The sequence below is a fragment of the Budorcas taxicolor genome, chromosome 25 (assembly GCF_023091745.1).
Source record: "Budorcas taxicolor isolate Tak-1 chromosome 25, Takin1.1, whole genome shotgun sequence".
In the NCBI taxonomy this organism is placed as follows: domain Eukaryota; kingdom Metazoa; phylum Chordata; class Mammalia; order Artiodactyla; family Bovidae; genus Budorcas; species Budorcas taxicolor.
Window position 1 is genome coordinate 51,229,802 of NC_068934.1, and position 129,950 is coordinate 51,359,751.

Genomic DNA, 129,950 nt, shown 5'->3' on the forward strand with positions numbered 1-129,950 from the left:
GGCTGGGTCGCCCCGCGCCGCCCGCCTGCAGGGATACGGGCAGCTCCCGGGCCGGGACCGTTACTGTGCGGGCGACCCGGCCAGGCGGCGACCTCGAGGGTCCCTCGGACTCTGCGCAGAGACCCCCGCGTGCCCGCGGGCAGCGGCCCCAGGCGGAGAGGCCGCCCCTTGCCCGGCCCCTCCGGCCGCTCTCCGCCCCCAGACCCGGCTCGCAACTTGTTGCTGAAACGCGGCTCGCGCTCTGCGCTCGGGGCCGCACTCCGCCCGCGGCCCGGCAGGGGCGCTCTACCTGCCTCGCGCCCGCCGCGCGGAGCCCGTCGGCCGGGCACGAGCAACGCGAACGCCGCCGCCGAGCCCTTGCGGCCCCGCGCGGACGCCGTAGGCCGGGACGTACCAAGGCGCGGGCGGGGGGCTCCCGCCGGGCCCCGGCCCCGGCCCCGGCCCCGCGCCCCGCGCCCCGCGCCCCGCGCCCCGCGCCCCGGCCCCGCGCCCCGCGCCCCGCGCCCCGCGCCCCGCGCCCCGCGCCCCGCGCCCGCCGGGGGAGCCGCCGTCGCGGCGGGAGGCGGGTGCCGGCGGCGCCGGGGCCGCGGGGAGGTGGACGGGGCGGGCCGGGGCGGCACCCCCGCGCCATGGGCGCGCCGGGGCGGAAGCGCCGCGGGATCCGGGCGTCGGGCCGCCGGGCCGCGAAGCTGCTGGCTCCCGCGCCGCCGCCATGATCATCCCCGTTCGCTGCTTCACGTGTGGCAAGATCGTCGGCAACAAGTGGGAGGCCTACCTGGGCCTGCTGCAGGCCGAGTACACCGAGGGGTGAGGGGCGCGCTCCCGGCCGCCGGCCTGCGGGGCCCGGGGCGGGGACAGGGGCGCCCGGCCTGCGGGGCCCGGGGCGGCGGGTGTGGGGCCCGGGGCGGCGGGTGGGGCGCCCGGCCTGCGGGGCCCGGGGCGGGGACAGGGGCGCCCGGCCTGCGGCGTCGGCGTCTCGGGCGGCTGTCGAGGATCCAGGCTTGAGGGGTTGGGGTCTTGAGGCGGCAGTCAGGGGTCTCGGCCTCCAGGTCAGGGGCAAGGGACGTTCATCAGATCCCAGGTGACGCTGGCAAGGCTTTTATTCCCGGAGCCTTTGCCAGCCCTGTTCTCCAGACCTGCTCTCAGGAAAGCGTCTCCCACCCCCCAGTTCAGTCAGACGAGGGGAGCTAGTTGTCAAGCGCTGGTGTCTGGGGACTCGAGTATTCTGGCTCCACGCCTCCACCGCAAATAGGCCCCTGGCCACCTCTGTCCATCAGCTCCCTAAGTTCTCCCTGCTAGTAGGCCCATCCCTGTGTCCTCAAAGACACTGATGCTGGGAAAGATTGAAGGCAAAAGGAGAAGGGAGCGGCAGAGGAGGACATGGTTAGGTAGCATCAGCAACTCAATGGACAGGAATTCAAGCAAACTCTGGGAGATAGTGGAGAACATGAGCTCAGCGTGCTGCAGTCCATGGCGTCACGGACATGACTGAGCGGCTGAACAACAAACCATGTCTTGCAGACTCACGGGCTTTTTTAGGACATAGGACAAACTTCTAATCACATAGCCCTCATCATCAGGCTTTTGTGGGGTCCCTTTTCCGTGTTTGCCCCTTGGCACTGCAGTTACGCCTTACTTGTCTGAGTTTACCCTAGACAAGAGTCTGACTTTGGTCCTTGTGTGGACAGCCCCATCCTTATCAAAGTGTGAACCTCTGGGACCCGGAGTGTGGTAGCCAGGCGAGGTTCTCCATGTAGCTGTGTTGGGTGGATAGGGAAGCAATGGACGGCCGTAGTATCTGCACCAGGCTCCGAGGAGGCTGCTGGAATGACCGCAGTGCGAGTGAATGCTGGCAGCCTGCCCCAGACTCCTCCCTCCTCCACGAGATGCCCCAGGCCAGGGCTGCCCAAGCGGCCACCCCTTTTATGGGTGCCACGCTGGTGCCCACACACAGGAGGCTTTGAGGGTGACTGGGGCCGTGTCTCTGGGAGGTGAGAGGGGGCTGCTCCCCCCGGGCGAGGCCCTCTGTCTGCCGGGAGGAGCAGGCTGCAGCCAGGTCTCTCCCCACCTGCAGGGACGCCCTGGACGCGCTGGGCCTGAAGCGCTACTGCTGCCGCCGCATGCTGCTTGCCCACGTGGACCTGATCGAGAAGCTGCTCAACTACGCTCCCCTGGAGAAGTGACCGCGCGATGCCGCAGGTGGCGCCTCACCCACGGCTTGTTCCCCTGGGGTGTGGGGCACCGGAAGCCACGCCCGCCCATGGCTCTGTTGGCGTGGGTCTTCCTCTCTGGAAAGAACTGTCTAGTAAATGTTTCTGAGGACTGCCAGGAAGTCCTAACAGTTGGTCTGGGTTTGTGGGCTGCCCCGCCGGTTCCTGGGGTTCTACCTGGTGCCCGAGGCCCTCACGGCCCAGGAGGAGGGTGGGCCTTCCACACGGGAGTGCTCGGCACGGGGCTCCCTTCCTCTGTGGGCGCTTGGCCCCACAGAAGACACAGATGTCACGAGTGCTTGGGGTGGGGGCACCGGCGTCCCACAGCGCTGTTCTGGGTGCCCTTCAGCCGAGAACAGAGGTCCCCACCTCCTCCCCGGTATCCAATGCTCCAGACTTTCTGCGCCAAGTGGAGTGCCCCCTGTGGTCACAGCTGCGCATCCTGAGGTTGCTGCCGCCAGAAGCTTCCAGGCTCCACCCACAGCAGGCAGGCAGCTCCACTCCGGAGGGCACGCGCCTCTGTGGCCACCCCTGAGACCCCACAGCAGGTGGGAGGTGCCCTGAGGCAGCTCTCCTGGGCATCTGTTCTGAATGGGCTCTCAGTGCCCAGGCGTTAAATGCGTTGCCCTGAAAACCAACTAGAGAGCTGTCTGGCGGGGGCGGGGGTGGGGGGCAGCTCACCGCGGTCCAGCTTAGGCTGAGGCTTCAAACCAGAAGCTGTCGCTTTGGCGGGGCTCAGGCAGGCCCTGGTGCCTCCAGCAGCTCAGAGGGCAGGAGGGAGGCGGCCTTCCTGAGGCCACCTGCCCAGGCGTCTGATGGGTGGTCTCTGCAGAGACCAGGCCCAGCACCCTTCTCTGGCTCCACCCTGCCCTGTCGGCAGATGTCCTGCCAGACCCCACCTGGCTCGCTCCCAAGACCCCCCTCCCGTCCCTGGTCCCTGTGCAGTGGCCAGACAGGCCTTTGGAAACCGCAGCGGTCCAGTCACCCGCTCCCTGGGGTCTCAGCCACATCACCAGCCCTGCATCCAGGAAACAGCTGAGCTCCTGCGAGGCCTGTCTGCAGCTGGCCCAGCCTCCGTCCCCTGGAGCCCCGTCGGCTCTCAGCTCACACCGCCCTGTGTCTGCCTCTGTTGCGGCCCTGCGGGTGGGTCTGTTCACTCTGCGGACGGGACAGCCCTTGGAGGCCAGACTGCCTTTGTCAGCGACCTCAGCTCAGCCGTCCGTTCCACAGACATTTATTGAGCACCTATCGAGGAGCAGGAGCAGTCCAGGCGTGGGGCACAGCAGCGACTCTAACCCTCAGGGTCCTGCCTCTGGGGGAGCGGCGACCTAGTCAGTACAGGCTGCAGACGGTCAGCGGGGGGGGCGGCCGAGGCCCGGCCCGGACGGCTCTTCCCTGGTTGAGGAGGAGGCCCGGTCCCCAGGGGGCCTGGGGGAGGCACCTGGGGCCGCCTCACCTGCTGCTGCCTGGCCCCCCTGCGCCAGCCCATTTCTGCCCAACTGGCACAGGCCTCAGGGAGCACCCCAAGGCCCCGATCTCAGCCCAAAGACGGTGGCGGGAGGGGGGCCTTTGTTGCTAACCCCCAGCCCAGCAGGTAGGTGGGGCTGACCTTAGGCCTTGGGACTTTGGTGTGTAGCTAAAGGCACTTGAAGCTGCCTCTGGGGCTTGAGGGTCCCCAGAGGGCACGGTGATGGCACGGTGGGGGGCCCAGGCAGCAGGACAGTCTCCCCGGTAGGCGAGGGGCAGGGTCGCCACCTGGACCGCAGCACTGGGGCTCTCAGGAGTGTCAGTAAGCGCGTCGCAAGAAGCTGCAGCGCACGGAGGGCCAGCGCCCGCGGACACACTCAGTAGTGCTCCAGCTTCAGGCTCTTGTACAGGCAGCAGGTGAAGAGCATCCCGAACACCTGAGCACAGGGCCAGCGTGAGCACGTCGGCCCCGGCCCCCAACACACTGCACACGGCAATCTCAGCACCCCGGCACACACCCACACATGGGCAGTGCCCAGCCCCCCACACACACCACACCTGCACACGGGCGATGCCCAGCCCCCCACACACACCTGCACACGGGCGATGCCCAGCCCCCCCACACACCACACCTGCACACGGGCGATGCCCAGCCCCCCACACACACCTGCACACGGGCGATGCCCAGCCCCCCCACACACCACACCTGCACATGGGAGATGCCCAGCCCCCCCGACACCACACCTGCACACGGGCGATGCCCAGCCCCCAACACGCACCCCCACACGGGCGATGCCAACACCCCCACACCACACCTGCACACGGGCAGTGCCCAGCCCCCAGACACACCACACCTGCACACGGGTGATGCCCAGCTACCTGCTACACACACATACCTGCACACAGGCGATGCCCAGGCCCACGGCCCCGATGACCCTCAGGTGCTCCTGGATGAAGGTCTCCAGCTTGGTAATGCAGCCGCCCTGCAGGGGTGGAGGGGCTGCTGAAGGTGGCAAGTCCTACAGTCGCCTCGAGGACATCCCAGGCAGCTCAGCAGGCCCCCACTGGCCTACCTCCACTTTGTAGATGTTGGAGGCGTGGTCCCGCCGCCCACAGCCAGGCACCACAGTCTTGCAGCAGCTGTCGGGGACCACCCGTCCGTCCGCCTCGCCCGAGCGGATCCACTCACTGTCCTGCCAGTCCCGCGAGCTGTTGCTGCCGCAGCAGTGGAACTGCGGCAGGAACAGGGCTCAGGCGGAGCGCCGGGCCGCAGCCCTGGGGCCGGGCGCCCGCAGAGGCCCGGGAGGCCCCGCCCCGTGCCTCCCGGCCACCCACCTCCTGCTGCAGCTTGTCCACAGCGCTGGTCACGCCCTCGTGGCCCGGCTGGTGGTACCGCCTGGTCATGGTGTCCTTGAGGTTCTCCTTGAGCTCTGCGTTCAGCTGGGGTGAGGGAGGGACAGCTGCAGCCTTGGTTGAAGACTCCGAGGTGGGGCAGGGTGGGAGTGGGCGTAGACCAGGGTGGGGGGCCATGCAGGAGGACTCTGGGAAGGGCTGGGGTCAGGGAATGGGCATTGGATGCTGGCTCAGACGGGTAGTTGTGGGGCCAGGTGGCTGGGAGTCACCCAGACGGCCATGGGCAGGGTCGGTGGCAGGGAAGGCACTCCAGATCCCCTGGACACCTGCCTCCACCGAGCAGGCAGCTTGGGTGCGGAGGGCCAGCTGGCCGTCCCTGTGGTCCACCCTCCACCTGTGGCCCCGCCCCCATCTCCAGGCTCAGCACCGCAGCCTGTATGTCTTGGTCCTTCCTAGCCTACACGCATGTGTACCCTTACATGGCAGGTCTTCACGTGCGTGCCCTGCCTGTGCGTGTGGCCCAGTGCGTGGGTGTCCGTGTCCCTATGTGTACGTCTCCTGCACGCTCGTGTCCAGCTCACTGCACGTGTGTCCTTGCACATCCACGTCCTCGGGTGGCCTGTCCCAGCCCTCACCTGCTGGTAGTAGACGTAGGCCAGGACCCCCGCAATGATCTCCAGCAGAAAGATGATAAGGAGCAGGCCGAAGTACTGGGGGGAGGAGCAGGGGCTCAGTCAGGGGGGCCGGGGCACAGACGCCCCCATTCCGTGAGGACGCCCAGCACCAGGCATGGCAGAGCAGAGCCACTGCCCTCAGCTGCCAAGTGGCCACACGATGGTGGCCCCCGGCAGCGGGTGAGGGCTGGAGGACCCCGGCCTCCCAGTGCTCCTCAGGCGTCTTCCCTCTGCTGGCCCAGCCGGGGTACGGGGACCCACAGGTGGGCAGGGAGCCCCTCCCAGGTGAGCACAGCAGAGTCTGTCCTGCAGTCTCACCCATCTCTCCCTTCTAAGCCCTCCTAACCCAGAACCACCCCAGGCAGCCTGGCAGGGAGCCCCACCCCCACCCGCGGTGCGGCCAGCCCCGCTGACCAGACGCAGCAGGTTCCTCCGCTCCTTGAAGGTGGCACAGCAGCCCAGCGCCCCGGTCACCATGACGACAACGCCCGCCACCACCAGGATGTAGGCTGTGGCCAGGTAGGTGCCCGAGGCCAGCAGGCTGATGTAGTCGCTCTTGAGGGCCAGCGTCCAGATGCCCACGGCCATGACGGCCAGACCAGCCAGCTGCGGGCAGTGCACACCGGTCACCACATCCAGCCCCGGGCCTGGACCCCTGGCCAGGCTCCTCCGAGGTCGGGGAAGGGGGTGCCCACTGCTCACCCAGAAGCAGCAGTTGAAGGTGAAGAGCAGGTACTTGAGGCAGACGGTGCCGCATGCTGTCGACTTCTCCCCAAACTCGCCCATCCTGGGGCCGGGAGGTGGGGGAGGGGCTGCCCGGGAGGACGGCCGAAGGCCAGCGGGGAGAGGAGCGGGGGACACACGTCCAGACCAGGCTGGGGCCAAGCCAACCCCCTGCCTGGGTGAGGGTTCTGGGAGCGTCTGTGGGGGAGGGCTGCTCGGAAGCCCCTGCCACCACTGCGGCAAGGGCAGACATGGTGCCCACAGCCCAGCTGGAGCCTGGGGGGCCCGGCTCCCCTGACCAGCGCCCAGGGCATGGCGGGGGAGGCTTGGAGGACCCCGAACCACCACCACGGGCTGACTCAGCCCTGCAGGCACCTCAGGTGAGCTCACACAGGCCCCTCACCCCACCCCACCCCAAACATTCCCTGTGCCCCACGTCACAGGTTGGCAGGATCCTACCGGCTGCTGGGGGGGGCAGGGGCGGCAGAAGCTGCTCAAAGGTAGACTGATCTGTGCTTTTCTAGCTTAGTCCTGTGGCCTTGGAGAAGGCCCTCAGGCCTCAAAGGGCCGGCCTGCCTTCCTTCCAGCCAGAGCTGGCAGGCGCCACCCCCAGACCTGCGGGTCCTTCCTGAATGGGGATAGCCACGCTGACCCAGGGGGAAATGTAGCTCCAGACTGTGCCCCTCCCCAGAGCCACCCCACCCTCTCGTTTCTGGGTGTCTGCATGAGCGGGGTGGGGACACAGAGAGCAGAGGAGCCCTGGGGCCCTGTTTCCAGACAGACACGGTGCCTCCCCGAGCCGGACTTACCACTCACCTGGGTGGTGGGAGGGCTCCTCTGTAGGGCAGGCAGGCAGAAGTTCCCACCTGAGGAGGCTTCACTAGAGGGCCAGGGACAGGCCACAGGTCAGGCTCAACCTGGATGGGCAGGATCCCACCATCCCTCCTTGTAGCTGACCCAGGTACTGGCCGCGAGCTGGCCTTCCAAAGCCCCGCCCCCCGCGCGCGGAGAAGGGAGCGGCCAGGCCCGGTGTTTTGGCCTGGGCTAGGGCGGGGCAGGGCAGAAGACATTTCTGGACAGTCCGATTCTGGAGGGGACCGCACGCCTCCTCCAAGCCTCCTAGTCTGAGCCTTGGCACCTGGCCTGTAACTGGCCCTTCCCCCACCAAGCGGCAGTAGCTGCTGCTTGGGAAGAAGAAAAGGTGCAGAACCCCCCGCGCCGGCGGACCTGGGCCTGTCCTGGGGTCCGAGTCCCGGGAAGGCTGTTTCCAGGCACAGGCTCCACCCGCACGGCCCGCCCTCGGGCGAGAAAGGCTGAGGAGCCGGCCGCCTTTCCGGGAGTGCCCGGAGGAGCTGAGCCCCCAGGGAAGGGCCGGCCAGAAACAGTTCCCGCGGCCCTGGACGCTGCCGCCCCACCCCCGGCTCCCGAAGCCCAGCCGGGCCTGTCAGCGGCCCACGCCCCAAGGTGGGGGACTCCCAGCTCGGCTCCCGGCAGGCCGGTGAGGAATTCGCGCGTCACCGCGATGAAGTCACCGCCGCCGCCACCCCCACGCCCTGGCGGGGCGCGCGGCCCGCCCACTCGCACCGGCGGAGAGGAGGGCACCGGTGTTCGCGCAGTGCGTGGGGTGCTCGGGAGGAGCCCCCGGCTCGAGGGGGCCGCAAGGACCGCCCGGAGACCAGGGAGGCGCCTTGCCCGCGCCCGGCGGACCCTCGGCCCGCCGGGCCTCCGGGCACTCGTCTACCCCCGGTAGGAGCCTGCGGGGTCGCCGGGCGCGCGGCTTCTCCCGGCCGTCGGTGCCCGGCGGTGCACTCACCGGCCACGCGTCGGAGTCCGGCGGGCGGCGGGGGCGGCGGCGGCGGCTCGGAGAGCGCGGAGGACACAGCCGGCCCGGGCCTGCGACCGAGACGCGCGGGGCCGCCCCGGGCCCCGCCCCGAGCCCGCAGGCCCCGCCCCCGGCCGGCGACGCAGGCGGGTCCCGACGGCGCTCGGCGCGCGCGGGCGGGGCCCCAGCCCGGGCGGCCGCCTGGGGGCCACGCGAGGAGGCCGAGGCCAGGCGGGCTGCGGCCCGAGGGCGCCCGCTCGGGAGCAGCGGCGCGGCGGGGGCTGCGGGGGCCCCTGGGACAGACGCGGGCCGGCCCGGGGGACGGCCTAGAGGCGCGGTCAGGGGCAGAGAGGGGCCTCTCTGGGCGCCCTGCGGAGGACGGCTTGCAGGGGAGGCTCGGGTCACGGCGTGAGAGGGTCCAGACAGGAGGGTGTCGCCTGGGAGTGGTGGGAAAAGGTTCGGGAACGAGGGCAGAGGCTGCGACCGGCTGCGCTGGGGAGCTAGAGCCGAGTGCCCGACGGCTCGAGGCGGCGCCCTCGGTGCGGACAGCTCTCCCGGGACAGTGGGCGGCCCTCGTCCCCTGCTCCCCGCCCGAGGCTCGGGCTGGCAGGGCGGAGGGCACTGGCGACAGCTCAGGCCCACCCCCGGTGCCTCCACTCAGGACTCCAGGGGGCTGAACTAGCCCACCCAGGGCTGTGTGAGGACTGGCATGGGGAGGGGGTGGCGCTGGAGGCTGGGGGCGGTCAGGGAACCCCGCCCACCGCTTCCTGGCCGACTGGCCTCTGTGCCTTGGTCCCTACAACTCTGGCGGACGGCTTCTGGACATGTCCAGTGGACACACAAGGACGATGGACGCCTGGTCCCAATGCTACGGCTCCCACACGCCGAGGAGGATGAAGTCAGTGAACTTTATTCAGAGGAAGGGGTTTTCCGATAGTTTCGATGCGCTGGGGATAGAATGAGGACCGCAGCGAGAGACACGAGTCCCTGACCCCCCAGGTTAGTTCCTTCATGTCTGCAAGTCAGGCAGGCCGGGCAGCTCAGTGGGGAGAGCCCACATCCTGGATAGGCAGCCCCCAGCGACGCCGAGTCGCCTTCAAGGGGCGGCTTCTCTGAGCAGCCAGGTGAGGCCCAGTGAGTCACTCGGGCTAGTCAGCGGGCACTAGGCAGGTGGCCGGAGCCGCGTCTGGGGGGGCGAGCCCAGCTACTGCAACAGCAGCAGCAGGGGGCGCCCAGCAGGGGGGCGGAGCTCAGAGCCTTCCTGCGGCCGCTGCCCAGCCGCTGGGCCTCACAGACGTCCCTCTCGTCTCGGAGCCGCGTGTTCAGCTCCCTGGGGAATAGCAGCCCACAGGCTCTGAGGGGGTCTCAAGAGGAAGCACGCCTGGGTGGGGAACGCGGGCACGGAAGGGCTTCCTCGCGGTGTGGAGGGGCGGTGATGGGGGCTGGGTAGAAACCGGCGGCGCGGACCCCTTCCAGACGCACCTGAGGAGCTCCAGTTGCCGCAGGAGGCTGAGCTTCTCTTTCTGCATGTTCCTCGAGACCGCGACCACGTCTCTGCAGGACGGAGGTGGTGATCCGGGTGCAGGAAGGCGCCTCGGGGTGCCGCACGGCCCCCTGGAGGACCCCCCCCCCCCGCCCTGCCACGGAGACCCCAGAGGCGGGGCTGGAGCCGGGGGCGACTGCAGCCCGGAGCTCCAGGTGCGCCCCTCCCCGGGGCCCGCCCCCGAGGGTCCGGCCCACCCCCGGCACCGTTGGGCTTGCTCGCGGCGGCCCTGCGCGTCGCCCTCCAGACGGCGGAGCTGCTCCTGCGCGCCCTCCAGTTGCGTCCGCAGCGCCTCGTTGGCCAGCCACAGCTGTGCGTTCTGCGCCTGCGCCTCCAGCTGCTCGGAGGTCCGGGCCTGCAGCTGCTGTTCCAGCTGGGGGAGCGAGGGGTCGAGGCTGGAGAGAGCCCCCCAAGTCGCCAGGGAGTGCGTGGGGACGGCGGGGCTTGGGCCCGGGCTGGGCAGCCGTGCATCCCTCCGCGCGGCAGCCGCTCACCTCCCGCTGCCGCAGCCCCGCGCGCTCCAGCTCCTGCTCGCGACTCTGCAGCTCCAGTTCCAGGCGGCCTCTCCGCTCCTCCCGGGGAAGGCCCTAGGACGCGCGGGGACACCTGAGCCCCCGCGGGCGGCAGGGGCGCGGGTGCGACCAGTTCCCTCCAAGAAGGCAGCCCCTGGGAGACCCGCGCGCCCGGGATGGGCCCACCTGACCCCGTAGGCGCTGGCGCTGCTCTCGCAGCGGCTGCTCCAGCTCCTCGTACAGACACCGCACTTCCCGCTGGTGCTCGCTCTCCCGCCTTCGGGGAACCGAGGGTGAGGCGGCGGCTTAGAGCCCGCCAGCACCGCAGCCAGGAGGCCCTCCGCCTGGCCCTCCGGCCGCCCCCGGCCTCCCAGCCCTCACCTCCGCAGAGCCTGCTCCAGACCGTCCCGCTCCCGGGCCACCTCCTCCAGGCAGGCTGACGCGCGCATCAGGACGTCCTCGAAGGAGCCCAGCAGTTCCGGCCGCTCACGCTGCAGCCGCGTCCAGAGCGCCCGAATGGCCCGCTGCCTGGGGTGGGTGGGTAGCGGCTGAAGCCGAAGGGAGGACTCCCCCACCCTGAAGGGTAAGCCTGCAGAGGGCGTGGCCTTGGACAGGCAGGGCATTCTCTTCCGGGGGCTCTCACCCCTGAGGGGCTGGCCTGGCGGGCGGTGTGTACAAGTGGGGCTGTGTCCTTGTGTACCCAGGGCTTTGCCTGTGCTGGCTTTAGCCATGACTGCTGACTCCAGAAATGCAAATTCTGTGGGAAATCACGCCCGGCACACAGTAGTGGCAGCTGAGAGGGCCGGACCCAGCCTGGCCGAGGGTCCCTGCCTGGGAACAGGCACGCGGGCAACCTGGACAGGCCCGCGCAGGTGGACAGAGCAGTGGAGGGTGCTGGGGTCAGGCTAACATCGACTTACTCGCCCAGGACCCGGGCCACCCCCAGCTGCTCCAGCGCCGAGCACAGCAGCTCCTCGTCCTCCTCCACTGAGCCCCCCGCGCCTTGCACATCCGACCAGCCCGACTCGAAGGTCTCCTCTGGAGCCCGGGAGGGCAGAGCACCCACGGTGGCCTCCACGCCCACGAACTTGCCTGCAGGGCGTGGGAAGGAGAGACTGTTACCCCACACGGCTCAGCCCACCGCCCCCTCACATATCCTGCCCTTCTCTGAGCCCGGTTTCCTGTTTTTCTTCCTTACTCTGGTCTGACTCCCGTCCTGGGAATGGGAGGTGACAGCTGGGCTCAGGCCAGAATGAGGCACGCCTGGCTCCCAGCCTCACTAGGGTTAGGCTCGGGCAGTGGGGTGGGAGCCGGTGAGCACACCGCCGCACTGGGGGCCCTCTGTGTCTTTGCGTATGTGCTCCGGAGGGAGGCCACGGAGGGGCGTGGGCTGCCGACCTTGTGGGCCCCAAGTCACACGTGCCAGTGGGCTGGGGGTGGGGCTCAGGGGCCGGGCTCACCCAGGCCGAGGCAGAACTCCCGAGCGGTGAGGAAGCCAGTGTGTGCCTGGTCCAGGCTTTCAAACACAGCCTCCAGCTGCTCGGGCGTGAGGGGCAGGTCGCTCTGCAGGCCCTGGCAAGGTGGATGGCAGGGCTGAGTGGCCAAGGTCAGCCCTGGGGGCAGGCGGCATCTGGGGGCAGGGGCTCACCTGCAGGTCGTGCCGGGTGATGAAGCCCTTGGCCTCTTTGTCACACAGCAGGAAGAGCTCCTGGGCCTGCTCCAGCATTGCGGCCGGGGACCCCGGGGTGCGCCCCTGCTCCCACCCCTCCTCCTCCTGGCCCTCCCCAGCCCTGGGCTTCCCGGGGCTGGCCATGGCGGTGGGCTCAGCCTTGGGTGGCCTGAGCAGAGCTGAGAAGAGACGAGGAGAAGGAAAGGGCAGGCAAAGCGGGTGAGAGGCAAAGGCGGCAGAGGGCTAAGCGGGAGCGGTGGGCACCCAGAGGTGGGGTGCACAGGAGCCTCCCTGCCCCCATGGGAAGCGGGAGAGGGCCTGGCAGAGGGGCCGCCAGGGGCATGTGGCCCAGTTTCAGGCAGTGGGGCCGGCGGGCTGGGGCCTGGGCGGAGCTAGGCAGGCTCCGGGCCCCCCTCGAAGCCAGCAGGGGCAGGAGAGGCTGCATTAAGGGAGGCGGGCTGGGGGCTGCTCTAGGTCTTGTGACTGAAATGAGGTGGGGGCTCTCGAGAGGGGGCAAGGGCTTGGGTGAGGGGATGGTAAGCTGCAGAGGACTTGAACAGGTCCTGGAACTGCCGACCTGGGCACGGGGCTGACCAGGCCGGGCCAATGAGAGTACCAGCCAGTCCTGGCTGCTCTCAGCGCGGACCCTGGGCCCCGCCTCCGGCCAGCTGGCAGGCGGGCTGGCTCCGCCCTCCCTGCTCGCAGCCCCTCCCACCGACCTGGGGCCCCAAGGAAGGCAGGTGCAGGGTCCAGCCCGGGCCTCGAGGCCTTCCAACGCCCTTGTCGGGAACCCCAGGGTCTAGCCCAGCAGCCTTCCCTGCTGGCACCGTGCTCACCACCACACTGGCCTTCCCAGGGGGCGCCCTGCCCATTCATCAGACCACATCTCGTTCCCACAAAGCCCTGACCCCCGAATTTCCCGAAGCCAGCCCCCAGTGTGGCATCACCTCCCGACTGGGACCCTACCCATATTCCTGAGGGTGGGGGGCGACCGATAAAGAGGGCGGGTCTGAGAAAGGGCAGGAGGAGGGGACGTGGACGGAGATCACTCCCCCAGTGCGGGCTCGCCCCCAACCCCAGCGCGGGCGCGCCACCCCACCAGCGGCTCCCTGGCTCCCTGCAACCAGAGGGCCGTCCCAGCCGGAAGCTGCACTGTGTCCCAGCCACGGAGCGGAGGGTGGGGAGGACTCCTGAAACCCCACGCCCTGGGGCCCCAGTCTGTCCTGCCCTTGCCACTGCGCACCCCCAGGGGTACCGGAGTCCCTGGCTGTGATACGCAGGGATCCGTGCACCCTGTGGCGACTTGGCGGGGCGGGTGTGGAGGTACTCGGCCAATGCAGGCGGGGGCGGGGGGGGGGAGGGGACCCGCCAGGTGCCTGCCTACCTGCGAGCTTCACCGCCACACCTGCGCACACTGGGCTGTCCTCCTGCCAGTATCGAGACCCCGGCAGGGCCGGCCGGGCGGGGCCGCCGCCGCTGTCGCCGTGTCCCCGCCGTGTCCCCGCCTCTCGGCACTGCCCTGTAGCCCGGCACTCAGCCTGCCCGCCCCTGCATGCAGCCCCCGACCCCCAGGGTCTGTCCTGTCCGAGCCCCTGGTGGGGTGAAGACGACCCCGGGGACACTTCCTGCACAGGGCCAAGGAGGGGGGGCAGTCCTCAGGATATCGATTTCAGGCGCCAAAGAGCGTGCAGGAAAAACCAGGCAGGAAATAGACCAAAATATTCTCAACAGCTATCTCTAGGAGTGGCGTGACTTTCCTCCCTTCCCTATGCTTCTCCAGCATTCTTTCCCATATTTTTTAAAACAAACGAGCAGCATACTACAACGCGGTATTGAAACCGGTGCTTTAGAGGCCTGTGTGTGAGAGGGGGAATGACTGCGGGGGGCTGGCAGGGGGTTCCTGTCTCAGCAGTCGCCCCAAACTCTCCTTGGGGGCACAGCCCTGACTGCAGCTCCCATTGGGGGAGGGTTGCCAGAAAGGTGCTGGGGGGGCCTGTGTGTGACCTCCTTGCAGGGGAAGAAAATGCCAGCTTCTTCCCAGGGGTCCCCCTCCCAGGTCCCGGCCCAGCCCTGCACCCACCTGGAGGGGCTGGCCTCCCGGGGCCCTCCTGGCAGCACTGGGGGCTGGAGGCCTCCGCTCCCCCAGGGATCCTGCTGAACTAGAACCGGCTGGGCCTACAGGACAGGACCTTGAGACCAAGGGGTGGCCCCTGGCACAGGCACGCAGGGACCTGCTGAGCCGGCTCTCCCGGTCACAGCCCCGGCCCGACCGTTATTGTTGGCTGGGGGCTGCGGCCATGGGGAAGCATGGAGGGCAGGTGCGGGCAAACCCCCAGCAGCAATCAGCTCTGGACTCCAGCCAAGCGCCCGGCTCCGCTCAGAAACCCCTCCTTCCCCCATGGGCCCTTGTGGTCAAGAGGGGCTGGTCGCATCCCCTCAGACTGCCCAGGCAGAGCAGAGGAGGCCTCCAGAGCATGTCTCACCCACAAGACCGAGCCCCCCTCAGCACACCTGCTCCCTCCTATATTCGGGCAGGGGGCTGGGTATGCTGTTGGGGGCAGGGAGGCTCCTGATGACAGGGGCAAGACCCACACCTCCCATCAGCCTGGGCCGAACACCCACTGTGAAGCAGCCCCCTCCACCCCTCCACCCCCCACCGCCCACCTCTCCCCTGCGCTCAGCTGGGGAACCTCAGCCTGCACAGCCATCCAACCGGGAAATCATCCCACACCCCCAGGACGCCATGAAGTTCTAAACTAAACAGTTCTGTTTTTATTTTGCAAGGATCTTGGTCCCAAATATTTCCATCGGCCCTTGGAAAGCTGTGCCCAAGGGTCCCAGCCAACGGAGTGGGCGGCAGCCTAGGAAGCCCTCGGTGCTTTGAGGGGGAGCCCCACGGCTGGCGGGCAGGCCCTGAGTGCCAGGTTAGAGGCACGCAGGGTCCCGGGAAGCCCCGGCCTGAAGCTGCAGAGACGCGACACTGGGGGGCGGCAGCCACACACAAGTGAGGGAGGCAGGGCTGGGCCGTGGCGTTTATTACATCTGCTTTGGCAAAAAATAAATAATTCTTCACACACATTCTTCAGAAAATGAAAAACTGTGGCCGGCGGAGCAGGTGCGAAGTTCTCAGGAGTAATACTGCGCTCGCAGGCGGGGGCGCCGCGCCCCAGAGTGTTGGCCCGACACTGGGGCGGGGCCCCGAAGGGGAGGCTGAAGCACAGGCAGGGGCCCCTGCGGCCACGCTGGGGGGGCTACCCGGCGCTCCTCAGCGCGGCGAATGAGCGGCTGGTGGACCGCCAAGCCCCCTTGGGCAGCGCGAGGGCCCCCAGCTCCTCATGTGCAGTGGGGTGGAGAGGGACTGCGGAGGGGAGCTCAGCTGGCCCCGGGGCCCCGCCTCACGGACAGGGACGCTGGCGGGGTGGGGCGGGCAGCCCGCAGCACCGGGGCCCCGGGGCCAGAAGGCCAGGGCCCTGGGCCCTCAGCAAGGGGGAGAGCTGGGCGGGTGCTGCGGGGGAGCGGGGGCCGGGCCGGCGGGGGCGCGCATGCGCAGGGCGTCGGGCGGGAAGGCCACGTTGGCGCAGAAGAGCCCGAGCAGCAGCTGCCGCTGGCACTCCTCCCACTTGGCTAGCACATCCCCCAGCGACAGGCTGTTGCGCATCCAGCTGGGCAGCGCCTCGCTGTAGGCGGCGCAGGACAGCGGCACGGAGGGCAGCGAGCGGGCGCGGCGCAGCTCCACCTGCTCCGACAGCCTGCGGGAGGGCGGGAGGGAGGGAGGGTGGGCTCGCGTGGGGGTGGCCCTGGAGGCTGCGGGCCGGGGCAGCACGGCGGCGAGGGGCTCACCTGGAGGGCAGGCGGCTGCCCAGCTTCCTCTTGGCGCGCATCACCAGGTACTGGCAGACGCTGCCCGTCTGCTCCTTCATCCACCGGATGTCCTCAGGGACGTCGGGCAGCCACTCGAGCAAGCTGGGGCAGGGTGCAAGGCATGGCCTCAGGGGCCAGGGCGGGCCGGCCCGGTCTGTGCCCTGGCTCTGGGCCCGACATGGCATCTCTGCAGCACCTTATACCAGCTGTCCCTCTCCTTGTGTCCTTGTGCCCACCACCCAGGAATGACTCCCAAGTCCGTCCCGGGCGCCCGCCCCCTGCTCCTCACCGGATGGTGAAGGACACCGCGCTCTCCAGGGGCAGAGTGTAGGGCACCATCATGGCCATGGCCAGACGCACGGGCAGCATGCGGGAGAGCGTGGTCAGCAGGTCCGTGGGCTCCATGCAGGCCTCCAGCAGGGCTGTGGGTGCAGGAGGGTGGTTGGTGGCAGGTCGGGGGCGGGGGGGAAGCAGAGCCCAGGACCCCTCCGCCCCCTCCCCCCACCCACCCTCATTGAGCCTTGAGGGCAGGTGCTCCAGGATGTGATCCTCCCTGGGCGGAGGCGGGTGGTCCTTCCCTCCAGTCCTCTCCATGGCCACTGCCCCCTCCTCTGCGTCGGCATCCTCAGGGGCAGGGGGCTGGCTGGGGGGCAGTGCCAGCAAGGGGTTGGGCCGGTTCAGGAGACCTGGGTGGGGAGAACGCGACAGGCCATCAGCAGGGCTGCGGCCAGCTGGCCCACAGGGGACGGCCAAGCAGAGCCCACCCAGCCCCGGGCAGCCCGCGCACCGTTCCGCCGCAGGAAACGGAGGCCATCCCTGTAGCCCTGTTTGCACATCTCTTGAAGCACCTGAGGCAGGGGAGGCATAAACTGGGGCAGGGGGCCATACACGCCCTGTTCTGCCCCCCTGGGGTCCGCGGGGTCCCTGCACCATCCCCCCACCCCACCCTAAGCGAACTTGAATCCAGGGCCAGATCCAGGTTGGACAGAGGCTGGGCAAGTTATGAGCTATCACCAGGAGAGGCCCCCGGGCAGCTGTCCCCCATGCCGTTGGCGAGGGCGGGCCTCACCAGGGGCTCGGGTGGGAACAGGGCCTTGGAGAGGCGGTAGAGGTTGCGCAGGTTGAACTGGATGCTGGTGTTGGTGACTCGGAGCTCGTGGATGTTGGTGGAACTGTCCTGCGGGCAGATGTCACTCTCGCCCGAGAAGGGGGACACCGTGATGGTGTTCTTGAGCTCATAGAGCGGCAGGTTGTCTGAGATGCCGCCGTCCACATAGCGCTGGGGCAGGGACACCCGGTCACACGGGGAGGGCCCAGCAGGGGGCGCTGATGGCCCTCCCCCGGGGCCATTTCATCTGCGCCTTTCACCCACTGGGCACTGGCCACTGAACAGACGGCCAGACGGCGGGGTTGGGGAGAACACCACCGGAAACTCGCATTCACGCTGGGCTCACGGCTCTTGAGTAACCGGGGAAGCGAGGCCACAGTTGGGCGGGGCACAGAGGGCGCTCCTCCCCACACTCCTGGGAAGTGAGGCCACAGGCTGGCAGGAGGGTGGAGCTGGGGGGGCACTCATCCCACCCCACACACAGGAGCCGACTTGTCACCCGGGCAGGGCGCTCAGGGCATACTCACCACGCCCTGGAAGGAAGGGGGGATGAGGCCGCAGTACACGGGGATGAAGGTGCTGCAAACATTGGCCTGGGGGCAGGGACAGAGGGGGCAGTGAGCAGGGGCTCAGGGTTCCTACTGCACCCCAGTGTGGCACGCAGGGCCCACCTGGATAAGCTCCTCTTTGGAATTGAAGTGGGTTATAATGACGTTCTCGCCATCAGAGACGCGGGTCAGAGAGATGCCTAGGCGGCCGCTGGCACACCCGTGGCAGTCAGCAGGCAGGCTCTTCAGCAGGCAGCTCCGGAGGGTCTTCACCATGTTGAAGGAAGGGTGCAGCGGGCCCAAGAACCGCTTCCGGGCCTCCTTGGACACCTCGATGATATTGGCACCAGCTTCACCTGGAACAGCAGGGCCAAGAGTCGGGCCACACTCCTGGGCTTCGCACATTCCCCAGGGCTCCGTGCCCAGGGACCATGGCACAGACTCAAGGCAGCCCTATCCACCCTGGAGGAGTCTCCGTGTCCACTGTGGGGCCTGGCCCACAATTGGGACATTTGCCACCTGTTCCTGGGAAGAGAGAGGCTCCTGGGAGGGCAGACAGCTGAGGCCATGGCCTGCCCTCTGCCCAGTATTTCCCAATGCTCTCCCTGATCCATGAATCACAGAGCCTGGCGTGGCCTGGCACCCAGCTCCCCCCAGGAAGGGTAGAAGCCACAGGCTCAACTCTGAGCAGCCTCAGTCTTCACCCACTTGGCCAGCTCCAGATCCACAGACCGTAATGCCGCCCGGGGGCATGAAACCCGCTCGCAGCCCGTTGCAGCCCCTCCACATGCCTCTGGGGGCCATGGGCACTGGCCGGGACAAAGCCGGTGTGCAAGAGGCCCAGGAGTAGCCGGGGCAGGAAGGCCCCAGAGGCACTGGGATCGCCACTGGGGTCAGGGGTGAGGCAGGGCGCAGGCTCCAGCTGCCCGAGACCACGGGCGCTTGTGAGAAAGGTTTCTTGGGAGTGTGTGCTGGGGGCAGGCGCCACGCGAGCCATTTCCTCAACAAAGTACCACGGACCTAGGGGTGTCCTGAGACCATAGGGGGTCTGAGGAACCCTGGGCGGAGGCCACCTGGAGGGGAAAGGGCCGGGACGCAGGGTGAATTCCAGCCTGCTCCTCCCGCCCCAACCTCTCCGGGGGACAGTCACCGGCAGAGGGCAGGGGAGAACCCTGGACAGGCTCCTGCTGGGCGGGGCATTCCAGAAGCTAATGACCCCTCTGTCACTGGCTGCCTCCAGGAGAACTCCGTGTGCCGTAAACATCACTGGCAAGGGCCGCCGGAAGAGTGCGGGCGGAGAAGGCCGACGCCGGGACTCCAGAGTCACCACGCGCCTTTGGCCCCATGGAGGGGCCAAAAACGTCTGGCCGCAGCCGCGGACCCAGGCCCACAAGTGGGCGGTGCGCCAGGAGCGGGAGAGCCGGAGAGAGCTTGAGTTGGCCAGGCCCAGGCCTGACCTGCTCGGTCCTCCTCCAGGAGTCCTCGGGAGGTACCAGGCCACAATGCCCAGACGCTCTCTCAGAGGCCAACTCCATACCTGGCCCCGGGGCCACGGCAGTCTGGACTGCCGTAGCCCCAGGACACAGTGACCGCTGGCACCCGGTCTTACACGTCCGGGGCAAGCGGACGGCCTAGACCCCACCCCGACTCTCGAGGTCCCGCCCACGAACTACTTTCTCTTTCCAATGAAATAACTCCTGCTGCACCTGCCCTCCCCCCAACCTTTGCGCCCGAGAGGCGGGCCCTGGGTGGCAGCCTCGGCCCAGAGGCGCACCGGGCCCTACCCCAATCCCCGGGCACTCTCGGAGCAAAACAAGGCAGGCCCCGCCCCTGGCTGGCGCCCGGAACTGGACCCTCGGCCCGGGTCCCGGGTAGAGACCCCCTCCCCCCTCCCCGTGGTGACGGAAGGGGCCGCTCCACCCTCGCGAGGGGCATCTGCCCAGCGCCCCCGGCCCTCTTACCCAGGCAGACCCCGGTGACCAACGCCGTGGCCGTGAGCGCCCCGGCCGAGGCGCCGTAGATGTGCGTGGCGTTGGCCACCAGGAAGGGCGCGTGCTCGCGGAGGCAGGAGGCCACGCCGATATGGTAGACGCCGAGGAAGCCGCAGCCCGCGAACGAGATGTTCCACGTCGTCTCCTTGGGGAACATCGCGGCGGCCCGCCGGGCTCCCGGGCTCCGCAGGCCGCCGTGTGCGCCGCGCGCTCGCCGCTCGCTCCGGAGCCGGGGCTACACCGGCCGGCTGGCCCCTCGGTCGCTGCGGCTCGGGGTCTCAGCCGGCGGAGCCGGGGACTCTGCGCGGAGGCGGCGATTTTAGCAGGGGGCGGGGCGGAGCCGGCTCGCGCGGGCCTATCGGGGCGCGCGGGGAACGGCCGCGCCCCCGGCTCCGAGGCCCCGCCCCGCCAGAGGCCCCGCCCTCCCCGGAAGCCCACCTGGGCCCGGCGACCCCGCCCCGAGCCCCGGCCCCGAAACGGAGGCCCCGCCCGCCGTCCAGCCCCCCGGGCTCTGAAGCGCCGCACCTGCGGCCCCGCCAAAGACAGCAGCCAGGCCCGGACGGGAGTCCGCGTCCCCCGCGTCCTGCCGCCCCACCCCCACCACCGTGGACGGCGGAAAGGGGCGGGCGGGGGCCCAGAGCAGTGCGGATGGCCGCTGCCAGGCCCGGGACGTCGGCATCTGAGCTGGACACCCGGGAGCGGAGGGCCCTGCTGTCCGGGCAGCATCCCGCCTCCCTCGGGCGTAGGCCTCCGCCCGCCCGGGACACCGAGGAGCTCGCCGCGGGCCAGGGACCTGAAGGACCCACCGAGACTCATCACAGAATCACCCGTAAACACACAGGGCTGCGCGCAAACCACAATTCCCAGAGAGAACACTGGCGTCTCAGACCCGCACCCGACCTCCCGGCCGAGCTCCGACCGCCCCGCAGCCGCCTCTACCTGGGCACTGAGTTGGTTTCCACCCGCCTCCTGTCCCAGCTCCTCGGGCTGTGGGGTCTACTCCGGGGTGAGTCCAGCCCCGACCCGCCCTCACTAATTGCCCAAGCAGGTTCTGGTAACGTCACCCTCCCACCCCCTTCCGCATTTTTCTCCTGGATTGCAGGGCAGGGCTAGCCTGCCTTGTATCCAGAGGCCAGCCCTGCATCTCACTTGTTTCCTGGCTCAGTCCTGTCTCTGTTCTGACCCCATGGACTGTAGCCCACCAGGCTCCTCTGTCCACGGGAGTTCCCAGGCAAGAGTACTAGAGTGGGTTGCCATTTCCTTTTTGGGAACTTCTGGACTCAGGGTTCAAACCCATGTCTCCTGCACTGGCAGGATTCTTTACCCCTGAGCCACCAGGTCATCCGGCACCTCACTTCACCTCCCAAACAAGGGGCTTATCTATGCTGAAGGCAGGTGGCCAGTGTGCATGTCACCCTTGATATTCGCTCCCCAGGCAGGAGTTTGGTTCAGGACCCAGCCTGGGGCTGCTCCCCAATCAGGCCCAGGCAAAGCCAGAGCAGGGCCTCCCCAGGACAGGGCCATCGGGCATCATGCCAACCAGTCCTCAGTTCCAAGCCACCCGTGCTTGGCATGTGTGCCTGGCATGGGAACCCGCGCCAGTAGAGCAGTGAGGAAAGTCAGCCCAGACGGGCCGCTTGGGGAGGGGGTTGGGCTGAAGTGGGAGAGAGTGCTTCCGCAGGTTCAAGTAAGGACTGAGAAGAGTGAAGCGTGGGAAGGCACAGGGCCCTGGGTGGGAGGAGGGGAGGGGAGCTGGGTCCTGGGAAAAGGGATGGCAGGGGTGAGGGTGTTTGGCTTAGAACCCCGAGTGCTTTGGATGGAGGAGCAGCCCAGGACTGGGGTTCCTGAGCGCTTGGGGAGGCTGCGGGACACAGCAGGAGATGACGGGGACACTGGGGACGGAACAGACCCCCAAGGCCAGCCTGCAGAGCCCAGGGGCCACCAGGGTGGACCACCAAGGAGGAGCTGGACACAGTGAGCTCAGCCACGGGCCTAAGGCTGTCCCTGCAGCCTGCTCTGGGGGAGGCCAGTGTCCGGGTTGTTTCTGAGGGAATGAGGCTGTGCCGCCCCAGTGCGGGGAGGCCTCTGCTCCCATTTCCACACGCTAGCTGACTTGTTTTGGGTACATAACCCTCCCTTCAGGCCCCTGGGACCAGGAGTTCTGGAGCCAGGAACATCGAGCCCTTCTCAGAATGCTGCCTGTGGAGTGGGAGGCGGACCTGCCCCTTCCCCCAGCCCGTACAGATGAGAATCCCTGGGGGTTGCCGGCCACCAGGCAGGGTTCCTCTGCCCCTACGGGGTCGAGCCGAGGATTGTGAGTTCTGCCCCTGGACCCGGGGTCCACTCCTCTGGGAGGGGCCGCAATACCCTAGCCTTGGACCACGGCATCAGGTCAGCTGTGTCCCTGGGCATGCAGAGCCCCCCCAACCCCCACACCCAGACCTTTTCCTTGCCGTGGTCCTCACCCCCGTCCAAGCCCCCACCCCTCAGGGCAGCTCACCGGCCCTGGGCCTCTTTCGGAGGCCCCCACCCCCCTGCTCTGCAGGCCCCTGCTCTGCGGGGCCCCTGCTCTGCAGGCCCCTGCTCTGCCCTTACCACTCCCCTCTGGAAGTGAGTCCACAGCTCCATAAATGCCCACTGCGGGGTGAGCTCCTAGCACTTACCCACCACACCAGCCTTCAGAAAGGCAGAGCATCTACCGGGGAGCCTGGCACTGGCGGGCAGAGGGCAGAGGGCAGAGGCCGTGAAGGCTGCCAGCAGCTACAGGGCCAGGATAGTGAGATGAAGAACTGATGCTTTTCAGCTGTGGTGTTGAAGACTCTTGAGCATCCCTTGGACTGCAAGGAGATCCAACCAGTCCATCCTAAAGGAAATCAGTCCTGAATATTCATTGGAAGGATTGATGGTGAAGCTGAGACTCCAATAGTTTGGTCACTTGATGCAAAGCAGTTACTCATTGGAAAAGACCCTGAAGCTGGCAAAGATTGAAGGTGGGAGAAGGGGATGACAGAGCATGAGATAGTTGGATGGCATCACCAACTCAATGGACAAGAATTGGAGTAAGCTCCAGGAGCTGGTGATGGATGGGGAGGCCTGGCGTGCTGCAGTCCACAGGGTACCAGTCAGACGCGACTGAACTGGGTAGTGAGAGGGCCTCTCCCCTCTGCCCTGTATTTTAGGCCAGCACCTGGCAGAAGGGGCGTGGGCCAGCCTGCCACTAAAGGACCTGAAAAGCATGCGGCCCAGCGCTGCTGCGTGCAAGGCACTTCCACATCTGCCGAGCAAAGGCAGTGGCCGCCACACGGCTGGTGCACCGAGGCTCAGAGCAGCTGAGTGACACCCGAGTTGCTCAGGCGCTACGGTGGAGCTGGCGTGCTGACTCGAACAAGACCAGGAGCCCGACTCCTGCAACGGAGTCCAGTCGCACCCCATCTCCTTGTGTGACTGAAACCACTCAGTCTAATGGGAACTGCTGGCCTCAACTGGAGGCACCAGCCTCACAGAGCAGAGGTTCTGAAGCTTTTCTGGACGGGGAGTCCCCTGAAAACCTTACTCCCTCCAAGACCCTGGCAGTCCTCAGGAGCTGGGACAATGTCCAAGAAGGAGGCGCAAGGCTTGGCCAAACTCAAGACCCACAGGAAGTGACCCCTCCCAGGCACCCCACTCCTGGCTCTTCCGACTCCACGGAACAAGGGTCCTGCTTCATCCCAGAACGAGACAAGGATGCAGAGACCACACTGATAAAGCACTCACGGAGAGCTCAAGAAATACATAAAAAGGGTTTTATTTGCAAAGGAGAGGGACTCTAGTCAAACAAGCCAAAGCCCATGTCGTCATCTGACTCCTCCGACTCTTCCTTCTTCTCCTCCTTCTTCTCCTCCGCTGTGGGGAGAAAGCATGGTGAGCTCAGTCGCAATGCAGGCCACACACCTGGCAGAGACAGACCTCAAGGCGTGTGCACCAACAGCTGCCTGAGCCTCCGCTTACCTGCGGCGGGAGCAGAGCCCGCAGCGGGTGCTGCCGATCCGGGGGCAGCAGAGACGGCCACAGCCCCGCCAGCAGGCACACTGGCCAGCTTGCCGATACCTGCAGAGACCAAAGGGGAGGTGAGCCCAGAGCAGGTGTTCCGCCTGAATGTCGCCTCAGAATGAAGACGCACTGTCCAGCTCGTTCAGGTCTGTGCCAGAGTCCCATTTTCCCGGGCACTGGCTTCTAGGAACCCCCCGCCCCCCCAGCAGATCTGCAGGCCCACGGTGCCCCACCAGGGAGGTTAAGTTGAACAAACATGCTTTCGACCAGGCAGAGAGAATCCACTGTCCCAGTGTCCAGGCCCTCACCACCCCCCCGCAGTGAGTTCACAGACAAAGCTGCCTCTGCCCTGTCATGAACCCAGACAAAAACAACTCCCCCAAAGCTCAACTCCCAAGTAAGTCCAGCTCCAGCCTGACCTCACAGGGCAGGGGCCTGTGGTCAGTCCTAGCCCCCCAGCAGTGAGGCTTGTTTACAGAAGCCCACTGAGGGCACAGGCGCCCCTGCCGCCCTGCCCGGGGGGTTGTCTAGAAGCGCCACAGCATGAGCCCACGGAAACCCTGCTCACTCCTCTGGGTTAGGCTTCTAGAGTGCTCTGGTCCACAAGCGAAGCCTGGCAGGCCACAAGCTGACCGGCAGGGATTAGAATGGACCGTGAAAACCAAAGCCTCGAACACGACCTCACCCTGGGCAATGACGTCCTCAATGTTCTTTCCGTTGAGCTCACTGATGACCTAGAGCAGATGAGGAGCAGGGTTACCAGAGGCCGGCCACACACATAACTCCCCCCACACAGCAGTTATGACCCACTCAGGACAGTAAGTTAAGACATCCCGCATGTAAAAAATAACACCAAAACTTACTGCTGAAAAAAAATACAAAATATCTCACTTCACACTCAATGCGTATCAAAATAACCTTCACTAGGCTGAATGAAAGCTCCCCTGGTGGCCAGTCAGTAAAGACTCCACCTGCAATGTGGGAGAGCCGGGTACCGTCCCTGGGTCGGGAAGCATTCTTGCCTGGAGACTCCCCACGGACAGAGGAACCTGATGGGCTGCAGTTCGTGGGGTGGCATAGTCAGACAGGACGGAGTGCCTAAGCACAGCACCTCGATTCCTGGGTTGGGACGATCCCTTGGAGAAGGAAATGGCAACCCGCTCCAATATTCTCGCCTGGGAAATCCCATGGACAGAGGAGTCTGACGGTCGACAGCCCATCGGGTCGCAACAATCCGACACGACTTAGCGAGTAAACCACCACCACATTGAGTTCAAAAAAATAAAGTTAACGTGGGCTTGTTTTCACTTAAAAAAAAGCTTACAGGTGACTTGTTCCCACTGAGCCACGCTAACGCGGACTTGACTTCACCCCCATTTTTTCTTACTTTGGGCTGTACCAGTACATTAGGGCAGTTCCAAAACCACATGGGTTGGCAAAGGCCTTCCACTAAACCCGCGGCAACCTTCTTCCCTGGGCTGGGTAGGAGAGGGAGCCCCGTATGCGCCGTACAGGGTCGGCGGGGCTTTCAGGCCCCTGCGAGGCGGCTACCTTGTTGAGCCGGTCGTCGTCTGCCTCGATGCCCACGCTGTCCAGGATCTTTTTGATGTCCTTGGCGCTGGGGGAGGAATTGCCCCCGAGGGCGGCCAACAAGTAGGAGGCAACGTAACGCATCCTAGCGCACAAGGCAAGGACAACGGCATTAGGGGCAGCCTCCGGTCCCTGCGAGGCCAGTGCCCGGCCGCGCGCGGCTGCTGCGGAGCCGCCGCCGAGGCCTGGCCCACGGCCTGCCCCGCCCGCCCCCGGCGGCACTCACGACCGCGGCCAGGCCCCGCGGCCCGGCATTCCCGGCCCACTCACTCAGCGGCGGCAGAGCAGCCTCGCGCGTGCGACCTCGGCGGCGTCAGGGACGGAAAGGAAGGCGCCGGTGCTGGGGGCGGGAGTAATTCGCTACCCAGAAGCCTCCGGGACTTGCGCTCGGCGCCCCACGAGGGCGCCTCCTAGTGACGTCACGCAGCGCCTAGCCAATGAGGACGCGGGGGGCGCCATTATCCCGTCTGTCCCGCAGCCGCCACCACAAAGGCGGAAGGCAGTTCCAGGGCTGTCTTCGTGTATATAATGGGGTGACTGCCGCCCGAGATCCCTGGGGGACGTGGAGCTGAGAGAAGAGTGAGCCTGGAGTGTAGGTTTCTCCCTTCAGGGTTCCCAGGATGCCGCGCGGCGCCTACAGCTCCCAGCATGCAGCGCGGCCTCTGCGCGCTGGTCGCTTCTCTGCCGGAGCGGCGGACGCGGCCGGCGAACTACAACTCCCATGGTGCACGGCTACCGGAAGCGAGGGGCCGCCGCTGCCGGCCGCACGTGGCCCGGCGCCGCGGCTGGGGTCGGGCCTGCTACGCGACGGGAGCCGGCTGTCTGGCCTGGCCCAGACGGGCGGGCGCGTCTCCCCGCGCGTTCACTCCGCGGAACCCAGCCACTGCTTCCCCCATCCCTAGTGCCACGGCGGCGGCCCCAGGTGAAGCTGGGAGGCCCTGTCACCGCCGCTCGGAGGAGCGGAGCCAGAACCGTCCACGCCCGTGTGACCCGCCCCCACCCGGTCCGTGCCCTCTCGGAGGAGACATCAGCTTCCCCGTGGACACAGCACACGTTGCTCCTTCACTCCGTGTCGGGGACCTTGCAGCAGGCTGGCCTCAGTCCTGGGCGGCGCCCAGGCCCGGTTCTGCTTCCTCAGAACTTATGTTCTAGTGCGCGGACACAGAGTAGTTAAACGAGGCAGTCCCAGGCCGAGGTAAAGCCTGAGCGAAGAGGGCTGAAGGATGAGTGAGCGCGAAGATCTGAGCGAGCATCAGGCCCCAGGAGTAAAGGCCTTGCTGAGGTGGCCAGAGATGGGTTCAGAGGCAGCAGGCAGCCCAGGCGGGCTCGTGTTAGGGCCCAGCCCCGACGTGATAACGCAGGCCCCCACGGAAACCATCGATGAGGGTCGGGCACAGAAAAGGTTTTTGCTCAAGATCATGCAGCTGGTGAGGAAAACCATCTGGCAAGGATGGGACTGTTGCAGTAACACGGGAGAGTGGTCGGTTGTGATCTTTTTTAATGGCGCGATAATACACTGAAACCACTTGAACCATACAGTTTGGTGGTACTAGATGCGTTCACACTGACGTGCGACCGTCACCACGGTGTGTCTGCAGAACGTTTCCCCTCTCCTTGAATTCTAAACAGTAACACCCCATCCCTTCCCCAGCCCCTGGCTCCCATTTACTTTCCATTTCTATGTTGACTGTTCTAGGGATCTTACATCAATGGCATCATACAGAATTTGTCCTCTTGTGTCTGGCTTATTTCATTCAGGGTAACAACGCCCTGGAAGTTCTTGCACATTGTAACATGCGTCAGGATGTCGTTTCTTGTTGCTCAGCTGCTCAGCCCGGTCGGACTCTACGCCCCCATGGACTGCAGCCCGCCAGGCTTCCCTGTGCTTCACCGGCCCCCAGGGTTCGCTCAAACTCACGTCCATCGAATTGATGGCCCATTACTTTTCAAGTCTGGGTGGTGTTCCTGCATATGTGTGTGTGTGTGTGTTCTGGGAGCTGTGTGGAAGCTGAAGGGGGAACACGGGCTGGGGAGAACACAGGCCTAGCAGGAACTGCCCATCCAGGTGGGGAGGGTGGCGGAAAGAGGGTAGAGAGGTGTCACTTGGGGCAGGGCAGGCCGGAGCAGACGTGTATGTTCACAGGCACCTATTCTGTGAGGGGAGGAAGGACCAGTCGGGAAGGCTTTCTTAAGACAGATCTGGCTTGAAGTCCTTGACTTTGGCCTTCACCAGCTAGTGGCCTTGGGCCACATCTGATCGCTCCCGTCTCCTTTTCCCCGCTGCGAGACGCTAAGAACGCAGGCAGCCTGTGGGGAAGTGGCAGCCCACTCCAGGACTCTTGCCTGGAAAATTCCCTGGACTGAGGAGCCTGGTGGGCTACAGTCCACGGGGTCGCCAAGAGTCGGACACGACTGAGCAACTTCACTATGGGGAAGCCCGCTGGGGCTGGGGGAGGGCGGCGGCGCTGGGAGGTGGCCCAGACTGTGCCCGTAAGGTAGGGTCATGGAAGGTGGGCCCTGGGCTCTACGGGGCCTGAGAGGAGGTCTTTGGGGGCTGGCTGGGGAGCTCCGTGCTGTCCTCCGGCAGGAGGTGGGCGTGGGGCAGCAGCTGCGATCAGGCCTCAGTACCCCCTACAGCCAGAGAGCGCACCGGTCCATTTTAACACGGGGCCGGGAATGCGCAGCCAGAGCAGAGCGGGCCCAGGGCCCGAGAGCCTCGGAAAGGTTGGGTTTTGTGGCGCGAAAAGCGGGCCTTCCCGCGGGAAGGCCGGTCGCACAGACGCACGCCGGCCGACAGGAAGCTGAGTGCGGCGGGGCGGTGTCCGGCAGAGAGCGGGCGGGGCGGGAGGGGCGGGCGGGACCCTGAGACCCCTGCCGGCGCCAGGCGAGCTTCCCACGCGGCCGGACCCGGAAACGCGCCGCCGGGAGCGCGGGTGCCGCGCGGGCCGCGGGCGCGTCTAGGGGACGCGGAGGTGGGGGTGGGGGTGTTGCGGTGCTCTCTCTCCCAGGACACGCCCCAGGCCGTGGGGGCGGCGACTGCGCGGTGCACCGACCTCCCCTGCGGACCGAGGTGCGAGCTGGTGGCGGGAGAGTCCTCCGTCAGGGGCCAGGAAGTGGGGTCCCGTCCTCAGGAACCCCCTCGCACTGCTGGACAAGACGCGGGCAGGATCACTCGCGTCCTTTCCTGGGCCACCGCCCCCACGTGGTAGATGAGAGCCAGTGCCTCGGGTTGGAGCCGAGAAATGTGAAGGTTGGAGGTGGGACTCTGGTGCCCAGCAGGAGAGTTGGGGGGGGGGGGGCTGGACTAGGAGGCCCTTTTCAAGTTTGTGGACTCCGGGTGTGAAGCCTCCCTCCCCCAGTCCCTCAGGCATGTCCCCAAGCCCCTCTGCACTCAGGTCTCCTGTCTGCCGCCTTCCCAGCCCTGGGGAGTCCTGTTGCCCAGCCCATGTCAGTGACAGTCTGTCCAGCCTAGGCGTTGGACTCTGGACCAGCGGGCCTGGCTCCCCCCAGCCCGAGTCCCCCTTCCTCTGGCTGGGAGGACGCCCAGCCCACTCCTCCCCCTGACTCTGCAGCCTCTTCGGGCCCTGCCTGAGCAGGCCTGCCTGGCGAGCTGGGACATGTCTGGTCCCCGAGAACGGCTGTTGGGCGATGGCTGCGGTGGAGGCGGGGCCGGTGCCCGCGACATCATCCCCAGAAGATGCTGCGAGAGATGCTTCAGAGGCTGCGGGTGCGGGGCCGGAGGTGCCCCCGCTCCTGGCAGGGAACCGGCTGAGCCTGCACCTGCACCCCGGGGGCTGCCGCCGGCTGCTGCGCCTGTGCGCCCAGCAGGCCCCTCAGCTGCTGGAGGTGGACTTCCTGCAGCTGAGTGGCCACGAGGACCCTCAGCTGCTGGAGGCCGCCCTGGCCCGGCTGCCTTGGAGCCTGCCACGCCTCCGCTCCCTGGTCCTCAAAGGTGAGCCCCCCAAGTCCCAGCTCTGGCCCAGCCTCTCTCTAGCTCCTGCCTCTGCTTCCTGGTCCCGAAAGGTGGACTCCGGCCCCAGCCCTATTCCCTGCACAGCTCTACCCAGCTGCGTTCCCCCAGGAGGAAGCTGGCTGGGCCCGGACTCCCGCACCCAGCAGCTGCACAGTGGGGGCTCCGGGAGTCCCCAGGGTGGGTCTTTCTCCTGAGGCGGGCCACCGGTGCTGGCTCTCAGCGGAGATGAGACCGCGCCGTTCGTGTCTGCCCACCTCACCTGCGGGTGGCTCTCTCCAACATCTGTGTGTCTCTGTTTTGCTGGGGTTGGGGCGGAGCTCTGCCTTTCCATGTACCCGTTTCCCTGGCTGGCAGAGCTGGGCTCACCTGGGACTCTGAATTTGACGGCCACGTCTGTCTGCCTTTCCCTCATCAGGTGGGCAACGTCGGGATGCCCTGGGTGCCTGTCTCCGGGGGTCCCTCACCACGCTGCCCGCCAGCCTGAGCAGCCTAGCCCACTTGGCCCACCTGGATCTGAGCTTCAACAGCCTGGAGACACTGCCGGCCTGCGTCCCCCAGATGTGTGGCCTGGACGCCCTCCTGCTGTCTCGTAACTGCCTCTCAGAACTGCCCGCGGCCCTGGGGACCCTCCCCGCCCTCACCTTCCTCACTGTCACCCACAACCGCCTGCGAACAGTGCCCCCAGCCCTGGGGGCCCTGTCCAGCTTGCAGCGCCTCGATCTCTCTGGGAACTTGCTGGAGGCCCTGCCCCCTGAGATCGGAGGCCTGGGGAGCCTGGCCGAGCTCAATCTGGCCTCCAACCGGCTGCAGAGCCTTCCCAGCTCCCTCGGTGAGTCGCGGCCCTGGCTCCCCAGGCCCAGTGGGGAGTGCCTGTGGGCCGCTGGCTGCCCTGCCCCTCTCTGCGGCTGTCTGTCTTCTGCGGTGCCCTGTACACACGGGCCAGCCCGCCTGAGCATCTGCCCCCCCAGCAGCCCTTGCGTGCCCCCCGCCTCCCTGGCTGGCAAGGCTCTCCACCTGCACAGGCCTCCCCGAGCTCTCTAGTCCAGCTACAGGGCGGAGACTGAAAGGGCTTCCCAGGAGGCCCCAGTGCAAGCCGGCTGGCCTGGCACTCGGGGACGGGGGTGGCCGTGACAATCCTCTGCTGGCCCTAAGCCGGCGCCTCCCGCAGCGGGGCTGCGGGCCCTACGGCTCTTCATTCTGCACAGCAACCTCCTGGCGTCGGTGCCCGCCAGCCTGGCCTGCCTCCCACTGCTCACCCGGCTTGACCTGAGGGACAACCAGCTCCGGGACGTGCCCCCTGAGCTGCTGGACGCCCCCTTCGTGCGGCTGCAAGGAAACCCCTTGGGCAGGCCCCCTCCTGACCCCCCTAGCCCCCCAGGTAGGGTCGCGGTGGGGCTGGGGGCAGACCACAGACAGGATGCAGGTGTCATCACTGGCCTAACCTCACATCTGTCCTTCCCCAGGGACACCCGTCGTCCCAGAAATGCCCAGGCTGTTGCTGACCTCAGATCTGGACAGGTATGACGTGAGGGAGGGGCTGGGCTGGAAAAGCCTCTGTCCACCTCGGCACTCTGCCTTCGCCGTGCACCTGCCTGTGCCTCGAGGGCCTCCCACGGGTGCCCGGGGTGCCAGACTGACCTAGGGGACCCTGCTGTGTCTGGCCCTGTGCGCTCCTGTCTTCCCCCAGCTTTGCCGTGACCCCCCAAGGCTGCTCCGTGACCTTGGCCTGCGGCGTCCGCCTGCGGTTCCCTGCGGGGGCTGCTGCTGCTCCCGTGACCATCCGCTACCGCCTGTGGCCGCCGGAGCCGCGCCTCGTGCCCCTGGGTCCCCACGACGCTCTGCTCAGCGGGGTCCTGGAGCTGCAGCCCCACGGGGCGGCCTTCCAGCAGGCACGGCCGGGGCAGGGTGGGGCGGGCGAGGGCCCCGGAGAGCAGGGCCCACTGTGCCCCGGCGCTCACGCCCCCCTCGCCTGGTAGGAGGTGGGCCTGTGGCTGCCCTTCGTGCCCCCGCGGGCCCGGCGTTGCCGCGAGGTGGTGGTCAGGACGCTGAGTGGCAACAGCTGGAGCGACCTGGAGACCTGCCTGGAGGAGGAGGCGCCCACGGTAAGGGCGGCCTGGGCCATCGGGGAGGGCCGGCCCTGACCTGTGCCCCGCACCCGCGCCCACAGCCCTGCCCCGCGCCCGCAGCCCTGCCCCAGCCCGCCGCCCCTGACCCATGCCCTGCGCCCACGCCCTCTGGCCCTGACCCGCAGCCCTGCTCCGACCCGCCACCCCGGCCCCGGCCTGCTGACCCTCACCCATGCCCTGCGCCCGTGCCCACGCTCCCTGCCGGCCCTGACCTTGTGTTCTGCACCCACGCCAGCGGCTCTGGGCCCACTGCCAGGTGCCCCACTTCTCCTGGTTCCTCGTGGTTTCACGCCCTGTGTCCGATGCCCGACTGGTGCCGCCGGAGGGGACGCTGCTGTGCTCCTCGGGACACGCCGGGGTCAGGGTCACCTTCCCCCCGGGGGCCACCGAGGAGCCCCGGCACGTTCGCATGCAGGTGGGGGCCGGGACGCCCGCTGGGGTGGCGGAGGCGCCCGGGCACAGAGGTGACCGCAGGGGCGGCCCGTCTGCTCCAGGTGGTGCGCGTGGGCAGCAGAGAGCTGCAGGCCCTGCTCGGGGAGCCCGAGGCGGCCTCCAGCCCCCTGCTCTGCCTCTCGCAGAGCAGTCCCTCGAGCTTCCTTCGGCCAGTCACCATCCAGCTGCCTCTGCCACCCGGTGTCACAGGTGAGGGCAGCCGCGCGGCACGGGGCGGGGGTGGTGATCAGAGGGGGCGCCCCAGCCAGAGGCCTCAGCCACTGCGCCCCCCCAGGCCTGAGTCTGGACCGTGCCCGCCTGCACCTGCTGCATCGGGCCGCCCCCGCGGCCGCCTGGGACGACGTCACGGCGCAGGTGGCCCTGGAGCTCACGCACCTGTACGCACGCTTCCAGGTCACGCGCTTCTCCTGGTCAGTGCCCCCACCTCCTCGGCCCCCTCCCCACAGCCCCCCCAGCCTGCAGGGTCCCTCTCACCCCCGCTTTCCCAGGTACTGGCTCTGGTACACCACCAAGGCCTGCGTGGGGAGCCTGGCGCAGAAGGCCTGGGAGCGGCTGCGGCTGCACCGCGTGAACCTCATCGCGCTGCAGAGACGCCGGGACCCCAAGCAGGTCCTGCTGCAGTGCCTGCCCCGAAGCAAGGTGGGGGCGGCGGAGGGCCGGGGACGGGGCAGGGGCGCAGGGCGTCGGGCTCCCAGCCAGCGGGTCCCTCGCCCCCCAGGTGGACGCCACCCTGCGGCGGCTGCTGGAGCGATACCGCGGCCCTGAGCCCTCAGACACCGTGGAGATGTTTGAGGGCGAGAAGTTCTTTGCCGCCTTCGAGAGGGGAATCGACATTGACGCAGGTGTGCCCGGGCGCCCGGGGGCGGGGCGCTGGGCCTGCCCCAAGCCCCCGCTGAGCCCCCTGTGCCCGCAGACCGCCCCGACTGCGTGGAGGGCAGGCTCTGCTTCGTCTTCTACTCCCACCTGAAGAACCTGAAGGAGGTGTACGTGACCACCGCCCTGGACCGACGGGCTCGGGCCGTGAGGGGCCAGGTGGGCCGTGCGGTGGGCGCCCCGGGCTGCCCGGGCCAAAGCCAGAGCGCCGAAGCCCACTTTCTCCTCTTCCCCAGGTGTCCTTCTACCGGGGCGAGGTGCCGGAGGGAGTGCCTGAGGAGGCAGAGGCTGCCCGGCAGAAGAGGGGCCCAGCTGCCCTGTGGATGGCCACTCTGCCCATCAAGCTGCCCGTGAGGCCTGGCTGGGGAGCCCCGTGTGGAGGGGACGGGGGAGGAGCCGCCGGGGTGGGCTGGGGTGAGGCCAGGGCTCACTGCCACCTCGACCTGCCCGCAGAGATTGCGGGGATGCGAGGCCCCAACCCGGGAGCCTGGCCTCTCCCTGGCACCTCTGAACCTGGGCGACGCCGAGACTGGCTTCCTGACCCAGAGCAACCTGCTGAATGTGGCTGGGCGCCTGGGCCCTGACTGGCCAGCTGTGGCCCTGCACCTGGGCCTGCCTTACCGTGAGCTCCAGCGCATCCGGCATGAGTTCCGGTCAGTTCTGAGCCTCTCTCCTCCTGCTGGCTTCCCCCCAGAGGCTGGCTGAGGTTCCGTCCAGGGGAGGGAGGGCAGGGCAGACGGGCAGGAAAGGGAGGCTTTGGCAGCCCCTGGCCCAGGGAGCAAGGCTCCATGCTAGGAGGGAGAGCAAGGCCCTGGGCGTGGCGGGTGGTCTTGGCAGGCCCCCCAACTGCTCCCCTGTCCCCCCAGGGATGACCTGGATGGGCAGATCCGCCACATGCTCTTCTCCTGGGCGGAGCGCCAGGCTGGGCAGCCGGGGGCCGTGGGGCGCCTCGTGCAGGCTCTGGAGCAGAGTGACCGGCGGGACGTGGCCGAAGAGGTGCGGGCTGTCCTGGAGCTTGGCCGCCGCAAGTACCAGGAGGGCATCCGTCACACGAGCCTGGCCCCCAGGAACCTCGCCTCGCCTGACCGGTCGCCGTCACCTTCCCCAGAGCCTGCCCAGGCTTAGACCCCGGACTTCGGGCTGGACCCTGAGGCTCCCGCTTTCAAACCTGCCCTGCGTGTGAGCAGTGACCCCCACCCGTGTAACACACATGCACTGCCTGGTCGCTGTCTCAGCACTGACTTTCTCGGGTGGAGAGGCCGGTGGAAGGCCAGGGGCGGCCAGGTGATCTGAGGCCCGGCCCTGCTCTGCTGCAAGCGGGCCTGGGTACAGACTTCCTTCGGCACAGCTCTCATTCCCGCTGGTCTGCGCCCACGGCCTGCGTTGGGTCCTGATCTCAGGGAGGGAGTGGAGTCCCAGCTACAAAGTAACAGCTGCTGCCCCGTGAATACAGTCGTGTGCAGGATGGCGCATCTGCCTTTTGGTTGGGGGCCCGCTGTTTGGCCAATTCAGTTCCCACGGCTCCTCCCTTAGGGACACTTCGTCCCAGCGCACCCCCATCCGCTGGCCCGACGGAAGTAGTGCCTGGCCGATGCACCGGCGCGAGGTCGAACGGCCAGTGAAAACCCGTGGAGATCTGGAGCGCGGGCTGGCGCCGGGCTGGGGCCTGCCGAGCGCAGTGGCCGTGGCGGCCAGGAGGGGGAGCCGGAGTCCGCGAGCCAACCGCCGGCCGGGGGCGGAGCGCGCGCGGCGCCGAGCGGACGCGCCCCCGCGCTTAGGTGCAGCCGCGCGCGCGGCGAGGCGGGGAGGCCAGCGCGGCGGCAGAGGCGGCGGCAGCGGCGGCAGAGCGCGCGGTGAGTGCCCCCCTGGCGGCTCCTTCCGCTGCGCCCACCCGAGTGCAGCCCGGCCGCGGAGTCGAGGGGCACCACGGCGGCTGTGGGAAGTGACATCTGCCCGGACGAGGCGGTTTCTGCGGGGCCCGCGCCGGCGGATGCTCGGATCCGCTGCCGCCGGAGTGTGGGAGGCCGGGCCCCGGGCGGTGCCGGGCGCGCTCCCCGCGCACACGTGTCCTCGCCGGTCGGGAGACGGAGGCCAGTCCCCAAGGAACGAGCGGGGCCGTGGGGGACCCGCACGTGGGGCCCTGCGGGACGTACGTGGACACGTGGGTGGCTGAAGTCGCCATCGCCTGGCGGGCTTCAGCGTGGCGATCCGGGCCTCATGGGGACTCCTTCCAGCTGGACAGGGAGTTGAGCCGGGCTTCCAATCGCAGCCCTGAACCCCCACTCCGCGCCTCCTTTGTCGCCAGGTTGGCGCCCCTCCAGCCGGCGGGACTGAAAGCGCCTCTCCGGGGCAAGGGGCGCGGGGGGAGATGAATGGGGAGGGAAGGGCCGGTCCCAGACTCGGAGCCTCACAGCCTTTCCCTTTCTTGGGGGTGAGGGAGTCCAGTGGCTTTGTGGCAGATTTTACCTCCTGGGGGGCCCTCTGAGCTGAGCTGTCCACAGCTTCGCCTGCAGCCCCAGTTGAGGACGCTGCAGGAGCCGGGGGAGACCGACGGGGAGCGCTGACAGCCCGGGGCCTGAGGCCGCGCTGGGGCTGCCGAGTCTCTATGGCAACCTGGGGTGCAAGGGGAGGGCCCTCTGAGCTGTCTCATGAGCAGGTGGTAGGAACCATCGAGTGAGGACAGGAAAAGGAGGCTTCCTGGCCCAGAGGACCCCTTGCCGGTCCTCCCCCGGCAGAGGCCCTCCCCACACTACTGGGTTCGGAAGCGTCTCCTCCATCCCAGCGCCAGGGTCGGACCCTGGGCTGACGGTCTCAGGCTGGGATCTCCAGGCGTGCCTCTATCCCGAGACAGCTGCTCCCCTTCCGGGACTCCAGCATCCAGGTGTCCCTTACACTGGGCAAGAAGTGGCGTCTGGTGGGCTCGCTCAGGTCCAAGAGGGCAGAGTGTGGACCTTGTCCCCAAGGGTCGGGGACAACAGTCGGCTGCGGCCAGTTTGCACCTGGGGAGTGGGGGTGGGGAGAGAGGGTCAGGTTGAAGTGCGGAGGTCAGGCTCTTCTCTGAGACTGGGGCACTGAGGCTCTGGGTGAGTTCGTTGGGAGGCATCTGGGGGGTCAGAGGGTTTGGGGAGTGTGGGTGGCAGCGGGTGGTCTCTGCGACCCAGCCACCCCCTGGCCTTTGCAGCAGACAAGCGTGTCTTCTCCGCTCCCGCATGAGTTTTCCCTGAAATGCACCTCCCAGAAGACACACGGTCCACACAGTGGGCACAGCCCATCTCCACCCCACGGCTCCGGATTCCCTGTGCCCGGGCACAGAGAGAGCCCCATTCCTGGGGTCCCAGAGCCCGCCTGCTAGCCGCAGAGGAAAACTCAGGGAACATCTGGGTGCACGGCGTCCGCGGGCCGGGGCCCCTCGAACCGGCTGCGTAGCTTGGCTGGGTTAGCCCGTCAGACCCGCTGCCTCATGGGCCGAAGGGGGCTCGGAGGCCAGCCCAAGCCTCCCAGAAGCTGTCACACCCCCTTCTCATCCCTTCTCCCGCGGCGGCAGGGCGCCTTATCCCGCCCAAAGTGAAAGAGAAACTCGCCCCCCCCAGGCCCGCCCCGCCCCGCCCCGCAGCCAATCCCCGCCGCCGGCACCGCCCCCGGCCGCTGGCCCTCCCCCGCCCGCCCGCCGCCCGCGGGCTGGAGTCTCCAGCAGGAGCCTTGGAGGAGCCGGTCCTGCGCGCCCGGGGTGAGCGGGACCACGGCGGGGGCGGCGGGCTGCCGAGGGGGCAGGGGGCCGCCCGGCCCGGGGAAGCCGGGGTGAAGGTCACCGGTCCGCGAGCGACGGCAGGTGTGAGCCAGCCGTGTGACCGGACTAGCGGCGCTGCGGGGGCGAGGCAGGGACAGCTGGTCTCGGCGCCGGCTGGGGGGCGCCCCCCGCCAGAGGTCCCTGGGGCCGGCGCTGGCTCCCCAGCCCTGCCCCTAGAGAGAGGGGCCTCCTGGGCCTGCCCCCGGGAAGAAGGGGTGGACCAGCCACAGCGAGCTTGTGTGTGTGTGTGCAGTCAGGGGGTGAAGTTCCTGGGAGGATGGGCACAGGCTGGCTGTGGCTGAGCTGGTGCTTCTTCCAGGGGAGCCTGGTCTGGGGCTCCAGCCTGGAGGTGCCATGAGCAGGGGCTCCACCTGCGCTGGGTGCATCTACCTGGGCAGCTGTGAGCTGAGCCCCGCGGGGGCCCCTGGGGCTCTGTCACCCATCTCCTGACAGAGCAGGCTGCTTGAGGATGGGGTTGGCACAGCCCAGCCCAGGGAGAGGCAGCGCCTGGCCCTTTAAAGGGCTCGGTGCCTGTGAGCGTGAGCAAGGCCAGCTGGGAGGACGCGCTGGTGGGGAACCTTGAGAGGAAGCCAGGTGGCCCAGGGATGGGGCCAGGTGGTGGGCCTCCTGGCACGCTGCAAGCCCACAACGTGCAGCCCGCCCGAGTGGGCTTGGGGGCCTGGGGGCGCCGCTCGGAGCCCCTGCTGGTCCCTGGAAGAGAAACAAGGAAGCCTGTTCCTCTGGTGTGCTTCTCCCGTCTGCCCGCCCCCGCTGGTTGCAGTCCCCTCTCTCCTAGGACAGACGCGCTGGTTTGGAAATACCCTTGAAAGCAGAGGACCAGCCTCCGCCCTGCGCTCCCTCCCCCGCTGTCTGGCATTCAGCTCCACAGCTCCTACCTGGGTGCTCCCGAGTTAAATGGCCGATAAGCAGATCAGGTCAGAGCCCAGCCCAGCCTCACCCCACCCTGCCCTCCCTCCTGGCCGGCCTATGGCCGAGGAGGCCGCCTGACCTCCCGTCTGCCCACGCAGCCTGCCAGCCAAGCTCATCAATGGCGGCATCGCCGGCCTGATCGGGGTCACCTGCGTGTTCCCCATCGACCTGGCCAAGACGAGGCTTCAGAACCAGCAGAATGGCCAGCGCGTGTACACCAGCATGTGAGCTGGGGGGTGGGGGCAGGCCTGGGGGCACTCCTGCCTGGGTCAAGGCGGGGGCTGGTGCTGGACCCGGGCTAACCCCTGGCTCCCTCCTACCCCTGGGGCTGCAGGTCCGACTGCCTCATCAAGACCATCCGCTCAGAGGGCTACTTCGGGATGTACCGTGGTGAGGCGGGGCGAGGGGCGGGAGGGCCTGGATGGATGGTGGGGATGCGCCCCGTGGGGGCTGGCTGCAGCTACACCCTGGCTGGGTTCGGGGAAGGGCAGTGCTCAGCGCCGTCCTCCACCACTGCCGGCACCCAGCATGGCAGGACCTCCTCCCGGGACAGGCGGGACACTGTCTGCGCCAGGACACTCTCGGGGAAGGGGGGTGCCTGATTGCAAAGCCGCTTAGCAGACAACCACCAAGCCTGGATTTGCCCAGATGCTGTGCAGCTGAGTCCTCGCACGGAGAGGGGCTCACACTGCCTTCTCAGCTCTGGCGCACCCCAGGCTGGACGCAGGCCCCCCCCCCCAAGCCCCCCACCTCTGTATTGCAGAGGGGGTGTTCCTCATGGAGGCCCACCCGCTGGACCGGGAGGGTCGCCTGGAGGAGGACGCGCTGCCCCCACCCCCACTGGGCACAAATGTGGGTGAGAGGGCAGGAGGAGCCGCCAAGGCACGAGGGGGTGGGGGGAGGGCTCTGCCAACTGAGAGGCAAGTGCCCGCCAAGAACCTCCCGGCCCCTGCCACTGACCCATCCGCGTGCCACGCAGGAGCCGCCGTGAACCTGACCCTCGTCACCCCTGAGAAGGCCATCAAGCTGGCAGCCAACGACTTCTTCCGACACCAGCTCTCCAAGGATGGGTGAGGGGCTGGCTGCTGGGGCCACAGTCACGAAGGGAGGAGAGTCTGTGCCTCCAGAGGACGAAGGACCTGTCGTCCTGGGGGCCCCTCACCCCGACCTGCAGGGCCTGCTTCCTCTGCCTCCGACGTGCTTATGCCCCAGGGTTCCTTGGCCCCTAGCCACTGCCTGCTGCCTCTTGTAGGCTGGGATTTGGGGGGCACTGGCCAGTTTTCCCTATCACCGGAGGGTAGGGTAAAAGGGCAGTAGTCCCGAGGAGCACTTGAACCCCCCACCCCGCCTCCAGTTTTGTTTGCTGAGAACAGTCCTCGGCCCGGCCCGCTGTGAGCGTCTGTCTCCGGGCTCCGTGCCTGTTTCTGGAGGGCGGCGGGGGAGGGGGGCCGCCTCTGTCTTCACCAGCCCCGCCCCCTTCATGTCCCCCAGCCCTGCGGGGGCCTCTGCCTTGCAGCCCCGCCCTCTTTACTGCAGGCAGCAGCTGACCCTGTTGAAGGAGATGCTGGCGGGCTGCGGGGCCGGCGCCTGCCAGGTGATCGTGACCACCCCCATGGAGATGCTGAAGATCCAGCTCCAGGACGCGGGCCGCCTCGGTGAGGGTGTGGGGGGCTGACCCCCGGGCTGACCCCGTCCGCGCCCCCACCCCGTGCTCTGAGGGAGACCAGCGGGCCGCCTCCTCTCTCCCCAGCCGCCCAGAGGAAGATCCTGTCCGCCCAGGCCCAGCTCTCCGGCCAGGGGAGTGCCCAGCCCTCGGTGGAGGCTCCGGCCGCCCCCCGCCCCACGGCCACTCAGCTGACCAGGGACCTGCTGCGGAGCCGCGGCATCGCTGGCCTCTACAAGGGCCTGGGGGCCACGCTGCTCAGGTTGGGGGGCAGGCAGGGCGAGGGGAGGCCTATCCACCCGTCCGCCCCACGCGTCCCAGCCAGTCACCCTGCGATCCCCCAACAGGGACGTCCCCTTCTCCATCGTCTACTTCCCCCTCTTCGCCAACCTGAACGAGCTGGGCCGGCCAGCACCTGGGGAGAAGTCGCCTTTCTACGTGTCCTTCCTAGCCGGTTGCGTGGCTGGGAGCGCGGCTGCGGTGGCCGTCAACCCCTGTGATGGTCGGTGCCCAGCTTGGGGCAGGGCAGGGCTGGGGGTTGGGTCCGGGCTGGAGGCCCACACTGACCCGTGTGCCCCTTGCAGTGGTTAAGACTCGGCTCCAGTCGCTGCAGCGTGGCGTCAACGAGGACACCTACTCAGGATTCCTGGACTGTGCCAGGTGGGTGAGCCCCAGGGGCCGGGGAGGGCAGGGTGGCCCCAGCGTCGTGGCTCTGCCCCCACCCCCCACCCCCGCCGTCTCCCTGCAGGAAGATCCTGCGGAACGAGGGCCCCTCCGCCTTCCTGAAGGGCGCTTACTGCCGTGCCCTGGTCATTGCCCCGCTGTTCGGCATTGCTCAAGTGGTTTACTTCCTGGGCATCGCTGAGACCCTGCTGGGGCTGCCGCACATCCAGCCCTGAGCCCGGGCAGCCGCCCGTCGCCCTCCAGTCGAGCGGGACCAGAGTGGGGCTGAGGCCGAGGCAGGCAGCCCCCCACCCCCACCCCGGGGACTCCACAAGAGTGGAGGGTGGGGGCGGGGAGAGGGGGAGTGCAGGGTAGGCACACACGCCTGGCGGGGCCCTGCCTACACAGCCCCCGGGACCAACGTCTTACTTAGAAACGTTCCTGGAGCCAGCCCTGCCCACCTCTGCCCCGGTCTGAACGACCCCCAGGGACAGAGCTGGTCTCTGGACTGGGGGCCACCAGCCTGGGCTGGGCAGGCTGGACCCTCCCCTCCAGTCCACCAGCTCCTGTCCCCGAGGCTTGGCCCCTAGTCCACAAAGGGGACCCCGCACAAACCTATTTATTAACCTGCCGAGCACAAGCGGCTCTGTCCACCCCTCCGTCTGTCCGTCCAGCCTCCCCTGCTGCTGCTCACTTGCCTTGGCCAGCCTTGCAGGAGGATAGGGCTCTCCTGCCCCCACATTGAGCCAGGAATCCTAGACCGGGGGTGGCCCTGAGTGCTGACTCCCAGGACAGGCCCCCCGCCCCCACTGTGGGACCCAGCTGGGGACCCAGCCCATGCGAGGCTTTGTGCATGTGTGTGTGAATGTGGGGGGCGGGTGACGGCCACCCTCTGCTGCCCTGGCCCCTCAGGGGTAGGGCTGTTGGGGGCTCCAGCCGTCCCCACATGGCCAGGCAGTGTGTGTGTGTGTGTGTGTGTGTGTGCGCGCGCGCGCGCGCGCGTGCGTGCTGAAGCGTGTGAGCAAGTGGGTGTGTGCCCTTGACTCCCCAGTGACCCCGTCCAGGAATCGGTCTCAGCCCCCGGCCCTACTTCTGAGGCCACGCCCCCTCGAGGTCGGGGAGGGCGGGCATGAGGACCAGTATGGAGCCCGGGAGCATCTTCTTCTGGGGGGCACCAGGAGCTGCCCCTCCGGTCTTCCCCGGGCCTAGCCTGCCCTCCAGGCCTCTGGGTAAGGCCCCTGACCACACTTAGGAAAGCTCTACCCTCCCCCACCCTTGATGTTGTGACCTGAGGCAGCTCGTCCAGACCTGCCCCACCCCCAGCCACGTGGTCGTGTTGGTGATTGATCTGACGTGCCGGTGCTGTGGCCCCACCCCCGGGCCCCCTCCCGGAGGCCCCTTCCCAGTGACACTACCTGGGGCTCAGGCCTGGGCCCCCCAGTTCACGGTTGTTCCTGGGAGCTGCTCTCTCCCGTCACATCTGTACCTTGGAAGCTGCTGCTGCTGCTTACAGAATTCTATTTTTTTCTTTTGAAGAGTTTTAAGAAGTTGTAACTTTTTGTGTCTTGTCCTGTAAGAAGATAAATAAATATTCTAAGTAGATGCCTTTTCTAGACTCTTGGGGGTGAAGGGCGTCCCGCTGGCCTGGTAACTGGCTCCGCTCCCCCTCCTGTCCTGGGTCCGCCTGCCCAGCTATGACGGGCACACTGGCTGTAGCGGCGCCTGGTTAGAATGGCCTCCTGACTCCCTCGCGGTCTGATGGAGGTGCGAGAAAGCCCGCCTCAGCCGCTCACCTTGACGCTAAGCCGCCCTTCGGATCAAGAGCGGAACTGGGCTTGGGGTCCCCAGAGGTCCCGGCCGCTCCGGGGCGCTGTGGTGGCCTCGAGCGGGTGGGCGGGGCCCGCGCTGATGCGGTCCCCGCCCCGCTCCCTGCGCCGGGAGCAGTGCATTGTGGGAAACTCCCAGCCCTTGCATCCGCAGCCGCCGCCCGCCGCCGTCCGTCCGGTCAGCCGTGGTCCCGCAGAGAGCGCGCGGCCCTGAGGTGGGAGCGCCACGAGCGGCAGCGTAAGGCGGCGGGGACTCGGCGGCGCGGGATCTGGGGCGGGAGCGGGGCGTGGGGCCCCTGGACAGAGCGGCAGGTTCTCCGCTATGAAGGTCATCGGGGGCGCTTCGGAGCCCCCTGCTCTGTTGGGCACAGACGCCTGGAGGGGGAGGGGCAGCCGGTGACGTCAGTATGAGCCCAAAATAACCGAGGGTCTGGGGGAGGGGGAGCGTGGACCACCTGCCCTTTGGGAACTTGATGCCCAGCAGCGGGGTGCCCCTCCAGAATGACAGGGATGATGGGCTCTTGGGTTCCCTGGAAGTGGGACAGTCCTCCCCATGACACCCCCGTCCCGCACGTGACCTTCAGGCGACCTTCACTGTGCCGGTGTGCATTGCTGGGGTGGGGCCCCGGGGCCGCTGCCTCCCACACAGGCTCCCTCCCCCTGCAGGAGTTCCTCAGCCTCCCAGAGGAGCTGTGGACAGCCGGGTCCACTCCCGGGAGGGAAGACGGGTCCAGAGGGGCAAGGCCACCAGCCCCCTGCCCTGTGCCCGACTCTGAGGATCAGGGCCAGGCCTTCCCTACTGCCCAGAGCACCCAGTCTCTGCCTGGCCCTGCCTCGGGGGTGCCCGCTCCAGGCTCACCCCAGGGACTCCCTCCGCCCCCAGAGGCAGGCATGACCTCAGGGTCAGGAAGGGCTCCCCGCTCTGAAGCTGGAGCAGGCAAGGCTAGGCCTGGGGTGGGCACTGAGAAGGGGTCCATGACCGGCTGGGAGCCCAGGCCTGTTGCTGCCCTCCCGCTGGCTTCTCCAGCCTCTGGGGAGACACCCTGGCTTTGTCCAAGCTGGGTCCTGGCGACTATGGGTCCATTATGACCCCACGTGCCTGAAAGCCCAGACTCTGGGTTCCCACGTACCCACCCCCCGCAAACCCACCCAGCCCTGAGAAAGGCGCATGGTCAGTTCTGCCCAGGCCCATGGGCTGCCAGCCACCTCCCTGGCCACACACCTCAGGGCTGGGTGGGTGCTCTCTTCCTGGTCAGGACCTCCCCACCCTGGGCCGACAAGATGGACACAGGACATGCGTGGGCAAGACCATTTCACAGATGAGGGAACTGAAGCCTCTAGCAGGCCTCATCCCAGCACCCCAGCCCGAAAGGGGGGCCCACAGCGCCTGCCCGTGTGCTCGGAAGGGCTTCTCAGGAGGTGCCTGAGGCCAGCTGGAGGCTGAGCCCTGGGAGAGGAGTGTCCAGAGAGCTGAGCGGGTCTCTAAGGGACAAGGACGTGGGCCTGCACAGGACACCAACCTTATCGGGTCTCCCCCAGCAGGCCCATAGGATGCCCAGAGGTGAACTGTCCTGAGCTGCCGTGATCTAGACACCTGCCTGCCCCCGCGTGTGCCACACAGCCCGCCGGCGCACCCAGCATGGAGTCCAGAGGGAAGTCAGCCAACAGCCCCAAGGCCGACACTAAGGCTGCGGCCGAGGGCCGAGCCCCCACCACTGTGGACGGGAAGGCCCCGTCCTCTAAGCCAGGGAAGAAGGAGGCCCAGGCGGAGAAGCAGGAGCCACCGGCAACCCCGACGCCGCCCGCTGCCAAGAAGACCCCGGCCAAGGCAGACCCGGCCCTTCTCAACAACCACAGCAACCTGAAGCCAGCCCCCGCTGTCCCCAGCACCCCTGATGCAGCCCCCGAGCCCAAGGGCCCTGGGGATGGGGCAGAGGAGGGCGAGGCCCCCAGTGGGGGCCCCGGCGGCCGGGGGCCCTGCCCTCTCGAGAACTTGACCCCGCTGCTAGTGGCCGGGGGTGTGGCTGTGGCTGCTGCAGCCCTGATTCTCGGGGTGGCCTTCCTGGTCCGAAAAAAATGATGGCCGGTGCCCAGGCTGGGCACCGCCACTTCCTGTACAGACCTTGGGAGTCCAGTGCATGCCGAATTCACACCCCGCTGTCTATACATATGTAGTACCTTGTATCCCCCACCTACGAGCAGAGGGAGGGAGAGGTGGACAGGCGCCTACAGCAGCGGAAACCCAGCCCCCTCGAGCGGTCCCCAGCACTCTCCCCTCTGAGCTCGAGGGCAGAAGGGGCCCAGGCTCTGCAGGTGGATCCCTGACCCAGGGTGGGGCTCCTCGTGGACCCAGGCACCGGCGGACGGACGGAGAAGCAGGCTCTGAAGGTGGCCTGCCTGCCTAAGTATACCAGCCTGTGCCAAGGACCCCAGTGGTCCTGTAATCTTCCTGACAGCAGTTCCTGATGAACCCCCAGGGTAGCAGGGCTGGGCAGGGGCCTGGGACGGATTCTGAGCTAGGTCCAGTCGGCATGGGGACATTAAAGGGTGTGGCTGTTTGTCCCATTTCTGCTCTTTGCGTGTAGCCAGGATGGGGGTTCCTCTGGGTGGGCTGCCTCAGTGGGCTGAACCGAGGTGGATGGTCACATTAGCTGAGTTTCCATGCCTGCTGCCTGCTCGCTTGAGCCCTGGCTGGGTGGACAGACAGCTCAAAGGCTGGTGTCAGAGGCGCTCTTGAAGTTTACCTTCTGGCTGACCCCAGGGGGCCCCTGAAGCTGGGCCCTACCCTTTCTGCCCTGAACCCCTCCCCATTCTGCAGTGGCTGTCCTGGGGGCAGGTGAGAGCCCGGCGGGGAGGCAGCCATGCCGCCCAGTGCCCGCAGACGGCCCCTCCTGCCCACCCAGGGTCCTTGGAGTCTAAGAAGCATATAAATGCAATAACAGAATAGAACCGCTGGGCAGGCGACCACCACCCTCTGCCACAGCCCCCCGAGCCTGCAGGGAGACGCGCTCTGCTGGGAGCACGTCATGGCGGCAGTGGGCACTGGGAGCCCGACGTGCCCTTGCCTGGCCAGCTGGCCATTGGAACCCTGGGCCTGAGTGGAGGTCAGTTTGAAATAAACTCTGTTATCTAAAGACCAGGCTGGTGTCCTCAACTGCACGCGGTCGGGAGAGGCGGGGTGGCCTGTCTGGGTGCAGGGGGTCATCAACCCACACTGCGGGCTTTCCAGGGAGGGCCAGGGCCCCCCAGTGCCCCTCCCCAGCCTCTCCCACCACCTGGTGCCCCTGAACCGGGTGGGTTCCACTCGTGGCTCTGCCCAGGCCCGGCCCCACCCAGATGGCTGCGCCCGGCCTTCCTGCCAGCCCTGGCCCTAGAGGACCCAGGTGCAAGTTTCAGGACCCACCTCCGGCTCTGCACCCACACTTCAGGCCCACACAAACCTGGGGCGTTTCCCTGGGACACGCACCCCTCGCCCTGAACCGCCTGGCCCAGGCCCAGCCACCAAGGAAAGGTGCCGGAGCCCACGGGCTTGTCCACAGGCCTCGTGGCCGCCCACGCTGCCCCTCTCCAGCCAGCTGGTCCCCTCTCCCACTCTGTTCCGCTTGCACCTTAAATGCAAAAAAAGAAGAAAAAAAAGTCTCCTGCCGTGTGGGGACTCGGGGCAGGATGGGGGTGGCTATGAAGGGGAGTTCTGTCCCCGCAGCCGGGAGCTGAGGGTCTGGCCCTCGGCCGCAGCGGCGCTCTCTCGGGGTGCTGCCTCGGCTTCCTGTTGCCTTTCCACCGTTGGCTGCGCTGGGCTCCCCTGCTGCACACGGGCCTTCCCCAGGCGTGGCGAGTGGGGCTGCTCCCTAGCTGCGGTGCTTCTCTTGCTGCAGCTCGGGCTCGGCAGGCGTGGCCACAGGCCAAGTCGCTTTGAGGCAGGTGTGACCGCACCAGGAACCAAGCCTGTGTCCCTGCGTCGGCAGCTGGATCCTTCACTCAACTCAGTCCAGTCGCTCAGCGGTTCCCGACTCCGCGACCCCATGGACTGCAGCACGCCAGGCCTCCCTGTCCATCACCAACTCCCGGAGTTCACTCAGACTCATGTCCATTGAGTCAGTGATGCCATCCAACCTTCTCATCCTCTGTTGTCCCCTTCTCCTCCTGCCCTCAATTGTTCCCAGCATCAGGGTCTTTTCTAATGAATCAGCTCTTCCCATCAGGTGGCCAAAGTATTGGAGTTTCAACTTCAACATCAGTCCCTCCAATGAACACCCAGGACTGATCTCTTTTAGGATGGACTGGTTGGATCTCCTTGTAGTCCAAGGGACTCTCAAGAGTCTTCTCCAACACCACAGTTCAAAAGCATCAATTCTTTGGCGCTCAGCTTTCTTTATAGTCCAACTCTCACATCCATACATGACCACTGGAAAAACCATAGCCTTGACTAGATGGACCTTAGTTGGCAAAATAACGTCTCTGTTTTTTAATATGCTGTCTAGGTTGGTCATAACTTTCCTCCCGAGGAGTAAGCATCTTTTAATTTCATGGCTGCAGTCACCATCTGCAGTGATTTTGGAGCCCAGAAAAATAAAGTCAGCCACTGTCTCCACTGCTTCCCCCATTTTATCTTAACCCTGAGGGCGCACAGGTCCTGGGCCCTAAGCACATTCACATTATGGGAGCGTCACCCCATCGGCCCTCGGAAACGATTCCTCTTCCCAAACTGACCCTCTGTCCCCGTTAAACACCTGTTCGTTCTGTCTCTGTGGGCGACCTCAGGTGAATGGAGTCAGACAGGATTTGTCCTTCTGTGTCTGCTTATTTCTCTGAGTGTCACATTCTCAAGGGTCATCCATGGTGTAGCCTGTGTCAGGATTTCCTTCCTTTTAAGTCCCACCCTACGCGTGGACCATATTTTGTGGATGCATCGTTCGCTGATGGGCGCTGAGTTGCCTCCACTTGTTGGCTGCTACGACTGTGGGCCCAGCACACAGCTCACTCAGGGACCTGCTCAGAGGTGGGGTGGCTGGGCTGCACGGTGTGCCCCTTAAACTCGGCAGCCGTGTCTCATGCCTGTGGGGCGGCCGGGAGAGAAGCGTGCCTCTCACCCAGTGACACGGGAGCGGGCGAAGCCTCCGAGGTTGACAGCCTGTCTGAGAGGGGCCACCTTGGGTCGTTTCGGCTGCACGGACCCAACTGCTGCTGCTTACTGAGTCCTTGCCTGTCCAGGCGTCGCCTTTCCTGATTTTCCTGTTGCTGCCGCTTACCTGGTTTTCTGCAGACGAGAGGCCTTCTTGTCATTTATTTGGAGGATTTTTTTTTTTTTGGTCCGGATGCAGGGCCTGGGAGATCTTAGTTCCCTGACCAAAGGTTGACCAGGATTGAACCCTGGCCCAGGCAGTGAAAGCGCAGAGCTCTAACCACAGGGCACTCCCGCGTGCGTTTCCTTATGTGCCTCGTATTCCGAGCCTTTGCCAAATGGCACTTATCTGCGTTCAGTGGCTGGCTTGCATCTGTTTCCTGTGTCTAGAAGTCCCCAGATCTCAAGTTTTCACACATAACCGTTGATCCCTTTACTGTCTAACCTTCTGGAATCTTTTCTAATCTAACACTCTTGGCACTTACTCACAGCAAGGACTTTAACCCATCTGAACCTCGGGTCTCGTGGGGACTGAGTGGAGGAGCTCGTGGCGCTTCTCTCCCACCAGAGACGAAGGGGGCCACGGTCCCCTCAGCCTCGTGGTGACTCTGGCTCCCGCTGTCACTCCCCACACAGCCAGGGTCTGTCCTGGGCCTGCGTCTGCCTGCACCTGCCTCCAGGCCACACTGTACTTTCGAGACACTACTTTGTAACCTCTTGTTCCCGTCCGCAACTCGAGAGGCCTGCTGTTCGATCCCTGGGTTGGCAAGATCCCCTGGAGAAGGGAAAGGCTCCCCACTCCAGTATCCTGGCCTGGAGAGTCCCATGGGGTCAACGGAGGACACAACTGAGCGGCTTTCACTTTCACTGAGAGAAACGCAGCATCTAAGCTTTAGGGATGCTTCGCTTCTCTCGTTTCCTTATTTCGTCTAATTTCCACGCATGCTCAGTTACTGGTGGCCCCTTGCGGGGAATGTTAGAATTGGGCAGCTGAGGTCCCAGGGTGCCATGAGGGTTCTGAGGCTCAGCTTTTAAAGTGTATGTACATGGGGCCTTCCCTGGTGGTCCAGTGGTTAAGACTTCACCTTCCGACGCAAGGGGTGCAGGTTCAATCCCTGGCCAGGGAGTTAGGATCCCATATGCCTTGCGGCCGGAAAACCAAAACATAAAACAGAAACAATATTCTAACAAATTCAATAAAAAGACTTTAAAAATGGTCTACATCAAAAAAATATTTAAAAAATAAAGTGTGTGTATACGTATTTACGTGCTTATGGCTGTGCTGGGTCTTTGTTGCTGCGCGTGGGCTTTCTCTCTCTTAGCTGCGGTGGGGGGGCTTCCCGTTGCAGCGGCTTCTCTGGTTTCCGACCACAGGTTCCAGCCCATGCGGGTTTCATAGCTGTGGCTTGGGGGCTTAGGTGCCCCATGACGTTGTGGAATCTTCCTGGACCAGAGATCAAACTGGCATCCCCTGTGTTGCAAGGTGGATTCTTACCAGGGAAGCCCCTCAGCCTCTGGTTCATAGCATTCCTAAGCTTGAGGAAGGTAGGGATGCCTCCGAACGATAAAAAAATAAAACCTCTTGGGGACACCCAGTGAAAATGAAAGCCGCTCAGCTGTGTCCTCCGTGCGACCTCATGGACTATGCAGTCCATGGGATTCTCCAGGCCAGAATACTGGAGTGGGGAGCCTTTCCCTTCTCCAGGAGATCTTGCCAACCCAGGGATCGAACACCAGGTCTCCCACAATTGCAGGTGGATCTTTACCAGCTGAGCCGCCAGGGAAGCCCTGCTGACCAGTGACCTTTCCTACAGCACCACTCTTGAGATCTGAACAAAATACCAGATATAAAAAGTGTTCCATATATAAGAAGCTCACACTGCAAATCCCACGCAGGCTTACAAGGACCTCTGAAAGCCAGGAGAACTCAGCCGGTAGGAGCATGCCCAGGGCCAGAGGCCCTGTCGCCGGGCCGGCAGGGGAAGCTGGGTCGCACATGGGGTCACTGCGCAGGGATGCAGACGGTGCCTGTGGGGGTCCAGGCTGCTTTCCTCTCTAGCGCCCTCTCCTCCCCTGAGTGTGCAGCCCCCTTTTGGGGGCCTGGGACCTCATTCTTGGTGCACCGGGGGGTGGGCTGGGCTGGTGCTTCAGGCCAGGTAGGGGCCTCCAGAACCTCTTTTCCAGGGCAGAGTGGCAGAGGCCTGGGGAGGGCAGAGCTGGCCGGCGACCCACTGCTCTGGACCGTCCCGTGGATGCCGAGTGGGGCCTGGACTCCTGCGCCTCCAACCCCGCCCTGGCCATGGCTTCCTGCCCTCAGGGAGGTGAAAGAGCAGGCAGGCACAGGCTCCCGGCTTCCCAGTGACCAACCCCATTCTGCCTGCGCTTCCCGTCCGGGGCCTTCAGCCCGTGGAGCCGCGCTGGCTGTCAGAGGGCCGCTGAGCAGACAAGAGCCCCATGCCTCCACTTGCCCTCCGAGAGCAGCCCCTGTCCTGGCTGGAGGGCAGCGCACACCTGTCGTGTTGCAGAGAGCACTCAGGAGATGCCCCTGGGATCCACGCCGGCTCCCCGTCCAGCTCTGTAGGACCTGGAGGTGTGTTTGCGGGGAATCCCCTTCAGATGCTCCTCTGGACCCTCCCAGGCCTCTGTCGCTCCCTGTCCTGATGTCCTGGGCCCTGGGATAGGCCAGACTGGGACAGGGCCTGCCTCCCTTTCGCATCACCCCACTCCAGGCCACAAAATGCCACTGCCTGGCAGCTGCTGGCCAGGCGCTGGCAGCCTGGGGTCAGTAGTGGAACCAGCGGCTCCGCGCTCTCAGCAGCCCTGCCGACGCTCCCGCTCCAGGTGCAGGGGCCCTGTGCCCAGCCGGCAGGCATGGCCTTGGCAGTCCTAGGTTCAGGGGCCGCTGCAGCACAACCCACAGGTGCTTGGGATCTAAGTCTATGGAGGCCTCCCAGCCCAACCCCAGCCAAAAGAGAGCCCAGAGCTGAGGAGCTTGACCGCTGAAGGGAAGTGGGACGGTTCCTGGCCCTCTGCTGCCTGTTTGGGAAGCTGGGCTGCCCATGACACATCCTCCCTGAGAGAGCCTCGATCCCAAGTCCCTGTGTGGGAGGTCCACCCAGCAGGCCGACTGAGATAACAAAGGGGCACCCAGGGAAGTCCTTGCATGGGGTATTCTCAGGAAGGGAGTATTGGGTAGACAGTGCCTTGGTGCCCATGGGCTTTGAGGGATGGTTAGGAGTTTGACGGGCAGAGAGGTGGGTTCCAGCATTTGGAAGATAGAAATAGGAAGTGAAATGGCTCCTGGGGAAAGGATCAGATGTGCTTTGAAAAGAGGAAGTTTCCAGGGGAGAAAGCAGAGGAGACCTGAGGCACTGGCCAGCCCCACCGGGCAGAAAGTCCCCCAGAAATGGCCCCCCAGTCACCCGTTCTTGGCTTCAAGGGTGAGCAGGTTCTAGGGACAGGAATGAAACGCTGTCGCAGGAAAACATGACCTTTGGTCCCCAGGGACTTTGTGCCTCGGGGGCCCCAGCACCTGCAAGAGCCCAGGTTCAAGGGCGTCACAGCCCCAACAGCAGAGCCCTCGTGCCCAGCCCCGAGGCCTGCCCTACCTCCTACTGTTCCACTGGGCACTCAGCTGATGACCAGGAACTGGCACAGCCTGTAGGTGATGCCCAGGGGGAGGCAGGTGAGCTCACACATCAGGTGTGACCCGGGGCAACAACTGTGGGAGGGGGCTCAGCAGGATGGGATGGGGGCTCTGAAGGGGGAGCCCCTTCTTCTCGCCTCTAGACTGAGCGATGGGCTAGGAGACAGTCACCGGGCCTGGGCTGCTGGCCGTTCTGGTCCTGCGCCTGCCCTCAGGGGAGCAGACACCTGCTGCAGCACCGGCCATCATGCCCAGGTGCGCTTGGCCACCTGGCCCAGGTGTTGGCCTCAGGGCCAGGCCTGAGTAACAGGAACCTCTTCACCGCTGCCCCCTCCCATGTGAGGGTAGTGGCCACTCCCTGGTATGAGAACCTGCTCAGGAAGGGGCAGCGAGACTCCCAGTCCACCCGGGGGGCACCTCAATCGCCCTGACAGGTCACCTTGTGGGTGTCCGCCCTATTGGACACTGACAGACGGACCACTGCCGGACCCAGAGTGAGGCTTCTGGACGGGGAGGCCGCATGCTACCGCCGCTGCCATGTCCTGCAAGGTGTCAAATGCCACGCGGGACGCATTCCTTTCAGGCTGGCCCGCGCCCCGACCTGGGTTTCGGGAGGGTCAGGAACCGTGTTCCCGACGACCGCGAGCGGGGGTCGGGCTAGGAGCCTGCTCCGTGCAGCTGCGGTCCCGCAGCCCAGCTCAGACCTCTCTGCGGACCCCCGGGGCCACGACGCGGACGCGGCCCGGGAGCGCGCCCAAGGGCTCAGTTGCCCGCGGCGGGCGGCCGACTTGACCCGGAATCGGACCCGGACTCGAGCTGGGGGTGGGAGGAGGCGGGGCCAGCGCCGCTCAGCCCCGCCCCCAGGCCGCGCGGCGCGTGACTGCGCCCGCGCCCGCGCCCCGCCGCCCCGCGCACGCGCCCCGCCGCCCCGCGCACGCGCAGTCGTGCCGGCCCCCCGCAGGCCCGCCATGGCGTCCGAGCGGCTCCCGAGCCGGCCCGCCTGCCTCCTCGTGGCCAGCGGCGCCGCGGAAGGTGAGGCTCGCCACGGCGCGGTCGGGGCCGCGAGCGCTCCGGCTCGTGGAGAGCCGCCCGCGGTGGTGCTCGCTGCGGGCTGGCCAGTGCGCCCGGCCGCCGCCCGGGGACGCGGGCGTGGGGGGACTGTCCCGGGGCCCTGCGGTGCGCGGGCCGCGCCCGCCGGCTGGGTCCCGGGTGAAGGTGCGAGGGGAGCCGGGCGGCCGGGCCCCGCCCACGAGCGCTGCTTCTCGGCCGAGGCCTCGGGTGCTCCGGGCCGGCGGGCGGCGGCGCCGGGCGCCTCGGCTTCCGCTAGGAGGTCGATCGGCGGGGAGCTGCTGCCCAGGTGGGCGGGAGAGCGAGGGCAGCGGGACACGGGGTCGCAGTGTGCTGAGCACCAGGCAGGGCCCCTGAGCTGCCCCCCAGAACGGAGACACTGAGGGGCACCACCTCCCGTGGAGAGGTCACGGCTGAGCCACTGAGAGTGGGGTTCAGTCCTGGAGTCGTGGGTGACTGCTGGGAGCAAGGTAATGGTGAGGAGGGGTCGCGCCGGCCTGGGTGTGCCCCCGGGGAGGAATGTTGAGGACATGGATTGGGGGCACAGCTCTGAAAGGCTGCTGGGCTCTGTGGGCAGGAAGAGTAGGCCCTTCCGGGGACCCTGGGCCAAAGCAGGTGGGGTAGAGGGGGCTGGAGGAACCGGGCAGAACTGGGGAGACTGCCTTTGCCAGGTATGCAGACTGTCTGCAGTGTGCCTGCACCGATCCACAGACTGGAGAGAGGTGAGGTCCAAGATGAGGTCCAGGGTGGAGTCCCCTGATTCACGTAAAGGCGGAAGGACGCAGATCAGGTCCCTTTAGAAGCAGGTGTCTGTGATGGAGCCTCAGCCCCCAGAAGTGGGGAGCCTTCCTCCTGGGTCCACAGAGAAGAGGGCGGGGCACAGCGCCAGGGCTGGGGTGGCGTGCAGGACCCAGGAGCTCTGTGGGGGAAGGAGCCCACCGCCCCGATCCCGCAGGCACCTCCCTTCGCCGCGGACACAGGCCGCGGCCCCGCCTCCAGAGCCACAGGCCTCTATCACTGCCCCCCTCCCCTCCCCCGGCTGAAATCGGTGGGTGTGTGGGGGTCTCAGTCCCTGGTGAGGGAGTGTTAGGGACCCTCACACTTGGCTTCGCCTTCTGGAAAAGGCCCGTAGTGGTCAGGCTGGAGGGAGAGAGAGACCCCCTTCAGGGGATGAGGGGGCCAGGGGGCTGCAACTGCTGCCCCACCCATGTGCGGGGTGGGCCCTGGGTGAGGTGGGGTGAATGGCTGCTCCCCAGGCCGGGAGAAGCCCCGAACCGACCGGGTTGCGTCTCCTCGCAGGCGTGTCGGCCCAGTCCTTCCTGCACTGCTTCACGCTGGCCAGCGCTGCCTTCAGCCTGCAAGTGGCCACCCCTGGGGTGAGTCCAGCGCCCCTGTCTCCAGGAGAGCCCGTGTCTCCAGGAGAGTGACACCATTCATGGAGGGGCCTAGGGCCCCGGACCCCAGGGGCACTGTGCTGAGTCTCCCCAGAGGCTCCTGGGACACCTGCTTCCACTCGACGGGCGGGGAATGCGGCCGGCAGGGGCTGAGGGGCTGAGCTGACGGTGTCTTTGTCCCGAGGGGCTGCCGGGGGTCCCAGCCCTTGTCAGTTTCCTGGAGCCTCCGTATGCCAGTAGCAGGGGGTGAGGTGCTGACCCTTGGCCTCTGGGCTCCCACAGGGGAAGCCCATGGACTTCGTCGACGTGAACGAGAGCAACGCGCGCTGGGTGCAGGACTTCCGCCTCAAAGCTTACGCCAGCCCCGCCAAGCTGGAGTCTATTGACGGTGTGGGGCCTGGGAGGGCCTTGGGGGGTGCGGTTCCTGCTGGGTCCTGACCCCAAACTACTTTCTCGACTTCCTGGAGCATTCCGGGGGTTGCCACGGAGCACTGTGGCCATCCGGGCCACGTCCTGTCCGGTGGCCAGAGCTCCCAGCAGGGGAGGGAGCTGGCGGGCACACAGGTGGTTTGTGGGCCTCGGGAGCCTCAGCCGGTGGGGGCAGCAGGAGCAGAGAGGAGCCGGCTGCTGGCTCCGTCGTCCGTGACTGACTGGGCTGTGGTCCCCCAGGAGCCCGCTACCATGCCCTGCTGATTCCCAGCTGCCCTGGGGCCCTGGTGGACCTGGCCAGCAGCGGGTCCCTGGCTCGCATCCTGCAGCACTTCCACTCTGAGAGCAGTAGGTGCCTCGGGCCCAGGCTGGGGGGTGGCGTGAGATCCAGGGAAGAGGGGACCCCGCCGACAGGGAGGAGTGCCTGAGGGGGTGCGGGAGGTGGTGTCGTGGGCCTCATTGGGGTTCAGGTTTTGGTGGGAATGCCGAGTCATTGCAGGAACTGCCTAGGGTCAGTGTGGGGCGCCATGGTCCTGACCAGTGGACAGGTTTAACAGTGCGTATACACGCGCGTGTGGTGCACACACACACAAAGGTGGGCATCCCTTCCACCGCTGGCCTCCCGACTTGCCCCTGTGGTGCCTCAGCCTGGTTCCCTTGGGGGCTGTGGGCTGGGAGCTCCACCCCCCGCAAGATGGGCAGGCAGGATGCTGGCTTGGTTCCTGGTGGGGTATGTGGGTGGCCGTGGGGCAGGGGCTGGGAAAACTGCCCTGAGGAGACGTGTCTGCTCCAAGGGGATGTGGCGCACTGCCTTGGCCTGGCGTCAGGACGAGTGGGCAAACCCAAGGCTGCACACAGCGTCCTTTGTTGGTGGAAATGGGGCCTCCTGTCCATGGGCAGTGCTTGTCCGGGCACTCAGCCGTGGGAACGCACTTGTGCCAGCCTGCCCTCTGAGACGGGGGCTTGGAGCCAGGGGCCTGGGGTTGAGCGGAGGGCCGGGGTCCCCCTGCCCCGCTACCGACTGCATTCCGAGGAGGGGGCTCCAGGCGCTGCCCAGAGGCCGGGTCAGGCGGCTCTGACAGGCAGGGGGCGGTGCTCCCGTGTGACGGGTGGACCCAGCAGCCATCTTCCTCCCACTGAGCCTGGCTCTCAGCCCCTGAACAGCTTGAGGGGATCCGAGCTCTGAACAAACTCACCTTGTGTGGAGGGCCGGGAGATAGGGTGTCACTGGGGTCTGGGCGGCCGCGGCGTCGAGCACGCACTGACCTGCTTGCAGAGCCCATCTGTGCTGTGGGCCACGGCGTGGCCGCCCTCTGCTGCGCCACCAGCGAGGACAGGTCCTGGGTGTTCCAAGGCTACAGTGTCACCGGGGTGAGTGCACGGACAGGCGGGGCCCTTGGGGGGGCAGCAGTTGTTGGCCCAGCGCGGGGCAGGGGACTTGCAGCGGGGGTCCCTCGAGCCCCATTGAGTGGGTGGCTGCTCGCAGGTCCTGGGGTGGGTCTGGGGGGGCTCCTCTAGGGGCACCGCCACACCCCCTTGTCAGGCTCCGTGCCCGACCCTCGACCCTGAGCTCACCTGCTTGGACCTTTCTGGTGGCCCCGTGTCCTGATGCTGGGGAGGACCCGGGAAGCTTCGCCCCTGCAGTGGACCCCTCCCCACAGGCAGCGCCTGGCGGGGGCCACAGCCCCCTGACCCTGGGCACTGCCCCGACCCCACAGCCCTCCGTGTACGAGCTAGTACGGGCACCAGGTTTCGCCCACCTGCCCCTGGTCGTGGAGGACTTCGTGAAGGACGCAGGGGCCTGCTTCAGCGGTGAGCAGCCGGGCTGAGCGTCCAGGGGACCGTGGGAACCCTGGTCGCGAGCCCCAGCTGGGGCGGCGGGGCAGGGCGGCGGGGTTTCGGGGCGCCCCGCTCGCAGCCTGAGGCCCCGGCGCTCGGGTTCCCTGCAGCCAGCAAGCCTGACGCCTTGCACGTGGTGCTGGACCGCCACCTGGTCACCGGGCAGAACGCCGGCTCCACCGTCCCTGCTGTGCAGAACTTGCTTTTCCTCTGTGGCAGCCGGTGAGGGGCCACGGGTGGCGGTGGGGCCCGCCTGGTGCCCGGCCCCTGTGTCTGAACTGGCATCTACCCCACAGGAAGTGAGCAGGCCCCGAGCAGATGCCGCCACCTCCAGATGTCCTGGGTGTCCCCCGAGACCCTGCCTCATGACACCCGGCCTGCCTGGCCCCTGGTGGAACTCCTGGGTGCTCTGAGGATCCTCCCTGAAGGGGTCGGCCTTGGGGGATGGGCCGAGCCGGTGACTGTGGTGGGTCTCCCTGGGGAGGGGTAGGGAGTGCTGAGCGGGCTGTCCGTGGGCCCCGAGCACCCCGAGTGCTCCACAGTCAGCTGTGGGGTCCCGGGGGGACGCAGAGCCTTCCTGGAAGCTGGGGCGATTGCTGACCAGGACCCCAGGGTCCCGTTCCTGGCTTCCCTGTGGTCTGCCCACCCCTTTGGGCCTTGGTGGGGGCTGACACTAGCCTGGAGCGCTGTTTCAACACGATGGCAACCCCACGTAAGGCTGGGGTGGACTCAGGCAGACGCTGCGGCGTCTACACGTCCCTTCCAACGTTGGGAGTGAAGCTTGTAGATAGCACCCACAGCCATCCTGCCGAGTGGTGTCCAGGTCCTGACGGCCAGGCCTGCTTCGGGGTGGACATGGCAGGGCCCTGAGCTCCTCTTGGAGTGTGGCCGGCTGGCCTGGGGTGGCGGACGGTCCTGGGTTGCCAGGTGGTTGTCCAGCCAGCAGACTCCAGTGCAGCCTGGGTGCTCTCCAGCTTCTCAGGGCGCCTGCCTGGCCTGGGGCCCACAGCTGGGCCCCGGAGCTGCCCTGCCCCATGTGTGTCTCCTCTCTCAGCCTGGCTCTGCCCTGGCCAGCCCCTCGGAAGGGAGGAGGAGGGAGGCGGCCAGGCGTCTCAGTCCCAGCGCTGCAGACCAGGCCGTGCCCTGTACGCGCCCCTCTCTGCCAGCAGCTCCAGACACCTGCTGGCCTCCGCACCCTGGGCCTGGGCCCCCTCACCAGCCATCCCGTGTGTGGCACCAGTTGGCGATGGACCTAGCTGGACAAAAGCGTTTTTTAAAATGGTAACGCAAATAAAGAGGAAAATGGTGACGCCTTAGGGCCATCTTCTGAGTGTCCGTACCTGACCTGGGTGGGCTCTGCGGGGCGGGGCCCTACCCAGCCTTCTTTGCTGGCCCCATGTGGCCAGGTCTCCATGCCCAGGGCGCTGGGGTGGGGGCCGTGGCCCAGGATCCAGCAAGAGGCCCCGTGGGATTTCCCACATGCTCAGTGTTGAAAACAGACCCTGAGCTCCAAGTCCACGAAAACGGTGTGTGGCTGTCTGGTGGTGTTTTCGATGAGTCGTAGCTTACATGAAAGGAGCATTCTTAATGGACAGTATTCACGTCGTGCCCAGTGGACACCCGATGAGGCGTCCAGGAGATTCACGGTGGACTGGCCCTTTGTGGGAGGGTCGGGGGCCAGTGTGTCCCACAGCGCTGGCTGCAGGGGGTCAGGCCTGTGAGCAGGTGGGCTTCACGTGTCAGCTGTACCCACTGTCTGCACCAAGGCCCTGGGCCAGGCGGCCTGGCGACTTCCACCTCCTAGGACACAGCTTGTTCACCGGCTCGGTGCACGGAGTCGGGGGTGTCGCTGAGGGCTTGCAGGAAGCCGTGGCCCTCTGACCCAAGCTGGCGAGGTAGCTGGCAGGGGGCTGGGGAAGACCCGCCCCGCCAGCACACTGGCAGCGTGGTGCCTGCCCTGAGCCCTGCCCACCCAGCACTGCTCTTGCTCCTGGGAGGGCAGCTCCAGAGGCACACTCCCAGGGGCCGGGCTGCCCTGCATGGAGCTATGGGGGACAAGCCCGGCCTGGCAGGGCCCCGAGGGAGGACAGTGTGCACGTCCAGACCTGAGGTGTGTCCCATAGGCCCATCCCGACACCTGGCTCCCCTGGTGCAGACCTGGACGCCCAGCCACCCTGTCCTGCTCCCAGGGCCCCCCCCACCCGCCCACGCCGACCTCCAGACCCGGCCTCCCCCCGGCCCCGCGCCGACCCCCTTTCAGTTCCAGGAACTCGGGCTGGTCACGGAGAGGAAGGGCTCCCCTGTGGACCCCCGTCACAACCCACTGCCAAGCCCTCCACAGTGCAGCACGCCCACTGCAGTCCAGATGGTGCAGCAAAGCGCAAGCTGCCCGCCTGCGCTCGGGCGTGAGGTGTGGAAGCTGAGGCCCGAATATGTCACACTGTCCCCACAAGGTGGCACCACCACCCCCAAAGGCGCCTGGGCCAAAGGAAAGTCTGGGCAGCGTGGCCGAGGCAGGGAGGCCGCGTGTCCCCACAGCAGGCCTCTCCGCCAGGGCAGCACCCCCAGCCCAGCTCTGCAGGCACAGCTTAGAAGCTTGGGGGTCCCCTTCTTCAGAGTCGAAGCTCTCAGGTCACTGCCCAGCAGCAGGCGAGGGGCTGTCACCACTGACTGGAGGTCCCCATGGGGCTGCTGACCTAATCCTGCCTTCATCAGGCCCCGGGAAGGAGACAGACAGGAAGGAAAAGTGAGGGCTTTAATGCGCTGAGCAGATTTTTACATAAATCAGCAATCTATGATTCGTCCCCGCTCCAATTAGTAAAAAAAAAAAATCCAAGATTCATCACAAAGCATGTGCAATTAGGCGCCAATTCAGAGACGCACAGATCCGTGGTCCAGCCTCGAGTGCCGCGCTATTTTCCATTCTCTGCGCTGAACATCCGTTCCTGGAAACGAGTGGTGTGAGCTGGTGCGCCCACCAGGCTGCCCCCCGCCCCCGCCCCCGCCCCCGCCCCCGGCCAGGCCTGCTGCCCTGGGCCCTCCCGACAGCGGCCCCGCCCCCCCTGCCGGGCCATGACCCCTCCTGCCCAGGCGCCCGTCCCAACCCTGGCCCGGCGCTCACCCTCAACATCCGCTCCAGCTTCACCGCGTCCGCGGCGAACCTGCGGATCCCGTCAGAGAGCTTCTCCACAGCCATGCGGTCCTCGTTGTGCAGCCAGCGGAAGGCCTTCTCGTCCAGCTCGATCTTCTCCAGGTCACTGGCCTGGGCTGCGGAGCAGAGGCCGGGGCCGCGGGCTCAGTGAGGCCCCCCGCCGGGTGGAGGCAGCCCGCCCAGAGGCTCCAGGTTGGCGGAAGGCGGGAGGGGTGGTCTTACCTGCTTTGGCCGAGAGCGCAGGCGCCAGCTTGCTGTGGTCCTTGAGCAGCTCCCCCAGGAGCTGGGGCGAGATGGTGAGGAAGTCGCAGCCAGCCAGGGCCTTGACCTCGCCCGTGTTGCGGAAGGAGGCGCCCATGACGATGGTTTTGTAGCCGAACTTCTTGTAATAGTTGTAGATCTTGGCGACGCTCCTCACTCCTGGGGGACACACGGGAGCTGCCATCCGTGCCGCCCGACCCTCGGTCCTGGGGCCCCCCGGAAGCACGCGGCACAGCACCCCCCTGCCCCGGCCCGGGGGGGGCCACTGACCGGGGTCCTCCTGGGGCTCGTAGGACTTCTTGTCTGTGTTGGCCACGTGCCAGTCAAGGATGCGGCCCACGAAGGGCGAGATGAGCGTCACGCCGGCCTCGGCGCAGGCCACGGCCTGGGCGAAGGAGAAGAGCAGCGTCATGTTGCACCGGATGCCGTGCCGCTCCTCCAGCTCCCTGCGGGGACGGACGGCGCACGGGTCAGCCCCCGGAAGGCAGGGGCGCGGCGCCCCACCCTCGTGAGTAAGTTCACCAGGGCGAGCTCAGGCCAGCGGCTTGTGGGCAACTAGACCTCATCAAACCCACATTTCAGAACAGGGAGCACGGTGAGAGGCCCCCCGAGAGCTGCAGACACAGTCCTCCCTTGTCACAGAACCTCCGTGCTGGGCCAGTGCAGGAGACGCGGGTTCAGTCCCTGGTCCGGGAAGACCCCACATGCCCCCGAGCACCGGAGCCTGTACTCCACAAGAGGAGCCGCCACAATGCGAAGCCCCCGCCTCCCACCTGGAGAAAAGCCAGGCAGCCGTGAAGACCCAGCACAGCCGAAGAAAAAAAGGGATCTCTGGGCTGGAGATCACGGAGCCGGCTCCAACCGCAGCAGCGTCCTGCCTCAATCCCACAGCCTCTCCGGCCCCAAGGCCCTGCCCTCTGGGTCAGCCTGCAGAAAGCCCGTCCCCCAGATGACGTCAGGGCCAGCCACGAGAAGGGGGTCCTGGCCACGCTCTATCACCTGCCAGCCGAGTTCCTGTCCCGGTGGATGGTTTCAGAGGCGCCCGGCCACCGGGCCACAGGGAAGCGGTCAAGAAGCACAGCCTTGGGGGCACAGCGCCACCTCAGTGGCCAACGCCATGAGCCCTGGGCCAGCAACTCCGCCGCTGGTGTGTGCCCACAGGAGAGCATCCCGGGCACACGCCCAGCAACTCCGCCGCTGGTGTGTGCCCACAGGAGAGCGCCCCGGGCACACGCTCAGCGTTATCCGACACGGGCAGCCACGTGCCCCGGGAGGATGTGCTTGGAAGGTGTGCACACACGGAGACCTCCTTACGGGGGACTCAGCTCCGCCACGCACATGGCGCGCGAGCCTGGAACGCGAGCCAAGCAAGGGAAGCCACACACGAAGGCCACGTGCAGCGCGGCCCCTTCCGGCGGAAGCGTTCAGAGGCAGAAGGGTGCGGGGCCGTAACAACACAGGGACCCGTGGGGGTGGCCAGGCGCTCCCAGGACGGCTGAGGCTCGGCGCGAGGGCAGCGTCCTGTCCACGACCGCCTGCCCCCTCCGCGCCCAGCGTGCTTGGGGGGAGCCGACTCCCACTCTGTCCTTGGCAGACGACACCTCTGCCGGCGGCACCGCACAGGCCCACTGCCCGAGGGGCCCACCCAGGACGGGCAGAGGCCCCAGCAGCTCCTCACTCACGGGGACACTTACTTTCCGGCCTGAATTCCTTCCCAGGTGGACGAGAGCTTTATCAGGATCCGCTCCTTGCTGATGCCAGCCTCCTTGTATAGCTCAATGAGGCGCCGGGCGCGGGCCACCATCGCATCCTTATCAAAGGAGAGCCTACGGGGGACCGGGCACCCGCTTGCAGCAGCTGAGTGGGGCAGGCGGAGGCCAGGCGCCCACAGCAGCGCGTGGCACCGGGAACAACAGCGGCTGCTGCTCTTGACACCCCAACCCGGCGGCCCTGAGGCCTTACCTGGCGTCCACTTCCGTGGATACGCGGCCTGGAATTTTCTTCAGTATTTCTGCCCCAAACAACACAAAAAGTTTATCAACAGCATTTGTAATCTGTTCCTCTTGTGACCTGAAATTCCAAGGGAAAAAATGAGGTTAGAAGCTTACTTTTAAATGCACAGGATTCTACAAAAAGTGTTACCTGCTTCCCAAATTCTTTTCCCACCATCTTTTTTTTTGTTAAAAAACTTTTAAAGTGGTGATGAAATTCACATCAGGAAACTGACCGTCTTATCCATTTTCTTTCTTTTTAAATTCTGGCCGCACCACATGGCTCGCAGGACACCTCAGCTCCCCGACGGGCCGAGCTCGAGCGCCCGCCCTCTCCCCAAAGAAGCAGCTGGTTCGGGCACTGAGGCTGCTCACACGGGGGCGGCCACACCTGCCTCATCTCCAGTGTCTCCATCCTTTGAGCTGAGCCCTCCCATCTTTGGGGGCTTGAACAAAACACTGTTCCCAACCTCTCTAAAGCTGCCTGGGCAGATGAATAAAGGGCACAGTGCGGCTCCAAGATGGACCACAAAGATCTCCGGCCTGAGAGCAGGGCCAGTCTGCTGATCACTAAGGGCACTGCCTCGCCACCAATTCCAGGAGCATTGAGAAGCAAGGGGAGCCGCCAGCACAGGGTGCACGGCGGGGGGCAGGGCAGGCCCCGGGCATGACTGCCACCCCTGCACACGGCTGACCTCAGCACACAGGGAACCAGAGGGGGACAGGCCAGCCCGGCACAGCTCCTACCAGGGGCACAGCTCCTGCCAGGCACCGCTGTTCCCTGCGAGCCCACTCTCAGCTGAGCAGTACCCAGATGAACATTTAAAATGCAACCCAGCAAAGGTGAGTCTATGGAGAGAAGAGCCCGTCTGTGGTCGCAGGCGGAGGCACGAGAGAACACTCTAGAAGGCGAGCACATTCTCGGACTGGACTGTGGCTGCACCACTGCACGCGTGAATGCTCCAGAATGAGCTGGACTGCTCACTGAGACAGTGACTCTCACTCCAACACAACTGTCAGAAGGTAGCAAAGTGCCAGAAAGCAGCTCTGCGGCTGCCAGGGCTGAGGACACCGGCTGCAAACGGGGGAAGGACTCTGGGGCGCTGTCCACACGCTCCTGCCAGCAAAACTCAGCGACCTGTTTACTCACAGTGGGTGATGCCTGCAAGAAAGCAGACAGCATTCCTTCCTGGAGCCTAAAACCCTGGCAAACTGGCCTCAGGGGTGGGAAGCAGGCAGACCCGGCCACACCCACAGCCCCGCACTCACCCGCCCAGCTTCCTGCCGTAAGCAATGGCCTCCTCCACCAGCTCCTGGTAGGCTGGCATCTGTGCCGCGGCCAGGATCAGGGACGGGTTGGTGGTGGCATCCTGGGGCTTGTACTCGTCGATGGCTGGGAAGTAAATGTGGGAAGCAGGGGTCAGTGGAGTGCCCGCTTCCACCCAGAAACCTGAGATGACCCCTGAAAGCTCTAAACACAGGAAAAGAGCCAAGTAGGGCGCGGCCACACTTCATGCAGGAAGGCTGGTCAAGAGGCAGCTGAGCGCAGTGAGGAAACCTGGAGGCTAAGCCAGTGAGCAGCCGTGCCAAGAGCCAAGAGCTGCCCAGCACCAAGGAGCAAGGAGGGAGGCGACCAGGAGACCGACAGCGTCCGCAGGTGCTGGCGCCCAGGTCAGCCGCGGAGGGGCTGGACACGGGCCTTCAAACTATTCTTTTAACACACTTGTTCCTTCCTGATAACCAGGCGGGAATTCCAAGGAGTCTCGAGGCCCCGGCTGTCACAGGGCAATGCTGAGCTCAAGTTCATCAAAACTCAACTTCCAGGATAGCATTTTCAAAGTATCTTCTGATGACAAGACTACGGAGATGGAAAACAGGGAAGGGGGGCTCTCAGGGGCTGGGAACAGCTGTATCCTGCCTGTCCTGGCGGCCGTAAGAACCCGCCACAGAGGACGCCCCCTCCTCTGTGCAGCTGGAAACTAGGGAACGCAGGGCCAGTCGGCAGCCTGCTCACAGCACCCTGCTGGCAGCAAGTCCCCCGTTCTGATATCACACCACAGCCACACAGAACACCCGGGGAGGTGATGGCAATAGGATTCGTGGGACCCTATGAGCTTATTCTGCAACTTCCTGGACTCTACTAATTATTTCAAAATAACAAGTTAAGAAAGCATGCTCTGGAGTGGAGCTTACACAAATGTGTTGAAACCCAGTGTAATGCGCTGAAGACAGTACCTTGATAATGCTGACTTTTAACAAAATTAAAACAAAATCTGGGGTCAAGAGACGGGCTTCAGGCTCCAGGGACCCTTAAACAGAACATGAGCCTGGCATGGGGCGTGGAGCCGGGAACAGCATCCACAGCTCTGACTTACTTTCAAAGAGGCTTATGATGCCCCGAAGGCAAGACCCTTCAGTCCATAAAGTGACCGTAAAGCTGACACCACAGCTACGTGCTTCTCTGGTGGCACAGCTGGTAAAGAATCTGCCTACAGTGCAGGAGACCCAGGTTAGATACCTGGGTTGGGAAGATCCCCTGGGGAAGGGAATGGCTACCCCCTCCCGTATTCCACAGAGGAGCCTGGTGGGCTACCGTCCACGGGGTCACCAAGAGGCGGACAAAACTGAGCAGCTAACACACACCTAGTGTACTATTCACATTATCAATAAGCGTGTTTTTAAATAAAGTCACTGACATTCACTTAGCAATCTTCAGTGTCACCACCTGGGTTTAAACGTTTCTAAAGAGGAGAACAGAGCAAGCATTCCCCAAGACGCCTCCGGACGCGCTGGGTAATAGAGGTCAGGGGTTAGAGTTAACCTGAAGACCAGCCAGCCTGCAGCTGCTGCCCAGTGAGACCCAACAGGAAAACAAAACAGACTCAGCAAAGATGGGAAACACTCCACACTAAGAGGAACAAACCAGGACCTCCCTGGTGAGGCAGTGGGTAAGACTTACCTGCCTGCCACTGCAGGGGACGTGAGTTCGGTCCCTGGGCCCGGATGATCCCACACGCCCTGGGGCAACTAACCCTGGTGCACCACAAGTACTGAACCTCGAGCCGTAACTACCAAGCCCCTGAGCCCGAGACCCCATGTTCCACAAGAGAGACCACCACAGTGAGAGGCCCTCCACTGCAGCTGCAGCGCAGCCCCCGCGTGCCGCAACTAGAGAAAAGCCCGTGCAAAGCAGAGACCCAGTGCAGCCAAAAACAAAATTAGGACCAAAAAGGAGCAGGAAGACGTGCAGCCACCTTCCCAGACCCTCTATCATGGTGAGGTCACTGCCAGAGGCCTGGACCAGGGAGGGACGGGTGAGAAGAAGCTGGTGGCCTCGCAGGTCAGCCGGAGCTGGAATTTCCCAGGGTGCCCAGCTCTGACCAGGAGGGAACCTTCTGTCAGCTGGTTTAACGTACAGGTTGGACTCAAGCCCATCACCATCGCCAGTGTTTATATTTAAGCAGCCAAATATGCTTACTCATTTTCCTCAGCTCTGTGAGATAGAGTCTTATTCTTACCAAAGAGGAAATAAAGCCTGTTTCTCAAGTCACCATGAGAAAGCAGAAACGAGGAAGTCCCTTCCCTACCGTGTGCCCCAGAGCACTCCCAGCCCCAGAGCATTTCACGATTTCTCTGACAGCCTTCATGGTTCACAGAGGATGTGAATGGAGGGCACCTCGTCTGGGTTTCTGCTGCAGAGGATGGGAAGGCCAAGCCCCCCAGTTCCCTCCCAGGAAAGTGAGTCAAGCCAGGAAAACCTAAACCTGGGGCAAGCTTTGCGTGCCTCCCTGCAGTGAGTGGGGCTTTACGCCCGGGGCTCCTTGGTCCCAGGCGGTGAACGTCTAGCTGGCCCGCACCCGGCCGTGGTCCCCAGCGTGCACAGCTGTCCCCTGGGCAGGGGTGGGAAGGGCGCAGCACGGGGTTTCAGAAGCAGGTGGCGGCATTCGCAGTGTCTGGTCTTTCTGGGCCCAAAACTAACTCGTATTCCTGCTCAACATTCGCGCAACGAAACTGCCCCGTGTAACCACAAGTGGTTCGCATCGCCACGGCGGACCAGGAGTCGCTTTTCAAATCTAGGTACTTGGGACACCGTCCCCTGACCCACTGGCGGTCCCCGCGGACTCCAGCAGCGCAGAGAGGACGGGGGCGCCGGGCCCCGCGCGTTCGGGTCCTGAGGCACCCACGCCCCGGCGACGGTGAAGCGGACCGAGCACGGGGCGCCGAGAGCAAGGGAGAAGCGGGGCGGGGAACAGCAGGGCCGAAGCGGGGACGAGGGACGAAGCGGGGGCGGGGGCGAGGCGCAGAGGCGTCTGGCAAGGGGCGCCCAGGAGAAGGGGGACAGACTTCTCGGCCCAGGAAGCCGGGTGGCCGGGCTTCGCCGCCGCCCCTGCGCCCCCCAGCCGCGCGCCCGCGCTCCCGGGCGCTCCCCACCTCCCCACGCCGCCCGGCGGGCCGGCGCCCCGCGCGCCCGAAGTCTCTCCCTGCTGCGCGGCCCGCCCATGAGCGCGCGGCCCAGCGCGGCCTCACCGTGGAAGTCGCCCGTGTCGGCCACCACGGTGGTGAACTGCTTGAGCTGGTCCAGCGCGTTCTCCATCCTCTGCCGCTTCACCGGGGAGCCCGACATGGCGAGCGGCGGCGAGAGCGGGGGACCCACAGTGCCCCGCGGGCCCCGCCCCCGGCCGCAGCCAATCCGAGCGCGGCGCGGGAGGGCGGACCTGCGCGCCGGCGCCGACGGGGCCCCGCCCCCGAGACGGCGCCCCGCCCCCCGGAGCGGCGCCCCGCCCCCGAGACGGCGCCCCACCCCCCGGAGCGGCGCCCCGCCCCCGAGACGGCCCCCGCCCCCGAGACGGCGCCCCGCCCCCCGGAGCGGCGCCCCGCCCCCGAGACGGCCCCCGCCCGGCGGAGCGGCGCCCCGCCCCCCGGAGCGGCGCCCCGCCCCCGAGACGGCGCCCCACCCCCCGGAGCGGCGCCCCGCCCCCGAGGCGGCCCCCGCCCGGCGGAGCGGCGCCCCGCCCCCCGGAGCGGCGCCCCGCCCCCCGGAGCGGCGCCCCGCCCCCCGGAGCGGCGCCCCGCCCCCCGGAGCGGCGCCCCGCCCCCGAGGCGGCCCCCGCCCCCGAGACGGCGCCCCGCCCCCCGGAGCGGCGCCCCGCCCCCGAGGCGGCCCCCGCCCCGCGGAGCGGCGCCGCAGGAGCTGTACTCAGCCAGGGCGGCGTCCGGGAGCGCTGAGTCCCCCGGGCGCTGAGTCCCCCCGGCGGTGTGCCCCAGACGTGGTTATGCCGGAGGGACGCACATCCTTCTGGCGATGCAGCCCCCGGATGGTTTCCAGGGAGCGATGCACCCCCGAGCGGTGACCCCGGAGAGGCGCTCCCACCTCCACGACGCGTCCCTGGGGGCCGTGATTCCCGGAGCGTGCACCCCCTGCAGCGGGGCGCCTCCGGGACGTGGAAGTGATTATTTCCCTGGACTGATGCGTCCCCGGGGCGGAGCTCCCCCTGGAGTGAAGCACACCCAGGGCCGCTCGGTCCCCCACGGCGCGCCGGCTCACTTTCCCTCCTCTGTCGTTTGCAGCGGGAACTGGAGTGAGGGTCGTCGAGCAGCAAGGGGTAAAGGCTGAGGCTTCAGGCCGCGGTCGAGCGGAGTCTCGGAGAGACCTGGACACCTGAGATTCTGCATCTGAGCCGCCGCCTCGGGAGGCCATGAGAAGGGGCCCTGGGCATGCAGGCCTGGGTCTGGGAGTCTGGGTCGTCGACCCTCGCCCCCCGGCCGTCCTGAGGCCAGGGGCACCCAGGGTACAAGTTCTGTCCTTGAGGCCGAAATCTCACCTTCTCTGTACTCTGGTGTGGAATCCAGTCTCGGTGACATAGAGTTTTGGGTGAAGCAGAAAAGGACTGGGCTTCCCAGGGGGCTCTGTGGTAAAGCATCCACCTGCCAAGCCAGACACAGGTTCAGTTCCTGGGTCAGGAGCTCCCCTGGAGAAGGAAGCGGCGGCATACTCCATCCAGTACTTTTGCCTGGGAAGATCCATGGACAGAGGAGCCTAGTGGGTTACAGTTCATGGGGTGCCAAAGAGCTGGAGAAAATTTAGCAACTAACAGCAACAGCAAGCAGAAATGGATAGCTTTATTGCTTTGCCAGGCTAAGAGGTACACAGTGGGCCCCTGTCCTCAGGACCATGTGTCCCAACTTGGGGAAGATAGTGACAAGTTTTATATTAATTATCCAAAGAGGGTGTGATCAGCTTGAGGACATTCTTCTAATAGGTTCGTGAGGTAAACAGGAGTCAACATCATCAACCTTCAGGTCCAGCTGGTCTGGGGTCTCCGTGCTTGTGGGCAGCATGCCATCGTTAACAGTTAACTTCTCCACTTGGAGAAGCGTCAGTGTCTGGAGAAGAGCTCAAAGATATAGTTATGTCTGTCTGCTGATGGGAAAACAGGACCCTGCCCCAAGACTGCCCTTGACTTGTTTTTCCTCCCTGTTCTCACATCCCCTCCCCTCCCTAAAGAACAACTGTTTGAATCTGCCACTGAAACTCAGGGAAGGTCATAGAGGCTGGGTGAAAGCTGTTTCCTGTAATAAAAGAAATGGGGACACAGAGGCGTCATGCCCAGGACTCCCACAGTACCCTGCACAGCATCACCCTCAGGCCTGGCAGCTGCTCCAAGCCCTCCTAGGTTGGGTGGGCCTGGAGGCTAGGGAGGGGCTGAAATCAGGCTTGTGGTTTCATTTTCTCCCCTGGATCCAGAGCCCAGGACAGGCCATTGACCATGGGAACCACATCTGGGAATCCCTCCTAGCGAAGTAGTACTAAGTTTAGAAGTATGAAATAAAATTCACATTTTATGGGAAGACAAGAAAAATGTAAACAGAAAAGATTTGCCCTGCCCTTTGGCCTCCTCTCTCCTGCACTGTGCATCCCGTGTCTGCATTTTATACATGGACAAACCTCCCCACTAACTGTTGGATCACAGAAAAGGCAAGGAAATTCCAGAAAAACATCTACTTCTGCTTCATTGGCTATACTAAAGCCTTTGACTCTGTAGTTCACAACAAACTGAAAAATTCTTAAAGAGATGGGAATACCAGACCACCATATCTGCCTCCTGAGAAACCTGTATGCAGGTCAAGAAGCAACAGTTAGAACCGGACATGAGACAACGGACTGGTTCAGAATTGGGAAAGGAGTCCGGCAAGACTACACACTGTCACCTTGCTTACTTTATGTGCAGAGGACAGCCTGTGAAACGCCGGGCTGGACGAAGCACCAGCTGGAATAAGATTGCAGGGAGAAATCTCGGTAACCTCAGATACGCAGACAAAACCACCCTAATGGCAGAAAGTAAAAGAAGAAAATGAAAGAAAGGGAGTCACTCACTTCATTTCAGTTGCTCAGTCGTATCCGACCCTTTTCGACCCCATGGACTGCAGCACACCAGGCTTCCCTGTCCATCACCAGCTCAAACTCATGTCCATTTAGTCGGTGATACCATCCAACCATCTCATCCTCTGTCCCTTTCTCCTGCCTTCAATCTTTCCCAGCATCAGGGTCTTTTCCAATGAGTCAGCTTTTCACATCAGGTGGCCAAAGTATTGGAGTTTCAGCTTCAACATCAGTCCTTCCAGTGAATATTCAGGACTGATTTCCTTTAAAACTGACTGGTTTGAACTCCTTGCTGTCCAAGGGACTCTGAAGAGTCTTCTCCAACACCACAGTTCAAAAGCATCCATTCTTCCGCATTCAGCTTTCTTTATAGTCTGACGGAGTCTTTGGGCCTAGAAAAGAAAACAACAGTCTCAAAGGCCCTTGCTGAATCATCTAACTTCGGAGAAAACAAAACAGGACTTTAGGTCCCGCCCTGATGCTCCAGGCCGGTTGCATCTATCTGGGACTTATCACCCTCAGTCCAGAAACCTTCCACCCCCTACACCTGCCCAAAAGACTTATCACCCCCTGCCCAAACTACAAATGCCATCTCAACTAAAGAACACCCCAAACATCCTGCCTAAGTAACATCTCCCTTATCACTTCCATAAACCTCCCTGTAAATATGGAGCCTCCCTGATCCCTCTCTGCTCAGCCTGTTGGTTAGGCCGACTGTCACTGCTCCTTGCCTGAATAAAGGTGACCTACTTCTGTTGAAGTAGAATCAGATTCCCTGGTGGCATAGACGGTAAAGCGTCTGCCTGCAATGCCCGAGACCTGAGTTCAATCCCTGGGTTGGGAAGATCCCCTGGAGAAGGAGAGGGCAACTCACTCCAGTACTCTTGCCTAGAAAATCCCGTGGATGGAGGAGCCTGGTGGGCTACGGTCCATGGGCTCACAAAGAGTTCGACACGACTGAGCGCCTTCACAACTTCTGTTGAGTCGTCTTTCCTTTTCTGCCTCAGCCCGAACTACACCTTACATAGTCCAACTCTCACATCCACACATGACTGCTGGAAAACCATCACTTTGACTAGACCAGACGGACCTGTGTTGGCAAAGTGATGTCTCTGCTTTGGTCATAGCTTTTCTTCCAAAGAGCAAGCATCTTTTAATTTCATGGCTGCAGTCCCCATCTGCAGTGATTTTGGAGCCCAAGAAAATAAAGTCTGTCACTGTTTCCACTGTTTCCCCGTCTATTTGCCATGAAGTGCTGGGACCGGATGCCATGATCTTAGTTTTCTGAATGTTGAGTTTTAAGCCAGCCTTTTCCCTCTCCTCTTTCACTTTCATCAAGAGGTTCTTTAGCTCCTCTTCACTTTCTGCCATAAGGGTGGTGCCATCTGTGTATCAGGTTATTGATATTTCTCCCGGCAATCTTGATTCCAGCTTGTGCTTCGTCCAACCTGGCATTTTGCATGATGTCCTCTGCATAGAAGTTAAATAAGCAGGGTGACAGTATACAGCCTTGCTGTATTCCTTTCCCAATTTTGAACCAGTCTGTTGTTCCATGTCTGGTTCTAACTGTTGCTTCTTGATCTGCATACAGATTTCTCAGGAGGCAGGTAAGGTGGTCTGGTATTCCCATCTCTTCAAGAATTTTCCAGTTTGTTGTGATCCCCACTGTCAAAGGCTTTGGCATAATCAATAAAGCAGAAGTAGATGTTTTTCTGGAATTCTTTTGCTTTTTCGATGATCCAATGGATGTTGGCAATTTGATCTCTGGTTCCTCTGCCTTTTCTAAATCCAGCTTGAACATCAGGGAGTTCACGGTTCATGTATTGCTGAAGCCTGGCTTGGAGAATTTTGAGCATTACTTTGCCAGCATGTGAGATGAGTGCAGCTGTGTGGTAGTTTAAACATTCTTTGGCATTGCCCTTCTTTCGGATTGGAATGAAAACTGACCTTTTCCAGTCCTGTGGCCACTGGGCAAAGTGAATCGCTCAGTCTTGTCCATTTCTTATGAACCCATGGAATTCTCCAGGCCAGAATACTGGAGTAGGTAGCTGTTCCCTTCTTCAGGGGATCTTCCCAACCCAGGGATCGAACCCAGGTCTTCCGAACTGCAGGCAGATTCTTTACCAGTTGAGCTACCAGAGAAGTTGGTAGCTCAATAATGGCAGAAAGCAAAGAGGAGCTAAAGAGCCTCTTAATGAAAGTGAAAGAGATGAGCAAAAAAGATGGCTTAAAACTCAACATTCAAAAAACCAAGATCATGGCATCCGGTTCCATCCCTTCATGGCAAATAGATGGGGAAAAAATGGAAACAGTGACACCTTTATTTTCTTGGGCTCCAAAATCACTGCAGACAGTGACTGTAACCATGGAATTGAAAGACCCTGCTCCCTGGAAGAAAAGCTATGACCAGCTTAGACAGCGTATTAAAAAGCAGGACAGCACTTTGCCAGCAAAAGGCCATATAGCCAAAGCTAGGGTTTTTCCAGTGGTCATGGATGGACGTGAGAGTTGGACTGTAAAGAAAGCTGAGTGCCGAAGAATAGATGCTTTTGAACTGTGGTGTTGGAGAAGACTCTTGAGAGTCCCTTGGACTGCAAGGAGATCCAACCAGTCCGTCCTAAAGGAAATCAACCCTGAATATTCATTGGAGGGATTGAGGCTGAAGCTGAAGCTCCAATACTTTGGCCACCTGATGCAAAGAGCCAACTCATTGGAAAGACCCTGATGCTGGGAAAGATTGAGGGCAGGAGAAGACAGCGACAGAGGATGAGATGGTTGGATGGCCTCACCAACTCAATGGACATGAGTTTCAGCAAACTCTGGGAGATGGTGAAGGACAGGGAAGCCTGGTGTGTTGCAGTCCATGGGGTCACAAAGAGTCAGACACGACTGAGTGAGTTAACAACAGTGACCCAGGCTGCCAGGTGAAAGGACAATGTCTCCACCCTTCTACGGACTTGAATAATCACTATGATAGTCCTGCTTTGACCTCACAAGGTCAGTCTCCTGCCAGATGCAAAGGAGGAGGCAAGCCTCCTGCCTGCCTGCGGGACAGTCATCTCCCCTCCCCTTCCCTCTGACTGCAGAGTTGTAGCCCGCTTCATCCTTGGACAGAGCTCCCTCCCCACCACAACCGAATCTTTTACACACGTCCTGTGCTATTGAGCCCACTCCCTGCCTAACCCCTTGCTTCTCACTGAATTCCCCCTGTGCTGACCATCCCCCGGCGGGGGCGCCTTAGTTCCTGAAGGGCAGCTCGGAGAATCCCGGTGGGAGCCGCTGGGGCTGCTTTATCCTGAACTGTTGTCTTTGCTTCTCCTGTTTAACCTTGTCTCCCTCACTTCTACGATTAGTAGCTGCCTAAGTGTCAGACTTTATTTTGGGGGGCTCCAAAATCACTGCAGATGGTGACTGCAGCCATGAAATTAAAAGACACTTACTCCTTGGAAGGAAAGTTATGACCAACCTAGACAGTGTATTCAAAAGCAGAGACATTACTTTGCCGACTTAAGGTCCGTGTAGTCAAGGCTGTGGTTCTTCCTGTGGTCATGTATGGATGTGAGAGCTGGACTGTGAAGAAGGCTGAGCGCCGAAGAATGGATGCTTTTGAACTGTGGTGTTGGAGAAGACTCTTGAGAGTCCCTTGGACTGCAAGGAGATCCAACCAGTCCATTCTGAAGGAGATCAGCCCTGGGTGTTCTTTGGAAGGAATGATGCTAAAGCTGAAACTCCAGTACTTTGGCCACCTCTTGTGAAGAGCTGACTCATTGGAAAAGACTGCTGCTGGGAGGGATTGGGGGCAGGAGGAGAAGGGGACGACAGAGGATGAGATGGCTGGATGGCATCACGGACTTGATGGACGTGAGTCTGAGTGAACTCCAGGAGACGGTGATGGACGGGGAGGCCTGGCGTGCTGTGATTCATGGGGTTGCAGAGTCGGACACGACTGAGCGACTGAACTGAACTGAACTGTCCCTGCTCTTTGGACTCAGGAAGGGGCTGAGAGACTAGAACCTTTTTCGACAAACGGGAAGTGAGGGACGCAGAGGGGCCTTTGTGCCCGGGAGGCCCCCGGGTCCTGCTGGGTTTCAGAAGGGATGAGGAGGCTGTCTGGGCGATGGGAGCATTTCACAGCTGAGGTTTTAGGGTGAGGCGGGACCAGCAGCATCGGGTCCGGGGGAGCTCTCTTTCTCTCCTTAACTGATTTATTTTTGGCTGCCTCAGTCTTGGCCGGGCCCGCGGGCTCTTCCCCGTGGCGCCCCGGCTTCTCTGCAGCTGTGCCGCTCGGGCTCCAGAGCGTGGGGCTCTCTACTTGCAGCGCTCGCCCCTAGGTCCCCCACCAGGAATGGAACCTGAAGCGCGTGCGCTGGAGGCGCAGAGTCCTAGCCCCTGGACCACCGGGAAGTCGCTCCCTCCAGGACCTTTCTGAGAAGTCTGTTTTCTGGCTGCTCAGGAAGCCTGGCTGACGGTGTCACAGGGCAGGCTCTGAGAACGTTGGCGCTGTGTTTTCACGGGGTAGTGATCACTCAGTGTAGACCGTTAACAAAACGCAACAGAATACAAGCCCTCACAAACAATACCTGCTTGGTGTCTGCTGGTTCCCAACGTAAGTGTCCTAGGGGGCTTCCCGGGTGTGCTGGTGGCAAGGAGCCTGCCTGCCGATACAGAGGGCACGAGACAGGTTGGACCCCTGCGTCGGGATGATCCCTGGAGAAGAATGCCAGCGCTCTTGCCTGGAGAATCCCATGCACAGAGGAGCCTGGCGGCTATAGTCCATGGGGTCACCAAGAGCTGCATACATCCACTCCAGTGCTCTTGCCTGGAGAATAGCAGGCACAGAGGAGCCAGGCGGGGTACAGTCCATAGGGTTGAAGAGTCAGACCCTCAGCGACTTAGCACGCGTGCACATAAGCGTCCTGGGGTGAAAGGTCGCACAGAGGTGGGGCATGGCCTGCCAGGCAGCCCCTGGGCGTGGAGTCCACTGTCCGCCTCTCTCTGCCTTCTGCCCATGTGGGCCCCACCCCGGGGAGGGGAGAGAAGTGGGAAACTCCAGGGGAAAGAGGGGGCTTTTTGCCTGCAGGTAGCCCACCTCAGCTGTGCTCTGGCGGGCACTCACCCACTTGGCCTCAGTCAGGTCTTCAGCACAGTTGAGGTCCCCGTGGGCTGAGAACAGCTGATGCAACGCGGCGGAGGCAAGGCACTGGGCCGGGAAGGAGGAGGGGGTCTGGCCAGGCTGCGGCTCTGGGGGCCACGGTCACTTCCAGGAGCTGCAGAACTTGGGCCAGGAGGGAGGTGTCCACGCACCTGGCCCCTGACACTATGCTGAACAGGGGACACCGGCCGTTTCTCCCAACCTCGTGATGAAATATTGTTCACATTTTATGACAAGAAAAACGTAATGATGAAACTTTTCTCCACTTTTGAGCTCCCGCCCCCTTCTGGGGGTGGGGTGAGTCGGCACTAACCTCCTAGGGAGCCAGCATTCCTTCTTAATCTTGCAGAGTCACCCTCTGTGCTGCAGATCTGAGCTGTGTAAACTGCCCGCGTGTCCTGTAACCTTTTGTCTCAAAAGCTTTCATAACCGTGCCTTGACCTCGACTGGGCGCAACAGTCCTCAGCTTCTCAAAGACTGTCTCCAGGGTCATAATCCTCAGGTTGGCTCAAACCATTTTTTTCTATTTCATTTTTAGATTGGTGATTTTTTTTTTTTTCCATTGAGACCAGGAGAAACAAGCAGTCAAGGGCAGCCTGGGGGCAGGGCTGTGTTTCCCCATCAGGATATAGGCAATTTACATCTTTGAGCTCTTCAGAGGCTGAAACCCCCTCCAGGTGGGAGAAGTGAACGATTAATGATGAGATGCTGCCCGCAAGCATGGAGACCCCGGACCAGCTGCACCTGAAGGGTGACGAGGGAGATTCCTGCTTACCTCAACACGAATCCATCGGAAGCATGTCCACGAGCTCCCCACACCCCTTGTCACTATCGTCCCAGGGTGGAGACACAGAGTTTTCCAAAGCATGAGCCCTGGCAAAGCAATGAAGCTCTCCTTTTCAGCTTCACCCAAAGGTCTGTCTCTGAGACTTGCCTTGGTCCCTCTGGGCAGAGAGGCTGGGCTTTTGGCCCCAACTGTGAAGATGGCGCGGGGCGGTGGCTGGCGCCCCGTCCACTGACTCTCAGGCGTCGGTGTGGCTCAGGAAGGGGGAGCCCAGAGAACCCACAGGCACCGTGTCACCACGTGGATGCTCTAACACAAACCCAGACGGGGGTCTTGTGGGGCCAGCGTTTGAAATGTAAGTTTAGGGGGCCGAGGTACAGCTAAAGCCTCAGGGGCGCAGAAGGTGCAAGGTGTGGGGGGAGGGCTCCTGGGAGAAGGCTCTCCAGGGGCCGCCTGGCCGGCTCTGACTGACCCAGAGGGGCCAGCTCTGCCGAAACCTTGGCTCTCTGTGCTCCAGTGCCAAGCAGAAATACGGAGACAGAGTTTCGGAGAAGGAAAGGGTGGCTTTGTTTGCCAAGCAAAGGGCAAACACATTAGGCTAGAGACACAAGAACTGCCCCTCTCCCTGGTGAGTAGGGAGGGGCTGTATCCCCAGCATAGGTGATAAGGATCAAGGCAGTAACAGTCCTGCATTCTTCTGCAGAGTTTCCACAGGGTGGGGTTGCTGACAAGACTGGGCTGTGTGCAAGGTCTGGTCCTTTTAATCTTTTTATTTCTTTATGTCTGGCTGAGTCCTCCTTGGCTGTGGCACACATGCGGAAGCTTCCGGGACCAGGGATTGGACCCATATCCCTGAATTGGCAGGTGGATACTTTTTAAAAAATATTTCACTGATTTCATTCAACGTATCTGGCTGCGATGTGCCTCAGCCGCGGCCCGAAGGGCCCTCGTTGCATCACGCAGGGTGATCACTGCAGGGCAGGCTCCCCACTTGTGTGCAGAGCAGAGCATCGGGCATGGGGGACGCGCATTCCCTGACCGGGGACTGAACCCACATCCCCTGTGCGGCAAGGCCAACTCCCAGGCCCTGGACCACCAAGCCAGTCCTGAGACCATTTACTACAGATTGGGACTCAAACCCAGGCAAAACCCTCTGTCTTCCAACTGGATCACAAACCTCTTTCAGGACCTAATGAAGCTCAGGTTCTTGACGTGTCATTGCAGAAAGAATTCGGTTGAGAGACAAAGTGATTGATAGGGAAGAAGTGAATTTATTCAGAGAGAAACATACTCCACAGCCAGCATATGGGCCTTCGTGGAGGGCTAGTGCTCCTTGAAATGTGTGGTTCATTTTTATGGGCTGGGTAATTCCATAGGCTAATGTATGGGAGCTGAGCGCTGATGAATTGATGCTTTTGAACTGTGGTGTTGGAGAATCTCCTTGCAATCCAAGGGACTCTCAAGAGTCTTCTCCAAAATCACTGCAGATGCTGACTGCAGCCGTGAAATGAAAAGACGCTTGCTCCTAGGAAGAAAAGCTGTGACCAACCTAGGCAGCATATTAAAAAGCAGAGACATGACTCTGCCAACAAAGGCCCATCTAGTTAAAGTTACGGTTTTTCCAGTAGTCATGTATGGATGTGAGAGTTGGACCGTAAAGAAAGCTGACTGCTGGAGAGTTGATGCTTTTGAACTGTGGTGTTGGAGAAGACTCTTGAGAGTCCCTTGGACTGCAGGGAGATCAAACTCCTCAATCCTGAAGGAAACCAGTCCTGAATGTTCACTGGAAGGACTGATACTGAAGCTGAAACTCCAATACTTGGCCACCTGATGTGAAGAACTGACTCACTGGAGAAGACCCTGATGCCGGGAAAGACTGAAGGCAGGAGGAGAAGGGGACGACTGGAGTGGGTAGCCTATCCCTTCTCCAGGGCATCTTCCCGACTCAGGAACAGAACAAGGGTCTCCTGCATGGCAGGTGGACTCTACCAGATGAATCACCAGGAAAGCCCAACAATAGGGTGGAGGCGAAAGTGGAGCCGCTCAGTCGCGTCCGACTCTTGGCGACCCCATGGACTGCAGCGGCCAGGCTCCTCCACCCATGGGATTCCCAGGCAGGGTCACTGGAGTGGGCTGCCATTGCCTCCGCTAGGGAAGTGTCCCCGGGGGTCTAGCCCGGGTCTCCGCACGGCAGGCAGACTCTCTACCATCTGAGCCACGAGGGGGTAAACAGCCACAGTCGGAGGGATGGAGCGGCCACGAAAGTCCCACAGCAGGGGGTTCAGAGCGCATGCAGCTTGGCGGTCCAGAAAGCTTCCACGGGCCCCAACTCCACAGGGACAGAAGCCCCATGCTTGGAACTCTCCCAAACCTCAGCCTGAGTATCTCTGCATCTGGCAGTTCTTTCATGCTCTTTAATATCCTTTATGATAAACTAGCGATCTACCACATAAACTGGCTTCTTGAATTCTGCGAGCGGCTCTAGCAAATCAATCCCATCAGAGGAGGGGGTCACGGGAAGCCCCGCTCTGGTCGGTTGGTCAGAAGCCCAGGCGGACCCCGGCTCTGCGCCTCTCCTGCGGCTTGGGCTGCCTCAGCCTCTCCCGCTCACCACACCCTGGGGGTGCCCTCTGGGGACGTCCCAGACCTCCCCTCACATCACAGGCAGCGCTGGGCCTCAGCCTGCGTCCTGCTCTGTCCGTCTGAGAGGCGGAAGTGGAGCCTGCGTCTTTCCCGGTGGTGGCCGAGTTTGAGTCTCTGCCCGGGGACACTTGCAGCCCAGCTTCCCCGGGGAACGTGGACACCACCCCTTGCTCTGTCCAGTCCGTCCAGGGCTGCCCAGCCCCCCAGGCTCTGCTGTGTATCACTGGTTACTCATAAATTCTGTGTCAGCGGTTCTTAAGCTATTGGGCCTCAGGACACTTTTACACACTTAAAAATTATTACAGGTCCCAAAGAACTTTTTTCTTGTGGGTGTTATCCATCCATATTTACTGTATTATAAAATAAAACTGTGACAAGTTAAAGGCCCCGATTTATTCTTTCTTTTGAAATAACAGTGACAGACAGTTGCAGAAAACATCAACTTGGCCGTTTTCCTCAGCAGATCCTCTAAACTCACTTCTAACCCTCTATGTGCTCACCAATCCTGAATCAATATGTCTTGAATTTGCCCAATTCTAATCCCAGCTCCAAATTTCAGGCACACCTTACCCTCACCCCCAGACCCTGCCAAGACTCTCAGGGTAGCTGAGCCCAAGTAGCTTTATCAACATGTCCCCTTTGGGGGACAGCATCTTGGGGCACCAGCACTCAACACATAAAGAGCAGATTTCTATGAGAAATAAGAGTGGCATGAATGCGTGTCTTTGCGGCTCTCCCTGACGTCGGGCTTCCCAGCGGCAGCTGGACCTCATCCCCATGCCCACCTTCGTTCTGTTGGGGACACCATCCTGGTCGGAGCATCCGGAGAAAACCCGGCCTCGCCCGGACTCGCAGCTAGAAACCAGGAGCAGGTGAGCGGCCTTTCCGGGTCATCGGGGACGTTCTCCCCCGACCGACACTGAACCCCAGCTCGGGGCGTCTCTCCGGGCAGCCGCCGTCTGGACGGGGAGCCCACCCCGGGCGCGGCTCACTGGGGCCCCGGGGACTCCTGGTCCCTCCCGCTCCAAGGACGGGTCTCTGGGCCCCGTGACTCTGTAACACCGCGCGTCGGTTGTTGGAAAATGCGGACTCAGAGCCTCCCTTTCCAGCATCACACGCTCGGAGAAGGGCCTGCAGGTGGGGGAGCTGGCTCGCTGACGCTGGCAGGCTCCAACACTCTAACTTCCAGTAGAAAGCGCGCATTTGCCGCGGCAGCAAAGACTGCCTGCTGCTTCTCGTTCGGGGGCGAACGCCTGCCAAGACCCCAGGTGTGAACAGCACGGCCGGCCCAGCGTGGGTCGGGGCTCGCCCGTCGCCCGAGCGAGCGCTGCGGGAGGCTGGCACCCGAGGGCTCTCGCCGAGGGCCCAGACTGCAGCCCGCTGCGTCGGGGGCGTTTGCCGGCTCTCCCCGAGGCCCCGGGCTCGCTCGGGCGCTTCCTCCGGGGGGCGTGTGTGAGGGGGTCCTGCCATGCCACGCCGGGATCCTCGCCGAGGAGCCAACGGCTTCACCCACCAGGGCTTCTGCACCATCCGTGCCCACGGGAGCTCCGTGAAAGAGGTGAATCACCCTGTACTAGTTTCTGAGGCTGTGGTAACAGAGCACCATAGCCCCCAAGGCTTCAACACCAGGAACTCACTGTCTCCAAGTCCTGGAGGCCGGAAGCCCAAGACCAGCAGGATCACCCCCTCTGGCCCAGCTTGACTGTGGTCTTTGAGGCTCCTCGTGTTGTAGAAGCAGCAGCCTGGTCCCCGCCTATCTTCAGGGGACCTTCTCCGTGCGAGTCTATGGCCAAGTGCCCACTGCTGGTAAGGACAGTGGTCACGTTGCGTGAGGGCCCATCCTAACGACCCCACCTTATATGAACTGGGGGATACAATCCAGCCTTTAACATTCTGCTGGCTTGTTATGACGCTCGTCTAGAGTTCAGGGCCCCCCAGGAACCTGCGGACCCCGCCCGGGAGGATGCTCTGTGGGGGTCACTACGGAACAGGCCATGTGCTCCTCAACTTTAATTCTGCCCCTCACGTTGGCCTAGCAATTCCCACCGCAAGCACTTTTGGGGGAGGGTTAATAGGAGTCATTTTTACGTTTCTCCAGATGGAGCTGTTCTCAGTACCACCGTCACCGTGAAGCCGCCCTGCCAAGCACACCTTCCCCGGCGACAGGCGTCCATTGCGCCCGTTGTGATCCCGGCGGCTGGCTCGGGTGTGAGGACATCTTGCCTCCTCTGCTACTTCTGTGCAATAACCTTCCAGTGAGTCAAATATTTTGAAAAAGTCAGAAAGAAATGGAAAAGAAGAATCTCCACCCAAAATGGCATTGGGCCCCGCTGGGGGGACGGGGGGAGCCAGAGGCCGCGGGTGGGAAGGCGGCCACAAAGACAGCCTGTCCACAGCACAGAGCCGGCCTTGTTGGTGGGGACGTTTGTGGGCGGCACAGCTGGGCACTGGGCGGGCGCTGGGCGAGACGGCCTGCTCTGCCCGCGGTCGGACCTCCGTGGCCCCCACCCTCCGCCCCAGGCTGTGCCATCAGACCCCACCTCTGCCTGCGTGACCCGTGCAGGCTGGGGGCCTCCCAGGCTCTGCCCCTCTGTGGGGCTCCAGGCAGGGGCCCTGACGCTCTGTGCCTTGTCTGCGCCTGCTTCTGGGGCCCTGAGATCACCAGGCCCCAGGGAGGGAAGTGCTCAGTTACCCCCTAACCTGGAAGCCCTGCAGAGTGACGCCCTGGGGTAGGAAGCACAGGGACTCCTCGCAGGGACCCCAGTAGCTGAGTGACTTGGGCCCTGCACGTGTCTGTCCTGGGGGGTCAGGGAGCCCTGCAACCTGAGCAGACCCCTAGGGTGGGGGCGGCTCAGAACCAGCAGCTCCTGGTCAGGAAGGGGGCCTGGGAGCTGGGGGAGTGGGCTCCCCTCAGGCTGCCCAAGAGGCAGGATGGGCCAGAGGGGGCCGTGGCAGGAGGCGGCCTGTGGGGGGAGGAGGGAGGCTGGGCAAGGAGGCAGGTATAGGTTTTGGGGCTTCCAAGAGACAAATGACCCAGCCCAGAGGCAGGGTCCCCAAAGTCCAGACCATCCAGCTGATGACAGCGCCTGGCTGGGTGGGGACAGAGGGTGCTCTGGGAGCTGTCCCTCTAACCTTCAGGTCTAATGTGGGCACCCCTGGGCCAGCAGAGGCCACCCCGGGAGCCGGGGGGCTGAGGTGCTCAGGCCTGCTTGGGGAGGGTCCCAGCCAAGCAGGGGGGCTGGCAGTCCTGGCCCAGCGGGGGTGTGCTTTCTGATGGGAGGGTGGATGCCCAATTCTCTCCTTTTCCTCTCGAGCTCCTTGTTTGTGAGATCCTGCCTAGGCATGGGAGCAGAGACCCTCCTCTCGAGGCCTGGAGCTGGAGTGAGCACCTTCCTTTCCCAGGAAGAGGGCTCCGTGGTAGTCAAGTCTTGGTGTTGTCCAGAAGGCCCCAGACACCCCCAGCTGCCCTTGACCGAGCTTCACAGGGCTTCTGAGGCCCAGCCTGGCAGGGGACAGCCCCCTACTCCCGCCATCTCCCACCCTGAAAGGCACAACCAGCCTCTGTGTCCAAGCGACCTGTGGTCGCCCACCAGGCAGAGACCCTGGAACCCCGGGGGGTCCTCCCTGGCTTTAGGGGTGCAGGGCCAGGTAGCAGGCGCTGCCTGCTCCCTCCTGGTCTGCCGGCTCGCAATGTGCAGAGCAGCCAGCAGAGGGAGCCACAGGCCGGCGCCGAGGGTGGGCCTGCTGTGGTCTGGCCAGCCGCCCAGGCGCCTGTGTGCCCCTGACCCCTGCCTGCAGGGCCCCCAGTCCCTGCACCGGCTGCCTGCAGGGCCCCCAGTCCCTGCACCGGCTGCCTGCCCTGCCCGGCAGGCCCCACGTCCTCTCTGGGGCCCCTCCCGTGGCTTGGGGCTCACCCTGCGAGTCTAGTTTCGGTCTTGACCTCATGACTCATGCCCCCTCCCTGCTGGAGGTTTGACAGACCTGCTCCCACCCCTCCCATCCGGCCTTCCGGACAGGACCTCGAGGCTGGGAGAGCCACAGCTCTGCAGTGGGCACACAGCCACAGATCTCAGGGGTGTCCTCTGGGCCCTCTCCCTCGGGTGTGGAGGGGTGAGAAGCCTCATGGGAACGTCCCCAGCCCCACCTGGCCACTGCCTGCCTCTGCCCAGCAATTCTTCCAAATGTGCAATCCCAGCGGGGGCTCCAGAACCCACAGCGACCCCAGCGCACCTCCAGGACACAGACACGGGGCTGCTGGGAGACTGAAGGGGTTTAATGGCGTGGATCCTGAGACTTGGTCACCTCTCCTCCTCAGGGTGTGACCGCAGTCCAGGGCTCCGAGACTCACCTCCCGCCGCACAGCAGGTCAGGGCAGCAGGCCTAAGACCTGGTCAGAGGAAGCTCAGAGCGCCTGAGCTCCGCGGAGGGCTGGGAACAGGCGTGTGGGGCCGGGGCGCTGGGGACAGGCGTGGGGGGGCGCTGGGGACAGGCGTGGGGGGGCGCTGGGGACAGGCGTGGGGGGGGCTGGGGACAGGCGTGGGGGGGCGCTGGGGACAGGCGTGGGGGTGCGCTGGGGACAGGCGTGGGGGGGGCTGGGGACAGGCGTGGGGGGGCGCTGGGGACAGGCGTGGGGGGTTGAGGGGTGCCCAGGGCCAGTCCTCGGGTGAATGGGGTTCAGTCCGTCCTCAATCCTCCAGGCGGTGAAGGAGTGCCATAGGCACCCCACTTCTGGGGGGAGCCCCCCAGGCCCCCCCAGGAGAGCAGCGCACTGGGTGGGTGCTGAGGCGGCCTTGGCCCGCAAGGGGCACCAACCTGGCCAGCTCAGAGCCAAGGGCAGCGGGGTGGCTGAGGTCTGCTGCCCTCCGCCCCGCAGCCGGCCTTTGGGGGGCGGTGCAGGGGCGAGGCCTGAGGAAAGGTCCCTGACGGTTCTGGGGGTTCCTGCGGCCTCGGGAGCGGGGGTACGGGCGGCGCTCCGGGATCAGGGGGCAGGCGGAGGAGGGGCTGGCACCGCCTGGCGGCAAGTTTGGCTGAGGAGAGTGTGGGGGCGGCCTGGGGGGCGTGCGGGGGCAGCGCCGGGCCCGAGGTCACACCCCAGGGACCCCAGCCAGCGCGACTGTCCATCTGAGTCCAGGGTCCGAAACACGTCCGCGAACAAAAATAACACTCCAGCCGCGGGGCGCATCTCCAGCTGCAGGCCTAACTGTCCTCCGCGCGCCTCTGGGCCTTGGAATGGAACCTGCTCATGAGCTCCTCCAGCTCCGACCCGCCCTGCTGCTTCTGGGGGAGAGAGGGGCGTCGGCCAGGGTCCCGCCAGCCGCCGTCCCGGCGCCGCGGGGCGGGCGGGCTCACCTCCAGGAAGGCCTTCTGCACGGTGAGCTGGCTGTACACGCGGGCGCCCTCCTCCCCGCACACCTTCCGCAGCTCGTCCTTGTTGAGAGAGAAGAGCTGCGGGCCGGTCAGGACGCCCAGGTGCTCCACGACCCTGCGGAGCGAGCGCCAGCGTGAGCGCGGCCGAGGCCCGGGCTGCCCGGCGCGGCCCTCGCCCCCGGCCCGCCCGGCTCACCCCGCGCCCGCGCCCCGCCCCTGCTCACCGCGCGCTGAAGGCCTTGGCTTCCAGCCAGGCGCGGACCTCGCGGGGCCCGGACGCGCGGGCGAGCGGCGGGGCCGCCGGCTGGCTGCGCTCCACCCGGAAGGGCCGCGCCGGCTGCGCCCGGATGTTGCTGATCTTCTTCGCCAGCTCGTCGTTGACCTCGTCCATGTGCTGCATTAGCTCTGCGGGCGCCGGGCGGCTCAGGCCCGCGCCGCCGCGACCGACGGCTCCCCTCGCCCGCCCCTCCCCGGACGGGCTGCGGGGCGCTGGGGCCCAGGGTCCCCCTCCCTCACCGTCTTTGTTTCCTGCGAAGCTGGGGGGCAGCTTGTGGGTTGGGCTGGCAGGACCCCAGTATTTCACTCCCTGCAGGAGGAGGGGGGCAGAGCACGGGGTGGCGGCGCCGGTAGGTCAGCTCGGCGTCCCTCCCCAGGCCTCTCCCTCCGCTCCCCGTTCCTACCCCCACCCCCAGGACCTGCTCGGGCCCACACCTCCCCAGCCTTGGCCCAGACCCGCGAGCTTTCATCAGTCCCCACAGGGAGGGGTCCCGGCTGGGTCTTTCGCGACCTCGCCCCGCCCCCGCCGACCCATAGCGGGACAGGGCAGACCTCCCCTCACCTGTTCCTGGGGGGCGTCCTCCAGCCGGGTCTCTGCCAGGATGTTGCCAGGCACGTAGCCTGCCTGGCCGCTGCGATTCCGAAGCTTCCACCACTGGTGGCCGTCCTCCAGCACCTGCAGGCCCGGCATCCCGCCATCACCCGGGCCCCCGCCCCCCCGCAAGCACCGGGGACCACCAGGGGGAGCCCCTCTTTACCAACGGGCCAGAGAGGGCTCTGCAGTCCCCTCTGAGCCGGCCCACGCCCAGTCCCGTGATGATGGTCACATCCTGGCCAGCACCCCTGGCCCCCCGGCCTCCCACCCTCTTCCCACTCCCCCTGGGGGGTCCCGAGCCTCTAGCCTGACTGCGGATATAGATCACCCCCGCCCCCAAGCCGCTCCACTTTTTAGTGGGTGGCCTGGATTCAGGACTGGCACAAAACATGGGAAGTGCCTTGAGGGGGCTCCCGGATGGAAGTGAATGACAAGGCCCTGATGGGTTGGGGGGTTCTTCACCCCCCACAGGGAGAGTCCTGCCCAGCTCAGGGGCCCTTGACACCCCTCTGAGATCCCCAAGGGGGATTAGCCAGGCTGTGCTGGGGGTGCCAGGCTGAGGACCCAGAGTGGAGCCCCGGGGTCAGGCAGACACCTTTTCTGGGAACCCCCCCCAGCCCCCACTCACCTCCAGGACCTCGTCCCTGAGCACTGACAGCTCGTTGGCATTGCGGGCCGTGAAGTCATAGAGGACCTTGACGTACTTGACCATGGCTGGCGCGGACTCGTAGCCTCTGTGGGACAGGAAGGACTGAGGCCCCGCGCTGGGCTGCGGTCCCTTCTCGGCCTGGCACCAGGCCGGGCACAGCTTCCCAGGTGCGTGGCTGCCTCCCGTCTGCGGCGCAGAGGCTGCGGCTGTCAGCTGGGATGGAAACTGTGACAGCCCCATTGCGTCTGGGGCCCCCTGCGTGGGGGGGCTGCAGAGGCGGGTGGCACGCGGGGGCCTGTGGGCACAGCAAGGCCCGCCCCAGCACAGGCCCCCTCAGGGGTCTCCAGGTCCAGCCCCCAGGGGACCCAGCGTCAGCTGACCATCAGGGGCCGGGCAGAAGCTTTCAGAGCCACAGCCCCTCTGGTGCTTCAGACAGCGTGTGGACACGCACCGCACGGGGTGTCCCAGCCCCTGGAAGGAGCAGGCCTGTGCCTGCCACCCGTGCGGGGCCATCCCTCCTGGCCAGCCTGCTGCTAGGGCACAAGGGCACCGCTCACACAGGTGTGGGCTCAGGACCCCGGGACGTGGGGAGTGGGGCTGGGGTGGCTCCTGGGGCCCTGGCTGGGGGTATGTCAGGATGGGCTCGGGTGGAGCAGCTGGAGGCTGGAGATCAAAGAATGAAAACGTTTCTTAAAGGTGACCCTAGGCCAGGCACCAGGGGCATCAGGCTGCTGATGTGGGGCGGAAGGAGGGGCACACTTGTCTAAAACATGGATTCCAGCTCCTCCCTTCCTGAGACTGAATCCTGGGGTCCGGGAGGTAAGGTGCTCCCCACACAAGTCCAGACCAGGACCAAGAACAGGGGAGAGGAGGGGAGGGGAGGAAGGACGGGGACTCCCCTAGGCCCTGGGGCTGGGGGATGTGGTCCATGGAAATGCGTATGGGGGGGGGGGGAGGGGAGGGAGGCTGTCCCCACGGGGACCCTAAGCCTTCTCCTTGGGCCCTGAGGCTGGGTCTAAATCAGCCCCGACCTGGTGACTGGCATCGGTGAGACCACTTAAGTCCAGGGGTTTAGTACATATCTACATGTTTCTAAAGCATAAACGTGGAGACCGAACAAAGATGTCATATTAGGCGGTGGATTCATGGGTGCTTTCAGCGTTCTCTCGGTCGCACACAACGCAGTTGAAAGGGGGCGCTGCTCCCGTGCGGAAAGCGCTGGCGGTCGGGGACCAGCCTCTGGCCGCCATCTGGCGGCAGCGAACCCGCCGCAGGCGTCCATCCGCTATGAACTGCAGCACGCCGGGCTTCCCTGCCCTCCACTATTTCCCCCCATCTGCTCAGACTCAAGTCCACTGAGCCGGTGGTGCCGCCCACAGCAGAGCATCGGTGACTGGAGGGGTGAGCGGCGCCCCGCCTCACCCTGAGAGGAGCTCACCTGGGAGTGTGCTGGGAGCTGGCCTGGGGGAGGACGTCTCCTGGGGGCGTGGGCTCCAGGACCAGGCCGTGCTTCGGGGAGTTTCTAAAGGACGGTCGGCTCACTGGAGCCGGCTGTGGGGAAGCAAGCGCCTAGGTTTGGCGTGCGGCAGGGGCTGGGCCAGGAGGGCGGGCAGTGAGGGTGGGGGGTGGAAGTGGGGTCAGCAGGGCTGCAGGAGCTCTGACCTCGTTGTCGTCGGGAGCTGCCAGCCCCTCCACCTCCCAGGGGGCCTCCTGCAGCACGTCCAGGGGTGGCTCCCAGCCACTGTAGAACCTGGGCACGTAGGGGGGTGCCTGCGGCTCTCGTGGCCACTCGGAGCTGGGGTGGAAGGGCCTGGGGTGAGCTGCGCCCGCTGACAGAGCCAACCTCACTCAGGACCCCCGGCCCACCCAACCGCAGGACCCCATCCTGGTGTGCCCTGAGCGGCTGCCCTACCGGGGGCGTGTCCAGGTCTCCCCCAGGGATTCCCACAGGGCCATCTCCTTGGGGACCAGGTGGCCACGCAGGAACCCCACAGCGTCGCGGGACAGCAGGGGCCTGGACACAGAGCGAGCGATGTTTGGGCCACCACAAGTGCTGACGATCTGGGGGGCACAGCCGGGGTCAGAGGGGGCTGCTGGCGGCTTCCCCCTCCCCCATCCCTCCTCCCATCTCCCAACCCCTCTACCCCGGGCAGCACCACAGGCTGGCCCACTGTGTCTGCAGCTCTGACCGTGGATGCCGGCCCCAGCCAACTGCCCAACGTGGGCACCTGCTTCTCCCAGTCACCGACAAGCCCCCAGGTTCCCGCTTCCCCCAGCCCCAGGCACCAGGTCCAGAGGTCCGAAGAGGAAGTGCACCAGCTCAGCCGCACTGGGATTCTCGATGTGCTTCTGCAGCTTGGCCTGGGGGAGGGGAGCGGGCACACGGGTTGGGGAGGGGAGCGGGCACACGGATGTGGGGGCAGGTGGCACCGCGGACAAGCGGGACCCCATCCCCCACGTCAGCTCAGCGGGACGGGGCGTCCTTGCCCTCACCAGCAGGTTGAAGGCCAGCTTAGTCTTCTGGAAACAGTCCACAAACTCAGCCTCCGAGGGGGGCCGCGCCCGTAGCGTGAGGACGCCCTCTGGATGGGGGCCGGACGTGAGCCTGGCTGGCCCGCTGTCGCCGTGCCCGGCGGGTCTGGCCTCAGCCTGAGGCTGCCCACCAGCTCGGCCGCACCTTCCCTGCTCAGGGGTCACTCTGCCCCCCGCCCCGCCCCCGCCCCGCACCTGCCGGCCCCTTCTTCCCCTTCTTCTTTCCCTTCTTGCGCTGATTCAGCTGCTTGAAGGCCTCCGCCGCCTTCTGCAGCCGCGCCACGAACCACTCAATGTCGTCCAGGGCGCAGTTGAGGATTTGCTGGGGTCAGAGTAGGGCAGGGGTCAGCCTCAGGCGGCCCGACCCGCCGCAGGGACACCCCCACTTGCTGCCTCTTGGCCCCCGGGCCGGGGGAGCGGGTGGTTGGAGGGCTGGTCGAGGGGCCCGGAGTGCCTGGGGCGCCGCGCGCGAGACCCACCGTCTCCTTCTCGATCCTCTGCGCCAGCGCGGCCCGCGGCTCCTCCTCCAGCGACTCGCGGCGGCGGAGGCCTGCACGGAGCACAGCTGCGGCTGACCGGCCGGCCGCCCGCCTCTGCTGCCGCCCCCAGCCGCGCCCCGCGGGGCCCACCTAGCTCTCCCAGCGGCGTCGGCAGGCCCACCCGGTTCTTGGTGGAAGGGGAGTCCCCGCCGAAGCGCTGGAAGGGGATGGGGGCCGGGCCCGGGGCCGCGGGCAGGATCGACAGCCGCTGCCGGACCTTCTCCAGGTGGCCCCTGAGGCGGACGAGGGGCGGCTCAGCGCGGGGCAGCCCCCGGCCCTGGCCCGCCGCCCCGGCCCCTCCGAGCCCCCTACTTGAGGGTCTGCGGCCGCATCTTCTTCCCCAGGCGGCAGTCCGCCAGCGCGCTCTCGATGTCCTCGTGCACGAGCTCCGCCTGCGGGGTGGGGGCGGCGGGCGTCAGGCCGGCTCTCAGGGGGGACGCGCGCCCCCCGAGCCCACGGCCGCCCGCCTCACCTCCACCTCGTCGCAGTGGAAGAAGTGGACGTCGGGCTTGCTCTGGTCCGAGTCCTGGCACACGAGCAGCAGCACGGACGGGTAGCGCAGCTGGTTGAGCACCGTCTGGCTGTGCCGCACGCTGGGCAGAGGGAAGTTCTCCAGCTCCTCCTGGGGGACAGGAGGCTGGGAGCGGCTCCCGGGGGTGGGCGCAGGGAGGGGGCGCCACGGACACGGGCTGACTGGCCTGGCCTGTGGCCTTCACGCCAGACACGGCCCAGAAGGGGCCGGCGCACAGACGCGGCCGGCAAGGTCCACCCCGCGCGCCCGCCTCGGTCCAGCCCCGGAGGGCTCTGGCGAGGGGGGCGCGGGCCTGTGCGGCGTGGCTCCCCTGACTCCAGCCCCGCCGGGTCCTGCTGCCCTCTGCCCTCCGCCTTCAGGTCCCATAGACAGGCCCAGCACGCCTGGGTCGCTGCCTCCGCCCGCCTGGCAGCACCCGCCCGCGCCCTCCTCCCGCCGAGGCACCTGCGACTCCATATCCAGCAGCCGCAGCGACTGGCCGTCGACCTGCAGCAGCATCTCCTGTGTCCAGATTTTCTCCTTGGAGCTCAGCTGCACCAGCTTCCGGATGGCGTCTTCCACCGACGTGATGGCCTCGCTCTTGTCCATGATGAACGTAGCCAGGTGCTGGGTGGGTGGGCAGGGTGTCACCCTGGGCGCAGCCCTCCTGGTGTCAAGGGCCAAGGGGCTGTGCCTGGGGGTCTGAGGGGAACAGCCCTGCCCTGGGGCTCTGAGGAGACAAAGCCCCACCCTGGGGCTGTCTCTCGGGGCCACAGACAGGCCCCGGTCAACCCTTAGCAGCCCTGCACACACCCCATCCCCCTGCCCAGCCTCGTCCGCCCGTGGCTGGGGGACGCAGCGCCCCTGGTCCCCTGCAGCCAGGCGGGCCCTCCGCCCCTGCTGTCTCTGCCCACCCGGCTGCTCCCAACTCCCTCGTCCTTCCAGACGCTCCTGGGCCGCTTTCCTCCCTGACTGCCCAGCCACAGTCTCCCTGTCACCACGTCCCTGACCTGCCCTTTTGTTTATCGTCATCCGATGTGGGGTACCACGCGCTTCTCTGCCGCCTGCCTGCTGTCTCCCGTGACAGGGCCGGGCCCACGGCAGGCCCCCAGTGCATGTGTAGGGAGGGAGTGAGCAGCCCCCAGCGGCCCCCAGCCGGCTAGCCCTGCCCACCCCCTCCTCTCTCTGGAAGCCTGGCTCAGGCGCCTTGTCCTCCCAGGAGCCCCCGAGTGTCTGCGCCAACCTTTGTCGAGACAGCTGGGTAAATACTGACGTAAACTCTTAAGTAGGCAAGGCTTAGCCACAGAACGTGGATGCACGGAGGGGGACTTTGCATGACCTCAGGAAGGCTTCTCCCCTGGGGGACTTTGCTAAGCCAGGAAGAAAACCCAGACACTCGGAAGATCAGGACTTCCCTGGGGGTCCTGTGGCTAAGGCTGTGCTGCCGCTGCAGGGGCCGCGGGTTCAATCCCTGGTTGGGGAGCTAGGATCCCACATGCCAGGCAGCACGGCCACAAGAAATAAAAAAGGAAACAAAAAGACAAAACCCATAAATCTGACCTAAAAAAAATTCTGCTTGTGAAAAAAAATGCCACACACAAAGTTTTAAAAAAGTGAGAAAACACAAAATAATAGCTATAATAGACTTGATGCGGACTAATTTTCTTAAAGTAGGAAAAGACTGATCTGTATTACAATGATAGTTCTCACTTTGTTAAGCGCTCTATTTTGTTTAATAACTAAGGGCACCAACAGTAAATGAATAAATAATGAAAGAATAAGCAAGTAAGTATAAAAGATTAACAGCCCGATTGAAAAATCGACAAAAGGTATGAACAGAGAGTCTACAGGAAAACGGACACGGAGTAACCTTTCAGCATAGAAAATTATACACCAGGGACCTCCCTGGCAGGCCACTGGCCAGGACTCTGAGCTCTGACTGCCGGTCTGGGGACTTAGATCCCACCAGCCACACGGTGCAGCCAAAAACCAAAAGAAGACAATTCTGTGCAGGCTCGTTCGATACCAGAATTGCAGATTGAAGCCTCATGAGAATATTCCTCTAAGAATGAGTTTCCCGCATTCTGTTGCTCTGGTGGGTAACGCTGGCCAGTTAAGAAGTGGAAAAAGGGGGCCTCGCCTGGCCGCTCCGGGAGGAGTTGGTGACACTGGGCCCGGCCAGGGGCTTCCCTCTTATGTTTCCACCCAGGCAACCTGCACATGTGAAGGGACGAGGCCACTCCCTGCACAACTCAGAGGCTGGGCTACAGGTCCACGGGCAGGTTGGAGAGGGAGCAGAAACACGCAGTGACTGTCAGGCAGCCAGTCTGTCTGCAAAGCATACCAAGCATACCGCCCGTCGTTCCAATCCCCTGAAGACACAGCCTGTGTCCTCTGACACAGTAGGGTTAATTTAGCAATCAATACCAGACTCTTTACTGCAAAACCTACTAACCGGAAATTGAGCAACATCTTTCTAAATTACTCTGGGTCCACACCTGTAGAAACACACACTTCCAAATGACAAGTGAGTGAAAGGAAATCACCAGGAAAATGAAATACCTAGTAACAAAGGAGAACAGACACAAAATAATCCCAAACTTACGGGGTGCAGCAACAGCAGCGCCAGAGCGAGTTCCTACCTATAAATGCTCACACTGTTAAATGCTTAAAAAGCAGAAAGATCTAAACAACCCCTGGGTCGAAGAAGTCACAAGGAAAAGTGGAAAATATTCCAAGTTGCATCAAGGTGGAGAGGTTTAGAGATTATCACAGTCAGTGAAGTAAGTCAGACAAATACCATATGGTGTCGCTGATACAGGGCTTCCCTGTAGCTCAAGTGGTAAAGAATCTGCCTGCGGAGGAGACCAGGGTTCAATCCCTGGGTCGGGAAGATCCTCTGGGGAAGGGCATGGCGACACACTCCAGTATTCCTGCCTGGAGAATCCCACGGACTGAGGAGCCTGGTGGGCTACGGTTCGTGGGGTCTCGAAGAGTCGGACATGACTGGGTGACTGACACACGGTCACTCGTATGTGGAACCTAATTTTAAAATACGATACAAACTTACTCACAAAACAGAAACAGACTCACAGATTTCAGAAACAAGCTATGGTTACCAGAGGGAAAGTGGGGGAGAGATAAATTAGGAGCCTGGGATTAACACACTGCCGTATATAAAACAGGTAACCAACAAGGGCCTACTGTGTAGCACAGGAAACTGTCTGCGGTGTTCTGTAATAACCCACATGGGTAAAGAATCTGAAAAAGGAGGATTACCTGTATAGCTGAAACACTCTGCTGTACATCTGAAACTAACACAGCCTTGTAAATCAGCTATACTCGAATAAAGTAAAATTAGAAAAGAAAATGTTCTGAGCTGAATAGTCAAAACAAGCACATCAAAACTTGCAGGAGACCGCTGAAGGAGTCCCTCGGGGAACATTATGGCTGTAAGTGGACATCAGAAAAGAAGAAGGGCGGTTTCAATGGTCTGCGCATTCTTCTTAGGAAACTAGAAAATGGCAACCACGTGGAACCTCGTGGGACTGCCCTGGCTCAGACTCTGCAGGGGCGGGTGTTCAGTCCCTGGTCAGGGAACCGGATTCAGTGAAGACGGAAGACCCCATGTGCTGCAGCGAAGGCCTCTCACAGCCGCGGAAATAAAAGAAACCAGAGCAAGTGGGAAGAAGGGAATTAAGAGCAGAAACCGCCAGTCTATGTCTGACGCAGGATACAGCATGCTTGGGGCTGGTGCATGGGGATGACCCACAGAGATGTTATGGGGAGGGAGGTGGGAGGGGGGGTTCATGTTTGGGAACACATGTAAGAATTAAAGATTTTAAAATTAAAAAAAATAAATAAATAAAAAAAAACAAAAAAAAACCAAATACATACATATATACAAAAAAAAAAAGAAAAAAAGAGCAGAAACCAACAAACTAGTAAAACAGACAGAAAAATCCACAAAGCCCAAGGTTGTTCTGAAAGGGTTGATGAAATTGATAAACCCTTAGCGAGACTGATCAAGAAAAAACAGAGAAAACACAAATGATCAATAACCAGAAGGAAGGAGGGGGCGTAACCAGAAGGAAGGAGGGGGCGTAACCAGAGATCGTACAGGCATAAAAGTGAATTCATAATAAAAGAAACCGTGCCAGAACGAAAACCCTATATTCAGGGCCTCACAGGTGAATCCCAGCAAATACGTGAAGGAGTCCCAAGCTTCCATTAACTGTTTCTGAAGACGAGAGGAGCAGCAACACCACTCCACTCATCTTAAGGCCGACATAATTCTGATACCAAAACCTACCCAGGGCTTTGCAAGAAGAGAAAGCTGCAGACCGATGCTCTAATAAATATTAGTGCAAAAAATCCTTAACAAAATATTAGCAAATTAGTCTTGCCAACACATAAGAAGGATAATAAACCATTAGTAAGTGAAATTTATCCTAGAAATGCAAGGCTGGTGCAACATTTTAAAAAAACAGTGATTCAGGACTTTCCTGGTGGTCTGGTAGTTAAGAACCTGCGTGCCAAAGCAGGGGACACAGGTTCCATCCCTGTTCCAGGAAGATCCCACATACCGAGGGGCAAGGAAGCCCATGTGCCCCCACTACTGAACCCGAGTGCCTTAGCCCGTGCCCCACAACGAGAGGAAGCCCGTGTGCAGCACAGCAGACCCAACGCAGCCAAAAACCCCGAAACCCAGCAAGACTCGTATGTTAACAGGATAGTAGGGACATCCCAACTGAGGAAGCACTTGATGAAATTCAACAACTTTCATGATAAAAACTCTCAGCAAATGAAAGAATGGAAAGGCACTTTCCCATTCTTGTAAAGGGCGTCTACAGAGACAGGCAGCTGATGAAACAGGGAGTTCTGAACACTTCCTTCTAGATGGGACATAGGCAAGGATGCCCACCATCATTATTATTGAGCAGTATCCTGATGGTTCCAGCAAGAGCAATAATGTAAGAAAGACGAAGTGGTTAAAATTAAGAAATTAAGTACTGTATTTTCAGACAGAACGACTCATAAAAGATCCAAGGAATCTACCAGCAATTCCTGAAACGAATGAAAGAATTCAGCGAAGACTTAGGGTACTCAATCACTTTACAAAATTCAGTCGTACAAAAGAAATGCTACAAGACAACTGGAAAATTAAATTTAAAAAATGATATAATTTATAACCGCATATAAAAATCAAACACCCAAGGAATATTTTAACAAAGAGCTGTGAGACCTCTGCAGTAAAAAAAATCACAAAAAAGGCCTGAGAGAGATTATAGAAGACCTAGTAAGTGAAGAGGTGCCCTGTTTATGGGTGGGAAAGACGCAGAGCGAAGTCTCCCTAAACAGACTCGACTCAGTGCAAATCAAGAGTCCAGCAGGCTTCTGGGGGGAGGGGTAAAAATGGACAATTTGATTCTAAAATGTCAATGCAAGCCCGAAGAACTTAGAATAGTCAAGAAAACCTTAAAGAAAAAGAACAAAATTGCCTGATTTCGAGACGGTTAATAAGCCAGAAAGAGGTAGAATTGTATGAAGCACAGAGAATCCAGGAACAGACCCATCCAGACCCAAACAGTCACTCTTTGACGAAGGCACCAAAATGATTATGAGGGAGGAAAAACAGCTTTGTTGTGACTGCACTTCCCTACAGGGAAGGTTAGCCTTGGGTCTCAAACCAAAAAATGAATGTAAAGTGGATTATAGCTCTAAAAGGTGGAAGCGGTGACAGAATCCCTCTTGGTGGGCTCTGAAATCACTGCAGATGGTGACTACAGTCATGAAGTTAGAAGATGCTTGCTCCTTGGCGAGAAAGCTACGACAAACCTAGACAGTGTGTTAGAAACAAAGGCGTCATTTTGCCGACGTCTGTGTGGTCGAGGCTGTGGTCTTCCTAGTAGTCAAGTACAGATGTGAAAGCAGGGCCATAAAGAAGGCCGAGCACCTAAGAATTGATGCTTTCAAACTGTGGTGCTGCAGAAGACTCTTGAAAGTCCCCTGGACAGCAAGGAGAGCAAACCAGTCAATCTTAAAGGAAATCAACCCTGAATACTCATTGGAAGGACTGACACTGAAGCTGAAGCTCCAATCCTTTGGCCACCTGATGTGAAGAACTGACTCAGTGGAAAAGACCCTGATGCTGGGGAAGATTGTGGGCAGGAGGAGAAGGGGACGACAGAGGATGAGATGGTTGGATGGCATCACCAATGCCATGGGTATGAACTTGGGTAAACTCCAGGAGATGGAGAGGGACAGGGAAGCCTGGCATGCTGCCTGGGGTCTCGAAGAGTCAGGCCAGACTTGGAGACTGGACAGCAACACAGACCTAAACGTAACAGCCTAGACCACAAAGTGGGACTTTCCACGTGGCGGTGGTGGTGAAGAGTCCGCCTGCCAATGCAGGAGACGCGAGAGGTGTGGGCTTGATCCCTGAATCAGGAAGATCTCAGTCCGTGGGGTCACAAAGAGTTGGACATCACTGAAGCAACTTAGCACACACACAAACTACAAAGTGTCTAGAAGAAAATGCAAGACGTTTTCAGAGCCTTGGGTCAAGCGATGACCGAAGCAAATAAGACTTCTCAAGCTCCCCAAAACCACCTAACCATTAAAGAAAAAGATGGATGTGACTGGAAGTCATCAAAATTAAACGTTTCTACCCGCTTCAACACAGTTAATGCATGTGCGTTGACAAGCCAGACTCGGAGGAGGTATTTCTTATCCATATACCTTTAGCTGAATGCGAAGGACCCACCACTGCTCAATAAGAAACCTATACATCTGACGTGGACACAGGCAGCACCCCACGAAGGGTCCAGGGGCCAGGCGGGGCTTTGGACCTGGAGAACTCTTTCGTACACACAGCATCTTTGAAATGAGTTTACCAAGCAGAAGAGCAAAGATGGCTGTAAACTCTACGAGTTCAGTTTTACAGGATTCTCAAAAACGCGCAACTGCAGGAATGGGGGGCGGAGCAGTGCTGCCGAAAACTGGGGCACGGGCGGCTGCAACCACGAAGGACAGAGCCATCCGGTGTCCTGAGCGCGCTGCTGCAGAGCCTCACACTCCAGCCCCCGAGGTCCACGTCACAGTGCGTCGCTGCTGCTGCTGCTAAGTCACTTCAGTCGTGTCCGACTCTGTGCGACCCCATAGATGGCAGCCCACCAGGCTCCCCCGTCCCTGGGATTCTCCAGGCAAGGACACTGGAGTGGGTTGCCATTGCCTTCTCCACATGGTGTGTTTGGAATAAAGAAACAAATCCACAAGCCTCGCGCACCCCCTCCCATTGCCACGGTCGGTCTGATCTTGTCGCCACCTCTCTCTTTCTCTCTCTCTCTCGGCTTCAGTTTCCTCGTCTGGGTGGTGGTTTAGTCACTAAGTCGAGACCGACTCTGCAACCCCATGGACTACAGCCCCCTAGGCTCCTCTGTCCGTGGGATTTTCCAGGCAAGAATACTAGAGCGGGTTGACATTTCCTTCTCCAGGGGACCTTCCCGACCCAGGGATGGAACCCACAGACCCACATCTCCTCCAGGCAGACTCTTTCACTTCTGAGCCATCAGGGAATGCAGGCGGGGCCACAGATCGCCCACTTCCTCAGCCCTGCTTGCTGCTGGGTGGGCAGGAGAGGTGCCCCGAGCCGGGGTCCTTCACAGGCTAGTTTGGACTAAAATCTAGGAGAAGCGCTGGGAGGCCCCAGTGACCAGGTGGCTCCTCACCAGGAGGGCAAAGTTCCTCTGTGGAGGGCTGCCCTGGGTGCTGAGCCAGCAGCAGGCACAAGCTGGCTGAACAGAGGCCTCCTGCGCAGGCTGGCATGAGGGGCTGATCACAGCACGACCCTGGGCAAAAGCCCCAGGACCCCCTTGGCTCAGTGGACCCGCTCTTTAGACAAGAAGGCTGAGGCTCAGAAAGCAGTGACTCCCGTGGCTGCCGGGGCATGGAGGGTTCTATGGGGAGGAAAGTATTTACCTTCCTGCTCCAGGTCCCCACCCCACCTTCCTGCTCCAGGACCCCCACCTTCCTGCTCCAGGACCCCCACCTTCCTGCTCCAGGTCCCCACCCCACCTTCCTGCCATGGGGTCCCCACCCCACCTTCCTGCTCCAGGTCCCCCCACCTTCCTGCACCAGGTCCCCCCACCTTCCTGCTCCAGGTCCCCCACCTTCCTGCACAAGGACCCCCACCTTCCTGCACCAGGATCCCCCACCTTCCTGCACCAGGATCCCCCACCTTCCTGCCATTGGGTCCCCCACCTTCCTGCTCCAGGACCCCCCACCTTCCTGCACCAGGTCCCCCCACCTTCCTGCTCCCACCTTCCTGCTCCAGGACCCCCCACCTTCCTGCACCAGGACCCCCCACCTTCCTGCCATGGGGTCCCCCACCTTCCTGCTCCAGGACCCCCCACCTTCCTGCACCAGGACCCCCCACCTTCCTGGTCCAGGGTTCCCCCAACTTTCTGCTCCAGGACCCCCACCTTCCTGCTCCAGGACCCCCCACCTTCCTGCCATTGGGTCCTCCCACCTTCCTGCTCCAGGACCCCACCCTCACCTTTCTGCTCCGGGCCCCCCCACTTCCTCCCTTCTCATCCTTTCCCAGCCCTCTTGTCCTGCAGGTTGGGACAGTGACCAGGAACCAGGAACTTGCCAGCTGCCAGGAACAGGAAGGTCATTTAAAAAACATGTTTCCTGGGTTCTAAGTGTGAATTAAAACTGACCCGGGAGCAAAGGTCTCCTGAGCTGTCAGCTGGCCTAGAGTTCGGTCGACCATCTTTCCCGGCTCCGTGGGAGTCGCTGTCAGGGCCCCCAGGAGGAGCTCAGAAGCGAGTCTGACGGCTCCGCCCTCCCGCTCCAGCCTCTGCTGTGGGGCCAGGAGGACAGCTTCCTCCCCACTGGGCTCTCTGTCTGAGGGCTGCGGGGGCACCCAGAGTCCATCCTCACCTGCCTGTGTCACCCCGGGCGTCCCCCCTCCCTGACCCAGCCGCAGGGCTCCTGCGCCCTCACACAGGGAGCTCCCCGGACGAGAGTGGGGCTCCCCACCTGCGGGGAGCTCAGACGCGCGGCCTGCTGCGGGACCACGCCTCCCCGGGCCGGGCCTCCGCTTCCCTACACAGAGCACAGGCGCGCCCTGTGGGGTCGGGGGGCTCACCTGGACGTGGTACTGGGCGGTCTCGGGGGGTCGGGGCTCACCTGGACGTGGTACTGGGAGGTCTCGTGGGGGTCGGGGCTCACCTGGACGTGGTACTGGGAGGTCTCGGGGGGTCGGGGCTCACCTGGACGTGGTACTGGGAGGTCTTGGGGGGTCGGGGCTCACCTGGACGTGGTACTGGGAGGTCTCGTTCATGACGACGTTGGAGTTGGAGTACTTCTTCCTCTGTTCTGAACAGGAGACACCGTCACTCGGCCCCACAGGCAGGACCCAGGCAGGGCCGAGGGGAGGCCAGAGTGCAGGCTGCCTATGGGCCCCTCACGACCTCCAGGATGGACGCGGGCGCACGGAATGGGGGGCGGCCTCTGCTTGCAGAACCCAGGGCTCCCTCCGTCCGCAGGAAGGACCCCCAGCTCAGCAAGGTGAAGGCACGGCTGTGCCCAGGTCTGCCCTGGAGCAGGTGTAGGAGGCTCAGCCTCTCCCCGCGTAGGCCCCGGGCCCATCTGCCTGGGGAGGGGTCTGGTCCAGGCCTTGCCCCGACTCCAAGGGCTGCCAGAGACCATCTTGCTGCCCCTCCCGGGGCTCCTTGCTTTCCAGGGCCTGTGTGACTGAGGGAGGTCGGAGCTGGGCGAGGGGGCTGGCCGGGCCCCGCCCTCCGGGAGTAGACACCTGGCACTCAACCCAGCAGGAGCCCCGGCAACCCCCTTCCGGAGGATCGGGTGGCAGAGAGGAGTGCAGAGAATCAATATTGATGCTCCCTGAATTATTCCTAAGGCCTCTCCCCTTACTGACCCACTGGGGGAGGGCTGTTCTGTGGCCAGAGTTTGGGGGCAGGGCCTGAGCACCTGTTGGTTGGTTCGGGCCCAGGGGCCTCCTCTGGGGGCCCAGGCTGTTCTGCCTTCCCCTGTGGGGGCCTGGCACAGCCCTGGGGAGGGCAGTGGGGAGACTCTCCCCGCTGAGCTGTCCCCAGCCTCCTGTTGTCAAACCTCACTCACCAAACAGGTCCTTGGCACTCATCTTGGGCACACCGTCAGACCGGCCCAGGCTGCCGCTGCAGAGGAGGGGCTGGTGAGGGTGGGGCCACACCACACACCCCCATTGGGACGGCTGGGCGGGTGGGGGTGTTGAGGGGTGGGCGGGTGGGGCGGGAGCTCACTTGGCGGCACCCGGACAACAGCTCACGGACCCTGATTGGCTCATGGCGTCCTTGACGGTGGCTGGCGGGAAGAGGGCAGACCTCAGTGTGGCCGGAGTCCAGGGTTTGGTGCCCGGCCCACACCTGAGTGGACAGCGGAATCAAGCGAACCCCTCGGCCAGACCTGGCCGGGGCCCTGCCGCTCCCACGCAGGGCCCAGGCCTCCTCCTCCCCACCCCCCAGGCCAGGGCCTGGCCAGATTCCCCAGGGTGCCTGGGTAGGTGGTCCTCAGGGAGCAGACCCAGCCTTCTGGACACAGCAGCCCCAGTCCTGCTCCACGTCCTGGCTGGTGCTCACTGCACCCCCATCGCTCCGCAGACCCTCGGTCCTCCACAGGGACCTCCGGGGCATGCCAACAGGGGCGCCCCACCTCCAGAGGCTGTCTGGGGTAGAGTTTTGAGGAATACGTCCTGGGGCTCTCCAGGGGCCTCAGGGGAAGCAGGCGCCTTCCAAACAGAGGGAATAGTAAGTTTAAAGGCCCTGAGGCAGTCAGAGCCAGACAAGGGCGGAAGGCAGCAGAGGTTGAGGCGAGAGCCTGGGGAGGGAGGCAGGGGCGCAGGGACACAGAGCCACCCCCTGGGTGCCAAGCACAGCCTGGCACCCCTGGACCAGGATGACATGCCCTGTGGGATTCCGTGCTCCGTGGGGACACCGGGGCCCACACCTGCACCCAGCAGATGGCACCGGCGACACCATCCATCTGTGGCTTTAGTGTTAGGGGCCTGCAGGGTCGGGCCACAAGCCAGCGGTGCTGGCATCCAGCGTAGGGACTGCCTAGGACTTTTTGCCTGGACTTTCCAGGTTCTACCTACAGAGAAGCTCCCAAGAGGGTTGAGGGACTGGGGGCTTCAGGTCACCCCTCCGCGTCCCCAGGGTCTGGACTTGGCCAGATTCCTCTGTCCATCTGCCTGTGGAGAATGTCCGGAATGCTTCTGGCCTCAGTAGGTGAACCGGAGTGTTTGATTAGTGGGATTCCTGGAGGGCTGAGCTGAGGGTGCTGGGCACGTGTGTCCAATACACACACACACACACCCCTGGGTGAAACCTAGGCCTGTGGGCGGACACCTGGGTTGTTCTCTGACTCCCTGGGGTGGGGTGGGGGGCTCAGAGCCAGCCAGGAAGGTGACTCCAGGCACTGGCATCTGGGTTGGGGAGCAGCTGGGGGAGGGGCCGCCTATGGGGCGGGAGTGGGGAGCAAGGGTTTCAGCCGGCTGGGGTGGGGCCAGCACTGGCCCTGAGGGCCACGGGCTGCACTTCGGTTTTACTGTGGCCATTTTCCGGGTGCACAGGGACGACCGCATGTTGTGCCGGGTCAGGCCTGGAGGGGAGGAGGCCCGAGCAGGGCAGGGAGGGCGGAGGGACCAGCTCCAAGTTCAAATTCCAGCTCCCAGAAGAGTGACCTTGGGGAGGAGTCAGCTTGAGGCCAGGGAGCCAGGTGGGGCCCTGGGACGGGGGAGCCCCTCCAGCTGGGCTGCGCCCAGGTCTGGACGCTGCGAGCACTGCTGGGCGGGGCGGGAGCCGCTGCTGCCACGGGCAAAGCTGGAGCGGAGTAGGGGGTCCCTGGCGAAGGCGAAGGCGGAGGAGTCGCCCGCCAGGCCCTGCCTCCCAGCAGAGCTGGGGCTGACTACATCAGGGCAGGGACACAGGTGGTCAGTGGGCACTTCAGAAGCCCGGGAGCCCTGCCCACCGACCTCCCCTGCCATGGCAGACGCCTGAGACACAGGGGCTGCCCAGGCCAGGCCAGCGCAACCCAGACTGGAGGCACATGGGCCCGCGCCGCGGGGCCCCAGCTCCCCCACCCTCCACCTCCCACACCCCAGACTTGACCCAGGGCCTGACCCTGGGCTGGGGCTCACTCCCCAGCTCCCACAGCCAGGAAGCCGGCCCCAGAGGAGCCCCCAGCCTGCCCGGCATCGGGGTCGGGGGGCAGGGTCCGGGGCCTTCGAGGGGCAGGAGAACCCCCTCAACATCTTCCTCACTGGAGGAGGGGCTTCCTCCTACTGAGCCCAAGGTTGGGAGGGGCTGTCTGACTCAGAAGTCACTGGCTTACAAACATCCCCAGCTCACGGCGCCGCCCCAGGACCAGACGGGGCAGGCCAGGCCGCAGGCCCCGCTCCTGGCCGCCAGCCCAGGGAAAGCCCGCGGGCCCGGCGCGGCCCCTCTCGCCAATGCCCCGCGCGCCCCAGCCCGGCCTGTAGACCCAGGCGGAGCCCCGCGTCGTGCCGCCACCTGGGGAAACCGAGGCCCGGGGACCCGCCGTCCGCCGCGAGCGGGTGCGGGCGCCGAGCGAGGCCGGGGCGCTCACCTGCTCTTCTCGCAGCCCCGCTCCTGGCCGTCCGTCCGCTGGTCCCTTCGTCCGCGCGTCCGCCTGCCCGTCTGTCGGTGCCTGGCTCGGAAGGAGGGAGGGACGCACGGAGGGGCCGGGGCGGGGCACGGGGAGGAACCTGAGCGGCAGGTTAGTCACCTCGCGCGGGCTGGCCCTGGGCAGGGGCGGGGGCACGCGGATGGCCCGCCCCCCAGGCTCCCGGGACAGGGCCCCCACCACACACGCCCTCTCCCTGCGCAAACCCCACCCGGAGAGCCGGGGCGCCGGTGGGCGCGCGGGCGGGGCCGCGAGCCCGTCCCTCGCGGGGGTGGCAGGAGGGCGCACCTTGACGCTTTGAGGTTCTGCAGGCAGGCCGAGCTGCCTGCGGAGCCCCGGGGAGGGCAGACCTGCGCCTGCTAGGTGCCCCCAGCCTCAGGGCCCCAGCACTCGGGCCGGAGGCCCATCTTCTTCGCCTGGTACCCCTCTGGTCTGGAGAGGGCGCCAGGGCTGGGCTTCAGACTGTGAGTCTCCAAGGCAGGACCACCGGCCAGAGACCCTGCTGTCCTGTGCCCTGAGCCGGCCAGGTAGGGGGCAGGGAGGTGTCCCTCCTGACATCTTTCTTCACGCTGCCCAGCCCAGGTGGGCACTCCGAGAGGGGTGGGGCTGTTCCTTGGCAGGGGTTGGGACGCCTGTGGCCCAGGATGTCCTTGAGTGGCCGGGCAGCCGGCATGAAGGCGCTCCAGGCAGCGACCCCCTGCCTTAGGCCAGGCCCCAAGCCCTGCCCGTAGTTTTGTCTTTCCTCCCCCTGAGCTGACCCCCCCAGGATGGTGCTGCCCTCTGAGCTGGGTGGAGAGGAAGTGGAGAGGAGGGCAGGCGCCCCCAGGGCTCTCCTACTGCTCCTGGGTGGGGGGAGCAGGGAAGCGTGTGTGGGGTGCCGGTGTCCCAGGGTCGAGGAGAGCGGGCAGCTTGCCAGGAACCCCTGGGGAAGGAGGCACCCTGTCCTGGAATGTCGGCGGCACTGCCCCTTCCCACACTGCGGGGACCTCCCTGCCCACATCCTCGGGTTCCGGGCGAGCTTGCACAGGGGTGCAGGGAGTGGCTTCGTCCTCCGGCCTAGCCCTGCCCGAGCCCTGGCGAGGCCTGGCTTCCTGATTCTCCCCCTCTGTTGACAACCCCGAGGGGAAGGCAAGCCTGCCCTCGCCCGCTCTTCCTGGAGGCCGAGCCTGAACAGGCAAAAGGGAGAAGGGAGCCACCGAGGTGGGCACCCTCTGTTCCTCAGAGCGGGAGAGCTGACCCCCGCAAGGATGCAGGTGGGAACCTGGAGCCCCAGACTGCCTGTGGCCACCTCCAACATGGAGTGACCTGTGGCCAAAGCTATGGGTGTGTCTAGGGTCTGGCCCAGATCCTCGGGAGGGTCGCGAACCCGGCAGGCATCAGGCATCTTGCCACAGGGAGCGGCTGTGGCATCCTTGGAGGCTTCCGGAGCCCACTCAGGGTGCAGGGGGTGGAGCTCCGCTGAACGCAAGGAGGGCTCCGCAGGAGGGCACCTCGCCTGGCCTTCGGGCTATAGGTGCTCACGGGTGCTGAGCCCAAGGAGTCAGGGGGCAGAGGCGCTCCCACGCCCACTCACCCCTAAGGACAAGACCACTGGGGTGATAATTCGGCCCTCCTCGCTGAGGCCAGCCCCGAGGCCCAGGCTGGCGGAGGGCTGCTCCAGAGCTGCTGGGCCTGGGCCCTGATGGACCTGGGCGGAGGGAGAAGCCTGGAGGCAGGTGGCTTCAGGCAGGAGCAGTTCAGGGAGGTACAAACATTCCTTTATTTTAAAGATACAATGAAGAGAAAATGTCTAGATATTCAAACACAGTGTTTTTCTAAACAGAGAAAACGTGCAACTGAAACAAATGCAGGAAGGCCGCTAGAAAACACCAGCTCGGATTTCTCCCGGGAACGCTCACCGAGGATCTGTGAATGGCACAAATCCCCAGAGGAGGCTGCCGCCAGCTCCCCGCAGGTCTGCAGCGTCCAGATCACCTTTCCTCAGCACGCCCAGGCAGAGGGGGATTAGGCAGCCCGCGAGTGCCTCCTGTGGGAGGCAGAGCCCAGGACCCCCAAGCTGCCTGCGGCTACAGGGGAACAGAGAGCTCCAGCCCCTGCACGGGGTGGGGTGCCTTGGACCCCGGGAGGCTTTGACCTGGCCGCCTGCTTTCCGAAGAGCCTCAACCCCCTCCGCACCCCAGGGATCACCAGCCAGAACCGGAGCCCTCTCAGGTTCCACCCCCACCCTGCCCCCCGAGCCTGCTCAGGGCCCCCGCTGCAGCACTCTGTTCTGCCCTGGAGCCCAGCCCCGCCTCTGCCTTGCACACCCCGCCGCAAACACACAGTCTCTCTAACACTGGGGCAGGTGAGCACGAAGATGCCCTTCCTGCTCGAGGTGACAGTCGGGGGACCACCTGGGGAGGTCCTGAGGAGGGCTCCTATCCAGGGCTGTCCCACAAGGCTGGCACTGCTCACCTAGCTGACGAAGGCAGCAATGGCCACCACGTGCAGGACGGCCTCCAGGCCGTGGAGCGCCAGGAGCAGGGCGCCGAGGGCTGAGTCTACCCGCAGCACCAGGGTCTGCCAGAGCAGGAAGTAGGCAGACAGCAGGGCGACGCCCACGGTGAGGACCAGGCTGGCAGCCAGCAGCACCTCAGCCTCCATCAGGTTGCCCATGGTGCCTGGAGAGCAGAACAGACACAATGGGCGGGCAGGGCCTTCCGGACACGGGCGCCTGAGAGGACCCTGGCGGCATGGCTGTGAGGCCAGAGCCAGCTTCTGACTGCCATGCGGCATCCGAGGGTGTCAGGGGGCAACCCTGAGTGACCATTGCAAGGGGCCCTCCTGAGTGACCATCACAGGGGAGGGAAGTGCTCTCACTGAGGCCCAGCTCTGGGTCTCCAGGTCAGCAGTGGCGGGGGGGGGGGGGGGGGTAGACGCAGTCTGGATCTGAAAGTGATCCCAACTATCTTCTGACAGCTTTCCCTCATTCCACATGGACTGAGAGGATTTTCTTTAAAATTTCCAAAACTGCTTTCCTCTACGCTGTCATTCTGGAAGATGTCACACACACTCACAAGAAGACAAAGCGGCTGCACGTCTCATAGACCAGGAGCAGCACAGAAGACGCTCACCTCCAGTCACCCCAGGTGTGAGGGGCGCACAGAAGATGCCCAGGGGCCCCGGGGGTGAGGGGCACCCGGAGACAGGGCGGGGGCAGAGGCCGTTTCTCACCCACCGCCCTCCCACGTCATATGCTCGGGGGGGAGGGGGGCCCCGGCTGTGCCCGCTGCTTTATCCGCCGTTCCGGCAGCAGGAGGGGAACACGCAGCGTGACCTCATTTAAGAGGCATGGAGACACGCCTACGTCTGTGTGCCTGTGACTGGGAGTGGGGAGGCCTGCGCCCTGGCGGTGAGCTGTGAGACAGGGAGGGGACAAAGTCCTATTAGGGCTCCTGCACTTAGGAGATGAACTGTGATACAAAGTGATGTTTAAAGGTTCCTCTTGCAGCTAGCGACGCTGTTATCTCAAGCGCTATACGGTTTCCAGTCAACTCACCGAAGTATAACCGAATCGCTTCCAGAATCCCCATCAGAAACAGCAGAGTCAGGTCGAGGACCAGGCAACTGTGAGGATAAGTGAAAACCTGACCTGGAGACAAACCAGCGTCAGAGCAGAGCGCGTGACAGGTGCCCGGGCCCCACCCTGCGTGCTGCCTTTTCCCGCGTGACTCACTTTTATACACGAGCAGAAGGAGCGTAGCCAGGAAGTGCAGGGCGCAGCACCTTCCACTCAGACCCAGCAACACCTGCAGCGCGAGCGGCGAGAGCTGGCCAGCGGTCAAGGACTCTCAGGCCCAGACTGCCCTGCCGGGGCACCCGCCCCAAGGGGGCCGACAGAGGAGGCCCTGCCGGTGGGTAGGTCCAGCCCAGGCCCCGGCGGGTGGCCATGGAGACCTGACCATCGGTGCCGCCTCGGCTGGCAGGGCCCCTGTGGGGTCGGGGGCGGGGCTGGGCTTCCCTCCTGGGACATCGTCGCCTGAGGACCCAGCACACCTCTGGTGACCGCAGGCTGGAAAGCCTCGGCTTCCTGGGCTTTCCCAGGCTCATCACCCTGACCTGGGTCCCAGTTATAAGACTGAAAGCAGAAAGTGACTTTTCCTCATTTTCTTCAAAGAAAATGTCTTTGAGGGATGGGGGCGGGGTGGGGGGGGGGGCGGACAGTTAAATGTTTTGCCCAGAGCTTTGCTCAGCTCCGAACACTTGTCATTTCTCTAAGTGTTCCAGGCAAGGGCTTTCAGTTTCCTGTGCCTCCTGGGTGGGAGTCAGGCAGCTGCCCCTCAGCGCATGGCTGAGCAGGAGGCACTGGTGGAGGAGGTCGACTCTCTCGCCTGGCAGAGGACGGTCCACCCCCCCCGCCCCACCAACTCGTACTCAGAACCCAGAGGTGGGGGTGGGGCTTGAAGGAGCAAAAAGCAGGAGCCAGGAGCCAACTGCAGGTGCCCTGTGTGGAGGCCTGGGTCCTGGGCTGACAGAGGGCCAGGGGACGGAGCAGCAGGATACCACCGTGGAGGAAGCTCTCCCTGGAAGAGAAGGAACCAGTCAGGGAGGCCCCAAGCCTTGGCCTGCTCTGTTGTCGAGCATCACTGGCCCACAGAGAGGCTCCTTTCCAACACCTCTGCACCCGTCATCCCTCCAAGGAGGACCTGACCACCTGCTGTGCTGAACCTGGGCGGGGAGGCAGGGTGTCCTGACGAGGCGAAGCCCTGACCCACGCGCACGCTAAAGGCCAGGACGGGGGGATCTGCCCCATCGCCAGGGACGAGCCAGACGTGCACCTGGCCGCACGTGTGCACATGAAGACCTTTTCTGATTCAGGTCTTTGTCGTTGATAAGACACGTTTGCTTTTCTCTGGAATTTTATTCATAAAATTAAATCTCTCCCCAAATAAGCATTTCCTGAGCCAGCAATCCAAGTTCTTTCCACCCTCTCCAACCGCACAGCAGTTACGCATTCTCCCTGCATCGTGAGATGAGTGTGGGCCTCGGAATCTGCCAGCAGCAGCTGGGACGGTGCTCTCTCCCACACCACATCGTCCTTGGCCCAAGCAGGCAAGAGAGAAACCTTTGGCCTGAGTGAGCTCTGGGGGGACGTCAAAGGGTTAGACCCTGCTTCCCGGGCAGATCCGAGGTCCTCTAGGGAGTCTCACTTGGGGAGAGGTCTTAAGTGGTCGAAACAGGACATGAGCCACGGAGAGGCAGCAGGTGCTGAGTGCAGGGAGCCGAGGCGGGTGCCAGCGCCATCACTAAGAAAACCCGCAAGGCCACACAGGAAGAGTGGGCTCCACGCCGGATGCGCCCTCTTCCAAGCCCGGGTAAGCTCGGCTACCTCACTACCTGTCACCATTTGGGTGGACTTCTCGCTAATCAGGAGTTTCCTCTCTTCCGACCCTTCTCTTGACAGTGCGCTGCAGAACCTCAGATCTGCCGCCTGCCCATTGTTGCAGACTGAGATGGTGGGGCTCGGGGAAAATATGCTGTAGAAAACCCGTCAGCTATTTGGGATTTAAACGATGAACGTCAAGGGTAGCTACAATCAGATACGGTGTTCCAATGATTTCGATCTACAGAAAGAGGCTCATTCTGACAAGACAGCCGGGGCTTTTAGGACTTCACATTTTTGTCAACGATCTATTGCAGTAACTGCGGCTGTGAACAGGCGTCCATGCTAGTCGCTCAGTCGTGTCCGACTCTTTGCGACCCCATGGACTGTAGCCCGCCAGGCTCCTCTGTCCATAGGATTCTCCAGACAAGAGTACTGGAGTGGGCTGCCTTTCCCTTCTCCAGGAGATCTTCCCGACCCAGGGATCGAGCCCGGGTCGACTGCAGGCGGAGTCTTTACAGTCTGGGCCACTAGTGTGCCAGAAGTTAGATGCAGAAGCAAAGAGAACAAACGTCTTCCCTTTGGTGACACAGGAAGGGTGTGAAGGGACCCCGCCCTGGTGGGAACGCGATTTCCACCGCAGGAGAACGTGCGAACTTCAGACCGGCGCCCGGCACCAGCCCGCGCTCCGGAACCCCGCGGCCGGGAAGCGCGGCGGGCGCTCAGAGCGCAGACAGCGCCGCCGGCGGGCTCGGCGCTCCAGACCCCCGGGCCGAGCGCCCGCGCCGCCCGGACTCGGCACGGGGCCCCCGCGCAGGGCGCCGCCGGGCCAGGCCGAGCCGAACCGGGGAGCCCCCGCCGCCCGGCCTCAGACGAAGCCGTCCCGCTCGCTGCCGGCCGAGGAGCACAGGGGCGCCCGTCTGGGCCGAGGGGCGCCGCGCGTCGCCCGGGGGAGCCGGGGCCGCACGGCCGCGGGCCCGGGCCGGGCTCTGCGGGCGGCGGTCTCACCGAGTGCACACGCTGCGTCCACTGGTTAATACCACGCGCGAGGTGCCCCCGCACCGGGAAGAGCCGAAGCAAGCGGGCCGCTCTCCCGGGGCGCCCCCCGGGCCCTCCCGCTCCCCGGCCCGCGGGCGCCGCCGGCCGCTCCCCTCGCCGCGGGGCCGCCATCTTGCCCGCAGGCCCCGCCCCGCCCGCCGAGTCCGCCGCGATCCCGGCAGCCTCTCGGCGCGGGACTCGGACGGAATCCCTTCGGCCATTTCCGCTTCTGCTCCCGAAGGGGCTCGACGGCGCCGCGTTTCGGGACTTGATTCCGAACCGTGGCCGAGGCCCGATCAGCCTGTCCGACAGCGCTCGGGCACTTTCGGCCAGGAGGAGGAGGCGAGCCGAGACGCGAGAGGATCCCGGCTCGGGAGCGTTCGGCTCCTCTCGGCTCCTCCTCGGGCGGGCTCGGCTCCCGGGGCGGGCGGAGCCGGTGGCGCACGAGTTTCTAGGCCGGGCCGCGCCGCGTCGGAGGCCGGCAGAGTCGGCCTCACAGTAGGTGCCTTCGCCGGCTGAGGACGCGCCGGCGCGGCCTCCTGAGCGCGGAGAGGGCTGGCGCGGAGTCGCTCGGAAACCCTCGGGCCGCCTCGGACCAATTCGGCCTGACTCGGCTCCGCACTTCGGCCCACTTCGGCCCAAGTCGGCCCTCGTCGTTTCTGGACTGCAGGCCTCGGCCCGGCTCGACCGGGCCGCTTCGTGCCGGTTCGGCTCCTGTTCGGGTGGCGCCGGCTCGGCTCGGCAGCCGGCCTCGGGCGGCCTCGGCTCGGCTCGGTTCAGCTCGGCTCGGTTCGGGCCACCCTCCTCTGGAGGCTTCGGCTCGGCTCGGCCCGGCTCGGGCGGCCTCCTCGGGCGGCGCGCTTCGGGCTCTGTCCCGGCCTTCGGGCGGCCCCGGCCGGAGCCTTCGGGCGGGCTCGGCGGAGTCCGGATGGAGGACTCGGACTCGGCCGCCAAGCAGCTGGGCCTGGCCGAGGCGGCGGCGGTGGCGGCCGCGGCCGCTGTGGCGGCGGCGGCCGCGGCCGCGGCGGGAGGCGAGGCGGAGGAGCCGGTGCTCAGCAGGGACGAGGACTCGGAGGACGGGGACTCGGAGTCGGAGCGCGAGACGCGGCGGGTGACGGCCGTGGCGGTGATGGCCGCCGAGCCCGGGCACATGGACATGGGCGCCGAGGCCCTGCCGGGCCCCGACGAGGCCGCTGCGGCCGCCGCCTTCGCAGGCAAGTGCCGGCCGCCCGCGGTTCGCGCCCACCTGCCCGCACCTGCCGCGCGCCCGCCCCGCTCTCTTGTCCCCCGCGCACACCTGCCGTGCCCCCGCCCAGCACGCCCGCGCACGCACGTCGTGTGCCCCGTGGTCCCTGCACACCTGCCCCAGGGAGCGCCCCGGCCCTTTCCTGCCGCACACTTGCTCCCTGAACGCCTTTCCCTTCTTTCAGGATTGCGTTCCTTCCGGAACCTTCTCTGCACCTGCTTCTTGCCCTGCCCGTTCTCCCCTCCTTATGTCCTGGTTGCTGGTGACACGGGGGTCAGGTCCTCGCCTGGAGGAGCGCGGGGATGGGCGTGTCTGGTCACCTAGAATCCTGCTGGCCGGGTCCAGATGGAACTCCAGATGGGAGTGAGGCGCGCTCAGTCAGGGAGGGCTCGCAAGCGTTGGGGGCAGTGGCTCTGGAGGCCGGGACCCTGTTCCTCAGTGCCCCCTCTGGCCTGTCCCCATGCCCCCCACTCCTCGTTTCCTTGATGGGTCTTCCCTTCCGCGTTTTTGTTCTTGATGAACAGAACACGCTCATTCTCAAGGTTCCTGAGCCATGCCCCAAAGCGCCCTTTAGAGGTTGTGCCTCCCTGGCACACCATCCTGAAGGAGGTAGAGGCTTTCCCAAGTGACGGTCCCTCCCACGTCAGGCTCCGGGTTGGCCCACAGAGCCAGGTGCTGGAACCCTTGGGGAGTGTCCTCAGGCTCTTCTTCCAGAAGGAACTTCATGGGTTTCAGAACTGGACAGCGGCCTCCGCATCCAGGTGCCCTTGCGTTTATCTGGCGCTGGAGGTGCTGGGTGGGGCCAGCTCCCCTGCTACCCACCTTGCCTCTGGTCTGCCTGGGCTGTGGTCTTTTGGGATTCTCGCAGAAGCATGGGAAGAAAGATTTGTGGCCCTTAAATAAGGGTTCCATTTTCGTTGCTAAACTAGTTTAACATTGAGATCTTGAATAGTTAGGTTTTTCTTCAGGTTTATGTTATTTTTGCTCACATCTTTCTGAAGGCAGAAAAGAAATATGATGCTGTTTGTCCTGACATCAGAGAAGTGTACCAACGTCAGTTTTTGTTTGTTTTTTAATTGACTTTTGACTTTGCTGGGCCTAGTGCTCCGTGGGCTTTTCTGCTGCTTCACTGCTGCCAGCTGTGCGTGGAGGCTGCTGCCAGCTGTGCGTGGAGGCTGCTGCCAGCTGTGCGTGGAGGCTGCTGCCAGCTGTGCCTGGGGGCTGCTGCCAGCTGTGCCTGGGGGCTGCTGCCAGCTGTGCCTGGGGGCTGCCAGCTGTGCCTGGGGGCTGCTGCCAGCTGTGCCTGGGGGCTGCCAGCTGTGCCTGGGGGCTGCTGCCAGCTGTGCCTTGGAGGCTGCTGCCAGCTGTGCGTGGAGGCTGCAGCCAGCAGTGTGTGGAGGCTGCTGCCAACTGTGAGTGCAGGCTGCTGTCGAGCTGTATGTGGAGGCTGCTGCCAGCTGTGCGTGGAGGCTGCTGCCAGCTGTGGTGCAGGCTGCTGCCAGCTGTGCCTGGGGGCTGCTGCCAGCTGTGCGTGGAGGCTGCTGCCAGCTGTGGTGCAGGCTGCTGCCAGCTGTGCCTGGGGGCTGCTGCCAGCTGTGCGTGGAGGCTGCTGCCAGCTGTGGTGCAGGCTGCTGTCGAGCTGTGCGTGGAGGCTGCTGCCAGCTGTGCCTGGGGGCTGCTGCCAGCTGTGCCTGGGGGCTGCCAGCTGTGCCTGGGGGCTGCTGCCAGCTGTGCCTGGAGGCTGCTGCCAGCTGTGCCTGGAGGCTGCAGCCAGCAGTGTGTGGAGGCTGCTGCCAACTGTGAGTGCAGGCTGCTGTCGAGCTGTATGTGGAGGCTGCTGCCAGCTGTGGTGCAGGCTGCTGCCAGCTGTACGTGTAGGCTGCTGCCAGCTGTGCGTGGAGGCTGCTGCCAGCTGTGGTGCACTGGTTTCTCACTGCAGCGGCCTCTCTCGTCGCGAAGGTCGGCTCTAGGCTGTGTCGGCTTCGGTCGGTGCGCCTCCTGGGCTCTAGGGCACAGGCTCGGTAGCTGTGGTGTATGGACTTGCCCTGCTGCGTTTGGGATCTTCCCAGACCAGGGATTGAACCCATGTCTCCTGTACTGGCAGGTGGATTCTTTACCGCTGAGCCACCGGGGAAGCCCCAATCCACTGGGGAAACCCCAATGTCAGGTGTTTTGTTTTTTTTTTCTTTGCACAGTTTTATAGTTGTGTTTTTTGAATGTGTTAGAACTTGGTTGTTGTGGGTTACTGAGGTCAGGTGACTCCTGGGTTTCGGTAGTTCAACAGGACACCGTGCTGGGCTGAGGTTGCCTCCTCTGGGCTGCTGGCCAGGTGTGTAGACCTGAGCATGGGCTCAGGCCCCTTAGGCCCAGGCTCCCTGGGAAATGGTGGAAAAGACACACGGGGGGCAGGGATTTTCAGAGCAGTTCAGTGAGTGCAGGTTGACAGATTGTGCGGGACCCTCTGTCAATCTGAGCACCTCTGCCAGGCACAGACACAGCTAGGCTCGGGACATTCTGGAACGCGGTGCCACCCCTGGAGGGGGGCGAGCAGCAAGGGAAGGCTGTCAGGGCAGCCTGTCAGGTGTGGGCTGTGGCGGGGGTGCAGGGAGGTAGGGCACGAAGGCTGCTGGGAGGGGCCAGGCTCCATGTCGGGGGGCGGAGGGCACTGGCAGGTCTGATGGGTTTCAGGAAGAAGAGGTCAGTGGCAGGTCGAGGTGATGGAGGGGGAGGGAGGGGTGGACCTCAGCCAGAACCGTGCTGACCCATGGGGTCTGGGAGGGTCCCCACAATAAGGGAGGGGACTCTGGGATCTGAGAAGCTCCTTCTGGATGGTTTTTTTTTTTTTCCTAGAAGGGAGCAGGAGGCCAGGGCAGTTTGGCAGAGCTGTGACCAGCTCAGTGGGTCTTCACTGTGCGTGGCAGGCTCTGCGGGGATGGAGAGGTAGCCTCTTATCCTTGGAAGGACCAGGTCGAGCAGACTGTGGTCTGGAAACATTGGGCATTTCATGCCCAGGGTTAGGCCTCCCTTGGCAGTTCAGGGACCTGCCATGGCAGCTGCCCACCACGCCATCCCCTGGCGGCCTCTGGCTCCAGCCAGGCGCTGAGTCGCGCTTCCGTGTTGCAGAGGTGACCACCGTGACGGTAGCCAGCGTGGGCGCCTCGGCAGACAACGTCTTCACCACGTCTGCGGCGAATGCCGCCTCGCTCTCAGGCCACGTGCTGGTAAGACCCAGGCCAAGTCTGGGCGGGGGGACCCTGAGCCCGCCCTCCGCCGAGCGCCCGGGGTGGGGGGCAGGAGCACGCCTGGGGCTCTGTACACTTGGAAGCAGAGTTGTCACTGGGACGGCGACCGGCAGGAAGCTCGCTCTCGAGTGTGAGGGTGGCAGGTCTGTGGAGGCCTCAGGGCGCAGGTTTAAGAGCGGGGGTTTATACGCTCTGGTGCCCGGAGACACCGGCCGGTAGCCAGGCAACAGCTCCGTGCCTCGGGCTGGTGTCCGACCCAACAGCGGGCTCTCTGGTCCCGAGGGCCGGGAAGTTAGGGCACCCGCGTCCACAGGCTCTGACGACAGGAAGGCCCGGAATCTGGTGCGACCTTCCTGGACGCCGACAGGGAGAGGGTGGTTCAAGTTTCCGCGTGTCCCGCCTGCCTCATTAGAAAGACCCTCTGTGGCTCTCGAACCAGCGCAAAGCATTCTGCTTTTCCGCTCCAGAGTCGCACGCGTCCAGCGATTCACACTCACGCAGGGCCGATGCCCTGACTGAGGTGGTGACCCCGCAGGTCTGTGAGAGCAGGCCGGGTGTGCGTGTGCCTATGGGTGGGGGCCCTCAGTCCCACGGTCGACTCCTCATCTCCTCTGATGTGAAGGCAACGTTTTCAGAGAGGAGCAAAGGTCTCTGCCTCGGTGTTTCCCTCTCAGCGTGGTAGCAGGAGCATGTCCCAGACCTTGGTGTGCAGTGCGCCTGGGTCCCTAGTCCACTGCAGGGCTATCTGGGCGAGGCCGTGAGGTGTGCCTGGGGGCAGTCAGGGTGGGCTCGCTTTCTACACGGGCAGAATGGGGTCTCTTACTGGCCCAGGAGAGGCAGTTGAGGTCACAGCAGCATACAGGCCCATGGGGAGGCATGTGGGCAGTGTGGCTTGGGAGGCCCCTGTTCTGGGTGGGACTTGGGCATGAGAAATGGTCCCATACCAACCGGATCTTGGCTCCTGTACCAATGGACTTGGCCTCTTGGAGACCATCCCTTGAGACCTGTGACCTTGTGAGAGCCTCCAGGGTAGAAGAGAGGGCCTTTCCTATGCTGGAAGCAGGTTCATCCCTTAATCTGTGCAAGCCACGTGAGCATTTGCTCGGGGCCACGCAGACCTCGCCTCTGGTTGGTCTTGGCTCGGAGTCTGGAAGAGGCCCCCCCGGGGGCGGTGTCACCTGGAACCTGTCTGGGGGGCCACAGCCTGGTACAGAGGGGTGCTGCGGCTGTCCCTGAGACGGTGGGTGTTCTGTCCTGCAGTCGGGCAGGACAGCCCTGCAGATCGGGGACAGCCTGAACCCCGAGAAGGCCACGCTCATTGTCGTGCACACGGATGGCAGCATTGTGGAGACCGCCGGGCTGAAGGCACCTGCAGCGCCTCTCACCCCAGGTACTGCCTGCCCGCTCCGGGCCTCCGGGGCCAAGTGCCCCCTGGGCTGCTGGAGCGTATTCCTGGGTGAGCTTCTGTGTTTTGTGGGGAGCTTAAATATCGAACATTGTTTAAGTAGAAAATGTTCCAGGCAGTGAGTGTTGCCCAGGGTTGTGGGGACGGGGTGCTGAGCTGAGGAGGACCTGTGAGAGCAGAGCTGTCCCTGTGCTTCCCTGTGGTCCAGGCTGCGCTCAGGGTCTCTCACGCTCACGGTGCTTTCTTTGCTCAAGGACCTCAGTCTCCTCCGACTCCTCTGGCTCCCGGTCAAGAGAAGGGTGGCACCAAGTACAACTGGGACCCTTCGGTGTACGACAGTGAGCTGCCCGTGCGCTGCCGCAACATCAGTGGCACCTTGTACAAGAGCAGGCTTGGCTCAGGTGGGCGGGGGCGGGCCCAGGAGGATGGGGGTGGGCCCAGGTGGGTGGGGGTGGGCCTGAGTGGGGTAGGCCCAGGTGGGTGAGGGGCGGACCCAGGTAAGTGAGGGGTGGGCCCAGGTGGGTTGGGCTCAGACCACTGCTTCTTCTTTGAGGTTGGCCTTCTTTCTGCAACCTCCATATAAGCTGGGCTCAAGGAAGGCTGTAATGGCATAGACTAGTTAAGCAAACAGGCACTTTGAGGGGGCGCTAGGCCTGGACCATGTTTCCTGAAGTCTTGGGTCCACTTGGTGTCCGGTTGGCAGGAAGCTCTGCAAGTGGGCAGAGGTCATCAGCTCCATGAGGGAGGTGGTCGCCGCATGGTGCCCAGGGCATCAGGTGGACGCTCGTGCAGGTGGTCAGACACAGCGCCCACGGGTGTGGGTTCACAGCGGGGTACCAGGGGCCAGCTGGCCTGGCGTGGGCAGGAACCACAGCAGGTGGCCTGTCCTTTCAGGAGGCCGAGGCCGCTGTATCAAGCAGGGGGAGAACTGGTACAGCCCCACCGAGTTTGAAGCCATGGCAGGAAGGGCCAGCAGCAAAGACTGGAAGAGGAGCATCCGCTATGCGGGGCGGCCACTGCAGTGCCTCATCCAGGTACCCCAGCGCTCACCTCCCCGCCTCCTGCCTCCCAGGGTGTCAGCTACGCGGCTCTGAAGGCCCCCAGGCCGGAGTCAGACAGACAGGGTTTGAGCCCTCCACTCACTTGCTGTGTGACCTGGGGCAAGTTACTTAACCTTTCTGTTTCCTGATGTTTCAAATGGGATGTTGAGGATGTTTGCACGGTACCTTGTGCAGGATAAGAAATGGATGAGGCAACACAGCTTCTGTTTGAGGGAGCTCACGTGAGTTTCTTTATTAACAGGAAAAATCAAATGCAAGTTTAACAACGTGTGTGGGGGAGAGACCCAATAAGACGGAGTAACTCTGTCCATGACTTTTTGAAACACACCAGCTGTCTCTCAAGCTTATCCGTGGGCAGAGGGCCCCTGCTCCTGTTTCCAGTTTAGCTCTTGGGGTTAGCAGAGGCATCACGCCCATACTCCCTGGATGGGAGAGGGGGATGGTGTGTGCAGAGAGGTTCTGGAAGAATGGGGTCCATGCTCATGGGGGGGGGGTCAGGGTGGAGCTGGTTGGAGCCTGGGCCTGTTGCTTGAGGGACACCCACATTTGTTGCGGTGTCTCTCACGCCCTCTCCCTGTCACGGTGTCTCTCTCCCCCTCCCCGTGTCGCGGTGTCTCTGACACCCTCTCCCTGTCACGGTGTCTCTCTCCCCCTCCCCGTGTCACGGTGTCTCTGACACCCTCCCCAGGTCGCGGTGTCTCTCATGCCCTCTCCCTGTCACGGTGTCTCTCACGCCTTCCCCGTGTCCCGGTGTCTCTCACGCCCTCCCCGTGTCGTGGTGTCTCTCACGCCCTCCCCGTGTCGCAGTGTCTCTCACGCCCTCTCCCTGTCACGGTGTCTCTCACGCCTTCCCCGTGTCGTGGTGTCTCTCACGCCCTCCCCGTGTCGCAGTGTCTCTCACGCCCTCTCCCTGTCACGGTGTCTCTCTCCCCCTCCCCGTGTCGCGGTGTCTCTGACACCCTCCCCAGGTCGCGGTGTCTCTCACGCCCTCCCTGTCGCGGTGTCTTGCACGCCCTCCCCGTGTCGCGGTGTCTCTGACACCCTCCCCGTGTCGCGGTGTCTCTGATACCCTCTCCCTGTCATGGTGTCTCTCTCCCCCTCCCCAGGTCACGGTGTCTCTGACACCCTCCCCGTGTCGCGGTGTCTCTCACGCCCTCCCCGTGTCGCGGTGTCTCTCACGCCCTCCCTGTGTCGCAGTGTCTCTCATGCCCTCTCCCTGTCACGGTGTCTCTCTCCCCCTCCCCGTGTCGCGGTGTCTCTCACGTCCTCTCCGTGTCGCGGTGTCTCTGACACCCTCTCCCTGTCACGGTGTCTCGCTCCCCCTCCCCGTGTCACGGTGTCTCTGACACCCTCCCCGTGTCGCGGTGTCTCTGACGCCCTCCCCGTGTCGCGGTGTCTCTGACACCCTCTCCCTGTCATGGTGTCTCTCTCCCCCTCCCCGTGTCGCGGTGTCTCTCACGCCCTCCCCGTGTCGCGGTGTCTCTCACGCCCTCCCCGTGTCGCGGTGTCTCTCTCCCCCTCCCCGTGTCGCGGTGTCTCTCTCCCCCTCCCCGTGTCGCGGTGTCTCTGACACCCTCCCCAGGTCGTGGTGTCTCTCTCCCCCTCCCCGTGTCGCGGTGTCTCTGACACCCTCCCCAGGTCGTGGTGTCTCTCACGCCCTCCCCGTGTCGCGGTGTCTCTCACGCCCTCCCCGTGTCGCGGTGTTTCTCACGCCCTCTCCCTCTCACGGTGTCTCGCCACCCTCCCCGGGTCGCGGTGTCTCTCACGCCCTCTCCCTGTCACGGTGTTTCTCACACCCTCCCCGTGTCGCGGTGTCTCTCTCACGCCCTCTCCCTGTCGCGGTGTCTCTCACGCCCTCTCCCTGTCGCGGTGTCTCTCTCACCCTCCCCGTGTCACGGTGTCTCTCACGCCCTCCCCGGGTCGCGGTGTCTCTCACGCCCTCCCCGGGTCGCGGTGTCTCTCATGCCCTCCCCGGGTCGCGGTGTCTCTCTCGCCCTCTCCCTGTCATGGTGTCTCTCACGCCCTCTCCCTGTCGCGGTGTCTCTCTCACCCTCCCCGTGTCACGGTGTCTCTCATGCCCTCTCCCTGTCACGGTGTCTCTCTCACCCTCCTCTTGTCACGGTATCTCTCACGCCCTCTCCCTGTCACGGTGTCTCTCTCCCCCTCCCCGTGTCGCGGTGTCTCTGACACCCTCCCCAGGTCGCGGTGTCTCTCACACCCTCTCCCTGTCGTGGTGTCTCTCACGCCCTCCCCGTGTCGCGGTGTCTCTCTCACGCCCTCTCCCTGTCACGGTGTCTCTCACGCCCTCCCCGTGTCGCGGTGTCTCGCCACCCTCCCCGGGTCGCAGTGTCTCTCATGCCCTCTCCCTGTCACGGTGTTTCTCACGCCCTCCCCGTGTCGCGGTGTCTCTCACGCCCTCTCCCTGTCACGGTGTCTCTCACGCCCTCCCCGGATCGCGGTGTCTCTCACGCCCTCTCCCTGTCACGGTGTCTCTCACGCCCTCCCCGTGTCGCGGTGTCTCGCCACCCTCCCCGGGTCGCAGTGTCTCTCATGCCCTCTCCCTGTCACGGTGTTTCTCACGCCCTCCCCGTGTCGCGGTGTCTCTCACGCCCTCTCCCTGTCACGGTGTCTCTCACGCCCTCCCTGGGTCGCAGTGTCTCTCACGCCCTCTCCCTGTCACGGTGTTTCTCACGCCCTCCCCGTGTCGCGGTGTCTCTCACGCCCTCTCCCTGTCACGGTGTCTCTCACGCCCTCCCTGGGTCGCAGTGTCTCTCATGCCCTCTCCCTGTCACGGTGTTTCTCACGCCCTCCCCGTGTCGCGGTGTCTCTCACGCCCTCTCCCTGTCACGGTGTCTCTCACGCCCTCCCTGGGTCGCAGTGTCTCTCACGCCCTCTCCCTGTCACGGTGTTTCTCACGCCCTCCCCGTGTCGCGGTGTCTCTCACGCCCTCTCCCTGTCACGGTGTCTCTCACGCCCTCCCTGGGTCGCAGTGTCTCTCATGCCCTCTCCCTGTCACGGTGTTTCTCACGCCCTCCCCGTGTCGCGGTGTCTCTCACGCCCTCTCCCTCTCACGGTGTCTCTCACGCCCTCCCCGTGTCGCGGTGTCTCTCTCACGCCCTCTCCCTGTCGTGGTGTCTTTCACGCCCTCTCCCTGTCACAGTGTCTCTCACGCCCTCCCCGTGTCGCGGTGTCTCTCTCACCCTCCCCGTGTCACGGTGTCTCTCACGCCCTCCCCGTGTTGCGGTGTCTCTCTCACGCCCTCCCCGTGTTGCGGTGTCTCTCACGCCCTCTCCCTGTCACGGTGTCTCTCTCACCCTCCCCGGGTCATGGTGTCTCTCTCACGCCCTCCCTGGGTCGCGGTGTCTCTCTCGCCCTCTCTCTGTCATGTGTCTCTCACGCCCTCTCCCTGTCGCGGTGTCTCTCACGCCCTCCCCGTGTCACGGTGTCTCTCTCGCCCTCTCCCTGTCACGGTGTCTCTCACGCCCTCCCCGTGTCGCGGTGTCTCTGACACCCTCCCCGTGTCGCGGTGTCTCTGACGCCCTCCCCGTGTCGCGGTGTCTCTGACACCCTCTCCCTGTCATGGTGTCTCTCTCCCCCTCCCCGGGTCGCGGTGTCTCTCACGCCCTCCCCGGGTCGCGGTGTCTCTCACGCCCTCCCCGGGTCGCGGTGTCTCTCACGCCCTCCCCGGGTCGCGGTGTCTCTCTCGCCCTCTCCCTGTCATGGTGTCTCTCACGCCCTCTCCCTGTCGCGGTGTCTCTCTCACCCTCCCCGTGTCACGGTGTCTCTCACGCCCTCTCCCTGTCATGGTGTCTCTCTCACCCTCCTCTTGTCACGGTATCTCTCACGCCCTCTCCCTGTCACAGTGTCTCTCTCCCCCTCCCCGTGTCGCGGTGTCTCTGACACCCTCCCCAGGTCGCGGTGTCTCTCACACCCTCTCCCTGTCGCGGTGTCTCTCACGCCCTCCCCGTGTCTCGGTGTCTTGCCACCCTCCCTGGGTCGCGGTGTCTCATGCCCTCTCCGTCTCACTGTCGTGACCCCAGGATGGCATTCTGAACCCTCACGCAGCCTCCTGCACCTGTGCTGCCTGCTGTGACGACATGACCCTGGTGAGTACTCCCGACCCTTCGACTCTTCTGCGCTGTTTCCCCCTTAGTTTCCCCTCAGAATCTGTTCTTCGGCTGTAGCTCTGGTGGCTGAGGCCTCAAGTGGGCCCAGGACTGCTCAGAGGACCCAAAGGGGACCTTCCTAGATAAAGTAAACCTCATGACGTCCCCGTCCTGCCCCCCCTCCCATCCTGCCCCCCAAGTGTTTTCCCGTGCTGATGACAATGTGGTATTTTACGATTTGCATTTTTAACATCAATTTGTAAAAAACGCTGCCTGGAACTGCTTTGTATAGAGAACTCTTTATGTCTTTTGAGGTTTTTTTTTATCTGATTCTTAACTGTTTAAAGATGAGTGTTGTTTTAATTGACGTTGCTGAGTGGCTTTCAGTGTGATGGCAGCGTGTCATGTGTGAACCACCCGCTTTGTTTCAGGCTTTCTTGTTGTTGAATATTATTTTAAGTGTTTCAGAATTTAAAAAACTGTTTAATGAGGTTTTCTCATAAAAATTTTTTCTAAGTTTTTTTTTTTTTAGTACTTTAAAAACATTTATTTATTTTTCGTTCCCCGGGTCTTCGTTGCTGTGCGGGCTTTCTGCAGCTGCAGTGGGTGGGGGCCGCTCGCTGCAGGGCACAGGCTCTGGGACACGCAGGCTTCGGCAGCGGCGGGGCCTGGGCTCAGGAGCTGTGACGCACGGGCTCAGTTGCTCCGCAGCACGTGCAGTCCTCCCAGACCAGGGATCGAAGCCACGCCCCCTGAATTGGCAGGCAGATCCTTATTCACTGTGCCATGAGGAAGTCCTCCTTTTTAAAGTTCGATTGCTCATCTGGTTAACTATTAGCAGCTATGGAAGAAAGCTAACTGGAGAGACGTTCTTGACTGGGAAAACCCAATATTCTGAAGCTGCCTAGCCTGTACACAGATCACACGTGATCCTGGTAGAATGCTGTGGTTCAGCCACTAAGGCTTGTCCAACTCTGTGGACCACAGCACACCAGGCTCCCCTGTCCCCTGCTACTTCCGAGTTTCCTCAAACTCGTCCAGTGAGTCCATGATGCCTTCCAGCTGTCTCAGCCTCTGTCACCCCCTTCTCCTCCTGCCCTCAGTCTTTCCCAGCATCAGGATCTTTTCCGGTGAGTAAGCTTTTGGCATCAGGTGGCTGAAGAATTACCCAGCAGGATATTTGTGTGAGAATAAAATACTTTTAAAGTTTGCTTGAGGGGACCGGCAGGTGATGTTCTTGGAGATCTTGTAGGGGTCAGAGGAGCAGAGCAGGGGGTTTGCCCCGTCAGGAAGCGTGGAGCACACAGCAGGGCTGTCTGTAGTCCCTGCAAATGCTGAAACCCCGAGGTGTGACCTGCAGGGCGGAACCTGGATGCTAAAAGCTAGAAGCCGCCAGAAGAGAACTCAGGGGCACTGTGGACTTGTGGGGTGGGAGCCTCTGTGGGGAGCGTGCTCCGCTCCCCAGATAGGTCTGCAGGTGTGACGTGGCTCCCTTCACAGTCCTGGCTGGATTTTAAGGACTCTAAGGTTTCTATGGAAAGGCAGAGGAGACGGGATTGCAGCAGGGCTCTGAGGATGAAGACTGAGACTGGAGGGGCCACAGCTCGGGGCCTCAGACCTGCCGAGTGGGGTCCTTGGGTGAGAGCCTGTGGTTTTGCGGAGGGGGCCTGTCAATCTAGGGGCAGACTAGCCACCCACAGTCGGACCCAGAAAGTGTGGGGACAGTCGACACAGTAGGCATAGAAATGACCTTTGACCTAGACATCATACTTTATATACCAATGAATTAAAAATGGATTCTAGAGATTTGTTGAAAACAAAATTAAAGTTTTTAGAAGAAAATCTTTGTGATCTCAAGTTAGACCTGGGATTTCTTAGACATGGAACCAAAGGTTCAGTCCATGAAATAAAATCTTGTACGTCTCCTTCATCAAATGGACACATTTTGGCTTCCGAATCAGGAACAGTGGTCTGCAGAGCTCTATGGACCAACCCCCAGAGACATAATCCTCATTGGCGAAATAATGCAAAAAGCCTGCTTAGGATCTCTGAAAGCTGTCCTGGCAGCATATAGCAAAAAATATTTATCCGGGAGAATTTTGTCAATCTAGGGGCAGACCTAGATTGGTGTGTGAGCCAGGGCCTGTTCCCTGCCTGCGGCCCTGCTCGGCTGAGGGGAAGCTCCGTTCCAGGCCACCGGCCCCATCGTCCTGGCCCCGCTCGCCCATACCCCATGCGGTGGAATTCCCTGTGGTGGAGGCAGCGATAGGACCACGAGTTAGGCTGATGGTGTGAGTGCTGCCGAGGCTCCGCTCCCGGGCAGTGTGTGGGCGGGTGTCAGCTAAGCAACTGTCCCGGGGCGTTTCCTCTAGATGTGTCCCGAAAGCCCCCAGTGCAGAGCCCCGGGTGCCTGGATCCCACAGCGGAGCAGTCTGCAGAGGGCAGAGCAGTCGGCTGGTGTAGCAGCTTGACTGCTGCTGCCCGGAGGGGCCTGCAGGGACCCCGTGTGCAGGGCTGCAGCGGGGGAGCCTGGAGGGGGACAGCCGTCGGCACGGATGTCCAGCTCCAACAGAAGTCACAAGGCGTGTGAAGGAACGGGGGTGTGTGGACCCCATGGAGGAACAGCAGCAGGCAGGAGATGCTTCCCGTTGCAGCAGCAGCTGAGGGGGCTTCCAGGCAGGCTCTGTGTCTGCAGGGTGGAAGCGTTCTCAGCAGGGGTCTCGGTCCCAGTCTCCGGGGCTGGGGCAGGCACCACTCCCAGGGCAGCTGCGGCACGCGCGGGCTTTCTCACAGCTGTGGAGGCGGCAGTCTGGGTCCCCGCACTGGTTTGCTGCTGGCTGGGGCTCCTTTTGGCTTGCAGGCTCTCACTCATGTGGCAGTTAGGGGGTGTTTCTGGTGTCTCCTCCTACAGGGACTAATCCCACCAGGTTAGGGCCCCACTGTCCTTACTCCTAATGCATCCACATTGCTGGCTGAGACCTCACAGTTCAGCCCAGAGGGTGTAACAACGACATCTCATCACGTGGAGAAAATCACAAAAGGGAGGAGCCCAGTGGAGATCCTGGGGTTGAGAAGAAAGTCCACGCTTGGGTCCACAGTACATGCGGGAGGGCAGCAGGGAGGGCCAGTGAGGCCGCGAGGTCTCGGGCACGAGCTGGCGGCTCCCCAGCCTTCCCCTTGTCCTGCCTTCCTGTTGCATTGAGGGCCTCTGCTCCTGCGCGTCTGGGCCTGTGGGGCGCCCCTGCCCTCGTGGGCCCTGTTTGGTTTCTGTCTTCTGGGAATTCTCAAAACTCTGATGTGGACGCAGGGCGTCCGTCGGGACAGAGTCTGGGGTGGTGCCCTCACGTCTCCCTCTGTCCCCCTGCCCCCTAGAGCGGCCCCGTCAGGCTCTTCGTGCCCTACAAGAGGCGCAAGAAGGAGAGCGAGCTGCCGGCCACGCCCGTCAAGAAGGACGCGCCTAAGAACATCACCCTGCTCCCCGCCACCGCCGCCACCACCTGTGAGTGTCCGCGAAGCCCCTGCCACCATGCGTGCTCTTAGCGCATCCTGCTCACGCGTGTGGCCAAGGGCTTTGGGTCTAAAGGGGCACAGCTCCTGCTCCCAGAGGCCCCTTGGCCTCCTGGGTCCCGGCCTCTCCTCCACACCAGCTTCATGCCAAGACCTCGGGTCTGGGTCTCGGGCAGGCCCCCGCCCTCAGGGCTGCATACGCCCCAGTGGGCAGGCGAGGCTGGTGGGAGTTGAGGGAGGAGCCCCAGCTCCTGAAACCTTGAGATGGTGAGTGGGGGTAAGGGAAGACCCAAAGGGAGGGAAGATCTGGGGGCTGACGGGTCCTCAGAGACTGTCCACGACCCAGTGGGTCCTGGGGGGCCCGGAGGATACGGAGCTCCGAGGAGGCGTGGCTGCTGTTTCTCTTCAACTTCGATGAGTATTTTCCTTAGAGAGGGCACACGTGTGTGTGTGTTTAGGATCCAACAGCGGGAGCCGCCTTGGGGGGCGTGGGCCTTGCCCTCACTGGCACCAGGCGCCACCCTGCGGAGGTGGGCTGGGGGCCCCTGGGTGCTGCTGCGCACCCCACGCCACCCCCTCCCCAGTGCTGGGCTTCCGGCTGGGCGAGTGATGGCTGCCCTGCCCTTGCAGTCACCGTGACCCCCTCAGGACAGATCACTACCTCGGGCGCACTAACCTTTGACCGGGCGTCCACCGTGGAGGCCACTGCCGTCATCTCGGAAAGTCCAGCCCAAGGCGACGTCTTCGCGGGAGCCACAGGCAAGCTGCCTCAGCCCTGGTGCCTTGGCCCCGAGAGGCTCCCCCTTCCACCTGCAGGAGCCAGGGAGACCCCGAAGCAGCGGGTAGGGGCTGGGGGCTTGGCTGGTGGTGGCAGGACCAGGACCTGAAAAGCTGAGGCTGCTTGTGGGATGTGGAGAGAGCCGGCGGGCAGAGGCCCCCTGTGCATCTGTAAACTCTAGGCCATGTTAGGGAGCGAAAGGGAGCAAGCGGGAGCCCACCCACTCCTGTGCCGTTTCGTCCCCCTCCGGGCCGCCAGCGCGTCGTCGGTTCCATCCCCTTCCGGGCCCCTGGTGCGTCGTCGGTTCCCTCCCCCTCCGGGCCCCCAGCGCTGTCCTCGGTTCTGTTCCACTCCAGGCCTCCGGCATTGTCGTCAGTTCCGTCCCTCTCCGGGCCCGGCGCTGTCATCAGTTCCGTCCCCCTCTGGGCCCCTGGCGCGTCGTTGGTTCTGATCCGCTCCCACCCCTGGCGCTGTCTTCGGTTCCGTCCCCCTCCGGGCCCCCGGCGCGTCGTTGGTTCTGATCCGCTCCCACCCCTGGCACTGTCTTTGGTTCTGGTTCCCTCCAGGCCCGGCGCTGTCATCAGTTCCGTCCCCCTCTGGGTCCCCGGCGCGTCGTTGGTTCTGATCCGCTCCCACCCCTGGCGCTGTCTTCGGTTCCGTCCCCCTCCGGGCCCCCGGCGCGTCGTTGGTTCTGATCCGCTCCCACCCCCGGCACTGTCTTCGGTTCTGGTTCCCTCTGGGCCCGGCGCTGTCGTCAGTTCCGTCCCCCTCTGGGCCCCTGGCGCGTCGTTGGTTCTGATCCGCTCCCACCCCCGGCGCTGTCTTCGGTTCCGTCCCCCTCCGGGCCCCTGGCGCCTTGTCAGTTCTGGTTTTCTCCGGGCCCGGTGCTGTCGTCGGTTCTGGTTCCCTCCGGGCCCCCGGTGCTGTTGTCTTCCTTCACTTGTGAGCTTGAGGGCTGCCTGGCTGGACGCACCGCAGTGGGGTCACGGGCGTGGCGCCTCTCTCCGCACAGTGCAGGAAGCGGGCGTGCAGCCTCCGTGCAGGGTCGGCCACCCGGAGCCCCACTACCCCGGTTATCAGGACAGCTGCCAGATCGCACCGTTCCCTGAGGCCGCATTGCCAACGTCTCATCCCAAAATAGGTGAGTGAGGAGGAGCCCCGCTCCCGAGGTCTGGGGAGGCAGGGCTGTTTGTAGACCGGAAGCTTCTGCCGGATGCTAGGTGGGGCACGGCTGCTCACCTACTGCCCTGTGCCCAGCAGAGCCTGAACCCGCCGGGCTCCACCTGGGACGCTGCACTGGGATGGTGCCCCTGAGGGCGCTTGTCCCTGGCTTCAGGTGTGAGAGTGTGTGTGTCTGTGACTCACTGGCCTGCAGCTGCCAGGACGTCCCCGTGCGTGTGTGTGTGATTGCCACTACCTGCCTCCCCAGCCCACCTCCTAAAGCCCAGCCCAGCCCCAGCAGAGCCCCAGCAGGCCGCGGCCAGCCTCGGGGGTGTCCATCCCACGTGACCGCGGCCCCCCTGCCTGCTCGCTCCTCACTGATTCCAGGGTGGACTCGGGGCTTCCTGTTTCCTTCAGGGTGGTGCAGCCTGTTCCTGGGGTGATCATGTCGGGGTGGGCTCTGGTCTAGCCCGCGGGGGCCCCCAAGAGCAGCTGCTGCCCTCTGTCTGCCCTGTCCCACTGCCCCTCCCCTTAGGCCCGGCGCAGCGAGGAGGGGGGAGGGGGAGGCTTTTCTCGGGGTCCCGTGCTCCCAGCCCAGTGCCTTCCCGGGAGCGGGCTCACAGCCGCGGTCTCGCTGCTCGGTGGGTCTGGCTCCTGAGCGCTGACCGTGCGTCTCGTGTGGCTCGTCTAGTGGGCGTACCTGGGAGCTGGGAACGGGCCTTGGTGGGGCGTGTGCGCCGGGGGCTCAGCCGGCACTCCCTTCAGGGCTTTTCCTCGGAGAAGGCTGACGCGCTCAGCGCGGCCTGGGTGCGCGTGTCTCCCCTGGGCCGTCTCTGCCCAGGCCCCTCGGGACAGAGGTGGGCAGGCCTCCTGCATCCAAAGTGTGAGTCTCTACGTCCTGTCCAGAGCCAGCGTCGCCCCAGGTTCCCTTTTCACCGCCATGATGTTTTCTGCAGCTGAGAGGAACCTGCCCCCTGCCAGCCCTGATCTGTGCCCCAGACCCCGTGCCCACAGACGGCCCTAAAGGTTTCTGTGTGAGCAGAAATGAAACCAGGAGGCTTCAGCTCCTGCTTGCAGTTGGCATGCCGTCCATGGTCAGGCGGCTGTAGCCGCAGCAGGGGTTAGAGGGGGAGCCGGGGGGGCGGGGTGAGGGCGTCTCTGCACCTGCAGTGTCCTGGGTCCCCCTAGGCCTGCGCTCTGTGCACCAGCCCACTCTCCCACACTCGACGAGAGCACGGAGGCCCCTTGGAGCCAGGGGACATGCTGACTTCTGCTCTGTTTTGCTTCCCTCGGGCTAGTGCTGACGTCCCTGCCGGCCCTGGCGGTGCCGCCCTCCACCCCCACCAAAGCTGTCTCCCCCTCGGTGGTCAGCGGGCTGGAGGTGTCGGAGCAGCGGAGCTGGCTGTACCTGGAGGAGATGGTTAACTCCCTGCTCAGCACCGCGCAGCAGCTGAAGACGCTGTTCGAACAGGCCAAGCAGGCCAGCTCCTACCGGGAGGCCGCCGCGGCCCAGGCCAGAGCCCAGGCAGACGCCGAGCGGAAGGAGGTACCATCCGCGCCGCGGGTCTGCGCCCGCCTTCCCGGGCAGGGGCGCTAGGGGCGCGCACGCAAGTGAAGCTTCTCTGCTAGCTAGGGCAGGTGCTCCCCTCCGGTGTTCGGCTCTCACACACGCTCCAGGACACCTGTGGCAGATGGCGCTCGTCCCGTCAGGCCAGCCTCCCCAGGGATCATCTGCTGTGACGCAGAGTCGCGGGGGTGTTGCCGGTCACAGTCCCCGTGGACTGTGGTTTTCTCACCAAATCTATATAAGAAAAATTTTCACTTTAGTATCACTTTTTGTAGACAAGAGGAAAGAAGGTTTTATCGGGTGCTTAATTATGCTTTTGTTTTGCTGAGGCTTGCAGGATCAGGCAGGGGCCTGGGGAGGGCTGTCATAGCCAGGAGGTGGTGGCCGAAAACCCACCTGCGTCCTGTGGAGGCTCCTTTGCTCTGACCAGTCCTGAGCGGCCGCCTGGCGCGGTCGCCCCTGCTGTCTCGGCTGATTCTGACCCTCTGGTCGTCTCAGGCTCTGCTGCGCTCACTCCTCCCCTTGCACCTGGGGATACCCTGCTCCTGCTGGTTCCAGGCACCTTGATTCCAGGCAGAAGCTCTGAGCTCTGCTGGGTTCTGTCTGCTCACCTGGCAAGCGCTGGACTTGGTCCTTGCCAGCAGCTGAGCTGGCTGCTCTCCCGCCCGTCATGCGGGGGTCTGTCTCGGAGTCTGCTGCTGGGCATGGCTGTAGGCCTGGTCTGGGCAGGACGGGCGTGGCCTAGCTGCTGTTCTCACGCATGGGGCTGCAGGCGCTCCTGGAGGGGGTGGGGGCACCGTGGACACAGCTGTCTCGCCCGTTGTTTCTGCTGGCTCAGCCCCGGGCTGGCTCCCTGGGGACGGCCAAGGCCCGTGGCCGCCGTGCATGGCGGGTCTGCTTTCCTCGGTTTCCTGGCCATCTGCAGCTCCAGCCTCAGCTTTCTGCCCACACCCTCCCCCCCCCCGCCCCAGGTTCAATGCCATCCCCTCACTCCCCGCCAGTTCCTGCCCCACCTGCCAGGGCCTCCCCCCAGCCAGGCCCCCTCCGTTCCTACCTGCTCTCCTTGCTTTCCAGACCTCAGACCGTTGCCTTCTGGCTCCGTGGTGACTGTCTGGAGGGTTGCCTGCTGGCTGCTCTGGTGACCCTAGTGAGAGCTGCCCTTTCCTCTTTGGCTTGGGAGGCTGTTCGCCTGACCACAGTGCTCTCATGTTGCTCGGAGACTAGCTTTTTAATCATTTAATATTTGCATATTTCACATTTATAAGCATTTTACTTTTATTTTTTAAGTATTTATTTGTATGTGGTTTTGCATTATAACCAGCCTTTGCTGTTTTTGTGGGTTCATATGCTCACATACTTATGATCTTATATTTAGAAAAACCCCCGACGTACGTAATGAAATCATATTCTTTTTCTCGTTGAAACACGGTTCACATGCTGTAGGATTCACCCCTTTAAGCTGCACAGTCCAGGAGCTTGCTCTCACACTTGTTCAGCCGTCCCCACTGATTCCAGGGCTCTTCACCCCCCAGGGAAGCCCCGGACCCGTGAGCACCACCCTACCAGCCCCAGGGCCCCGCTGCACTCGCCCGCTTCCTCTCGCTGACTCTGCCTGTCCCCACCGCCCCCCCAGACCCCGCTGCACTCGCCCGCTTCCTGTCTCTGGCGCTGTGTGCTCTGCGAGTTTCTTGGAACCGGGAGTCACACAGGATGTGGCCGTCTGCGTCTGGCTCCTCCCTGAGCAGCGTGTGCTCACGATGCTTCCACGCGGGGGCCTGGACTAGTGCCGCCGCGCCCGGGCTGCTTTTCACCCCTCCATCAGTAGGCGCTCCCAGCGCTCCTGCCCTCTGGCCTCTGTGCACAGCCGTCTGTGTGGGTGCGTGCTGTCCCTGCTCCAGGGTGTGAGGCTGGGGGCGCAGCCGCCGGGTCCAAGGAGGCTCCCGCTTCACTCTATATGCAGCTGCCAGGCTGTATGCCCCTGTGGCTGCCCGGCCAGCGTCCACCGCCGTGTGTGCCATCCCCCTGCTGAGCCTGGGGGTGTGGGGAGGCCCTTGTCCTTGCTTAGGGTCCAGGGCCGGGAGCGCAGGTGTGGGGAGACCGCTTGGGCCCGCCACCTCAACAGTCAGACCAGCTGGACAGTGGCAGGCGGCTTGGGCTGCTGACTGCACGGGAACTGGGGCCTCACCCCAGGAGGGAAGTGCAGAAGGAAGCGGTTTAGCTTTCAGTTTTACGTTTTTCATAGGTTTTCTTGGACTTTCTTTCACAGAATAAAACTACAAGTAAACTCTGTGAAAATTCTCTGATGACAGATGGGCTGAAAGAGGAAGTATAGGTTAGGGTGCAGCGTGGGTTTCCCACCTGGTTGGGTCATGCGGGCGCTTCAGCTGGGCCAGCTGCCTGGGTTTTGTTTCTCAGATAGGACCAGCCCACAGTCACGGCCGGGCCCATCCACACGAAGGGTCCAGAAGCTGAATTGCTGCCATGCAGACCTCCTGACCTGCGTGTCCGGCGGCTCAGCCAGAAGCGTCTGGCACGGTGGGGCTCCTCAGGTCCCCACCCATGGAAGGCTGGGCTGTGCGTTTTGTCTGTAATTTCATGTATTTCTAGGAAAGGAATGTGACATGAAGTGCCGTTATACTTAACAGTCCCGTTTGGTGGAAGATGCTCAGCCTTTAGTGAGAGGCTTGAGCCTCTGCCTCCACTGGGACACCATCAGTGTCCGTAGCCTGAGTTCTGACAGCGTCAGGGGCTCACGGGCAGGCCCGTCCTCTCTCGGGAGCCGTTGGCGTGACGTGCCCTCACGTGGCCGTCCTGTAAGCTGGACACGCGGCCAGGGGAAGCAGGCGTCCTCTGTTCTGGCATCGCTGGTAGGTGGAGCCGGTGTCCTTGTGTGTGCGCGCGCCCACGCCGGCGGTTCCAGGCTCCTCGAGTGACCTGGTGCCATTTCCTTCACATGTGGGTTGGCCACCCTCCACACCTATGCGCTCACCTTTGTACCTGCTGATGTGTCTGAGCCACGGCCCCTGCTGGCCACAGTGCCTGGACCCTGGGTCTTGGGAGCCAGACGCCTTGGGGCGCCTTTGCCAGGATCATCTGGGGACTGAGGGGTCATGACTTGACTCATGCGAGAGAGGCACCCAAAACGTGTCCCCGAAGCAGGTGGTGGCAGTGAGAAGCGACCTTCAGGGTCTGGGTGGAAGGAGCCAGAAGGCTGGGGGTGGAGGGGGCACGGGTCTGTCATGGAGGGGCTTCTGGGCACCTGACAATCCCCCCCACTCTGGATCACACAGCAACAGGCAGGCATCCCACCCCGGGTCACACAGAGAGAGGCCCCCCCCACCCTAAGGATCACGTGGAGAGAGCCCCCCACCCCGGATCACACGGAGAGAGCCCCCCCACCCCAGATCACACGGAGAGAGACCCCCCACCCTAAGGATCACGTGGAGAGAGAAGCCCCCCACCCCAGATCACATGGAGAGAGACCCTCCACCCCCGATCACACGGAGAGAGCCCCCCACCCCGGATCACACAGAGAGAGACCCCCCCACCCTAAGGATCACGTGGAGAGAGACCCTCCACCCCCGATCACACGGAGAGAGCCCCCCACCCCGGATCACACAGAGAGAGAGCCCCCCCACCCCGGATCACACGGAGAGAGCCCCCCACCCCGGATCACACGGAGAGAGCCCCCCCACCCCGGATCACACGGAGAGAGGCCCCCCACCCCGGATCACACGGAGAGAGCCCCCCACCCCGGATCACACGGAGAGAGCCCCCCACCCCGGATCACACGGAGAGACCCCCCCCCCACCCCGGATCACACAGAGAGAGAGCCCCCCCACCCCGGGTCACACGGAGAGAGCCCCCCACCCCGGATCACACGGAGAGAGCCCCCCACCCCGGATCACACGGAGAGAGACCCCCCACCCCGGATCACACGGAGAGAGGCCCCCCACCCCGGATCACACGGAGAGAGCCCCCCACCCCGGATCACACGGAGAGACCCCCCCCCACCCCGGATCACATGGAGAGAGCCCCCCACCCCGGATCACACGGAGAGACCCCCCCACCCCGGATCACACGGAGAGAGCCCCCCACCCCGGATCACACGGAGAGACCCCCCACCCCAGATCACACGGAGAGAGGCGGCCCCAGAGGAGCTGTTGCTGTGGAGCCTGTTGGGAAGCGTCCATAGCGTGCTCCTCAGCTCTGAGGGTCATGTGTGGTGGGGAGCAGAGTGTGAGGCCGCGTGGTCCACGAAGGGGCTCCATGTGAGACCCAGGCGCTTGCCTCCCAGGGAGGGAACCAGGGTTGCCTTCTTGGATGTTTCATGTGGAATTTCTTAGAAAATCAAATTTTAGCCCAACTGAACTATCAGAGAGGTTTAGTCAGCTCTAACCATGGGGCATTTGTGTTGCGTGTGTATAATTAGCTCAGCAGAGATTAAACAGGGCAGAAGACCAGATGCCCTTCCCATGAAGGACGCCACGTCCAGCAGAAACCAGCTGTGTGGCTGCAGGGCGCCGGGCTGTGCTGTGGCCCGTGTCTGTGTCCCTGGCTCCTTCTCGGGCCTACACTGGTCATCCAACTTCCCGTCAGGAGGAAGTGTGGTCAGAAGAGCCGCCTTGCTGGGGGCCCCTTCCAGCGCCGCGGGCACACAGCAGACACTGCTCTCAGCACTGGCGGAAGCCCGGGGCCCGTGGGTCAGCAGTGCCGTCTCTGCAGGTGTGTCTCCTGTGGCTGCTGGCGGAGGCTCTCACATTTCTCTTCTCAGGGCCTCATCTCCCCCCAGGGTCCAGCTTGGCACGTGGGCCACGTTGGAGGTTCCAGCTGTGAAGTGCAGCAGCCCCCCTTTTCCTCCCTGGGCACGCTGGTGGCGGCTCCTCCTTGACAGGGCTGGTGTGGGGTGTTTCCAGAACCCTCCCCGCAGGCCGTGTCTAGTCCCTATGTGTCTGAATGGACCCAGGGGGCCCGTGTGGTGTGCTTCACTCAGCTTGTTGCATCTTAGGCGGCTGGAGCTCCCTCAGTGCCCCCAAGTCCCTCACCTGCCCCTCTGGACTCCTTCCTTCTCTCTGGGACTAGAAGACCCCCAGGCCCAAGCCGGGGGCTCCCTGCCCGGCCCTGTCGCTGCTCAGTCACTCAGTTGTGTCCGGCTCTTTGCGGCCCCATGGACTGCAGCACTCCAGGCTCCTCTGTCCTTCACTGTCTCTGGGAGTTTGCTCACACTCCTGTTCTTTGAATCAGTGGTGCCATCCAGCCCCAGGCCTGGAATCAGCCGTGAAGAACGAATGGTCTTAGGAACCAAGATCTGGGCCTTGCTGGCCGGCGGCACAGAGCCGTGTGGGTCCTGGCAGGCGTGTGCAGACCCTGCCCCGGCTACTTGCCACTGTCCGCTTCCCCCTGCACGTGTGCTGGTGTGTCTGACTCGGATCCTGGGCTTCTGGTTATTTTGGGTTAAGAAATGGTTTTCCCAAGGGGATATGTTGGGAAGGCCCAAGGGGTTGGAAATACTTTCTGCACAAAAGCGGCACCTGCACCCCAAAGTTCATCATGACGCAGGCCTTTGCTTCAGGCGAGAGGCGTTTACTTAGCGCCTGCTCTTGTCCCAGGACGGCCCTGGTGCTGGGAGAACAGGCAGGGTGGGCCCAGGTGCTGGTGGGGGTCGGGGTGCAACATGAGGGCTCCCAGATGAGAGGCAGGAGGGTCTTTGGGGCCCCAGACCTCTTGGGCGGCTGCCGGCTGCTCCATGCCCGGTGCTGAGGGCTCTGCAGGACCTCTGCTCTCCCTGGAGAACCTCTTTGTCCTGGAAAGGAGAGGCAGGGGCGAGCCTGACCCGCTGATGCTGGAGTTTCCTGAAGGAGTTGGGGGTGGCAAGTTACAGGTGGAAAGTGTTGGTCAGCATTGTCAGCAGAGAAGGAAGCTGAATCCAGAACAGGAACCGAGACACACATGCTGTTTTTGCCCACACAGTCCCCCACCAGCCGGAGCAGGGGCCTGGCTTGCAGCGTGCTGGGGTCCTGGCTGCCTGCCACCGTGGGTCAC

General features: G+C 63.8%; 12 protein-coding genes and 1 non-coding gene across 30 annotated transcripts in view; 5 read left to right on the forward strand and 8 right to left on the reverse strand.

Annotated features, from left to right (window-relative positions):
- Positions 1-3,428: 3,428 nt before the first annotated feature.
- On the reverse strand, positions 3,429-8,350 carry CD151 (CD151 molecule (Raph blood group)). 9 transcript variants are annotated; one of them, XM_052661624.1, is made up of 9 exons: positions 8,241-8,350; positions 7,244-7,344; positions 6,407-6,516; positions 6,119-6,310; positions 5,666-5,740; positions 5,013-5,117; positions 4,751-4,909; positions 4,574-4,660; positions 3,429-4,114 (listed from the first exon to the last, which is right to left on the reverse strand). In XM_052661624.1, the coding sequence occupies exons 3-9, from the start codon at positions 6,488-6,490 to the stop codon at positions 4,055-4,057; spliced, it is 762 nt and encodes a 253-aa protein (XP_052517584.1). In that variant the 5' UTR covers positions 6,491-6,516; positions 7,244-7,344; positions 8,241-8,350; the 3' UTR covers positions 3,429-4,054. The 9 variants fall into 9 exon arrangements, with proteins under 9 accessions (XP_052517584.1, XP_052517583.1, XP_052517592.1 ...); XM_052661623.1 differs by having other exon boundaries at positions 7,237-7,344; XM_052661632.1 differs by having other exon boundaries at positions 6,407-6,625; positions 7,244-7,307; positions 8,241-8,314.
- A 794-nt stretch (positions 8,351-9,144) lies between these two features.
- On the reverse strand, positions 9,145-12,117 carry CRACR2B (calcium release activated channel regulator 2B). Its single transcript, XM_052662100.1, has 9 exons — positions 11,953-12,117; positions 11,765-11,876; positions 11,225-11,396; positions 10,686-10,832; positions 10,491-10,581; positions 10,287-10,379; positions 9,999-10,165; positions 9,732-9,803; positions 9,145-9,579 (listed from the first exon to the last, which is right to left on the reverse strand). The coding sequence occupies exons 1-9, from the start codon at positions 12,115-12,117 to the stop codon at positions 9,402-9,404; spliced, it is 1,197 nt and encodes a 398-aa protein (XP_052518060.1). The 3' UTR covers positions 9,145-9,401.
- Positions 12,118-14,993: 2,876 nt separating this feature from the next.
- Positions 14,994-19,730, reverse strand: PNPLA2 (patatin like phospholipase domain containing 2). Its single transcript, XM_052661660.1, has 9 exons — positions 19,452-19,730; positions 17,614-17,846; positions 17,470-17,535; positions 16,904-17,113; positions 16,622-16,682; positions 16,344-16,520; positions 16,124-16,256; positions 15,814-15,936; positions 14,994-15,722 (listed from the first exon to the last, which is right to left on the reverse strand). The coding sequence occupies exons 1-9, from the start codon at positions 19,636-19,638 to the stop codon at positions 15,452-15,454; spliced, it is 1,461 nt and encodes a 486-aa protein (XP_052517620.1). The 5' UTR covers positions 19,639-19,730; the 3' UTR covers positions 14,994-15,451.
- A 3,519-nt stretch (positions 19,731-23,249) lies between these two features.
- Positions 23,250-25,489, reverse strand: RPLP2 (ribosomal protein lateral stalk subunit P2). The gene is made up of 5 exons (XM_052662007.1): positions 25,371-25,489; positions 25,062-25,185; positions 24,196-24,244; positions 23,469-23,567; positions 23,250-23,363 (listed from the first exon to the last, which is right to left on the reverse strand). The coding sequence occupies exons 2-5, from the start codon at positions 25,182-25,184 to the stop codon at positions 23,287-23,289; spliced, it is 348 nt and encodes a 115-aa protein (XP_052517967.1). The 5' UTR covers position 25,185; positions 25,371-25,489; the 3' UTR covers positions 23,250-23,286.
- On the reverse strand, positions 24,032-24,165 carry LOC128069308 (small nucleolar RNA SNORA52). Its single transcript, XR_008201562.1, has one exon. It is a non-coding gene; the product is annotated as a small nucleolar RNA SNORA52 (small nucleolar RNA).
- Positions 25,490-28,334: 2,845 nt separating the features above from the next.
- Positions 28,335-33,891, forward strand: PIDD1 (p53-induced death domain protein 1). Its single transcript, XM_052662218.1, has 16 exons — positions 28,335-28,357; positions 28,673-29,052; positions 29,489-29,902; positions 30,242-30,451; positions 30,537-30,591; positions 30,761-30,962; positions 31,050-31,175; positions 31,435-31,614; positions 31,694-31,841; positions 31,927-32,062; positions 32,141-32,291; positions 32,371-32,494; positions 32,566-32,684; positions 32,762-32,875; positions 32,979-33,178; positions 33,392-33,891. The coding sequence occupies exons 2-16, from the start codon at positions 28,749-28,751 to the stop codon at positions 33,648-33,650; spliced, it is 2,742 nt and encodes a 913-aa protein (XP_052518178.1). The 5' UTR covers positions 28,335-28,357; positions 28,673-28,748; the 3' UTR covers positions 33,651-33,891.
- Positions 33,892-34,327: 436 nt separating this feature from the next.
- On the forward strand, positions 34,328-43,075 carry SLC25A22 (solute carrier family 25 member 22). 5 transcript variants are annotated; one of them, XM_052662035.1, is made up of 10 exons: positions 34,328-34,378; positions 37,109-37,247; positions 37,341-37,466; positions 37,577-37,632; positions 38,222-38,312; positions 38,734-38,897; positions 38,993-39,167; positions 39,253-39,407; positions 39,490-39,565; positions 42,937-43,075. In XM_052662035.1, the coding sequence occupies exons 2-10, from the start codon at positions 37,228-37,230 to the stop codon at positions 42,977-42,979; spliced, it is 906 nt and encodes a 301-aa protein (XP_052517995.1). In that variant the 5' UTR covers positions 34,328-34,378; positions 37,109-37,227; the 3' UTR covers positions 42,980-43,075. The 5 variants fall into 5 exon arrangements, with proteins under 5 accessions (XP_052517995.1, XP_052517990.1, XP_052517994.1 ...); XM_052662030.1 differs by lacking the exon at positions 42,937-43,075 and adding an exon at positions 39,654-41,038; XM_052662034.1 differs by lacking the exon at positions 42,937-43,075 and adding an exon at positions 40,866-41,038.
- Positions 43,034-43,474, forward strand: CEND1 (cell cycle exit and neuronal differentiation 1). The gene has a single exon (XM_052661716.1). The coding sequence runs from the start codon at positions 43,034-43,036 to the stop codon at positions 43,472-43,474; it is 441 nt and encodes a 146-aa protein (XP_052517676.1).
- A 7,642-nt stretch (positions 43,475-51,116) lies between these two features.
- GATD1 (glutamine amidotransferase class 1 domain containing 1) lies at positions 51,117-56,208 on the forward strand. Of its 6 annotated transcripts, none has more exons than XM_052661895.1 (8): positions 51,117-51,194; positions 52,530-52,606; positions 52,907-53,012; positions 53,294-53,401; positions 54,330-54,424; positions 54,772-54,865; positions 55,189-55,358; positions 56,062-56,208. In XM_052661895.1, exons 1-8 carry the CDS (start codon positions 51,131-51,133, stop codon positions 56,146-56,148), a joined length of 801 nt encoding a protein of 266 aa, XP_052517855.1. In that variant the 5' UTR covers positions 51,117-51,130; the 3' UTR covers positions 56,149-56,208. The 6 variants fall into 6 exon arrangements, with proteins under 6 accessions (XP_052517855.1, XP_052517856.1, XP_052517858.1 ...); XM_052661896.1 differs by having other exon boundaries at positions 55,189-55,322; XM_052661898.1 differs by lacking the exon at positions 56,062-56,208 and adding an exon at positions 55,003-55,114 and having other exon boundaries at positions 55,189-55,320.
- Positions 56,209-57,633: 1,425 nt separating this feature from the next.
- TALDO1 (transaldolase 1) lies at positions 57,634-64,970 on the reverse strand. Its single transcript, XM_052661980.1, has 8 exons — positions 64,823-64,970; positions 61,565-61,688; positions 60,267-60,374; positions 59,999-60,130; positions 58,575-58,750; positions 58,266-58,463; positions 58,014-58,159; positions 57,634-57,837 (listed from the first exon to the last, which is right to left on the reverse strand). The coding sequence occupies exons 1-8, from the start codon at positions 64,917-64,919 to the stop codon at positions 57,805-57,807; spliced, it is 1,014 nt and encodes a 337-aa protein (XP_052517940.1). The 5' UTR covers positions 64,920-64,970; the 3' UTR covers positions 57,634-57,804.
- Positions 64,971-80,852: 15,882 nt separating this feature from the next.
- Positions 80,853-97,078, reverse strand: EPS8L2 (EPS8 like 2). The gene is made up of 20 exons (XM_052662080.1): positions 97,035-97,078; positions 96,874-96,929; positions 96,044-96,108; positions 87,190-87,351; positions 86,686-86,835; positions 86,526-86,605; positions 86,304-86,446; positions 86,154-86,224; positions 85,870-85,996; positions 85,636-85,724; positions 85,429-85,503; positions 85,055-85,203; positions 84,805-84,937; positions 84,581-84,693; positions 83,122-83,227; positions 82,461-82,574; positions 82,139-82,208; positions 81,847-82,027; positions 81,605-81,737; positions 80,853-81,532 (listed from the first exon to the last, which is right to left on the reverse strand). Exons 1-20 carry the CDS (start codon positions 97,076-97,078, stop codon positions 81,452-81,454), a joined length of 2,142 nt encoding a protein of 713 aa, XP_052518040.1. The 3' UTR covers positions 80,853-81,451.
- Positions 97,079-101,889: 4,811 nt separating this feature from the next.
- Positions 101,890-105,967, reverse strand: TMEM80 (transmembrane protein 80). The gene is made up of 5 exons (XM_052662259.1): positions 105,945-105,967; positions 103,978-103,993; positions 103,151-103,244; positions 102,974-103,066; positions 101,890-102,095 (listed from the first exon to the last, which is right to left on the reverse strand). The coding sequence occupies exons 1-5, from the start codon at positions 105,965-105,967 to the stop codon at positions 101,890-101,892; spliced, it is 432 nt and encodes a 143-aa protein (XP_052518219.1).
- A 796-nt stretch (positions 105,968-106,763) lies between these two features.
- Positions 106,764-129,950, forward strand: part of DEAF1 (DEAF1 transcription factor) — a 28,478-nt gene continuing 5,291 nt past the window's right edge. Inside the window, exons 1-10 of the mRNA XM_052661859.1 lie at positions 106,764-107,049; positions 110,205-110,302; positions 111,584-111,713; positions 111,983-112,129; positions 112,623-112,762; positions 116,830-116,895; positions 120,268-120,394; positions 121,033-121,161; positions 122,193-122,321; positions 123,640-123,887. Coding sequence (XP_052517819.1) covers positions 106,764-107,049; positions 110,205-110,302; positions 111,584-111,713; positions 111,983-112,129; positions 112,623-112,762; positions 116,830-116,895; positions 120,268-120,394; positions 121,033-121,161; positions 122,193-122,321; positions 123,640-123,887 — 1,500 coding nt within the window. The remainder of the gene's footprint in view (positions 107,050-110,204; positions 110,303-111,583; positions 111,714-111,982; positions 112,130-112,622; positions 112,763-116,829; positions 116,896-120,267; positions 120,395-121,032; positions 121,162-122,192; positions 122,322-123,639; positions 123,888-129,950) is intronic.

Excerpts from the sequence above, each read along its gene's own strand:
- CD151 (XM_052661624.1), bottom strand. The coding sequence starts at position 6,490 with ATGGGCGAGTTTGGGGAGAAGTCGACAGCATGCGGCACCGTCTGCCTC. Across the intron at positions 6,311-6,406 it reads CCTTCAACTGCTGCTTCTGG|CTGGCTGGTCTGGCCGTCAT; the intron begins GTGAGCAGTGGG and ends CACTGCCCGCAG. Across the intron at positions 4,115-4,573 it reads TGGGCATCGCCTGTGTGCAG|GTGTTCGGGATGCTCTTCAC; the intron begins GTATGTGTGTGT and ends CCCTGTGCTCAG.
- CRACR2B (XM_052662100.1), bottom strand. The coding sequence starts at position 12,117 with ATGGCCAGCCCCGGGAAGCCCAGGGCTGGGGAGGGCCAGGAGGAGGAG. Across the intron at positions 10,166-10,286 it reads CGGGGCTGCGGCAGCGGGAG|CTGGAACAGCAGCTGCAGGC; the intron begins GTGAGCGGCTGC and ends TCGCTCCCCCAG. Across the intron at positions 9,580-9,731 it reads CGGCAACTGGAGCTCCTCAG|GGAGCTGAACACGCGGCTCC; the intron begins GTGCGTCTGGAA and ends GCTATTCCCCAG.
- PNPLA2 (XM_052661660.1), bottom strand. The coding sequence starts at position 19,638 with ATGTTCCCCAAGGAGACGACGTGGAACATCTCGTTCGCGGGCTGCGGC. Across the intron at positions 17,847-19,451 it reads GGTCACCGGGGTCTGCCTGG|GTGAAGCTGGTGCCAATATC; the intron begins GTAAGAGGGCCG and ends CTGCTGTTCCAG. Across the intron at positions 15,937-16,123 it reads GCGGTGTCCTTCACCATCCG|CTTGCTCGAGTGGCTGCCCG; the intron begins GTGAGGAGCAGG and ends ACCCTGCCCCAG.
- RPLP2 (XM_052662007.1), bottom strand. The coding sequence starts at position 25,184 with ATGCGTTACGTTGCCTCCTACTTGTTGGCCGCCCTCGGGGGCAATTCC. Across the intron at positions 24,245-25,061 it reads ACGACGACCGGCTCAACAAG|GTCATCAGTGAGCTCAACGG; the intron begins GTAGCCGCCTCG and ends CATCTGCTCTAG. Across the intron at positions 23,364-23,468 it reads GGGCTCTGCTCCCGCCGCAG|CGGAGGAGAAGAAGGAGGAG; the intron begins GTAAGCGGAGGC and ends TTCTCCCCACAG.
- PIDD1 (XM_052662218.1), top strand. The coding sequence starts at position 28,749 with ATGGCTGCGGTGGAGGCGGGGCCGGTGCCCGCGACATCATCCCCAGAA. Across the intron at positions 30,592-30,760 it reads CTGACCTCAGATCTGGACAG|CTTTGCCGTGACCCCCCAAG; the intron begins GTATGACGTGAG and ends GTCTTCCCCCAG. Across the intron at positions 32,063-32,140 it reads CAGGTCACGCGCTTCTCCTG|GTACTGGCTCTGGTACACCA; the intron begins GTCAGTGCCCCC and ends CCGCTTTCCCAG.
- SLC25A22 (XM_052662030.1), top strand. The coding sequence starts at position 37,228 with ATGGCCGATAAGCAGATCAG. Across the intron at positions 37,633-38,221 it reads CTACTTCGGGATGTACCGTG|GAGCCGCCGTGAACCTGACC; the intron begins GTGAGGCGGGGC and ends CGTGCCACGCAG. Across the intron at positions 38,313-38,733 it reads CACCAGCTCTCCAAGGATGG|CCCTGCGGGGGCCTCTGCCT; the intron begins GTGAGGGGCTGG and ends CATGTCCCCCAG.
- CEND1 (XM_052661716.1), top strand. The coding sequence starts at position 43,034 with ATGGAGTCCAGAGGGAAGTCAGCCAACAGCCCCAAGGCCGACACTAAG.
- GATD1 (XM_052661895.1), top strand. The coding sequence starts at position 51,131 with ATGGCGTCCGAGCGGCTCCCGAGCCGGCCCGCCTGCCTCCTCGTGGCC. Across the intron at positions 51,195-52,529 it reads GGCCAGCGGCGCCGCGGAAG|GCGTGTCGGCCCAGTCCTTC; the intron begins GTGAGGCTCGCC and ends GTCTCCTCGCAG. Across the intron at positions 55,359-56,061 it reads GGGCCGAGCCGGTGACTGTG|CTCCAGACACCTGCTGGCCT; the intron begins GTGGGTCTCCCT and ends CTCTGCCAGCAG.
- TALDO1 (XM_052661980.1), bottom strand. The coding sequence starts at position 64,919 with ATGTCGGGCTCCCCGGTGAAGCGGCAGAGGATGGAGAACGCGCTGGAC. Across the intron at positions 61,689-64,822 it reads CGACACGGGCGACTTCCACG|CCATCGACGAGTACAAGCCC; the intron begins GTGAGGCCGCGC and ends TTTACTTCCCAG. Across the intron at positions 60,375-61,564 it reads TACGGCAGGAAGCTGGGCGG|GTCACAAGAGGAACAGATTA; the intron begins GTGAGTGCGGGG and ends TTGGAATTTCAG.
- EPS8L2 (XM_052662080.1), bottom strand. The coding sequence starts at position 97,078 with ATGAGCCAATCAGGGTCCGTGAGCTGTTGTCCGGGTGCCGCCAA. Across the intron at positions 86,836-87,189 it reads TGCTGGATATGGAGTCGCAG|GAGGAGCTGGAGAACTTCCC; the intron begins GTGCCTCGGCGG and ends CCTGTCCCCCAG. Across the intron at positions 82,575-83,121 it reads TCAGGGACGAGGTCCTGGAG|GTGCTGGAGGACGGCCACCA; the intron begins GTGAGTGGGGGC and ends CCGGGCCTGCAG.
- TMEM80 (XM_052662259.1), bottom strand. The coding sequence starts at position 105,967 with ATGGCGGCCCCGCGGCGAGGGGA. Across the intron at positions 103,067-103,150 it reads CCTTCTGCTCGTGTATAAAA|GTCAGGTTTTCACTTATCCT; the intron begins GTGAGTCACGCG and ends GTTTGTCTCCAG. Across the intron at positions 102,096-102,973 it reads AGCGATTCGGTTATACTTCG|GCACCATGGGCAACCTGATG; the intron begins GTGAGTTGACTG and ends TCTGCTCTCCAG.